The sequence below is a fragment of the Rhinatrema bivittatum genome, chromosome 18, assembly GCF_901001135.1.
Source record: "Rhinatrema bivittatum chromosome 18, aRhiBiv1.1, whole genome shotgun sequence".
NCBI lineage: Eukaryota > Metazoa > Chordata > Amphibia > Gymnophiona > Rhinatrematidae > Rhinatrema > Rhinatrema bivittatum.
In genome coordinates, this window is record NC_042632.1 from 55,579,419 (window position 1) to 55,723,597 (window position 144,179).

At 42.5% G+C, this 144,179-nt stretch overlaps 1 protein-coding gene across 1 annotated transcript; it reads right to left on the bottom strand.

Moving 5' to 3' along the window:
• Nucleotides 1–947: 947 nt before the first annotated feature.
• Nucleotides 948–57,922, bottom strand: UBTD2 (ubiquitin domain containing 2). The gene is made up of 3 exons (XM_029583658.1): nt 57,757–57,922; nt 21,422–21,658; nt 948–3,586 (listed from the first exon to the last, which is right to left on the bottom strand). The coding sequence occupies exons 1-3, from the start codon at nt 57,824–57,826 to the stop codon at nt 3,189–3,191; spliced, it is 705 nt and encodes a 234-aa protein (XP_029439518.1). The 5' UTR covers nt 57,827–57,922; the 3' UTR covers nt 948–3,188.
• Nucleotides 57,923–144,179: the final 86,257 nt, after the last annotated feature.

Below are 144,179 nucleotides of genomic sequence, written 5' to 3' on the forward strand. Positions count from 1 at the left end.
GAAAGCAAAAATACGCGTGTATGTTTGAGGTTTATAAAATAGCATATACATACTTAGGTGGGTATATGCTCGTTTTTACACGTGCAGGTCTCTGAAAATTCACCCCAAAATTCTCTGCGGAAATCATACATGCAGACAGAGGGCAGAAAACAAGGTGCCCATCTGTGTGTATAGCACACTGTGTTTTTACAGATGTCACTACAGAGTCTGCATGCAGGTGTAAGAGCTGAATGTGAGAAGTGGGTCAGAAGAACAGCGACACGACAAAGCAAACCGCAATGGATAAAAATGCATAATATATATATTTCCATGACTATGTCCAATATGTCATGAACCTTAGGCCTTCATTTGATTTCTTTTTTTTTAATCTGGCAGATTTATGTAATTGAGCCCTCGTGTTTTCGGTCTTGTGTTTTTAAGAAAACCTATGCAGTACAATACTTATCAATCAGAGCAGGAGTGGGCCTGCTGGAAAAACTTCTGTCCAGTGGCAATTCTGGTTGGCGAGCCTGATCTCGTGTGTGTCTGTCAGTGTAAAGCATGCAAGTCCTCTCCCGCTGGGCACTCTCTGCTGTCCTTAATGACATACAAAGGATGCAAATTATATAAAACATAAGGTCTGACCATGGGCTTTTCCCATGCAATGACTTTTCTTTGCTGGCCCAATAAAAGAGATCAATTTCATTTCCAATAGCAAGCTTCCCTTACCAGCAGGACATTTGGGAACATGCACCGTTTTACCAGCTGTGGTCTAGATAGGCTGCACTGAATATTTTTTCCAGAAAATCAACATCTGCAGTCACCTTTACAGTACAAAGGTTACACCACACACACACACACACACACACACACACTATTTTCTTTGCTGTTATCTGGCAATAATAATATATAAAAAGCAACACATTGCAATTCACAATTCAAACTCAGTTTTGGTTTTTTGAATTGCCAGTTCCCTTTTAATGCTTTTTTTTGGAATTCACTAGCAAGGATAACTTTTTTTTTTTCCTTTTGCTGCTTCTGGTTTTTAATTTAAAAAAATGCATCCTTTACTAAAAAGGTGCAAATTGCAATCAATTATTTCCTTAAACCAATTTAAAAATGAAAGTATCATTAAAATGTTTTAATTTTCCTAATTATTACCCTATTACTAGACAAAAATCACTGGAAGGTGGTACAGAAGGCACAGCTTTGTAACCCAAAGCTCATCTACACTGAGCAGCTCATTAAGTTTACAGTAAAAGATGGAGTAGTTTTAACGTCTATGAAAGGGAAGTCTTTTTCCTGCCGTGAATTATAAGGTATGGATGTAAAAGGATCTAGGATTGTTTGTCAGCGGGCATTACACTAAGGTACCTCCCCCTCATATGAATACCTGCTCAGCTGTTGCACGGAGTTAGAGCGACATGGAATATGGAATATGACGGCAGGTAAGGGCCACGAGCTCTTCTACTCTGCCCAATTGACGGCTGGTAAGGGCCACGAGCTCTTCTACTCTGCCCAATTGACGGCAGTAAGGGCCACGAGCTCTTCTACTCTGCCCAATTGACGGCAGGTAAGGGCCACGAGCTCTTCTACTCTGCCCAATTGACGGCAGTAAGGGCCACGAGCTCTTCTACTCTGCCCAATTGACGGCAGGTAAGGGCCACGAGCTCTTCTACTCTGCCCAATTGACGGCAGGTAAGGGCCACGAGCTCTTCTACTCTGCCCAATTGACGGCAGGTAAGGGCCACGAGCTCTTCTACTCTGCCCAATTGACGGCAGGTAAGGGCCACGAGCTCTTCTACTCTGCCCAATTGACGGCTGGTAAGGGCCACGAGCTCTTCTACTCTGCCCAACTGACTACCTGCTGCAATGCCACCGACCTCAGTTGATGATCTGCCTCCCTTCTTTCCCCCAACCCTGGATCTTTGGGGCTTAGCCCAGGCTCTCTTGGGCCCCGTTACTATTTTCATCTCTATCACGGTCTTGTGAGAAGCCTCTTCGTGCATCCACCACCCCTTTTCCACGATGCTGCTCCCGAGTCTGCCCCCGCGGAGCCTCAGATTTCGCAATTTCTTTCCCACTGAAAAAGGTTTCCTTCTTGTCCTTTTGATACTGCCCCCGAGTCATGGTTTTCATTCTGGCCTCTGTACCCCTCGAGTCATATTCTACTGCAATCCAAGTACTTCCCAAGGCTGAACAATCTAATTTATAGGCCCCCCCCCCCCTCAAGAATATCACTGCGATCTGCCCTGAGATGTTACGCCATGGAAGGAAACACGTATACGATCAACTCACCTTATCTGGCCTCCCCGCCCCCACAATTGTGCCATAACATTGCTACGTGGCCTATACATTAACAGGTATTTACATGTCACCAACGGCTGAAATTATTGCCAACAGCTTCAGCAGGCATGGCAAACAAGAAAAGGATTCATTGCTATCCTATCGGAATGCACCGCACGGCGACCGGTCTGAATGCTAAAAGGGAATTGAAATGGGCCTTTATATTCCACTTTTACCCAGGTCATCCAGGAATCAGGTAGCATGTGAGCATAGGCAGGGGGGGGAGATCGTTGGGGACACTGCTGGAACACAGTGTCACATCAAAGCATTTCCTGTCCCTCTCCGGGTGCAGTTATCACTGCTGTGTTCTATCAATAATCCCACACAACACAAAAGAAACAGAACAAAAGCAAAAAAGCATAAAACCGGCGCTAGCGGCAGCTGCTTGAAGGAGAACACTTTGTCTTTGGATAAGCCAAAAGTGATGCTGCTGTCACAAAATACTGTAGCACATTTCAGCGTGCTAGCTTGTCTTCTTCATAACCTCCGACATTAAAAAAAAAAAGTGCTTGTCTTCACTGATAAGGGCTCCATTTACAGGTTAAAACATTCTAAAACAGTTTACAAAAAAAACCTAAATCATTTTCTCTCTCTGTTGTAAAAGGTTTCTTGCGACAGAGTTCAAAACAAGAACTAGCTCTCACTTTTTATTTCCCTTGGTTTGATTTTTTTTTTGCAGCTCTCCATCACAGATGGAAAATTTTCCTGCTGGTCATTCCTCGGATATAAACCCTTTGGAAGGATTATATATTTTTTTTTGTAATTTCTTCCCTCTTAGGAGAAACGTGTGCATAAACAACACGGAGGTGATGGTAGAGAGAGAGAGGGGCTGGACAGGTGGAAAAAGCATGAAACAAGGTTGCTCAGTTGTCCACCGGCGTGGGATTTGCTAATGGCTGGCTGACGATAACTTGCACCACGTAGTCCCTGGGGATCTTCAACTCCTCCAGTCTCATTTTGTCTGTCAGCGGCCGACCCGAGAAGAACCAGCGCTGGCTGACGAGCTCTACTCCTTCCACAGCATGCAGGCGCCTCTTCATGTGATGCACCGTGTCCGTACTGCGCACAGCGAGCTTCAGGTCCCTGCCCGTGGAAAGGCGCAGGCGCAGGTGGCATTCGTAGCCAGAGTTGGCAGGCGGGTCGGGGATATCCATTGTCTCTAGGTCGCTCTTCTCTTCGATCATGTTGATTGGGGGTGCCAAGCAGTACACAGGGAGTTGGTATCTGTTGCCCAATTCATCGTAGCATTCTGTCAGGGCACCTTCAAAAAAAAAAACCAAAAAACCAGAAGATAAATGATATGAATACAATTTCAACCCTCCGTAACAAGGTCTAAAACTGGAGATTGTTCTATTATTGGATATCCTAGGATGCCTCTGGGAAAGGTTTAATCACAACATAACAGTTCGGCCTTCATTTTACAAATTTCACGTGTATTTCTCATACTTTTTAGTCAAACAGAACATCTGCCTGAAAAATAGGATCCCGGCTATTTTGGTGGCAATGTCTGACTCGATGCACCAAGAGGAAAAGAGACAGGCGCCATTTTCCCAATGTGCATGCTGCAATTCAGACACAGCAAGACGGAGGACAATCTTGCCCCGTGCACCTATAAAGTGAGTGAACTTTGAGGTACATCTAAAGAATCGCTTCCCTCTTAAAACAAGCGCACTCCTCTAACAATTATGATTCACTCGTATACTAAATTTTATGCCCAGGAAATATATTTGTTGTATAGGAGGAGGATTCCAAGCATGATGATTCTTAAGTTTCCAAGTCTGGTCACAAGGACATGCTAAATGCCATGCTGGGTCAGCCCAAGGTCCATCAAGTCCAGCATCCTTTCTCCAAAAGCGGCCAGTCTGGGTTGCAAGAAAAGAGGCAGGTGACAAAAAAATAGATCTATTTCTTGTTACTCACTCCTAGGGATAGCAATAGGTTTCTTTAGTTCATGAAGTTATTCACATGTATAGTTTGGTACGTGCATTGTACATCCGCTTGCTCAGTATTCACATTCCTCCCTCTAGGTGGGGATATGAACATGAGGAAAGCACATCAGTCTAACCTAGTGCACATACAGCAAGCACTCCATGACAAGGGGTGCCCCCACAACCTGCAGCACTAGGCTAGATTACTCAAATGTGTTGTTTTTAACTGCCAAGTGAATGATCTAAAAACACTTGTGTTATAACCTCTGCTGTTTAGAGATCTGAGCGACAGTTCTGCAATACAAATGCTCACTGTACTAAGGATGGAAATCTATTTGCATATCCTGTGCGTCTTTGAAATACTACACAGTACAGAGTAAAGACTTCTTTCTGAGCAGCAGTAGCTCCTCAGCAGCACAAAAAAAAAATCTTAAAACAGAGTGAGAGGGCCTGGGGAAATTAAAAAAAAAAAAAATAGCTGAGAGAATATTTTTAACAGGTACGTAAGCATTAAAACTGGAGTACCAGTAAAGCCATTAATCATGTGGGCGAGGCACCTCTTCCTAAATCACCAACTGGGAGTATGTGCAGCGGCACCAAGCTGCTGGCCTTCCCCATTTACCTTGGTAGCTCAAGTTTTCTTTTGCTTAAAATATATAGACCTTGGAAACAGAAGCAATGATCCATGAGGACGGCAGCAAAGCCACCGTCACACCTGCTCCCTTTACCATCCCATGCTAACAAAAAGACTCGCACTGAACATGCACTCCCCTTGTAACAGATATTGTTTCTCATTCCATGTACAAACCAGCCCACTGTGAGTAATCTCTGTGCAGAGAATAAAATCTGAAAAAGCATTCTGCTAGGGCAATTAGGTAAAGTAATTCTCACATCTTCTAAATTAATAAATAAAAACTATAAAATCTATGACTGTATAATTTATTCCTCCTCCAAAATGTATGTCAGGAAAAAGTGGTGAAGTGTGCCAGCAAAGGAGAGACAATTGCACGGAGCAAGCAAGATGACACTGCAAACCCCTGGCAATATCCTACAGTATCATATATTTAGCAAGCCTCAAGATAATACAACCTAGACTAATTAACACTTGCCCTGCAGCTCACTAGGCACAGTATGAACATAACAGGAAAGGCCACATTAACTACTTATTGCCTGGGGCATAACTTGTCAGCACCAAATCTACCCAATGGGATCATGCCACTGTTACCTGTCGACTTTGTAGGAGCTCTAAGGTTTTGCATTTCCTCCCGCCTCACAGCACCATGTACACTGGGAGCTTTTATTAATCAAGAGACTCGATTCTTTACAATTATTACGCACTGACATGAACAGAAATCTGTTGCTTTTCAAAGTTCGGCTTACTAGCTAGATTCTTAGCCCTCTATACTGGCGTAGTGACTGCTTCCATTAAAAACGGGAAGGCTCGCATGTTTGCTTCTGTTACCTGGTTACAACATTAAATTGCTGGAAGCACTGGAGTGGCACAGCATGCTGGCAGTGTTTCAGTAAAGGTCATTCTTACTTGTAAATCTCCCTTTATGTGCATTAGACCAGGAGCTTGTGGCTCATCTGTAACCATTAGTGGGGTTAGAGATGAGCCACAAGATAAGATTTCTACTGGTAGCACTCAATTTAAAAAAAAAAAAAAAATGCAAAATTAAAAAAAAAATAAAAACTGGACCGGACAGCATTAATTTACAAACAACTGTAAATCTGATCTTGCATAAAGATTTAGATCACTACTGGCAGGACGATTTTAAAATACAGAATGATTAAAATAAAAATAAGGAAAAAAAAATTACAAAATGACAAAGGACCATGATTTAGTCAGAGCTTTTCTTAAGTAGGACCTAAATGGCAAAGATTTGGAACCACAGGAGGCACAGTCTTTGTACATGGGCAGTCTCGTGTTTACAAAGGGGTTGAGTGTCGTGGCATTAAGCCCCCAATCTCAACCAAAGAGAGACTTCTAAACCCGGCTCGGACTTTACATGATCTCAGCCGAAAAGAAGCATTTGGAAATACTGCTTTCGACAAACCAGGTAAAAATAAGGAAAACAGGGATCTGCCCTTGTACCGCCCTAACGCGCCATGCGTGCAAGATCCTTTTCACTAACAATCTGCCTTCAAAAGCTTTGTGGCTCCAGGGAGCCAGGGCACCCACGGGGCTCTCAACATGAAACATAAGAAGGTAAGACACCTTAATGAGAGCAAATACCCTACAAGTTTCAGCATCACCTGTAAACCTGCCAGCCTAAAATGTCATGTTTTGGAAGAGAAAACTGGCCACGCAATGCTATAAAACCTGTAACTTGCTTGCTGGGTAACTGATAACAGAAATGTAACAAAACGTATCTGAGTCAGAGTAAGTTTATGGCTTCTTCAGAAGTAGTGAGCTAAAACTGCCAGAGGCTGAATGCACAGATGTGAAGAATTGTTTAAAAAAAAAAAAAAAGTTTTAATGCACCCAGTCTGGCTAATAACGTTTTATGGACTCTTCCTTCCAGGAACTTAACCAAAACTCTTTAAAACCCCGCTATGCTCGTCACCCTGAACATGCCCTCTGCCAACAGATTCCACAGCTTGAAAGTGCACGGAGTGAAAAAGTACTTTCTATGATCTGTTTTAAACCTGCTGGTTGTTAGCTTTATGGAGCATCACCTTTTGTTACTATCTGAAAGGGTGAATAAAACGGAAAATGTCATAATGCCTCTATCACTCCATGGTGAGACCGCACCTTGAATACTGTGTACAATTCTGGTCGCCGCATCTCAAAAAAGATATAATTGCGATGGAGAAGGTACAGAGAAGGGCAACCAAAATGATAAAGGGGATGGAACAGCTCCCCTATGAGGAAAGGCTGAAGAGGTTAGGGCTGTTCAGCTTGGAGAAGAGACGGCTGAGGGGGGATATGATAGAGGTCTTTAAGATCATGAGAGGTCTTGAACGAGTAGATGTGAATCGATTATTTACTCTTTTGGATAATAGAAGGCACTTCATGAAGTTAGCAAGTAGCACATTTAAAACTAATCAGAAAATCTCTCATTCAACGCACAATTAAGCTCTGGAATTTGTTGCCAGAGGATGTGGCTAGTGCAGTTAGTGTAGTTGGGTTTAAAAAAAGGTTTGGATAAGTTCTTGGAGGAGAAGTCCATTACCTGCTATTAATCAAGTTGACTTAGAAAATAGCCACTGCTATTACTGGCATAGGTAGCATGGGATATTCTTAGTTTTTGGGTACTTGCCAGGTTCTTATGGCCTGGATTGGCCACTGTTGGAAACAGGATGCTGGGCTTGATGGACCCTTGGTCTGACCCAGTATGGAAATGTCTTATGTTCCTTTATATACTCATTCCTCTGCTTATGATTTTATAAACTTCCAACATGTCCCCTCTCAGCTGTCTCTTTTCCAAGCTGAAGCGTCCCAACCTGTGAAGCCTCTCATCATAGGAGAGATGTATTCCAACCCCTTTATTATGCTTTTCTCTGCATCTTTTCTAGTTCTACTAGGTCTTTCTTGAGATGGGGTGACCAGAACCACCCACAATACTCAAGGTATGGTCACACCATGACTCAATACAGAGGCAATTTGCTATTTTCAGTTTTATTCTCCGTTCATTTTCGGATCATTCCTAACATTCTATTTGCTTTTTTGAGCACCACAGGTGCACTGAGCAGAGAATTTCAATGTATTGTCCACAAGGACTCCAAGGAACTTTTCCTGGGTGGTGACTTCTAATATGAAACCCAGAACTGTGCATCTCTCTCAAAGTATTCAGGGCAATGCAAACTCTGCTTTCCTTTCTTTCTTTTCAGTGGGCTCAGCAGTTTCCTCTTGCTCCTTTGGGCTTCTGGCTAAACTGGAACCAGAGCCGTGGGCCAGCACCACGGGCCTTCAATCACAACTACCTGGGGATATTTTACATCTCCTACCAACTCACGCAGCAGAGTCACTGCAGCAACAGTTCTCAGCCGAGGGCCACGCACCAGGGCTGCCCCTGGAATCAGGGGCCTTAAATGCAGCCACAAAGCGTCGCCATCGCAGGATGACTGGGGCCATTCCTACCCCTCCCTCCCCCACCAGAGAAGACCTCCAGTAGGGCTGTTCCCTCACTGGCTGCAGATTGGTCCCTCCACTGCCACAGGTCTGTGAAAAGAGAGACTGTATAGGGGGCAGCCTTCTGAAAAGGGATTGGTCCTTGTATTGACAGTGGAGAAAACCAATCAGCAGACAGCAGAGTGAATAAATTAATATTAAGTGCCCAACTTACCGTGCTGACCCACTCGGCCCAGCCACATTGGACTAAGCAGGAGGGAGGGAGCTCCACACGGGAGGCTGGGAAACTTTTTTTTTTTTTTTTTTTTTTTTTTAAAGCAGCATGGATTGGTTTACAAATGGACCACAAGTCAAAATAAGTGCTTTTTTTTTTTTTTTTTTTAACCTTTTAGCATTCTTCTTTTATTCCTGGTCTACACACACGTCATTAGCTTCCTGCATCCTGCAGGGACTGCTTTTTTAATTCTTTTTTTGAACATGCATGTTAAATAAAACCTGCACTAAAAGTCTTATTTTAGCATGGATTTTATTACATCGGCTTTTCTCGTCAAGCTTGGCACAGTGTGCCCTGCCCACTGTGCCAGCCTGATGCTGAATTTTATCCCTGTAAAATCTCAGTCAGTAGGACACCCTGATTACTGCTGTTCATAATATCCTCATTGCAATTAATACACGCCACGCAAAGAACCTCATTATAAATTACTGCAATGACAAGTTATACGCTGATACACTAACCAAACATGCAGTAAATTGTCAGTATAACGTTCTGCAGAATGAGGAGGAAGGGAGTTAGAGAAGAAAATCGTACAGAGAAGTGGAAGGATAATGTATGCTGAGGGACGAAAAGGAAGATTTGTGGAGGGAGACGAGAAAGACCAGCAGTTAAACAATTTCTGTTCTGTGTTCACCGATCAAGGGGTTGGAGAAAGACAGAGGGCAGAAAGCCAAGGCTGGACAAATCCCGCCAGGTCATTATGGCACTTGGAAATGTCACTGTGATGCCCAGAGCTTAATATGTGATGGAACATCTGGGGGCCCAGCGCTCCAGCACCTGCTTGATGTCCGACTCTGCCGTGAAGCCCAACCTGCGGGAAGTGGTGAAAACAGGAGGCGGAAGCAGCAGGATGGGCACGGGATGGGCACTGACCCGCAGTCACAGCCTCGGGGGTGCTGGGGGACTTCTGAGACTGCCCTGTGGTGAGTGCTGGATGTGCTGGGGTCAGGCTGGGAGGAGGTGGTGGACTTCTGAGACTGCCCTGTGGTGAGTGCTGGATGTGCTGGGGTCAGGCTGGGAGGAGGTGGTGGATGTGACTTGTGTGCATGCAGGGATCCAAGCTGTAGGGGAACGTGGGAAGAGTGATTGAGCGAGTGCAGGTGCCTGCTCAATCACTCTTCCCACGTTCCCCTACAGATAGAGACTGCTGGAACTGTACCTGGGGGGGGGGGGGGGGGAGGAGTGAGCGAGTGCAGGTGCCTGCTGGCCTTGTGCTAGTGTCAGGCAGATAGAGACTGCTGGAACTGTACCTGGAGTGGGTGGGGGGAGGAGAGAGTGAGCGCTGGTGTTGGACTGGGGAATAAGGGGGACGGGAGATAGCGCTGGGATGGTCCCCTGGAGAAAGAGAGAACGTAGAGGCTAGCGGTGAAAACTTTAGGATTAGATTTTGTGCTCGTGCTCATTTAAATGTGCAGTCCTGAAGGGGTCCAAGTATTTGGGCTGCCTCCTAGATCCAAAGAAAGTGTGTGAAGGCCGGTGTTAAAAGCGTAGATACCACTCTGCTTGCAGAGAAGAGGATTTGCCTGCAAAAAGCAAAAAGAAGTGGAGAAGGAACCCAAGGGAGCTCGGGGACCTGTACTGATAATTCTGTTCCACAGCTGTTGCCAGAGAAGTGTGGCTGAAGACAGGGAGAGATGATTCAACATCACTGCTTTTCAGGAAGGTGGAACCAGGAGGGAGGTCACGTAGTCTCCACCTTGGAATCGCCACAAAGAGGACAAGACAGTGGGAGATCTTGAATTCAGCAACCTACTGCTTTCCAAGGGAGGAGCTTTTGGTTTCTGACTGGGTGACCAAAGGTTTAGATGAAGGGCAAACCCTGGATGTGTTAGGGGCGCAGGAGGTTGATATATAAGCTGATCAGCCTGCAGGAAGTTTCCTTCTGATGTAGCAAACTGAGCCAGGAACTGCTTAAGTAATAGGCAACAGAGGGTATTAAATATTTCTGTCCCTACACAAAAGCAGCCGACACACAGGCTTATCTTCTAAATCACAAACATACAAGGCACTCATTACCAGGCAAAGGCGGGGAGGAATGAGTAGAGTCTCAGGGATCAGTCCTGGGCCAGTTTTGTTTAATATGTGAGTGAGTTTGTTTTTTGTTTTTGTTTTTAATCAATTAAATATTTATATACCACACCTCCTGACGGGAGACTGCACAAAGGGGGGGTGTATAACATAAAACACCAAAAAAAACCCCAAAACCACAAATTTCAGAACATTCTTAACATAGCAAGCAAAGAACAGAAATTAGGCATTCTGGACAGATCCTGGACAACCAATAGTAATGAAGATACCTACCCAGCTACCCACCTTCTCCCAACACAGCAACAAGTAAAATCCCTCACAACACCCCGTATCCCTGCTGCCACGTCACCACGCAATCCCTAGCACCGTCCCTGAACACAACCTCTGGATGGCGTCAGGACTTTAGAGAACAACCACAATTGTATTTCTTTCCTGAACAGATAACACTCTTCCCGCTTAATCCCTAGGGACAAGCCAATTTTTTTTTTTTTTTTTTAATATTCTGCTTTTCGGCACTTCATAGCGGATTACATTCAGGTAGTGTAGGTATTAGCCCTGTCCGCAGAGGGCTCAGATTGTGTACCTGAGGCAGGGGAGGGTAAAGTGACTTGCCCAAGGTCACTAGGCTACTCCCCCGAAAACAACCGTGCCCTACACTACACAAACCTTTTTTAAAAATAGAAATTTTTTTTTTTTTTTATAGCCAGATATTAAATCTAGCATCATCATCTGAGACCAGCAGTTACTAATCCACCAGCCTGCGGCACAATGAAGGGTGCTTAATGGGCCTGAATTTTCAGCACTGTGGACAGTCCCAAACACTGAGGGAAGAGAAGGAACTGTTCAAATAAATTAAAGGTGTTTTGGCTGAAGGGCTGGAGACATGGTGGAAATGCAACGAAAGAGAGAAAACCGCTCAGACTCGCTGAACACACCACAACAGGCCGCTGCTTTGTGAGAGGAGCTGAGACGCAACGCGGGAACCAGCCACAGCAGCTAAAATCACATGCAAGAAAGGTATTTTTCATCAGTAGGAACTGCATTCAGACCCTAATGACAGGAGCAAGTTATGAAATAACTCATTTATATTCACCATCAAAAGTCTGATGTACTTGTGGACAGAAATAAAGGTTAAACAAGGAAAAACAAAAGTTAAGGTGAAATGTTTTTACTGGACTGTTTCCTGACTCGCTTTCAGAAGCAACTACTCCCCTTCTCCAGGGCAACTGAGAGAGTCCCATAGAAGGACAACACTTTGTATAACTTTTCGGTTTTTACTCTTTTATTTCCACACCCTCATGTGAGCTAACACGGCAACCACATTATTTTATCCAAGGTACAAACAGGAAACAAGAAAGTTCACTACTTAGTAATGGGCTGTTACAGAAATTTAATTGTAGTAAGATTTTGCATGTATTACAAAAACCCCCCCAAACATACAAAACCTCCCCCGCCCTCTTTTTTTCTTGCATTATTTGTGATTCAGGCTGGTGATGTAATCATTGGTTTTTATGAATTAGCTGAAGATGGGGGGTGGGGAATCTAACCACCGTCAGCCTCAGTGCAAACTCTACCTGAAGGTGTTTTAGGCTACGGAGAGAGAGGGGCTGCTAGGGAACGACCTTCCAGTCCCACCATTCACGATTCCCATGCAAGTTGCTCGGGAGCTGTTATTTGTGTTCCCGCCTGGCTGGTGCTCTACCGTTTGATGCGTCTCCTGTACAATGTGGCCGCTGAGTGAATAAAATGTCAGGTAGCCCCTTCCCACGGAGGGAAGAGGGGACAGAGAGAAATGCTGCTGGCGGGGAGAGAGTTTGTGGTTACAAGATAACGGGAAGGTCTTGCTAGTGAGCACCGCAGACAGCAGCACACGGAGTCATTTTTCATAAGTGGCTTGGAGAGAGAAACCGCTGCAAATGTCAACCACTGGAAGTCAGAGTGCAGTAGCCAGTGAATGGGAATGCTATTAACAGCCCGCTGTGGGAGTAAAAGATCTTCAGAGTTATCTGCTACTGGTGCAGAGTGCACGACTGGAGACAGAACACAGTCAACTCTTTTGCAATGCAGTATTATCAATTATAATGCTTCTCTTTGCCAGGTTTCTACAATTTAATAGGCTTGAACCATCTTAAAGGAGCAGCAACATATCCCTCTCCCTTCCTCCAAAATACCACGCCAATAACCGGTCAGGGGAAACAAATCTACGAGCATCATCGTATGCCGCCACTGAACCAGGTCAGAGCAGCTGTATGAAGTGCACAGAGTATTCAAAAACCTAGAAAATGGATAACCTTCCGGCTGCTATCTGGGATATTCAGCGAGATAAAACGTCTTGGATATTATCTAGTTAGGTTTAAACTTATCCAAGAATATGTCTGGTAGTGGAGCTGCAGGTTTCAAAAAGGATGCGAACCAGCGTTGCTGAAACGAGAAGCAGAAGAAAAGCTGCCGCTCAGTAGTCACGGCTGCGTCTGCAAATGAGCGGCTTTTAAGCAAGGCAGAAGGACGCTGAGGCACTTGCTTCTAGAGTCCATGCAGCACCATTTTCAGATAATAAACCTTTTCCAGATAGAAGAACAAAGGCAGCAGCCCATGATTCCTCTCCCAGCCCCGCCCCATAAAGAGAGTTTTTGGATGAGAAAAGGTACTAAAACCAACTTCCATTCTGAAATTAGATAAAATGATTTTGGAAAGCAGAACAAAGAAGGGAGACTAGCCTCACTGAGCTTTGAAGAAAAGGAACCAACGCTTGGGAGCAGGCAGCTGATGGGCCTAAACTTTGGGACTTTCCCCAAGCTTACATCATCCGTGCAAATCACCCAGAGGTACCTGCAGCAGACACTCTCCGGTGGCAGCTGTGACCCTGCCTGCTCTGGTGCCCTCTTCTCTTTTAAAAAGGAAGCAACAGTTTGAGAAGATGTTCAGAGCATAAAACAAAAGGGCTGATACTCCTCAGGAAAGTGTTTTAAGCTGTTGAGAACTTCTGTGCAATTTATGTTGGTTACTGACATGTAAATCACCGGGGGACCGTGTTGATGAACTTTCGCGTCCTCTGAGCAATGGAGTTTGCCGTTTTAAAGAATTAAAGAGCTATTTGCATGAATCTTGAAGTTTGGGACTGACTCTGTGTTTTTGCATTCCCCTGGTGATTTGGATATTATAATTGGAGTGCAGTGTCTGCTCCTCTATTGTGTTTGTGGATTTCTCCGGTTACTGATATGTAAAACATTTTACTGGCAGGCCTCTCACCTGGTCTGAACGACTTCTCTGTGCTCTAAGTCTTGACTTTCTAAATGGCTCTCTCAGTGGAAAATTGATTATTAGATCAAGGAAATGGAACTCAAATTCGTCTTAGGCTTTTAAAATCTGAAGTATACCAGAAAACAAGGAGAAGCCCAAGTAATCCATCTAATTGGTGCCTCTCTGATAACTGCTATGCAGTTACAGAATTGCCACGCAAGATATAAACAGGTTAGGATTACTTTCCTCATTTCTGATAAATGCATTTGGCAGTTAAAGTGGAAGCAGACATGTCAGTTGGTAAAGAACAATGAATTACATCTCCCTCTCTCCCCCCCCATATATATATATATATATATATATATATATATATATATATATAATATGTGTGTGTGTGGGGGAGGTTTGGTTTGTTTTTTTTACACAATAAGGTTCTTAAAAGTCTATCAATTTCCAGAAGGAAGCAGGGATTTTCTAGTGCCTTTGTGAAGTAATATTTCAATACAATGAGGGATTTCCAAACATAAAACCCAAGGTAAGGTGTTAAGTGCTCCGACACTACAAAATATCAAGAACGCATGCAGCGCCCAAGACTTCTGGCTCTGGTGGTCACGAATGTAAAATTAGCCGCAAGCCAAAAAAAGCGCTGAGCAGCAGGAGATGCCAGCATTTTTGACAGCAACATCATCTTTTTGTTAATCTGTTATTTTAAAAGCGGATCCAGGGACGTTTTTGTTTGATCCTTTAAATCTACTTCCTGCAGACTTCCTCTCTGCAGTGAATAAGAGTGATTAACACATGTAGGAAAACCATAATTAACAGAATGACCGTGGAAAGACACGGCAGGATAATGCCCCGTCACTGCATATTACACTGAAGGAAACCTCGAGATAAAGCAGAGTTATTTTAAACAGGAGACCAGCATCTCACAACTTTTCCTTTCAGTGTTTGCACCGTTTACTACATAAAACGTATTAAATTAAAAACGTGCTCGTTTTTGATATTAAAGTCATTCTGTGAGATTTTACTCACCGTGCTGGTTATACATTCACACACTTTCAGAGCTTGGAGTCCATCAGAAACCACCGACAACGCTACTCAAAGCGTTAAGACTTGTCTAGCAAGATTGATAATCAGATATTATATTTAGAAAGTACGTCAGGATTTATATATGTAGAAAGCTGCATTTTCCCAACAGCTTGTTCCACACGTCGCCGTGTAATGTTTACGCCATCATGTCAACGCCGCAGAATTTCACACAGCTCAGCTGGCACTGGAGCATAAGAAACTAAAGCAGGTAAATCCCATCTCGCACCAAAATTAACTCTGAGTGAGGATGGAAGAGGAAATGATGAGCAAGAGAGTTTACTGGAGTGGATAATCATTAAACGTCTGCCACTCGGAGCATGGCAGCGTCTCTCCAAGCAGCACAAATATTTCAGAAAACATAGTTCGTATTTAAAACCTAAACTCTTTTGTGCTCAGATTTCAATTTCGGTTCTGACACATGTTATTCTGTAGATAAAGAAATAGCAGCCTTAGGGGTCAGTCTGATTTAAAATATCAAATTACCATCAGCCAGGAAGCCTTTTCTACAAAATGGTACAGAGCCACACGGTGAAAGGAAACGCAAGTTGATCTTAGAAAGAAAACAACTCAGGGGATTGCTCCTATAATAATTAAAAAATAAACTCTGCAAGAGAATTCCATAAAGTTTCTAATAATTCTCCCACTTCGCTAACACCATTGTTATTAGTCTATTGCCACGCTGATCCTCATAGCAGCTCCATGTGGTGCAAGTACAATAATGCAGAACAGCTTAATATTCGACTTGGTGAAAGATTTTTTAAAAATACAGGGGATAGCTGCTATACAAACTGCACATTTTATTAAAACACACATTTTTAAATAACAAAACATTATGACAAAACCAAAAGATGACTGGAATGCAGTTTGGAGAGGAAACAGAGCCAAGGAACAGGTATTCTAATATTTTAAAGATGTTAGCCTGAGCACCATTTCAAGTCGACATGGACAGAATTGCAATCAGCTATAGGAAGTAGACCATACAAGAACGTCTCTCATTCATGCCTGGGAGGATGAGATGTACATTCCATTCACTATTCATAACTAAGTTAGGGAAACGAGTCCCGCATGTGGCCATTGTTTGCTGTATGCATCACTTCCAGCTGTCTCAGTTAAAAGTCAGCCACAACACACACAGTCCCTCTTCCAGTTCTGTTTTGGAACTGGATGACTGGAAACTCTGGCTAGACGAGCCTCAAGGTATGATTCCGAATCATAGTTTAAGTTGCTACGATAGCACCATCCTGAATACATCAAGGAAATAATAAACCCAGGAAACCACAGGCCAGAGACTGCAGAAAGTGACCTGGAGTGCCAGGGATGGACCACTAGCAACCTACACATCCCTGGAACCTTTGTCGTCATCAATGAGAAATGTTCCTTCCAGGACCTGATTTGTATCTTACCAGTAAGCACCAAAAAACGTGCAGGGATCTCTACTTGGACCACTAAACATTTTCAAATGACCTAGAGATGGGAACAAGCAAGGTAATCATATTTTCTGATGTTAAAAATTATTCTAAGTTGTTAAATCACAAAATGATTGTGATAAATTGCAAGAGGACCTTGCAAGACAGACCGGGCATGCAAATAGCAGATGACATGTAATGTGGACAAGTGCAAAGTGATGCACGCAGGGAAGTGCAACCCAAATTACAGCTACACAGTGCAAGGTTCCACATTAGGAGTCACCACTCAGGAAAAGGATCTAGATGTCATTGTTGAAAATTTGCTGAAATCTTCTGCGCAATGTGCAGCAGCAGCAGCCAAGAAAGCAAATAGAATGCTAGGGATTATTAGGAAAGGAAAGGAGAATAAAACAGAGAATATCATAATGCAACTGTATCAATCCATGGTGAGACCTCATCTTGAGTATTATGTGCAGTTCTGGTCACCACATCTCAAGAAAGATACAGCAGAATTAGAAAAGGGACAGAGAAGGGCGACCAAGATAATAAAGGGGATGGAATGATTCCCCTATGAGGAAAGGCTAAAGAGGTTAGGACTCTTCAGCTTGGAGAAGAGACAGCTGAGGGGGGATATGATAGAGGTCTATAAAATGACTGAAATGGAATGTGTAAATACAAATTGGTTGTTTATGCTTTCAAAAAGAAGAGATTAGGGGACATGCAATGAAGTTACTAGGTAATACATTTAAGAGAAATAGGAGAATCTTTGTTTACTCAACATATAATTAAAACTTGAGTTCGTTGCCTGAGGACATGGTAAAAGCTACTTGTGCCGCTGGGTTTAAAAAAGGTTTGGACAAGTTCCTGGAAGAAAAATCCAAAAACCATTAACATGGACTTGGGGAAATCCACTGCTTATCCCTGGGATATGCAGCAGGAAATCTATCAACCTTTTAGGTTCCTGCCATGACTTGTGACCTGGCTTGGCCACTGCTGGAAACAAGACAGTGGGCTTGATGGACCTTTGGTCTGACCCAGTATGGCAAGTCTTGTCTTCTTATGAGGGGTGCTGCTCCCTGTTTTTGAATACAATTCAGCAGCAGTTAGAGCACATAGCATAACCCAATGATTAGTGCTTGCCATACTAATGGAGGCACAAGAGTTGAATCGTAGCTCAAGTTTCTCAGGCTAGTCAGAGTAACTTAAGGAGAAGACAAAAATTCTTCAGTAAAATAAGAATATGCTGTTGCTACAGTTTCTTGTAAGTGGAGGCTCTACCTGACTTTTCTGTGCAGAACTGTAGTTAGATTTATCCTTGAAAAAATGTACTCCTAGGAAGCGACAAACCACCACAGCAACATGTGTACTGAATTTTTCTCTTGCACATTTACAACACGCAAGCCATCTCACTACAGCTCTGCTCAGGAGGCCTTCGTCAATTAGCCTGCCAGGTCCGGTAAATTCTACGCAGAGTTCACTCTGCAGTGCCGACAGCCTTATTATTAAATATAAATGTCAAATAATAAAGGACATGAGACTGTAATTCACTCAACACTCTGGATTTTACATACCCACAGTTAACTTCTTACAAAAGCACAGAAGGGCTGTGTTTTCTTGGGAAAAAGCTTATTTTGTTGGAGGAAAAAAAAAAAACAACTAAACAAAAAGGCTTTGGAAAGCTTACTGAATGTTTGCTTTATTTTCTTCTAAACTAATACAGAGCCTCTGAGCAAAGCACTGACCGGGAACAATGAGAAGAAAAGCTGGAATGAAGAATAAGTAAGCAGTGTCAGGACTGTGCGCTCAGCTCGCCATAGCAAAGAAAGGCAATGATACACATTAAGCTGAGCCGAGGAGACCAGCAAAAGAAAAGGCAGGCTGTTATGGGATGAAAGGGTGTCTGGTGCACATGCCATATGGAAATGGTGGGAAACCTGCAAGAGAGGAATTAGGGAGAAAGTGAAGGCAGGAAGGGGATTCTGGACAGCACACCACAGGCACCCGTCCCCTCCAGGCTGAGGAAGAAGTATCCAGGCCGCAGCTTTAATCACTGGCAACATTAGAAGACCACGAAAGGCACAGACGTAAATACCCTAACCTAGCGTTCCCCGCCATACATCCTAGGTTTGGCGGATACGGTACAAGTCGGCAGACAATTCCCAAGAGCGGCCTGCCAGACATACGCGGCCGGTGCGATGAACTCATGGCCCGCTAGAAAGGGCCGGTCACTTGAAGCCCGTCAGCAGTCGCTAGCACCTTCTCCTCGCTGCTTGTTATGACGGCAGCAGACTCGCTCAGTCATCTGCCGCTCCCAGCAGTCACCCTGGGTACCCTCGCTCGGGGGGGGGCGGGCTTGCCACTGCAACAACCTAACCCAGAACGGAGTCGGGGGTAATACTCTTTTTGAGCAAACAAAAAGAGGGCAGTGGCTCCTCCCCCGGTGGGTCTCTCGGCTGGGCCTGCCACGTGGCCACTGTTATGGGCTCTTGCCCTGGCGCTCGCAGGCAGTAAAACAACGCACTGCCAGAAGGCGGCTTTGATAAGAACGAGTAAGAAGATTTCTGTGGCACTGGGTCAGAAGAGGGACTACTTTTTCCCTGAAGAACGGCAGTTTAATAAGAGCAAAAAGTAAAATCACAAACGTTCAGCAGCCTGTGGAGAAAGCGTGAGAGTAGAGAGTGTGAGAAATGCCCAGCCACACCGATTCATGCTCTTTCACAAAGCTTCCCAGGTCTGATATCTCTACTTCACACTGATTTTCTGCCGGGTCAGCAACCCCAAACCCTTTCTCAATTTGTTTCATGGAAGGTAGCGGCTACTGCTGGATCCGACACAAAGCCTTTATTTGTATTTATTTATTTTATTAAGAAAATTACCATTGCCTCTATCACAACAGATAGAACTTTTCCAAATCTAAGGGGCATTGCAGTTAAACTGGGATCAAGGTATTTTAGATGACACATTTTGGGAAAAAAATATATTCTGATATGCCTACAGCACCAAATATGAAAGAAATGCCACATGGCTATACAGATAGTTGGGTCTTCAGAGGTGATAATTAAGCCAATATTTAGAAGGGTTTTTTATTTGTTTTTAAATAAACCGCCCACATAATTAACAAGCCAGCATACATCATACTTCAGCAAAAGGTTCACACAACTCACTCACAGATAAAAAACACTTAGCTGAGTCAATGAATTCTAGATGAACTGAAACGTCCTGAAATGTGCTCCAAAACCTCTTATTGCACTGCCAAAACAGAATAGCCACCAACATGGAGAAGTACCACTGGACCACGCCAGATACTAAGCAACTTGAAAACTAATGGTCAGAAGATGCGAGTATCGGCAATTTCAGCACAGCCTACAGGACACGTGCACAGGAACAAAAAGAGAGAGAAGGCATCTCATGAAAACTAGAATGGAGTCCTGCTTTAGAAAGTAAAAATTTCCATCAGTTTTCTTTCATGCTAAATTAAGAAAATAGACACATGAACAGCAGCATTAACAAAATCAGGATTTCTTCAAAGCATCCCAAGATTCCCTCAGCTTTGCCTTCCAGCTCTCTCAGAAGTTACTGGAATACTCCAAGCTTTAAATCTTCTGACTTACAAGAGGAGAAAGCAAATGTACTTTCTAAACCTAAGAGACAAAATGTCAGTTACTAATGATCAAAAGTTCTCTCGCCAGAAGAAAACAAATAGTGACATCAGCCTACGAAAACGGCCCGTTGACTGCAGAAAGGTTTCAATTGTGTGATTATTATTATTATTATTTATTTTAAGTGGAATAGGTCTTGCAACATTTGTTCACCACGTGGTAAGGTTTTTAAACAGAGAAAGAGGTATTTAAATGATTTAAGGAGGGAAACTTTATAACTGCTCATTAGGGCTAAAGCATGCATGTGTTTCACTCAAATTTTCAAAGCAGAAATTCATGCACGACTGTTTTGAAACTCAGCAGGATCTCTTGTTCGTTATCGAGGCACGCCCGGACATTTACATGCGTGATTCCTAAAAACAAAAATCGCGTGTACATGCTTTCCCTGCCCCCCCCAACACCTCTTGCATTGTATGTGAAATCCGTATGCGAGCTCTGTGCGCACTTTTACGCGTGGAAACCCAAGGATAACTTTTTAAAACCGCGTTTTTCATGCATAAATGCTTTGGAAAATTTCCACCAAATGAACAGATTGCTATTTAAGATCCACACCTATCTCCCTTACTTAAGTAACTGAGATCATCATAAGAGTGCAGAGCCGGGGAACCTGCTGCACGCTGAGAGCAGCCACACTACCTGTTACAGCTCAGAATATTAGTTTGCCGCCTCCTGGTCTCTCGTTGCTTCAGCTTGCGTGAGACAAGACTGTTGTCTTAATACTGAATCACAACAGCGGGGAGAATAAGTAGGAAATGCTTCCAAAAAACGCTTTGAATCTCTAAACCAATCTTAGGGTTTGTTACAGATAGAAAGAAAACTTGTTGCCTTTTCATTTTTAGCTTCTAATACTTTACCGCTGCTTTTAATATAAATTTTAGGGACCAACAGCCTTGCTGTGCCACAAATGTTCACACTAAAGTTGAGGACAGATCAATCCTGTTGCATCAATATGCATCAGAAAAGATCCAAAAAAGCTTGTAAAAAGTGACTCTCTCTAGAAAAACTCTGGATTATAAACCCTTGCTGCATACTCTGAGAGGAAGTTATTGGTTTAAATCTCCTGTTTTACTTTGATTTCTGATGTGGCATAGCAGCAAAGATATGCAAAGTGTGGCAGCCAAATCGGTCCATCCTGCTGAGCAGTACCAGACCCGCAAGCAAATGCCAGTGACCCTTTAACTTATTCTTCCACAGCTATGAAATATAAAAACAGAACAAAGAAAGATGGGGGTGGGGAATCTTTATAATTCCGCTTAAATTGTGATTTATTTGTTAATTTAACTAACTAAACATTTCTGCTACCTGCTGCTTTAAGGAGAGCAGACTTTCCAATTCTAAAAAACTCTGCCATTCTTCCTTGCTTATGCTGGGCTGGAGGCCGGACCACGGACACCTACCCTGTGGCAAGGTTATGCTCGCTCCGTCAATGATCGCTTGTGCCAGTTCATGATCATTGCTCTCAAATGCCTGGGCTGCAGCCTTCAGCGCATCCCAAATTTCCTTGCGGCCTTCAAAAGCTGGTGCTGTGTCCCAGAATTCATCTCTCTTGCTGCGTAGCTGTCCGTCTGTCATGGGGTAATCGCTTTTCCATTTGGGCTTTTCTTTCTTCAGGGGTTGATTTCGACCTAAGGCAACTGGGAAAGGGGAACACAAAGTAATCCGTTAGCCAGCGAGTCAGACGGACAGGGAGTAACGCAGGGATCTTTAGTAACCTTCCCAGAGTTTACAGTCACTCATGAACACAGAAACCCTTCTGAAGCTTGGAGGTGAGGGCAGTAGCTGGAAAGGCCACTGAAGCTATTGCTCTAATGACCTCCTTAAAACAATGCAGCTCTTGTTTATTTCCCTGTGTAGCCCAAATCCACCACCCCGGTGGCAGCTGCCGCTTGGCGTGTGTTCCATAGCATTCTGTAAGATAAGAAAAAAAACTGGCTGCACAAACAAATGGAAAGCTGTTTTGTTTTAATCTTAGCAATCTAATCAGCTGTGTATCCTGCCCCTACCACTTGCTGATAGCTTGTGACACTTACACAGCAGTCTCGCAGCAGTTCGGGGAGCAGTAATAAGGGCTATAACCGTGCAGAGAAAAAAAGGATGGGCAATATGAAGGTTTGTGCTGATAGGATTTAGGACTTTTGTGGTAGTACTTTTGTTTTAAAATTGGGTTTAGTAGATAATAAAATGCATATTGGTATTTGTGGATAATGTGTTGTATTGAACTTAAACTTTAGACACTGGTTTGCATTTTATTTTTAAACTGCCTTGCTTTGTAGAAATAGCATAAAAGTTGTTGTAAATAAAAGACACGGAACAGAGCTTTTCTGAGTTGCACAGCTAAAGATATGCAGTACTCGAGAACCAGAACTGAATCTGCAGTATCTAGAAAAATCAACTCTGGAGCAAACCAGGTTCTGCTGATACCTTCTGTTTCTGTTAATGAGTTATAGGTAACATAAGAATTAAAATATGGTATAACTTTAATAAAGGCAATATACCATAAGGGAAATCAGCCTTGCCATTTATCTGAAAACTAGCAGAGATCCACATCTGCAAATCAGTAACCCCCCTCCCCCAACCTGTTCCCCAAAACTCTTTGTTCTGACATCTCACTCCCCCATAAATCTGCAAATGAAAAATAGACTACAGGAAGCTTTAACAGAAGGCAGGGTCTCTGTTCCTGCATTTCAGATGTTTCTAGGTACACAGGTGCCAAATTGCAGTCCTGACTTTCCATCCAGCAGTGTCCAAGAAAGCGGCTTATTTGTGGATATATACACATGAAAAGACATTTCTGTACAGACAGTATAATCTTACTGCAATTAAAATTAATTATACTATAAAGCTGAAGACAATTTCACTTATGCACTTATAATAACCTGGATATGAACTCTTCCATTCTCTCTGTCAAAACAGCGAACATTAGCTACACGAAAACGTTTGAAATGTAGCTGGAATACCAAGAAAGGTCACCAAAGAGGTTAAGCACAATTATTAATAAGCTTCAGCTCCATTACACCTGTACGGAGGAGTAAAGTTTGTTTTCCTATCCGTTATCTCCTGCCCGGCAGCCTGTGCCACTGCCGGACCGCTGGCCCCTGGCTCACCCAGGACCTCCAGGAGTAACTCGCACTTTTTGCCTTTCACGTGCATTACAGAAGTTTATACCTTGGGTCCAGTAACTGCTTGCTATTCTTCTTATCGATGTACCAGGCTTGTCTGAATATATGCTTTTAACCGGTGATAATGACAAGGACAATTAGGAAAAACACATGCAATGTGAATAGGCAGTGATAGTAAAATGAATACACGTTAAAGTTCATGCAAGCATGAAAGATCATTTTTAGGCAGATTTATTTATTTATTTTTTGTTAAATGGAAACTCAAGGTTTACTGGCCTCAAACTAACGAATCACATGAGGGTTTAAGAAAATCCACTCGCCGGGACAAGGCCTGGGAAGACCAGGTGCATCTTGGGCCTGATCGGACCCCGGAGGGAGTAGTTGCAGCCCCGATGGGACCTGGAAGGCAGGGGAAGTGACGCAGGGCGGCACTGGAAGAAGGCGAGAGCTGCATGAGGTGTGAGTGGGGAGGGGGTGTAGGGGTGGAAGAAGAAGAGCGTGAGAAGGCTTCAGAGAGAGAGAACGGGGAGTGGAGGGGGAACAGCATGACGAGGAGGAGTGTGAAAGGGCTGCAGAGATGGAGGGAAGAGCTGTAAGGGGAAGTGAAAGTGGAGGGGAGAATTTTTTTTTTGGGGGGGTAGGAATAAAAGGACAGTGCATGGAAAGGTATTTCTTCTCTAGTAAGTTCTAGAGAAAAATTTCGATTCCTGCACGAGTGCTGCAAATAACCTGAAACCGTGAGCAAATGTAAATCCCTCAGAAGTACAATTTCAAGCTTCCAGGTGGAGCGCAGGGCTGCCTGCATTACAGCAGTACTCCGGGCATGGGTCCGTGGGGTGGGAGGTCCACATGCGCAAAAGCTTGCATGCAAGGACCAGCACATGCCCAGACAGGCTCTCTTCATTTCGTGTTTAATCTAATATCTTTTTCATAACCCTGGAAGGAAAGCTCTGGCTAAATTCACTGATGATCATCAAGCACGCATGTGCACACAAAAAATACTGAAAATAATCTTTGTTCCAAAAACGCTAAGGTGCCAAAGTGAGGATGTTACTCAGGTTTATTCACATCAAACAGAAAGATGAGAAGTGAGCAATCAAAGCAGATGGCCACAGAAGGGCCATCCTGCAGATATGATCTATTACCCTGCTCTGCCGATATTCCTCACCCATCTGCCTTTTTTATCCACCAACTCATTTCTCTCATCTTCTCAGACTCTGCCAAGCAGGTTTGTTTTTTTGTGGGGGTGTCTTGACCTTACACTCACATTTTTCTATCTGTTCCTCCCTTCGTTGTCAACTCCCTAATATTCATAAACTCCATTCTTCCATGAGCTTTGATGACTTGTTTCCACCTAGAAAGTCTCTCTTTCCCAACAATTATCCTAACAGCGTTCTTTCTGGTTTTCCTGAATTCTACAACTCCTCCATTACCATCCTCAGTACGCCTGGGTATTCACTCCTCTTGCTTCCTGGATGTACCTGGAGGTAGAACCGGAAGATTGGCAGAAAATGGGAGAGGTGGAACAACCGTGGGCCAAACTAAAACAAACAATTACAAAGGCAATAAATCTACACATTAGAAAAGTAAACAAAAGTAAGAGAAATAAGAAACCGGTCTGGTTCTCAAAGGAGGTGGCTGATAAAATAAAAGCAAAAAAACAAAAACACAAAAACCGCGTTCAAGAAATATAAAGGATCCCAAAATGAGAACACAGGGAAGAATATCTGGTGAAACTGAGGAAGAAAAATCAAGAAAGCTAAGAGTCAGGCAGAAGAATGCTTTACCTCTTTGGCAATCCTAAGTGACAAACATTTTTCAGATACATCAGAGAAAGTAGAAAGGTCCAAAGTGGTAGAGTGAAATTGAAAGATGACAAAGATCAATGTGTGAAGAAATGGCCAAAATATTAAACAAATACTTCAGTTCGGTGTTCACCAAACAAGGTTCTGGAGAAGGACCATCACTAGTTAACAAGACTGTGGACAGGGTGGAGTAGACGAAACTCCATTTACAGAAGAGAATGTATGGGAAGAACTAGGAAAACAAAGTGGACAAAGCCATGGGGGGCTGGATGAGGTACATCCCAGGATACTAAGAGAGCTCAGAGATGTGCTGGCAAAGGACCCGTTCAATAGATCCCTGGAAACGGGAGTGGTGCCGCAAGATTGGAAAAGAGCAGTGGTGGTCCCACTTCACAAGAGTAGAAGCAGAGAGAAAGGCTGGAAACTACAGGCCAGTTAGCCTCACCTCGGTGGTGGGAAAATTAATGGAGAATCTGCCTTTAGCCCAATCCATAGTCACTAAAAGGACAGTGTTGGTTTGACTTGCAATCTTCTGTAACAGCCTGCCTATCAAAGGCCAAGTTGGGAATGCATACAGCAGGGCGCCATGTGGTCACCCCTGAACGAGGACACACTGTTTCCATCCTGAAATGCATGACTCAGATGGCGGTTGATGCCCTTGATATCCAGTATGGGCCGAAATAACCCTTCCTTCTTGGCACAATAAAATAAATGGAATACAGACCCGTATTTCACTGCGATTCAGGAACAGGGATCACCACTTTCAGAATCAACAGCCATTGTAATGTTGCTTCCACTTCTACCCTCTTCTGAGGGGAGTAGCATGGACAGACCATGAAGGCATCCGGAGGAATGTGAAGAAATTCTAGCCATTATGAACCACTTCGAGGACCCATTGATCTGAAGTAATCTGGGCCCACCTGTGATAAAACTGGGATAGACGACCACCTATCTCCCACATCACCAGGTGAGCTCGCAAAACTTCATTGGGAAGAATGAGGGGCTCTGCCTCCGGAGCCCATATCCTTTTGAAAACCTAGGGAATGAAAGATGGGATCTCTGGGAAGAACTTCCACTATAAGGCCGAAAACGCCGGTAGTCTTGAGAGTGGCCACTCATCCGAGAAGTCCAGGAAACTGGCTTCTTATCCTTTGGCAAATACGGGAGCTGGGTCTCTCCCCTGCTTACTTGCCATTTTTTCCAATTCACTGCCAAACAAAAGTGAGCTTTTGAAAGGCAGCTCAGTCAGATTGGACTTTGAAACAGTTATCTGGGACCAGTTGTGCAGCCACAATTGTCGCCTGGCCACAATAACTGAAGCAGCTCCTCTGGCAGCTATATGCACCAAGTCACAGCTCACATCAGCCAAGAAGGTGGCTCCTGGTTATACCACAGGCCCTAAATCGGACCCAACGCCACCAGACTCTTGACAAAGCCGCAAGGTAGTACGAGCTACCAAGGTGCAACAAGAAGCAATTTGCAAGTTCATTGTCACTGCCTCAAAGGCTTGCTTTAGGATAGCCTCAATCCTCCTATCCTGAGCATCCTTCAGAGCTGCACCTCCCTCTACCGAGATGGTGGTATGTTTCATGACAGGCATGCACCTTAGGAAAATGCAACTGCTCTCTGACCTGCAGATCCAAGGGGTATAAAACCGCTAAGATGCATCCTTCTTTAAAGGATGCTTCTGGCGCATTCCAGATCAACTCCTGGATTACATTCAAAAGGGGAAAGAAACAAGAAGCCTTGTGCAGGGTGACCAAAACAGGATCCTCCTTCTACGTCCCCAAGGAGTCAGGCCCAGCTACTTGAGAGTCTTCAGGGTCTGAGATATCAGACCTAGCAACTCATCTCTCTAAAAGAAACAGAAGAATTCTATATGGCTCCAAATCTGCAGCAATATCCCCTTCCTCGCCAGGAGAGCCCCCACATCATCGGTATCATCCTGATCCACCTGCATTTGAGCTCTGTCAGACAGCACTGCATTATGGCACTTGACCATAGAGACAGGCGGAGGAGCACTCTGAGCACACCTAAACCTACCTCAGTAGGAACTGCCGGTTCAGACTGGCCCAGTAAAAATGTCTGGGAGGCTGGGTCCCATAGGTCTGAACCTGACGTCCTGCGAGTGTCCCCTAAGAGCTCAATCTGCAGACCAGAGGAGAAGACACCCCCCTGCAGTGTTTCCCTCAGTTCCACTCCCCTCAGACCGAGGAGATAGACCATTATCGGCAAAATCAGAAGGAGGCAAATCTTCGAGTATCCAGGTAGCACCGACACAGGCTTAAAGAAAGCTGCGGCTGAATGGCTCTGATGTGACAGGCAGCACAGATAAGCGCTTAGATTTCTTTGCCACGGGTACCATGCTACAAGCGCACAGCCCAATGAAGGCTTGCACCTAGCTTTCCCGCGTGTACAAGTGCGCCTAATATGCATAAAAATGTGTCTCCAAGTCCAAGCGCCTAGCCAACTTGTCCCACTGGACGCTCAGGACCAATGCTTAAACCGGGAGCACAAGATGTGCATCCAGCAGGAAGAACGCCCAAATGCATGCACAAATGAGAATAGGTGCACACCCGGACATGCAAACGTGCGCCAACAGCCTGCAGCGAAAAAAGCACGGAGAAGTACCCCACAGCTTACTGTGTGCCAAAATGGGAGAATCCTGGAAGCGGTGCCTGCACTCTCTCCTCACCTCACAGAATTCCCCAGAGACGTGAGCGGGACAGCACAACGCTGAGGAAACAGACCCTTCACCTGCTGTCTTCCTGTCACTGACTTTTTTTTTTTTACCTGAGCTCAGCCCTGCCTCGCTGACGTCAGAAACAGATCCCAGCTAAAGCTTTCAACGACGAGCCTCTCTCGGACTGCAAGCACCAATTGTAATTTAGGTCCACGCCAGATAAGGTTACCGAACCGAGGCACTGAGGGAAGGACCGCACGCTATCACTGCAGGAGGTAAGCGGTGCTACTTAGACATCTCTTTTCCAACTACTACTTTTTCTTTCTCACAGGCAAACCCCTGAAGGTATCATCTACTGGAGACGGAAAACACTGGCAGGCTGTCAGGGCGGGATTATATAGCTGTGACGTCAGGTTTTGCTCTGTCTCCATCTGCTGGCAGAGGTGCATAACCCCACTCATTGGGACTGACCTACCCAAACACTAAGGAAGCAACTTGCCCAAGGAGCATCGGTGGGAGAAGCGGGATTTGAACCCCGATGGTCTAACCACTAGATCCACTTGATTCAGCTTTCTCAGCCTCAGAAGCAGAGAATTGACCTGGGACTCGGATATATGCTCATCAGAACTTGGTAGCACACGGATCTAATTATCAAACTGTCTCTAAAACTTAACAGCACAAGCCACCAAATTACCCATTACTTTTATGTGGCAAGACACTTCAAGAAGTCTCCAGCGTTAACTTCTAGGGACAGAAAAGAAAGCTCTGGGATAGTGCGTTCCCAAGCAAAAAAGCTGCATTGAAAAAATTGATGAAGATCGAGAAGAAAACAGGACTGGCAAGAGAGACGAAGAAGCGAGTCTCAATCTAGACTGGCACTTTGTCAGGAACAGGAATATGGACTGTGCTGACGCTACTGCTAAATGAGGTACTCCAAAGAGCAAAGAAAGGAAGTCATCATTTAAGGTAGCGTCACTCTGATGCGTTTACCATTCAAACACTACAGCGCTAGTAGCACAAAGCTCCTGAAACAGCAGGGAAGAGGTGGCAATGGGCATGCCACAGAGGCCAGGGCAGCAAGGAGAAGGTGGCAACGCTGTTTTTGAAATTAAAAACTAGCTTTTCAAGAAAGCCAAACTGAATCATGCCTACAAATCTGAGAAAAGAAAAAATAAATCACGCGGCTTTTCTACATCTCTCTGTAAGCTTAAGAATAGCGTTCTTCCCCTGGAGGCGCGCTGAGCCATGCAGGATGAGGACTGCTCAGAGCTGCTGAAGGCAGTCAAGCACTAGGGCTCAGACAAGGAGGAGCTTGACAAATTAGCAGCACTTATCTCTCCGTTATTTCTTACTCCTAAAATAAACTAGCAATTTAAAGTATTTTTATAGAAAAAAAAAAAATACAATGCAATGCTGCAGAAGAATGTTATTAGCTCTTCAGGGGAGATAATATTCAAATTAGAAACATAATTACGGTGAAATGCTGCTAGAGACAAGCTAGCACAGCTACTTCTTTCATCCTGCTAAATTATGGTTTGAGCAGTATATAGATCGGGGACAGTGACAGACAGACAGACACAAACGGGACTTCTGATATGGGCACACTATCCTCTCTTCCAACAAGGAATAAGCATGCACTCCAGGTCACGGCTTGTGTGACAAGCTGTGCTCAATATCATTAGACAGTACACATTCCCTGCATACAAAAAGGTTATGGCTATGCTACTCCTTGAAGAAAAACACCAGGAAAATCTGATCTTGCTCAGAAACAGGGGTTGTTTTTTTTTTAGGATTATAATACTCCAATATTTTGTCCTGGAAGCACCAGCTGTCTAAACCCATCAAATGACTTTCACTGCTGGATACCGCTCACAGTATCAGTAGGAGAAACATTATGTATAAAGCACCACTGGTGACAGCAAGGGAGTGGACAAGACAGCAACAAATAAAAACGCCAAAGCACATGTGAAATTACAATGCACCCCCCTCCCTCAACTGCAGGCTTACGCTACTGCACCATGCGTTGTTTTTTTTTTAATGTTGTAGTCTAGATACCTTTCCTGGTGCAAAAACTACTCCAGTGTGTTAGGATCCTAGGGCATAGCCTGTGGATCAGATAAGATGGAAACAAAATTCCACTGATGAGTAATACTGCACTTTATAATGATTTGGGGACAAACATGCAGGGCAGATGAGTGGGGGATTTATGATGTTATCGAGGCTTTTGGTAACCCTTCTGTGCATTTCCGGGGACAAGTCACTTCGGTCCTGGTCTCCCTTTGCCTTTTGCTCCCAGGTTTGTCATTCTGCCAACCTCCTCTCACTTAGCTGCTGTAGCCATCTTGGAGTAAAACTTATTGAGAGGCAGATTTTCCTAAAGACTTACCTACCTGAAGGAAAATGTAATTACCTGTACAAGAACCAAAAGCCCAGTGACTTACATCTTTCTCTCTACTCTTAACCCCTTTATCTAATGGCAAACAGGGAGTGAGCTACTGGAATTTACTCTATAAATCCAATGGCGGGAAATAGGTCCCTCAATTATTACATCCAAAGCTTTTAATCTCAAGGAGGAGAGAACATTTGATTCTTGTTTTCACACCCTGTGTCTCTCCCCCGTGCATTAGCAACACCTTTTCAACTAGCTGAAGAAACCCTTCTCTAAAATCCTTTCAGGAACTCAGAATACTGACCTTGAATCTTTTCATACTTCCTGTTTCTACTGCCTGCTGTTTTACGTAATCTACTATGTCCCGCCCGCAGAGTCCAGAAGGATTTGAGAAAAAGAGAGAGTCTAAAAGCATCAGATCAGTCATACATTGTTTGTACCAGCATGACAGGAAGTTGACCTTGAAACCAGAAAGCTTAAAAAGAAGAGTCATTCGCCATACAATGCAGCAGCAATTCGGAAAGAAAGGAACATTTTCAACCCTTTGCTGATGCCAACAGATGTTCAACAACTCAGTGCTCTTCCTGAACATCTACATAAGCACATCCCCCTGTTGGCCTGGCTGCAGTCTTATCCTACTCCTGGTCTACCTCAGAAAAGCATTACGACCATTCGTAGCGCTTCACCAGGTCTAGTGTTATAGAGTGTACCTTGGCCCACTGAAAATCTATTTTGGCATGGTAGAGGGCACTGGTGGCTTTCTTCCCTACCGGCAGCCAAAGTGAGCAAGGTCTAACATTGTGTCTTCCATCAGACAGATTAAAAAGCAAAAGTAAAGATCACAACAAAGGATAATTTTTACTTTTCTGCACAGTTCAGAACCAAGATATTTGTGTATGACCAAAGTATTCTTCTGTACACTTATAAATGACATTTCAGCATAGCTGTGGGCGTAGCCTGTATTCTAAAGGGCCAGTTCTTTTATTAGTCCCATACTCTTCATTACAAAAAGATAACCTTAAACCGATGAAGCTGAGGCAGGCCCTCTTACGCAAAGAGTAGCCCTGCCAGTTGTCTCCAAGACATACGTAGGCCAAGAGGAAAGGGAACCAGAACCTTTCTGCCCTTTTCAAAAAGCTGCTGTCAACTAAGAAGTTAGCACGAGACGTCTTTCTGCTGTGATAGCCGAGCAGAAACAGATGCAGTCTGAATAATTCTGATGCCCAGATCCCGTGATGGAGCTGCACACTATAGAACCGCAGGGGTCACATGCTGGCTGCAAAAGGGCAAGAGGCACCACTAATGCTAGCATTCCTCCAGCAGTGCGATATCTTGCTGACTCCCCCCAGATCCACTTACGTACACCAGAAATTTCTCCAGATAGCCAATCCCGGATCTCTGCCTGCCTGTCCCGCCTCCACCTTAAACTCAACATGGCCAAGACAGAGCCCCTTATCTTTCTCCCCAAGCCCACCTCTCCTCTTCCTTTCTCTGTTTCTGTGGATAACGCGGTCACTGTCCCTGTCCCATCAGCTCGTAACCTTGGAGTCCTCGACACCTCTCCTTCTCTACACATATCCAAAACATGCTAAAACATTTATAACACTGCAAAAACCTATCCTTTCTGAACATACTGCCAGAGCCCTCATCCACTCTATCATCTCCTCCCACTTAGACTATTGCAACCTGCTCCTCACAGGTCTCCCAGCAGTCATCTCTCTCCACTGCAATCTGACCTAAATTCAAAGTTGCTACGCTCACATAACCCTGTCTTCTGAAGTCACTGCATTGGCTCCCTATCCGCTCCCACATACAGTTCAAGCTCCTCCTCCTCCTCACCTACATATGCTCTCACTCTGCAGGACCTCACTACCTCTCCCCTCTCTCGTTTCTCTCTACACACCTCCTCATGCACTTCGCTCGTTGGATAAGTCAGTCCTATCCGTGTCCTTCTCTACAGCCAGTTCCAGAGTCCTTGCTTTCCACCTGGCTGCACCATGTGCTTGGCATAGTCTTCCTGAACTGGTGCATCACGCTCCATCTCTTGCCATGTTTAAAACCCACCTAAACATACACCTTTTTGAAATCAATTTTAAATCTTATGCCAGATTGTCTTTTAGTCTTGACTTTTTCTTTTAACCAAGTCAGTCATCTTGTATGTTTGCCTTATTAGATCGTAAGCTCTATTAAGCAGGGACTGTCTTTCTGTATGTTTGTACAGCGCTGCGGATGTCGTGTAGCGCTATAGAAATGTTAAGTAATAGTAGTGGCACTGGTAGTAGCATGAAAGATGGGTATGAGTGCATGCGTGTGCGAGTAGATACGCAAGGTAAGATCTGAATGAGTTAGACCGTAGAGGGCACTTTTTACAGACTGAAACACTAGAAGAATGAGATGCTGAGAGCAGGATTACTGTAAAGAAATCCCTGAGGAAGCCCGTAACCACGGGCGAAACGAGATCGTCGTTACAGAGAATCCCTGAGGAAGCCCGTAACCACGGGCGAAACGAGATCGTCGTTGGATACATTAGACACACATTGTGAAATAATTTTTGTCATGTATGGTATTATAGCTGTATGTATAACATTGTGAGGCAACAGCACTAGGAATAAGTGGATATATAATCAGCTGTAACCGTTGAATAGTCGATATGTACCATTGTCACATTGTGAGGTAGCATGGCTACCCGTAATAGATATTGAATGAATTATATTTATGGGTAGGCCTTGGGTGTTTTTATATGAGGGGATGTATGGGTATGAATGTACAGTATGAATGAAGGGTAAGGAATGAATGGATATAGTTTTTATAGGTTAAGAGGCCGTTGAGATAGGTGTTTCTGTGTATTAGGAGGGGTTTAAAAATTTTTTTTTGTATGAATATATTTAATAAAATATTTCTTTCAAGATATTTGCTTAATACATGTCCTCTAGTTGTGTTAATATTATTCAATATAGATAGAGGCACTGCATGATTATTGTTTACCGGAACAGGAAGAGCCATGCTGCATGGAAAAGGGGCAGCGGCAGCAGGGAGGGCCCGGACAAAACCCGAAGCAGCCAGAAATCAGCACAGGAGACGGCAGCATTAGCCTCCCGCGGCCGATAGGATTCTTCTTTCTTGGCCTGCAGGGGCTGGAGGAGGCTGCTGCTGCAGTTAACATTAGTGCTCGGGGGGGGGGGGGGGGAGGGAAGAGAGACAGGAAGTGAGACAGCCAGTATGTAAGTGAATGAATGTGTGTGCACGTATACCTGTGATTCAGAGCCTGTATGTAAGTGAGAGCATGTGATTGAGAGAAACTGGTCAGAGGTGGTGTGTGTATATGTGAGACAAAAGTGAATGGTCAGGGAGGTGACTGGTGTGTGTATAAGAGAGAGAATATGGAAGTAAGAAGCCTGGTGTGTGTGAAAGAGCATGGGAGTGAGAAGACTATATACGTGAGAGAGAGCATGGGAGTGAGAAGACTATATACGTGAGAGAGCATGGGAGTGAGAAGACTATATACGTGAGAGAGAGCATGGGAGTGAGAAGACTATGTGCGAGAGAGAGCATGGGAGTGAGAAGCCTGTTTGTATGCATGAGAGAGACTCGTTTGGTGAGGTGACTGGTGTGTGTGAGAAAAAAAGTGATTATGGGAACGAGAAGCAAGTGAGCATGGGAGTGAGCAACCTGGGTGTGAGAGCCTGTATATGTAAGATGGAACATGGGTATGTGTAAGAGAAAGACTGGTCGGGAGATGATTGGTGCGTAACTGGTGAGAGAGACTGATCATGGGCCCTAAGGATGAGGACCATGAGTACAGAGTTTCAGCAACTACTGCTGCTTCTGGAGCGTGCTATTGGCCTGCATGGAAGAGGAGTAGGAGAGTTGCTGGAGAGGGTAAGTAAAGGTGGCTTTTTAAGTTTATCTTTCTTGATTGACTGCCATTTTAATTATTGAATATTATTTATTTATTTATTTAGATTCTTTTATATACCGAAGTATAGCTGAGTGCCTTCACCCCGATTTACAGAGAAAACAACATACATGAAACATATATATGCAGAAAACAATTTACAAATCATTTAGGTGAATCTTAGAGAGGAAGGTATGAGATATAAAATAAAGACTAAGGCATTATGTGATGTGTCTGCTGTTTTGAAATATTTTATTATTGATTGGAGAATTTTTAATAATTTTTATGAGTTTTTAATTGTTTGATGTTATTCTGTTTGTAGCTGCTTTGAAACATTTATTTGGTTTATTAATATAGTTTTACAATTACTTCTGTTTGGGGATCTATAGCTGCTTGGCTTGTTCTGTTTTCCTGGTGTTTAGGTCCTGATTTAATATTTGCCTTTTCATAGATAGGGTTGCTCCTGTTTGAGTGTATTCCATAATATGGGTGTAACTGTGTGCGGATTAGTTTATGTGCATTACTACAGATCCTGGGAGTATGTTAGGTAGGTTCTGTGTCTGTGACCGGGGTGAGGTATTTTACTAGCATGTAAGCATTTGTATCCGTCTTATTTGTTGTGTTTTCTCAGGAGGACATGCATTGGTGGTAAACTGCTGTCTTTTCATAAGTAGGGCTATTGAGCCTGGTAGTAGAAGGAGTTTGTGTTGCTGTTACTGAGATGACACCAGAACATCTTTTTTTATAGGGTGAGTTGTATGGGGAATGTCATAATTCTGCTTTACAACCATTATGGATCAGGGGGGTCCCTGTGGATGCAAACTGTACTTTTACAATTAGCCCCATGACGGTCATGTGTTCAGTGTGTCACGCATGTGAGAGCCATCTGGCAGGTGTGTCCCGACAGAAATAAGGTTGGGAACCACTGCTCTAGGGCAATGGTTCTCAGGACACACCCAGCCATTTGGGTTTTCATCTTTTAGGAGATGTGGTCCCTAGAATAATCCAGCTCATGTCTCACCAATGCATCTTGAATCTGAAGGAGAGACTTGTACATTCTTGAAAGTTCCTGTTCTTGTTGGCGCATTAAAATGAAAACCACAGCTTGCAGACATTCCATTTTTCTCCAGGGGCATTTTTATCTACCAGAAATCTGCACCCACAGAAATCTTCAGCAAAACAGCCCTCATTTTCTTTTTTTTTTTTTCCTAGAAGCGATGATGATTCTGGCCCTGATTTTTATTCCTTCACTCTTAAGATGAACTGAAAGGGTCTGCTTGGTCTGCTGGCTCAGTGGCAGTGCCGTGCGCTGCCATTTGAAGGATCCTTGGTTTGATTCTTGGATCCTGGTCATGCACATCCCGGATCAGCTGGAGGAGGCAGCAGGTCACAGTCCATGGTGGTGGAAGGGCAACACCCTCCGGCCAGATTTAGAGCTCATGATAGAAGATTCCACGAGGAGCCCTGGAGCCACTGCTGAAATAACCAGACTAGGAAGAGTATGAGGGTAGGGGGTCTATTTAAATAGAGGAAGAAAATAATCCCTGGGTATTTGTGAATGAAGGCTCTGGGCACCAGATCTCATCACCTTTTCTGACAGAACTGTGAAGGGAAAAAAAAAGAGGAATTACGAGGTCCCAAAAAAGGAGAGTCCTGGAGTTTAAACTGAAGGTTTTTTTTTTTTTTTTAAACATCCTAAACTTGTTTGCGTCTGCAACACAAGGATCAGAGTGATGAATTCCTTTCCTTACTACTTCAAATGGGCCGCAGAAGATGGGGGGTATCTCTGGAATCTGCCGCTGTGACGGGCAGTGGCATCTGCTGGACAGCAGGATGCTATATTTTGACGCACCATTGACTGGCTGTAACACCCATCATTTTTCCAGTTTAAACCCTACCTTTTAGTCTTTCGTGGAGATCTTAACCACAAAAGATTCCCTTTAACGTTAGCCCTGTTCAACAGTCTTTGCACATACGGAAATTCGCTTTTGCCTTTGAGTACGTATCTGTTTAGTTACCTTTCAAATCCATGAAATCTGGACGAACAATACTCAGAGACTTGACTTTGAAACTTGAGCTCCAAATAAAATGAGCACACTGTCTCACAAGTGATAGCCTACACATACACAATGGGGAAAAAAACTGTTTTCATAAAAGCAGGCTCTGGAAGACAGCAACTATACATAACAGGCCGAACGGCTGAGTTTGGAATTCCCTGTTCCCTTTAGTTAATGCCATATCTACAATTAATCCCACTGAGATATTTACTGGCAAGAACCAAGCCTCTTATTACCCAATTAACAGAATGCTGCTAACAGTGTGCCTTAGCCATTGAAGTTTACCAGCTAATTAGAAGGTTGGCATGACCGTGAGAGGGGAACTATCTTGTACGGCAAAAAACACTGCACTAAACAATCATGATCGAAAATAATAAACACTTAAAACTTTGTGGCACCCTAAATGGCAAAGAAATAATGCAAGAATAGAATGCTCCAACTATTGCCTGCAACTCACCTCCACCCAAATACTAATGCAATCACCTTGCTTTATATTTCTTTACTGAGAGTCCCAGTTCATTTTGAAGGACTGAAATGTTAACACAATTGTGGATGCTCCAGAGTTCACAGAAACAGAGAATATGGTGGCAGATAAAGACCACATGGTACATCCACATCTCCTGCTCAGCTTTATAGTCCCTTCCTCTCCCTCAGAGATCCACCGTGCTTGTCCCACGTGTTCAATCCTCATATTATCCTCGCCTCCACCCCCTCCTCAGAGAGGCTGCTCAGGGTGGGCACCTATTCTGTAAAATAATAGATTACTCCTGAGTCTACTGTTCATCTGTGGGGAAGGTGTCGCCAGGTAAAAGTCCTTCACAGGGGACCTTTTCTCTCTGTGCTTACCTCCCGAGGACCATTATATTCATTCACTACCCACCTTTCACCTTCATCCCATAGCCTCCTGTGCACGCGTTCCTTGGAGGAGCTTGAAAGTCCACTTCCTTCACTCAACGCTATCACCTTTGAGAAGGTCACTATAACCTTCTTGCATTAGAACTCAGCAAAGGAACTTCTAACCACTGAGTTTTATCTGGTGCAATGCTGTGCATATCTACAACCCTGTGCACATAATAAATATATTGATTTAATAAGATTAGTGGTCTCCAGCAAGGCAGTTCTTCCATTTGGGGAGGTCACAAATAGCCTGGGGGAGGAGTGGTTTGGGTTTTTATTTCAGGGTTATTGGTGTGAGTTTGTCATGTTTATCATGCTTTATGTTATTTGCTTCTATTTTATTTCACTGTAAACCATTCTGTGTGCTTTTGTAAAAGGGTAGTAAAACAATTAATGAAATGAGATTAGAAAATTATCACTAATACTAGTTTAATGCATTTTACTTCCGGGCTATAAAGCAACAGAAGGGGAACATTTTGTAAGCAGGGTATAGACTTTCTATAGCCACTGTACACATGTTCTTAAATATTTTGACATTTGAGTGAAATAATAAAGAAAGGCAGCCCTTGTTTTTGACATTTCTGAAAATCATTAAACTTTAAATATCTGCAGTGAGAGCAGACAAAAAAAAGACAAAACCTAATCCCAGTCCTCTCCCAGCTACAACCTTGAATGATTGAATGGCGATTGCTTTCCATTGATGCAGGAAAGCAAAACACAACCCTACACATGTCAACTAAACTTGAGTTTCTAGGTACCCAAAACTAGCAATGATTCAAACTCCCTGCTCTATCACTAACTTATTCCTGAGCTCAATCTATCTCTGTTTATAATCAATAAGATCAGTTTACTTTTAGTGTAAGTTTGTAAGGGTTTGTAATACAGTTTGTTTCTTTTGTAATTCTCTCCACCTAGGCTTACCTGTGTCTTCTCTTAAATCTTTACAATTAATCCAAAATTTGGTGGCACACCTACCGACAGATACCCCCAATTTGTGAGCACATTTCCCCAGTTTTGGCTACTTTGCCTTGGCTTCCCGTGACTCACTTTAAAATGTTATGCCTTGTGATGCAAGCCCTTCATAATCTTGGTCCTCAATGAACTGTTTCTGCTTTTCAGAAGTAGTATCAGCCTGTAAGGGCATTGCACTCTGCTTCACAAAATCTCTTGGAGATACCATCTCATAAGTCCATTAAATTTGCTATGTCCCAATGTAGAATGTTTTCTATTGCCGTCCCTCAGTCTGAGGAATAACTTGAGACTGGGGTACAGTCAGATTTGCTCTGTTTTAGGAAACTGCTGAAGACACTTGTTCTCTATGGCATATACCAGATAGCATCTCTTGCTTGTTGTGAACTCTCTATTGGTTTTCTGTTGCTAATGTTGTACTTGTATGAATTTTTATGTTGTATTTATCTGTTTTACATTGCTGATATTGTTTTGCTTTGTGTTTTAACCGTGTACGTGTTGATGTAATCAGCTGAGAACAGAATATAAATTTATTAAATAAATGTATCTACACATCCTACCCCACAACTATCAAATGAAAGATGAATTCCATAATTGCTTAGAAAATGAAGTAGAAATGAACATATGGAATAATAGCTTAATTGAGTAAGCCTGCACATCCCTTGTATGTCTGTATATTTCCTAAACATTTAATGCTCCGGTGGATTTCGGTTTTGTCTTTTTAATACATATGCTTTGCTCCCTAATAAAACTTTTTTTTTTTTTACCCCAAAAGAAATGGAATATGGTGTGTTGATGGGTGGAAAACAACTAATTTAAATGCATTCAAGTCTGATGCACTGATAGAACAAGATGTGAGGAGTACAGACTTTCTATAGCTGCTGTACTTATCGTTTGGGTAATTGCCAGGTTCTTGTGGCCTGGTTTGGCCTCTGTTGGAAACAGGATGCTGGGCTTGATGGACCCTTGGTCCGACCCAGCATGGCAATTTCTTATGATCTTACTTTTATTTTCAGAACGACAAGTGTTAAGCTCAGTTACAAAATCACATGCAATTTCAACATTTTTCATTAAATAGAAAGTTAAACCATTTAGTCTTGAATTCCATGGCTGTGTTTTCTGACAGAGAAAGATTACTTTACAGGTTCACGAATAAATACATTTTAGTGCAGCTGGAGTTATTGACAATCATGATCGGAGCCTGCAAACCACACGCGTCCCAAGTGCTATAACTGTGAGGCACACTGGTATTTCATCTGGAGTTCACATACTAAAAGAATCAAACCAGCTATGAATTTCAGCAGGTTTAGAAGTATCAAACTATTTACTACGGACACTGCCATCTAATCACAGATCACAACTTCTTGTGGCTTAAAACATCACCTTAGCTAATACCCACACAACAATATTAAAGCTGAGAGCAGGAGGAGAATCCTGCCTAGAAAACTAGCTAACAATTCAACACCTTGTCATCCTCAAAGCTGCCAAGTATTCACTGAACAATGATTGGTGCTTTCATCATTAGATAAAAGAATTGTACAGCCATCAATACCGGAATCTCCTTGGGTAAAGCTCATGCCGAAATCAATACTCAAAGGGAAAACGGGGGATCTATCTGCTTCATATCAAAGTAGGTCAAAGCCATCTGCAAAGTTAACACTCAATAAAACCAGAGGAGGAGTTTATACTAGGTCATTACTTGTACCATGGAAATGCTGCCTTGCTATTATAACCTACAAAGGCAGGTTGTAAAATCATTTTATTGTGAGCCTCTGAGGAAGGTTTAAAGAGAAAAGCCCAAGGCAGAAAATGATGCATTTGGATTTAAACACAATGCATACCTCAGTTAAAAACAATAGTGTCTTCTATCTCAAGAATTCATAACGACGTGTGCTTCTTTCAATCAAAGTCTTGACATCTTAGGGTGCTCTTGCACATTGCTCAGCTCAATACCTCTTTTAAATACATCTTGCAAGCCATCAGCGCGCCACAACAGAAATGTATGTTATATTACATTTCAGTAATTTCCTAATTAAGGTCAAACTGATAGCCAGGACGATTCATTCAACTACAGACTTCTTACCTGCACAGGTAGAGCTTACGCTCAGATACAATTCATTAAGCTCATGGGAAAAGCTGAATTGGTTCATGCCATTATGTAGCGAGTGTCTCGTTTCCTCCTCTGCTTTTACTTAATATTCTGAAGGAACATGATGTTTTGCAATAAAACAATTCACTAGGATATGCACAATTTTGGTCCTTGAGAGCAGCAATCAGATCAGATATATTTAGAGTTTTTCTATACCGGCATGCATTATACAAGAACAAACATTAAAAATGTAACCTGCTCACTCCATTGTTCGTAGCGGGTCATATAAAAACCATCTACAATTAGAAGTACAAAACATAAAATCAAGAGCAGTTCTCAATCCATCTGCTTGCCATCTACAATAACATCTACAATCCATCTGCATGCCATCTACAATAACATTTAGACTGAGCCGAGCAAGACAGTAACCAGCTAACTCAAATGCCTGTTTAAAAGTGTGGGACTTCAGCTATTTAAACAGTTTATGGCATCTGACAGCCTGCAGTTGAGCAGGGAGAGAATTTCAGAGTGTAGGGAAAGTCTCTCTCACGGGCTTCAACCAGGTGGACAAGTGTAGGAGAAGCGACTTCTAAGAGATCCTGACTACTTGAATGCAAAATACAAGAGGGTCATTAGATCTTAAGTGCAGTGAGGACTCATTCAGTGCTTTATGAAGGACTGTAAAAGGATGCCAGTTTAGTGACTGGAAAATGGGAGTGAGGTGATGCAGAAGGCGAGCATCGGTAAACACTTGGGCAGCCCTATTGTGCAATCTGAAGATCTCTAGGGGCATCTGCATGGAGCCCAAGAAGACAGAACTAAAAGTAACCTAACCCAGATAACACGACTGACTGCAGCACAGTACCATAATCCATTGATAGCAAATCAACCTGCATGCAAACCTCACAAATATTCACAATGCCACACATGCTGATATATATATATAAAAAAAAAGTTATACAAATTACATACCATGCAATATATTTATTTCAGATAAACTAGGTGACATTGCATGGCTTATGTCACAAGTAAAACCCAAAGATTTAAAAAAAGCTTTAAGACCACATACATCCCTTCTTCAGAAATATACGCACCATCTTGTTAGCCCAATGAAAGTTACGAAAACCTACAAGGAATCCAGTTTTCTCTAAGACCAATGCAGCACGACTACTGGCAGTTTGAATTAGAAATTAAAGTGCTGTAAAAATGATAAGTGAAAATGTATCCACCAGATTAATAACGCAATATCTCTAACACGAGAACCTGTAACCTGAAAGCATTTCCCCGGGGCCGCAAAAGCACATTAATCTAAATTAGGAAGGTTCACTGAGGTAGCAGGGGTGCCCCCTCCGGTACTGCTCATCATCCATGCTCCTGCGGTGCAGAGCAGCAGCTCTGTATGCAGCCACATCTTGGCCTTTGAGCAAGGCTGAAGCAACACCTGTTGAGGGGGGTCTTGACAGACAATGGCCACGTGATAAAAGGCAAATGGACAGGAGCAAGATAAAAAGAGAAAGATACTTAAAACAAAAAAAAACTCACCTTGGATGAGATATCGCTCAAAGACAGGTTTCAGAGTGCTAACAATTTGGGATGAAATATATATTTGGCATTTATTACTATTGGCAATTACTTTGCCACAAGAGGTGTTAATCTTTTAGAGGATGCTGTGCAGGCATCACCTTTGTGTTTGTAAAGTGTGAACATAAGAGCAGCTAAAGATGGAAATAAAGAAATTATACTTTTAATAGCAGGGCGTGCTCTCCATAATAAGCGTGCATGTCTATTTCAAAAAATAAACCTCAAATCTAGTCAAGTAGGTCACAACAAAGTGACTTAGGCCAAGGGAAAAAGAACAAAAAATAAAAAATAAAAAGGAGTGAACGCATAGCAGCGAAAGCTGGATGTACCAAACACTCATTGTACAGGCACAGCATGCAAAGAAGCCCCTTAGTGCACGAGTCCTTGATCTGCTCACCTGAAGAGCTGGGAACCGAGATTGTGCTTTAAGTTAGAGGTTCTCACGCTGGGAGGGGAACAAAGTGCACGATGTTTCATTTCATGCAACTTTAATTGTAGTACTGTGCAGCGCAATTTTACAAAAAAAAAAAAAAGTGATAAAATGCGTTACAAAAGGAGAAAAAGGAATGGCGTTGCCTAAACTGTTTGAGGCGCGCTGCATTAAAAATAAAAGTTTATAGCTTTTTTACATGCAGATTGGTTCCTCAGTCACACGGCCCATGTACAGTGTCTCAGAGCCAGACCCCAGGCAGCACAGTGCAGGGTAATATAACACATGCTCGCAGAAGAGAAGACCCCAGTGCTCCATGCCCTCTCTCCAACAAGCTATTTATTTATTTGTATTATTCTTGCACAGGTTACACATTTTCCTCACTGCCATCCTTTATCCACTGGGATCCTCTGTGTGGGAAGAAAGGGGACTTCCACAAAGAAAAAAATAAAGCAGTACTTTCAAAATAGTTCTCCTTTAGGTTAGGAGAGTCTATAGGAAGAGAGAATGTCTTGTGTATTCTTGGATTCAAAATAATCCAGATGAGTAGAGGGGAGAAAGTGAGAACTAAAAATATAAAAAGTCAAATGCTTACCCAATTTGTTTAATATTGAGTTTTGCTTTTTTAAATCATATTCACAGAAGGCTATCAATTAACTACTTCTGTATGTTCTTGTTACAAGGCTACAGTATTGACTTGTCTGAAACTTCTTGTATTTAGTTCCAATTAAAAAACTGTAAAACTATTGTTGACTTTAATGCATTTCTCTATTGTGTGTCTAATTTTTAGGTGTTATATATATTTGTCAGGTATGTATTGTACTTTTAGTATTAGGATACCTGTCTAGTATATGATTTTATATTCAATCTTTACACTATTATTAGGTAATTGATTTTTAGTATTTGATTATACGCTGCTTTCATTTTTTAAAGGAATAGTGTTATATATAATAAACTAAACTAGAAAGAGGGAAGGGGAGAAGCTGTGGTGGTGGGAGGGGTGCACCACTTCCACCCCTTCCCCCCACTCCCCAGAGAGTAGGTGCAGGGGAGGGCAGGATTCCCAGCTTCCTAGAACTCTGGACATATCACTGACACCCCCCGGGGAAACCTGCATCCTCTATTTCTGAGCATTTCAAATAACCGAGGGCTGGTTATGCCTCTCCACCCCCACCCCACCCCACCCAAAAGCTTCACAGTGCACACAGCCAATACCACCCCTGCAGTGATTTAAAATGTCCTATAATAGCCCTTCTTTATTTTATTTATTAGCTTTTATATATCGACATTCGTGGGTACATCATGCCGGTTTTACAATATAACTGAAGGAGGAAAATACAAAAAAACAGGGTGGGGGGAGGGGAGCGGCTAGGAAGAGAGAAGGGGCGAGAGAAGAGAGGGAAAAAGAGGAAGAGGAGAATAGGAACAGCACCTGATGGAAAAACAACCAAAGAACATAATAAGTAACATTGCAAATTATACACTCAGTAAGGGACTGTGTACAACCTTATACACTCCAACATGTATTACATACAATAATATACATTATCTTTAACGAGTACATACAGAGACCCTATACATGACATTACAAATTATATGTTCAGAAAGGCAACTATAGATAGTCTAGCAGGGGGTGCCATTGGGAAGGTAGGGTTTAAGGACAGGGAAAAGGGGTATAAAAGGGGATAAATAAGGAGGTGCAGAGATACGAGAGACAAATCGGAGTACAATTAAAGGAATAAAGGGAAGGCTATAAGTACGGGAATGACAGGGCTCTTTCTCTGAAGGAGTAGAGGGAGCAGGGGAACTACGTAGGAGCCTTGAAAGTTAGGGAACCCCTGCATTAGTGGATACAACTAAGACGCTGCTACTATGTCCACCATGACCTCACAAGACATTTTAAAAAAAGGCCCACTCTACTTAAAACTAACAAGGAGAAAATGTGAAGAAATTGGAAATGCCATGTTGTGTAAGAAAATGAGTAGCACTGTTTCTCTAACTTTTGATTGCCAAAATACGTTACAATTAATGGTAGTTCAGCACCTACAGACTCCGAAGAGTTAAAGAAAGTTTAATTTAGTGCTAGATCTGAAGATTACCTTTATATGAAGCAGGCAATGCAATAGCAGCCACGTTTCCTAATTTTCCACGTGTCTCTAATTCTGCTCCAACATCAAACAAATCAGAGGCATTCCAAGTACTGTGGAACTGCTTTGTCCGCCATCTGTTATTTTAACAGATATTTCCCAAGTACAACTGTATTTATGCTTGCAAAGTCTGAACCTGCAGTAGCTGATAGGACCCTCCAATTCAAGCAGCACTGGGTACTGTTTACTGCACTGTAAAATACTGCAAGAAATAACCACAGTTGCTAGTTTCAGAAAATAGTCCGAGCACACCAGCAAAGCAGCGTCCTAGAAGCTTCCAAGCTCACAGCATAATCCATCTGCTTTGTGTCTGTACGAGTTCCTAGGGCTCAAACAGTGGAATTGTTAATTAGATAAATCATCGCCCTCTGAACTCCTTTTCCTTCCATGTTTATCAGATGCTCTAATAAAGTACAGGTACGTTGCTAATCAAACTTCTAAGCAACTGCACTGAGAGAGCTGCCGCTTGCTCTCACTAACAAGAAGCAGATTCAGAGGGCGGCTGTAGCACTTCTGGGGCTCCTCAGTTTCCCTCACTCATTGTTCCTTCTCAGTGGCCCCGAAGAGGAAAGGGGGAACCCAGGCAGTATCCCCCCCTCCTTACCAGAGGCGCTCCCTGGCCAGCAAATGCTGGACACCATCTTGAGCCGGTTGTCAGGACCACCGAGTCCTGCGGGGGCAACCTCAGGACGTCCGTCTCGGCCCCCCCTGGAGCCTTTTCCCTCCGCCTCAGCCGGGCACGCCCGTTGTCGCAGCGTCGGAGGGAGAGTGACGCGGCTGGTCCTCCGGCAGGGGAAGCTGCAGCCGGCCTGGGAGATCGTCCTGTTAGAGGGAATCAAACGCACCGCTTGTGGGCCTTTCCGCATCGGATGCTGCGGTTGGCGAATCATCATCTCCTCCTCTCACGAGTCGTTCCCTCCAGCCTCTGGTAAGAACAGACCATCGGCGGCCGCGCCTCTGACATTGGGCTGCTACTAAAAACGGCCTGGCAACCTCGGGGAGTCCTCGCGCAGAGGCTCCAAGCAATAAAGCCCAGGGTGGTGGATGTGGAAAAGGGAGTTCAAGAGATTCAGAAGGTGAATACGGCTTTAATACAGGATAAGGATTCTGTTCACTTGGGGAAAAAACCTCTTCAAGGCATTTAAACCTGTTGTTTTTAAGCTTTCCTAAGCTTCTTGGGACTCCCCTTAGAGACTTGATGAAAAAACACTTTATTAAGATCTCGGTTTCCCTGCTGACACGTTCCCCCCCCCCCCCCTGTGTGTAGTGGAAGAGAATCGCTGTCCTGATCCATCAGAACCACCACTAGACACGTCTGCAATACCAGACAGCTCTGCGGAAGACGCTGGCAGGGAGAAACTTTTGGTCTCTTGTATTTGAGCAAGCCTGGAACATTTCGTGAAGCTCAAACTCTCTCTCATGGGAACCGTAGCTGGATTTATCCGTATGTGGTTAAAACTACTCGAGAGAGGAGGAGACTTTTCCTTGTAATGGGACGGGAAGTTGTTTCTCTGGGGGCTACCTTTCTCGTCTGAGATCCATGCGAGCCTGTGGTTTCCTATGCTGCCAACAGAGATTACTTTTTTCTTCCCGACCAGCTTTGTTACCTTCTAGACCAGAAGAAACCCCTTTTGGCGCCATTTAGTTAAAGTGAATTTACTCTGATCTACAGCAAGTTAATGCTTATTTTTCTTTACATTTTTACTTTTAGCTGTCCCTCGCCTTGGTCCATGGCTATTCTGGGAGATACAATTTTCCTGCCTTATTACCTGTTGTACGTTTATTCTCCTGCCTTTTCCTGTCATGTTTTTGGCAATGTAATTAAAAATTACTTTAAGAACCAGATTCAGAGATCATATTGACTCCCGTACTGTGGTCAGCCCCACCCTGAAGACGGGCTGCAAACAGACCTATACATTGGAGGATCAAGAATAAGATCTTGACATAGATCCACAAGGCCCTGTGCTGGCCACCTCGTTTTGTTCACTGTTGAAGATCCACAATCCACCGAGGGCATTAAGATGCGCGAGGCATGATCTTCTGGACGTGCCACTGGTGCACCTAGCTGAGACGTACAATAACTTTTGCCATAGCAGGACCCAGCTTTGGAATGCTCTTCCTGAGAATATTAAAAAAAAATAGTATCCAGTCATTTAGAAAGTGGGTGAAGACTTTTCTAGCCCAGCTTCTGGAGAAAAAGATAACTAAAAATGAATAGTTTCTCCCCTTGCTGAAAGCAGATATTTTGCCTGTGTTGCATTGGCTTGTACACTACTTCAGTATCTACATGACGTTATTCATTCATGGTATGTGCAATGATAGGGCTCCATCTGCATGTGTTATAGCTTTTTTTTTTTTTCTTTATTATGTATGTTTGTTCTACCCCAGAAAGTAACCAAATGAGCTGGTAAAAAACGTCTAAAATAAATGACTGCAAGCTTCAAGGCTACAAAAAACTGTTTAGAAATAAAAGAAAAAGTCTGAAGAAAAATTTCAAAGGTGAATAATTCTTAGCATTTAAGAACAAACATCTGTAACTGCAGAATTTCAGACGCCATGCCAGGAAGACAAACATACTCTTCTTTTGTAGTCAGAGCATCTGGAATAATAAATAGATTAAGAGCAGAAAGATATAAATCCTAAGAAATATGCAGACCATAGGCCAGGGTGGAAGATACTCCACATCCAAGTCTGTACTGCTAAATTTCCAAATTAGATTTCCCCATTACACGAGCAGATCACTATCCATTCTACCAAACTATTCTGAGATTTGGCCCTGGAAACGTTGATGAGAAGTGTAATCTAGGCCCGAGACTCAAACGAAAAACAGATGTGGTTTTTGTCTCTTTACAAGATGAGGCTGGCTATGTGCACTGGAGTTTCTAGGACTCCAAAGGAAGAACTCTGGATAAGTAAGAAGTTACTCTTACCTTGCCAATATCCGCATGAAGTGGTATTCATCAAAATGGAGATATTTCATCAAAAGTATTTAGCAAGTGCATAATGTTGAACAGAGACTCGTGTCAACTACTAAATATGTTTCTTTATGCAACTTGGTTTACTCCCTCTGGCGTCTCCTCGGAGCTGAACGGTGCACTGGGTATGCATTATATTCAATAGCATCTTGACATGATATCCACAAGCCTCCGAAGGGAATTTTTTTTGTTTTTTTTGCAGGGGAGGGGTGGTTGTGCATTTTCCACAAGCTTAGTCATGTTATGTTAGATGCGCATTATGCAAAAGAAAGAACATTCGCCTTAGGCAACCACCGAGAGCTCATGGGGGTTCTAAAGCAGAACCCGGCCACCTTGGAAGAGAGAACAGTACCAGCCTGCAAAGTACTTGAAGGAATAAAGAGACTGCAAGGGTAGAGCTTTTCAGCTGGGTAGAAACAGTATTTATCCATCACTCAGTCTTCTGAGCATGGCAGCTGTTTTGGTCTTCAACACTCTTGTAAAACATATATAAGAAAATACTCTACAATGTCTCTAAAGTAGACAAAACCAATAGGGGTTCACAGCTGCTGTCAGATCCAAGTGCTTTTTTAAGAAGGCGTGCATATGCCGCTGCTTTAACACAGGCACTGTAAAATCTGAATTTGAAAAAAGTTCAGAAAAACAGTGAACAGGCTGAAGTCATGTAGAAGCATTGCTTCCCAGTAAATACCTTCTTTGTATTAACTGCAGGGCTTTCAGAGCTGCTTACCTAAGAACATAAGAACATGCCATACTGGGTCAGCAAGGGTCCATCAAGCCCAGCATCCTGTTTCCAACAGTGGCCAATCCAGGCCATAAGAACCTGGCAAGTGCCCAAAAACTAAGTCTATTCCATGTTACCGTTGCTAGTAATAGCGGTGGTTATTATCTAAGTCAACTTAATTAATAGCAGGTAATGGACTTCTCCAAGAACTTATCCAATCCTTTTTTAAACACAGCTATACTAACTGCACTAACCACATTTGAAGAATCAGGAGTTCATGCTGACTGACTGGGAACCAGGAGATCTGCTTCTGCCATTGCAACCTGCTGTGAGCTTGAGCACAACCATCAGACTAAGCTCTCTGAAGCAAGTACCCAAGCACCTGTATGTAATTTGGTCAGAGTGCGCTGGTGTAGGCAGCTCAATAAAAAAGCAAAATAATTACTAATAGACACAGTTTGCTGTGCATTTTCCTTAGCATTACTCAAATTATGCCATATTGTCCTCTGTGCTGAATGAAAATGTATGAGTATCCTAAAATAGTATATGCCACCGACACCTGTATTTATAGACCATGTAGACTAAGGAAATATTTTTAAGGCTGATGAAATGATTCTAAAATTGCTCAACTGCAGACAATTCATTTGAAATATTACTTAATGACAAAGAACAAGTGCACTTCCTGATACGGGAAAGGACTGTTGTTACTAGGCAAGCTAGCAAAGTCCGTGACTAATACGACCTTAGGTTTATGTGAAATGATTTCTGTGTAAAAAAAAAAAAAAAAATTCCAATCTACTGTCACTAAGAAAAAAAAAAAATCATAGGCATCACTGAAATACTCCAAACTCACTGCAAGGTAATGACTGACCAGGGTTTACTTAGACAATTTGCATATAACTGATCACTCGTATCCACTTAATATTTCGGCATTTAAGACATTTAAAGGCAAAGTGAACATGATCCTGACCAGCAACTGCAACTACCTACATTCTATTTTTTATGCTTTTTTTTTGAGGATAAATCATGAGAATGAGAAATTCCTTTTTCACCGAGTTAAATGTGTGCTCAGGTTGTGCAAAACGTCGAGCGCCCATCTTAAGTCAAGGTTGCGGGCTCTTTAATGCACGATGTATTAGCATACCATTTGCTTACTGCTTCAGGAGTTACGTTTATCGCATGGTTAAAAAATGCGTGCTGAATGTCAGCACATGGTTTAACTGTACTGCATCTTACATCGGACCCCGAGTCAGTGATCTCCCTCTCAGATTTAAAAATAGTGTTAATTTAAGAGCTCTTATTTTGTAGGGAACATGTAGGTTTATGGGGAAAATCTGTGATTAGTCCCTCGATGCGTGGGATTCTTGAGTAAGGGAAAGCAAAGCCAGCACAGAGATCTAATGAACCTCAACAATCTTCAGTACACTTGCTCCGATCTATTTCAATTGCAGAACTTTCCAACTGCTTAATATGCAAAAAGTAAGTTATTTCTCCAGATGCATGTAATGTAAGAAGAATCATGGGCTCTCTTCTGACTCAGTAATCCAAGGGTCATGTTTCTCTCTTACTTCTAAACAATTTACTAATTATCAGCATTTTACTGAAATAATTTATATTTTGTGCACATAAAACATGCTTTGGCCACAAAGAATGCTTTCTGTTTATAAAACATGATTTAAAAAATGTTTTCTGTAGTGAAATGATTTGTGTGCATAAATCACATTTTACACACAAAAAAATCCCAACTCCAAGCCCTAGCACTGGAACTCCAGCTTCTGACCACAGACTAACATTAGCCCTGGAATCTTTACTCCACCTCTGACTGGGAGTTACAATGCTAGTGTTTAAAAAAAAACAAAACAAAACACCTCTTTGCACTGAGAGGTAATAGCTAATGCAACTATTAGCATTACGTTTGCATGAGTGAATGTTGACCTACATGTTCTGGGCAAATCTCTTTGCTGTGTCAGCAGTAAAGTTTGCAAACAAAAACCATGCACACAACTGCAGGTTCAGCCATGCCTACCTTATTATATCGGGCCCCCCGAGACTTCTAGGTATCAGCAGCCTCAAGAATATCACAGAAAGGGGTTTGAATTTAGTAATGCCATGACGATGATGATACTGTTCTATAGTGTGTGTTAATCACCTCAAGAAGTATCTATTGCGGGAGCTGTCAAACCCAGTCAACACCATCTGGCATATCTAGTTTTTAGTGTTAGCAAACGATATTAGCCTGATTCATGAAGTCTGTGGATACACCTGGGCCCTAATTTTCACAGCAGGGCCACACGTACCTAAGTGCAGCACAGCTGCTAGAGAGCAGGTAGAAGGCTCCAGGTGGACATTCAAGAGCGAGCATTGGGATGGATGGAATTGACGAGATTTCCCCATCTCGACTCCATTCACGAAACGCCTCTTTGCAATATGCAGCAAAGTCTGTGCAAAACTATTTTCCTGCATTCTTACACCAGTACAACCCCACAGCAATTTTTAAAAAGCCCAGTTACGCATGTAAAGCCATGTTTTATGCGCTTCTAACAATTACCCCCAAGGAGTGACATTTATAGAGAATGACTTTCTGATGTACATCGCCTCAAACTTTTAAGAGGGCAATCCATAAATGGAACCAGTAAATAAACAAACATGTTAAAAGGGTGACGGAGGATTAAAGGTCAATGAACCCTTTTATTGGGCTAACTTAATACATCTGTGAGTAGCTTTCCAGTGTTATCCGGTCTTCATCAGGTCAGGTAAAAGGGTGAAAAGGATTCTTATGCAATGCATGAAACCCTGACAAGTTATGACATGACTTTTTCCTGAAAGTTTTAAGTAAACTCTTAATTCCTACAAAAAGTAGCTAGCCAAAAAAAAAGATTTGTTGATGCAGATTGATAAAGTCAGCTGGTACTCATTGTACCCAGTAATATGGAAGCTATGCAAGCCCTCTCAGAAATTGTTTTCCCCTTATCTTTGCTCTGTTCAGTTGACAATCAGAAGCAGGTTCCTTGCATTTCCTGGGGCTTCATTGCACATCAGAATATAAAAAACAGAGGGGGCACATCAGAGGAAGCCAATGACTCACGGGGGCTCCAGTTCCATGACCTACATTCTGCAAAAGGTCAATGCTTACTAATTTATTTCCACTTAATGAGGCACTTCTGAACTGTTTGCCGAGCACACTATAATCATAATGTTACTTGGAAGACTATCACATGGGGACTTTCCACACCATCAGAATGCCCAAAGCCCTTTGCAGTGTAAAGGATGATATGCGACTGATCTTTCAGCCACTCTTCAGTGGAAAAACAGCCATGACCATGTCAGCTTTTTACTACAAGATGCACACTTGAAGGGCTGTAGCTTTGGAGAAAAGCAAGCAGTTATATTTTCTTGGATTGGGAAAAAATTTTTTTTTGCTGAATACCAAATCTGAGGAGCTTTACATATGAAGGTATAGAACAGACCACATTAGTCCTTATAGACACAAACCCACCATCTGTACCATAACCTGGCTCTGAGGTCATAGCAGGACAGATTGAGTGTACATCAGTCACTGTAAATACACAAACATTTATGGGGTACCAAACTAATGTGTGTAGTTTTCAGATTATTATATAGGCGGGTGCAGTCAGCAAGCTTCGAGACTTCAGCAAAACAGAGGTTTCAGGTATTCGATTTATACTTAAGACAAAATAAAAGACAGGCAGATCCTCAGACAATGCTATAGAATTATAACTCAACTGAAGTTGTAGTGTCACTTATAACTCACAATAAATAGCTTTAGCCTAACCTGCGACGTACAAGAGCTGGGTATAAAGTACTTAGTGCAGAGGTCTCGTAGCTGTACTGGTATTGGAGAAAACGGGATTTCTTTGTAGACCGACACTCCTTTAACTAGAACAAATATATATGTACAGTTTTATGTAATCAGTATCTGGCTGCTTCCAGTTAACATTTACTCTTAGTTTTTACTTCGGAATCTCAATAAGCTGGAAAGGCTGAACGAGCTTGCTAAGTTCTTTAAGTGTCATGCCTTGCAGGCTGTGATCATTTTTGGTGTACCCACATAAGAACTTTCCAAAGATGACATACGGAAGGAAGGAAGGAACCTATGTTCATATCAGTGGCGTAGCCACGGGTGGGCCTGGGTGGGCAGCTGCCCACCCAATTTAGACCCAGGCCCACCCAACTGACACCAGAACTGCAAGGCTGTCGCGGGATCCCATCCCCGCGACAGTGAAGAGGAGAACCCATGCTTGGCACGCCATCACGGCACACGTGGGGAAGCGGTCCTACAACCATATGGCCGACCGATCTTCCTGTTTGCGGGGGGAGGGGGGGAGCGGAAGCGCCGTGCACAGCTTCCACTTCCTCCCCCCAAAGCAGGAAGATCAGCTGGCCTCTCCTGCTGCCACTGGCCTCCTGCTATCTTCGGGCCGTATGGCCGACCGATCTTCCTGTTTGGGGGGGGGGGGGGGGGGGGGGGAGGAGAGCAGAAGCGCCGCGCACAGTTTCCGCTTCCTCCCCCCAGAGCAGGAAGATCAGCTGGCCTCTCCTGCTGCCACTGGCCTCCTGCTATCTTCGGGCCGTATGGCCGACCGATCTTCCTGTTTGGGGGGGGGGAGGAGAGCGGAAGCGCAGCGCACAGTTTCCGCTTCCTCCCCCCAGAGCAGGAAGATCAGCTGGCCTCTCCTGCTGCCACTGGCCTCCTGTGTACAGCCGACCAATCTTCCTGTTGGGGGGGGGGGAAGAAGAGCGGAAGCGCCGCGCACAGCTTCCGCTCACCCCCCCCAGCAGGAAGATCGGTCGGCCGTATGGCTCGAAGATAGCAGGAGGCCAGTGGCAGCAGGAGAGGCCAGCTGATCTTCCTGCTCTGGGGGGAGGAAGCGGAAACTGTGCGCTGCGCTTCCGCTCTCCTCCCCACCCCCCAAACAGGAAGATCGGTCGGCCATACGGCCCGAAGATAGCAGGAGGCCAGTGGCAGCAGGAGAGGCCAGCTGACCTTCCTGCTCTGGGGGGAGGAAGCGGAAACTGTGCACAGGCTTGAATGTGTATGTGAGGATGAGAATGGGAGCCTTGTGTGTGTGTGGGTGAAAATCGGACCCTGGGTGTGTATGGGAGTGAGAATGGAGTCTTGAATGTGTGTGGGTGATAATGGAAGCTTGAATATGTGGGTGAGGTTGGAAGCTTGAATATGTGGGTGAGGTTGGAAGCTTGAATGTGCGTATATATGGGTGAGAATGGGAGCCTGGGTTTGTGTGTGTGGGTGAGAATGGAAGCTTGAATATGTGGGTGAGAATGGAAGCTTGAATATGTGGGTGAGGATGGAAGCTTGAATGTGTATATATATGGGTGAGAATGGGAGCCTGGGTTTGTGTGTGTGGGTGAGAATGGAAGCTTGAATATGTGGGTAAGAATGGGTGCTTGAAAGTGTGTATGTGTGGGTGAGAATGGGACCGTAAATGTGTGTATGTGTGGGTGAGAATGGGAGAATGGGTTTGTGTGTGTGGATGAGAATGGGTGCCTGGATGTGCGTCTGTGTGTGCATAAGAATATAAGCCTGGGTGTAGGAGTTCTGAGGGGAGGGGTGAGAAAGTGAGAGCTTGTATGTGTGTCTGCAGAGAATGTGAGCTGGGGGGGGGGGGGGGGGAGAGCATATGAGAGTGAGAGCCTGAGTGTGTGAGGGAGTCTGTGAGAGAAAGCATTTATGTATATATGTGTGTGTGTGTGGAAGGGAAGAAGACAGTAGTAGAAAAGACACTGAAGAGGAATTAGGAAATGAGCGACAAGAGAAAAAATGGGAAAGAGAGACCAGGACCAACAAAGGTAAAAAAAAAAAAAATATATATATATATATATATATATAGAGAGAGAGAGAGATGTTAGCAATTTAAATATGTCATCTTTGGGAATGTGCATTCTTATATTTTTGTATTTTGCTCTTTCTTAAGTATTCCACTGTTCAGACATTTTAGTTTCTCAGGCTTTCTATTTTGGCTTTATCTACATGTTTCTGTTTCTAATTTATAGTCTCCCTATTTCTATATTAGGTAAGGGTCGGTCTCAGTTTTGCCTGTTTGTGACAGAAATGAGTATTTCTAGCATATAGTTTCTCTGTAGTAGTAGTCCAGCCTGTTCTGTTATTCCCGTAGGTGATGTATTAATGTTCTAGGGCCTGGTGTAGTATTTGCATTGCTGCTTTTTCATAAGGTTGCTGTTTGAATCCTGAGAGTCAGTGCTGTGATTGTTTGGCAAGGTTCCAGATGCCTCTTTCTTTGCAAGAGTTTGTTACTTCACAAAATAGCAGTGGAGGGTTATTTTTTGCTGAGATTACACCAGAATTTGAATTTTTTTTTTCATGTTACTTGTAATGTGAATTGCCCTAGCTCTGCGCTGCACCTGTTCTGATGATTAATTATATTTTATTGTATTTACGAAGATTTCTGGGTTTCTGCAAAGATGGTTCATGAAAGAATACATTAATTTTTGTTTTATTATATGATTGGATTTGATTGTTTTCTATACTTGAAATAATTGAAGTAAATTATTTTAAAGTTTCATACATGACACATAATGGCTGTTGCAAACTACTTAGAAAGCCATTCTAGGGTGCAGTATATGGCATTATTTATCAGTAAGAAAACAACTAGTAGACCTGCATGCCTTGTGCCCACCTATATTAACCTTGTGCCCACCCAAAAAATCAATTCTGGCTACGCCACTGGTTCATATAGAGCAACATCCTTTGATAAGTCTTGATATACATACACAGAAATTGATTTTAGTATGTTCTTAATACAACTATCACATACAAAAATATTCAGATCTTTCACCAAAACATGTTAATAAGTCACAAAAAAAGTGCCAGCAAAGAAAAGTCACCAGGAAATTACTGAAAGCAACACAAACAAGAGAAGTAATGACATTTCACAGGTTACATTTACAAGTCATTCTTCTTCAGAACAGTGTTTAGAAGCTCTTGATATACAACTAAATTAACCCAGGAATCCATGCTGACGGGTACCAGCTATACAGGCTGAATTGTTTACTTTTCCACTGCATACACACTGCACTAAGCATCTAGGTCAGGGGTAGGCAACTCCTGTCCTCAAGTGCCACAAACAGGCCTGGGGGTTCAGGATATCCGTCCTGATATGGTATTTAACCATGAAGGTCGGTATAGAAAAATGTTAAATAAAATAAATAAATATCCACAATGAACACGCATAACATATTTGCTTGCACTGCCTCCACTGTATGCAAAGACGTCATGCATATTCATGGTGGACGTCCTGAAAATCAGACCTGTTTGCAGAGCTCGAGGACCGGAGTTGCCTACCCCGATGTAGGTCTTTTTCTCACAAAGGGCCTGATCTACTAGGGCTTTTTTCCTATTCTGTGTCTATGAGGGGGGGAAAAAAAAAGAGTCTAGCCTGAAATAATCCATTCCTGTCCTGACCACCAATCTATAATTCTATTCAAACACTTACTTTATTTGAATCAAAATCCAGTACAAACATAATGTGCCCTTCTCTACGCAAGTATGCATATTTTCTAAACATTACAAATACCTATATTCACTTGCAAGTTTAATAAAGACTTAAAAAGAAAATGGTGTATCTTTGACATCTGAAAACGAAACTTGGCAACAATGATATAGTTTCATTGTTCTGAGCAACTAAATAAATTCAAAGATCTTCAACCACAGGAAAGGTGGAAAACAAAACTGTAGTTTTCAATGTAAAAGGAATCTTTCAAAAACACTTCTCAAAACAAATCTAACCCCCATAAATGAATCACAGAACACTGCAGCAGAATTAAGCTCTTAACCTAAACAGCTTCTATTCTGCAAAATTCAGAAGTTTGTAAAAACAGTGGACAGGTCAATCTCTGCAAGACCACGCCAAATATCAGTCAATGCAAATATCTCGCTTGGGACATGAGAAAAAAAATGCTTGAGTCAAACATCTCCAAACTTTCACACAGGCTCAAAAATTTTGCAGAACAGAATCTAATGTTGCAATAACATTCAAGAGTGGCAATGTTTTCTGAAATCTTCGGTGCTGGTCCAATTTTTTTTTTTAAATCAAGAAAAAAGTCATTCCCCCCCCCACTAATTGTTTTTATTAAACTTTTTTCTTCTTCTTTTACTTTTTTGCGTTTGTTCTCTCTTCTCCCACCCATTCTGCTGCCCACTTCTCTCTAGATTATGTCTCTGTCTGGCCCAGCAGTAGTCCCTGTCAGGTGAGATGGCATCAGGGACCAGGCCCCAAATGCTAGGCATCTAGGCAACTTCTTGCATGGATTTTTAGCCTTGTACTACAAAACCAAGGTAAACCGCAATTCATGCATGTCGATCATATCATATTTTTCTATGGCATGGAGGAGTAGCCTAGTGGTTAGAGCAGCAGGCTGCGAAGCAGGGAAGCCAGGCTTCAAATCCCACTGCAGCTCCTCGTGATATTGTGCAAATCACTTTGTCCTCCATAACCTTAGGTATAAACTTTGATTGTGAGCCCTTTGAAGACAAGGAAATCCTACAGTAGGTAAACAATCCACAGTGAAGTGCTGAAAGGTGTACAAATCCAAAAAAAATAAGTTAGTTATCTATAGGGCTGCATTTCTTCTCTTCTATAGAGGTTCTTGCAACAGAGCATGGCTGCCTGCATAGAAAAATTGAATATGATAACAAGTATAGTCTGCCCATCCTCTCTTCCTTCTCAGTTAAACTATGCCCTTCCTTTCCTCAGAGATCCTCTGTGCTTATTCCATATATTCTTGTATTCCAATACTGCTTTTGTCGTCACTGTTTGCACTGAAAAGTCATTTCTGCCGTCTACCACCCAATTCAATTATTATTATTATTTGTAGAGTTTTATATACCGTTATTCGGTAAAGCCATCATAACTGTTTACAAAATATGCAATCATAATAAAATGCAATTAAAAGTAATTGTGAACAGTAGAGTTTTGAGAATATACATTTTTTCTTAGTAGTTGAGAAACAGTAGAGATGAAGAAACTGTTCTAGCTTTTGACTCTACCCCTTTCACCCTTATCTTATCTCTCCTTCTACAGCTCCCTTTCCCTTGAAAATGCCTGGCCAGCATTGGGGATTTGGTTTGGGAGATTTCTTGGGCAAGATAGCGAACAATGAATAAAGGACTTTTAGTAACTTCCACACTGCATCCTAAGAAAGGCTCATTAAACCTAGATTCTCTAGCACACTCGTCATGCTATCCCTGGCTGAAGCTGTAAACGAGAAGCTGTACAATAGGTAGCTTAACCTCTTAGTAATGCTGATATAGCAATGGTCATTCCATGTCTATAATTTCAATGCCCTTTTACAAACATATTAAGGAAAGCCTTCCTCTTTACATTAAGCAGTTTGGTGCCATTAAGATTCTGCAACTCACCGTTAAAAGTTTGCATTACATCTTATTTACAAATATTTACAATGGTGAAAAGCTCCTAAATGTGGTCTGGCTGTACTAAGCCCATTAATGCATTAATAATGTTCCAGATAGACTTACACCTCGAACGCCTAAGTAATCCCTCTCCTGCAAAGTCCGCTGCACAGCTCCATTTCCTTGCTTTTGGCCCTTATAATGGCCGAGGTGCAAAATAAGAGCGATGAGAAAAAGGATGCAAATTATTGGCAGAGGTGCACTATATACATATACGTGTATATGCACATATATACATATATATATATACGGGCCTGGGGCTGTGCCCCTCCCTGCCCGAGAGAGCAGCGACTGCAGGAGCTCCCCCTGAAACTTGCCCAAGTTGCCCGGCGCAGGGGAGAAGCAAGCGGCCGCGCCTCCCCGAAGCCACCCGCCAAGGCACATCCGTGCAAAGGCTGCGCGGCCCGCCCGCCCGCGGGCCCCTGCAGCACCAGCAGCCGCGACCCCCGCGGGGCCCGTCCCCTCCCTAGACAAAGGCACCACAGACGCCACCGCCCGCTCACCTCCGGTCCCGTCCGAGTTCTCGTTCAGGCTGCCCGAGGAGTCGTGGTGGGTGCCCACACACCCTCCCATGGGGCCCGGCGGGGCAGCCGCGACCGTCCAGTCCTCCCGCCGCCGCCTCCTCCCTCGCACGCTCTCCGCCGCTTCGCCTCTTGCCCTCCCCCCCCTCCCCCGCGGCCAGCGCGGAAACGCGCACGCGCCCCCTCGCACCAGCATAGAGCTGCACGCTCTCCGTGGCTCCGCCCCCCCTCACGCGCCGGCCCAGGGAAGCACGCTCTCCGTGGTTCCGCCCCCGAGCTCGCGCAGGCGCGCGTCTCGGTCTGTGACGTCATAAAGCTGCATCGGACGCGGCGGCGGTCTGTGGGAGCAGTTCTATTGGAGTGGGCGCAGTTTTGGGGGCTCGGGGATTTTATTTGCTCTGCCTGGGTGGGGTCCTGCTGTGAGCTCTCTTTTACTTCCCATCCCTGGGTAAAGTGCAGTGGTTACTATATGTTAGGCCACTTGAATGCAAGAAACAAAAAACGTAGTCACTTTTTATTGGACAAACGTAATTCGTTTCTTGACCCGCTTTGGAATCTGACTCTTCTTCCAGAAAACAGAATGAGCCAAAGATGGTAATTGTCAGAAAACACTAAGGCATCATACATTTCTTTCCGGTGATAGTGTAAAAAAGATTTGCCATATCACCTCATATTCACAGAACCCTACATAATGTTTTGGGTTTTTTTAATGAAAAACATTATGATAACTCTTCACAGGGATAGCCATGTTAGTCTGATGTAGCAGAAAATGACAGGAGTCGGGTGCCATACTGGGTCAAACCAAGGGTCCATCAAGCCCAGCCTCCTGTTTCCAACAGTGGCCAATTCACTTCTTATGGTAGCATAAGAAGCTTGCTGGGCAGACTGGATGTACCATTTGGTCCTTTTCTGCCATCATTACTTTGTGTTACTGTGTAAGGGATGAAATGTGCCATAACATTGATGTTCAGCTTTTTGATGCTTCAAAGTGGGTTACATTCATGTACTGTAGGCTTATAATTGGGCCAGATTCATTAAGGCTTTTCTCCCAAGTTGTGTCTGGGAAAAGTTCTTAGTGAATCAGGTACTACATTTGTACCTGAGGCGGAGGAGGGTAAAGTGACTTGCCCAAGATCACAAGGAATGGCAATAGGATTTGAACCCTGCTTTATAACCACTAAACTACTCTTCCACTCAAAGCAAGAATAAGAGAGAAAAATAAACCACAAAATGCAGAGCTGGAGAGGAGCATCTCATGCCTCCAGCATCAACTTGGATCTTCCCTTGGGATGAATGTTTTTTGAGACCAGACCATTGCCTCAGTGATCTTGCAATGAGATTACTAAAAGGGAAATTCAAAACTATGCAGAAACTTAAGACATTTGAGATTAAAATGATTAGATAAGAAAGGATTTAATGGAGACCTGTTTTTTTTAACTCATTACCAGACAGAAAAATTCCACTGCCTGTTACCGTACTTATCATTGTTCACATCAACCCCTCCCCACTTTCACCATTCTCCTAACACTATAATCCATTTTAGTCTTCACTTGTATTTTCTGGCAATACTATTCTTTGCTCATTCTTGTTTTGGACCTGAGGGACGGAATTGTCAATTCTTGAAAGCTAGTCGAGAAAAGTATTTAGTCCAATAAATAGATATTTTATTAACTTTATTTCCACACATTTTCTAATCCCTGACAGCAAAAGGAAGCTGACTTCAGCACTTATATGAGCCAGGCTGTATTCCTGGCTCTGAGAACATCCAAATATATACTAAATCCAAAGAAAAGCAGATACTGGGAAGTGAGGCAGAGTTCTCGGCTTACATTCTGTGTTTCCTTAGTTCAATGTTGAGGCAGCCGTACACATCACACATTGTGCCCACACCAATGACTGATTGGAGCTCTGAACTACAGTTCCAATTAATCTCAATTTAGAGGATTCTAATAACTTATTACAAGTGCATTCATAAGAAATGCCATGCTGGATCAGACTAAGTTCCATCAAACCCGATTTACTGTCTCCAACATGGCCAATCCAGGTCTCAAGTATCTGGCAGATCCCTGTTACTCACTCCCAGGGAAAGCAATAGCTTTCTTTAGTCTACCTAGCTAATAATGTGTTATGAACCTTTTTTAACGGGAACCTGTCCAAGCCTCCTTTAAACCCCACTATAGTAGTCACCTTCATTACATTCTTTGCCAACTGATTCCATAGCTTGATAGTGTACTGAAGTGAAAAAGTACTTTCTATGATTTGTTTGGAATCTGCTGGCTGTTAGTTTCATGGAGTGTTCCCTTGTCTTCAGTAACTACCTTTCTCCATTTGGAAAATTGGCCATTTAGTCCTGCTCGCTATTTCTCACATTTAACCAGTTATAAGTCCACAATAGAACACTACATCCTATCCCATGACTTTGTAATTTCTTGAGGAATCTCTCATGGGGGACTTTGTCAAATGCCCTCTGAAAATCCAAATAAAGTCTATCACTTGCTCACCTTTATGTACGTGTTTATTTACAAATTCAAAAGATTCTAAAAGATTGGTAAGATAAGATTTCCCCTGGCTAAAATCATGTTGACTCTTCCCCATTAAGCCATGTCTATCTATATGGCCAGTGTTTTAAGAATGACTCACCAATCATCCCTGGAGCTCTTTTTAAAATTTGGCATCACATTGACTCTTCCAGGCTTCAGGAATTGTGACTGTTTTAAATGATAGATCACAGATTGCTAGTAACAAGTTAGCAATTCATGTTTTAGTTCTTTTCGAAGTCAGGTGGATGCCATCTGGTCCCAGTTATTTGATACTCTTTAGTTTGTCAATCTTATCTACTACATCTTCCATTACATACGAATATAAGATATGCCGTACTGGGTTGAACAAGGGTCCATCAAGCCCAACATCCTGTTTCCATCAGTGGCCAAGCCAGGTCACAAGTACCTAATCTTGCGCTCCACTAAGAATTAGATCTAAAATAGCTTCTTGTCTCGGTTCCTGAACCAATTGTTTCATAAAGCTGTCCTTTATTCCATACAGGAATTTTATTTCTCTAGCATGTCCTGATGTTATTTATTTTATTTATTATTTTTATATACCAACATTTGATCTCAATCAAGATATCACACACTGGTTTACATTCAGATACTGTAGGCATTTCTCTATCCCCAGAGGGCTTAAAATCTAAGTTTTTGTACCTGAGGCAATGGAGGGTAAAGTGACTTGCCCAAGGTCACAAGGAGCGACAGCAGGACTTGAACCCTGGTCTATAGTCCACTGCTCTAACCACTAGGCTATTCCTCCCAGTCAATATTGAGGTATTTGAAATCTCCCATTACTACTGCACTACCAATTTGGTTAGCTTCCCTAATTTCTCTTAGCATTTCATCATCCATCTCATGATTTTTACCAGGTGGACGGTAGTTTATGCCTATTGCTATACTCTTACCCAACACACATGGAATTTCTACCCATAAAGATTCAATTAGATGGACTCTATGCCATCCCAGACATAAAGTGCCACCCCCTCCACCAAGATGCTTCTCCCTATCATTGTGATATAATTTGTACCCTGGTATAGCACTATCCCATTGGTTGTCATCCTTCCACCATGTCTCTGAGATGCCAATTAACGTCTAAATTTTAAAAGGCCTACACGTGTAAAAATTGGGGCTACGCGCATGGCCGGTCCTTGCACGCCATGCACATTTCAGATACGGCTATGTGTGTAACCCCCAATATGCGCACAAGTGCCAGGCCTGCTGAAAGGGGTGGGCCAGGGGCGGGGAGGGGCGGGGCAGGAGGTGGGCCGGGAGGAGCAGTAAGTACCAAAATTTAAAAAATGGGGATAAGTAGGGTTAGTTTAGGGTTGGGGAAGAGAGAGGAAGAGGGAGGAAGGAGAGGGTTGGGTGTAAGGAAGTTCCCTCCCAGTCCGCTTCTTTATTTCCTACCACAAACTTTAATGTATGTCCTACTGTGAGGCAGTGACCCTAGTGTCCCTTTGAGCATGTGCAGGACAAGGCTAAAAGCCTGGTCCACCCTAATTCCATAGACAGAGAATGTTCTATGGGTGGGACCCTGCAGGGGCAGGAAGAGTCCAAAGGGCGGGACCCAGTTGGGGTTGGGTTGAGAGTGCAAGCCCAGCTCTGTTCAGTAGGCCCCTATGCCTCCAGGAGGACGACAATTCCTGTAAAACAGTTTGTCGAAAGCAGAAGGGAGTGAAAGTACTCTGACCTGAAGCAAGGCAGCCTACAACCCTGTGTATGTAAGTGACTTATACAGAAGGTGTGAAGGCTTTGGAAGTATTGTGTTACTCAATAAAGTTTTATCTACACCAGAAAGGCTAAAGTCAGTGTGGATTCTGTCTCCAGCCGGGGAACTCCACTCGGTCTCCCGCACCTACCTTATTGCTTGCTTTTATAACTGGAGAAGACTCTCACACTGAAAATACTCTTCGAAATGTAAAATCTGTATTATTTATTTAGAGCTTTTCTATACCAGCATTCATGATACAATCATATCATGTCGGTTTACAGATAACAGGGGGGTGCGATAACTTTGTACATAAGAACATAAGAACATAAGAACATGCCATACTGGGTCAGACCAAGGGTCCATCAAGCCCAGCATCCTGTTTCCAACAGTGGCCAATCCAGGCCATAAGAACCTGGCAAGTACCCAAAAACTAAGTCTATTCCATGTAACCATTGCTAATGGCAGTGGCTATTCTCTAAGTGAACTTAATAGCAGGAAATGGACTTCTCCTCCAAGAACTTATCCAATCCTTTTTTAAACACAGCTATACTAACTGCACGAACCACATTCTCTGGCAACAAATTCCAGAGTTTAATTGTGCGTTGAGTAAAAAAGAACTTTCTCCGATTAGTTTTAAATGTGCCCCATGCTAACTTCATGGAGTGTCCCCTAGTCCTTCTACTATCCGAAAGAGTAAATAACCGATTCACATCTACCCGTTCTAGACCTCTCATGATTTTAAACACCTCTATCATATCCCCCCTCAGTCGTCTCTTCTCCAAGCTGAAAAGTCCTAACCTCTTTAGTCTTTCCTCATAGGGGAGTTGTTCCATTCCCCTTATCATTTTGGTAGCCCTTCTCTGTACCTTCTCCATCGCAATTATATCTTTTTTGAGATGCGGCGACCAGAATTGTACACAGTATTCAAGGTGCGGTCTCACCATGGAGCGATACAGAGGCATTATGACATTTTCCGTTTTATTCATCATTCCTTTTCTAATAATTCCCAACATTCTGTTTGCTTTTTGACTGCCGCAGCACACTGAACCGACGATTTCAATGTGTTATCCACTTTGACACCTAGATCTCTTTCTTGGGTTGTAGCACCTAATATGGAACCCAACATCGTGTAATTATAGCATGGGTTATTTTCCCTATATGCATCACCTTGCACTTATCCACATTAAATTTCATCTGCCATTTGGATGCCCAATTTTCCAGTCTCACAAGGTCTTCCTGCAATTTATCACAATCTGCTTGTGATTTAACTACTCTGCACAATTTTGTGTCATCTGCAAATTTGATTATCTCACTCGTTGTATTTCTTTCCAGATCATTTATAAATATATTGAACAGTAAGGGTCCCAATACAGATCCCTGAGGCACTCCACTGTCCACTCCCTTCCACTGAGAAAATTGCCCATTTAATCCTACTCTCTGTTTCCTGTCTTTTAGCCAGTTTGCAATCCACGAAAGGACATCGCCACCTATCCCATGACTTTTTACTTTTCCTAGAAGCCTCTCATGAGGAACTTTGTCAAACGCCTTCTGAAAATCCAAGTATACTATATCTACCGGTTCACCTTTATCCACATGTTTATTAACTCCTTCAAAAAAGTGAAGCAGATTTGTGAGGCAAGACTTGCCCTGGGTAAAGCCATGCTGACTTTGTTCCATTAAACCATGTCTTTCTATATGTTCTGTGATTTTGATGTTTAGAACACTTTACACTATTTTTCCTGGCACTAAAGTCAGGCTAACCGGTCTGTAGTTTCCCGGATCGCCCCTGGAGCCCTTTTTAAATATTGGGGTTACATTTGCTATCCTCCAGTCTTCAGGTACAATGGATGATTTTAATGATAAGTTACAAATTTTTACTAATAGGTCTGAAATTTCATTTTTTAGTTCCTTCAGAACTCTGGGGTGTATACCATCCGGTCCAGGTGATTTACTACTCTTCAGTTTGTCAATCAGGCCTACCACATCTTCTAGGTTCACCGTGATTTGATTCAGTCCATCTGAATCATTACCCATGAAAACCTTCTCCATTACGGGTACCTCCCCAACATCCTCTTCAGTAAACACCGAAGCAAAGAAATCATTTAATCTTTCCGCGATGGCCTTATCTTCTCTAAGTGCCCCTTTAACCCCTCGATCATCTAACGGTCAACTGACTCCCTCACAGGCTTTCTGCTTCGGATATATTTAAAAAAGTTTTTACTGTGAGTTTTTGCCTCTACAGCCAACTTCTTTTCAAATTCTCTCTTAGCCTGTCTTATCAATGTCTTACATTTAACTTGCCAATGTTTATGCTTTATCCTATTTTCTTCTGTTGGATCCTTCTTCCAATTTTTGAATGAAGATCTTTTGGCTAAAATAGCTTCTTTCACCTCCCCTTTTAACCATGCCGGTAATCGTTTTGCCTTCTTTCCACCTTTCTTAATGTGTGGAATACATCTGGACTGTGCTTCTAGAATGGTATTTTTTAACAATGACCACGCCTCTTGGACATTTTTTACTTTTGTAGCTGCTCCTTTCAGTTTTTTTCTAACAATTTTTTTCATTTTATCAAAGTTTCCCTCTTGAAAGTTTAGCACGAGAGCCTTGGATTTGCACACTGTTCCTTTTCCAGTCATTAAATCAAATTTGATCATATTATGATCACTATTGCCAAGTGGCCCCACCACCGTTACCTCTCTCACCAAGTCCTGTGCTCCACTGAGAATTAGATCTAAAATTGCTCCCTCTCTCGTCTGTTCCTGAACCAATTGCTCCATAAAGCTATCATTTATTCCATCCAGGAACGTTATCTCTCTAGCGTGACCCGATGATACATTTACCCAGTCTATATTGGGGTAATTGAAGTCTCCCATTATTACTGCACTACCAATTTGGTTAGCTTCCCTAATTTCTCTTAGCATTTCACTGTCCATCTCACCATCTTGACCAGGTGGACGGTAGTATACCCCTATCACTGTAGTCTTCCCTGATACACAAGGGATTTCTACCCATAAAGATTCAATTTTGTATTTAGTCTCATGCAGGATGTTTATCCTGTTGGACTCTATGCCATCCTGGACATAAAGCACCACACCGCCTCCCGGGTGCTCCTCTCTGTCATTGCGATGTAATTTGTACCCCAGTATAGCACTGTCCCATTGGTTATCCTCTTTCCACCATGTCTCTGAGATGCCAATTAAGTCTATGTCATCATTTACTGCTATACATTCTAATTCTCCCATCTTACTTCTTAGACTTCTGGCATTAGCATACAAACATTTCAAAGTTTGTTTTTTGTTTGTATTTTTATTCTGCTTTTTAATTGATAGGGATAAGTTAGAATTTTTTAGCTCAGGTGAGTTTTTAGTTACAGGCACTTGGACTACTTTTCTAATTATTGGAACCTCACTGTCGGGATGCCCTAATTCTAATGCATCATTAGTATCCTTTAAAGATACATCTCTCCGAACCATGCGCTGCTGAGCGACTGTCGGCTTTCCCCTTTGTTCTAGTTTAAAAGCTGCTCTATCTCCTTTTTTTAAAGGTTACAAACAGTCTAACTTTAGTTAGTCAGCCTGAGTGACTCACAGCTCCCTTGATTAACAAATGTTGTTCCCTATTCAAACCTAATCACACTACCTCAACACCTTTCCAAGGTGAGTAACGGAGCTGAACTATTCAACTTTTTTACTTTGGTATATACTGCTCCTAGCTTATTTCTAGCTTCTGGCTACTTTTTTGTGGGGGTTTTTTTTTTTTGTGTTTTTTTTTGTTTTTCAATACAATGCACTCAGTTATTATTAAATAAAACACTTAGCTCTTTAAAAGTCTGGAGGACACTTTAATAGTCAGGCAGACTTTTAAAAAATAAACACACTACCTACTGCTACCTTATTGACTGACTAAATACAAACAGTCTAACTTGTTTATTTATTCACTGCCTACCTACTGCTACCTTATTGACTGACTATTTAAAAATGCAAACAGTCTAACTTGTTTTATTCACTGACTGACTATTAAAGGCACAAACATTTAACAAGTGCACAAACATTTAACAAGTGCAGAAGAAAACAAAAAGTTACAATATAACAGGGTTGCTGGAACTGGGGGAGGAAGGAGACAGGAATAAAAAATATTTACAGAAGTAAATTATTTACATTGTGTAGTACAGTATCTTTACATAAGTAAATTATTTACATTGTGTAGTAAGGACTCTTAATGGATATTAGTGACTCAGTTAGACTCGGGAAAGGCTTGTTTAAATAACCAAGTCTTAAGCCTTTTTCTGAATATTAATAAACATGGTTCCAGTCTGAGATCCGGTGGTAATGTATTCCAAAGAGAGGGGCCTGCTGTAGAAAAGACCCGGTCTCTTAGTGCTAGATGGTGTGTAGATTTAGTTGGTGGGACAAGCAGGGAACCTCTGTAGGCTTCTCTGATGGGTCTGGATGATGTGTGTAGTCTGAGGGGGATTTGGAGGTTGAGAGGGGCTTGGGAATGGATGGTTTTATGGATGATGGTGATGGACTTGTGTAGAATTCTGAAGTGTATTGGCAGCCAGTGTAGATTAATTAGAATGGGAGAGATGTGGTCTCTTCTTCTGGAATTTGTCAGGATTCTAGCTGCCGCATTCTGGAGCATCTGAAGTGGTTTGATGGATGAGGATGGGAGACCTAGCAAGATGGAGTTGCAATAATCTATCTTGGAGAATATTACGGCTTGTAGGACTGTTCTGAAATCATGGAAGTGAAGGAGTGGTTTCATTCTTTTTAGTACCTGCAGCTTGAAGAAGCAGTTCTTGGTTGTATTGTTAATAAATGTTTTTAGATTCAGGTGGTTGTCTATTACTACTCCTAGGTCTCTTGAATGGGTAACAATGGTGTTGGCTGGAGCACTTTGTGGGGAATTGCTGTTTTCCAGGGTGATAAAGAGGAGTTCTGTTTTGGCTGAGTTTAGTATCAGGTTTAGGTTTGTGAGGAGTCGGGTGATCTCTTGGAGGCAGTTTTCCCAGTGTTTGAGTGTTTTGGTGATAGATTCTTTGATGGGGATCAGAATTTGCATGTCGTCGGCGTATAGGAAATGTTTCAGTTGAAGGTTGGTTAACAGTTGGCTTAGAGGAAGAAGGTATATGTTGAAGAGAGTTGGGGACAGGGAGGAACCTTGAGGAATTCCTAGTGAGGAGTTGTAGTGAAGTACCACTCCTAGTATAGTGAAGTACACTCCTAGTGTAGTGAAGTACAACTCCTAGTGAGGAGTTGTAGTGAAGTACCACTGCTCTGATGATTTATCGAAAATATAGAAGCATAATTTATATATCATACATGGTAAAATTGCAGCAGCTTGTGTCTGAGAAAAGGCATTATAACTGCTGGTCAGGAAATTATCTGTTTCTCATTGTTATTGTCATAAGCAGCATTTTTCTTTATTGGGACACTCCTTGAAGTAAGTAATATGATCAGAACCATGAGACATGGCTTTTGATTTAAATGGATAAAGCAAATGTGGGATTAGAATATCATGGGTTGGACTTCTGGTGACGTGGAACCACTGAGAGGTCGTGTTCAGGAGAACTCTGGAGGGGCCTCCTTGAATGTGATTACTAATATTCTCCTGTGACTAATTTTTCATTTAATCCTTATATCTGGAAACCTTTTGATGATCCAAGGTTTGGTATTTAAATGATTCAGTCTTTGGTGTGCCTACTAATTCAAAGAGACTCTCAAAGGATAAACTGAAGACCCCTAAAAGTAACATGGCGGTTAAGCTGGGAAAACTATGACTGACTAGAAAGATGATCTCGTTCGGGACATTTCCAAACCAATCTTGGCTAATTTAGAAGACTGGCTGTCAAAATTGCAATCGTTTTTGGATGAAATTCAGGACGGCATGGAGAAACACAAAGAGAGGATTTCTGATCTTGAAAATCGTATATCTGTGCAGGAGATTTTGACAGATCAACTCATGACACAATTAACTGAAATTGAAAAAGAAAATACAACATTGGCAGACTGATTGCAAGCATGACAAAATAATTTAAGAATCATAGGACTGCCGGAATGAGTGCAAATATGGCTGCCAGAGGCATTGGGCCTTTCTTTGTTGACTGAACCAGTGATGGTAGTGTGAGTTCACAGAATTGGCTCCTTAAAAGAGATCACACCCAGACCAAGACCAGTCATTGATCGTGTTCTCAACTCTGCCAACAAAGTTAAAATAATGCAAGCTTTTAAAAAGAAGAGAGATGTCCTAGAATATAAAGGTCAACAACTTTTGTTGTTTAATTACTTCTCCCAAAAAGTGACAAGCCCACAGGAGCATGACCCCCTTGTGTTCCAGTTTGCATTGATGAGGTGCAAAGATTTTCTTTATCTTTCCAGCTACAATTAAAGTCTTTGCAAACAATAAAATCCTAATGTTGAAAACAAAAGAGCAAGCTCAAAAATATATTAAATTGCTATGAGCATGAATGGCTAGTGCTGGATATTTATGGGACGGAGTTTTGGGTTTTTTTGTAAGCTCTAGTCTTGTATTATACATGACTATTTTACTTTGAAAACTGTTAAGCTTTAAATCAGCTTAAAGGCGCTGCCCCATGAACACAAAGGTACCATACCAAATTTAGTAGAAACAAATTTAAGTTTATTATTGCATATCAAAAGGCAATCCTGGTACCTTTGGGAGATATGGAGTAGTAGTTCCCACTTGACAGAACTACTGTGTGTCTCCCCGTACATTAGTAAAGTTCTCTTTTTTATAGATAACACAGAAAGTCTCAATCCCCAAAGTGCTTGAATCTATGGGAGGATCACGTACCATGTGTCTTGTGTTAAAACAAGATAAATTGAATCTAAGTTTCCCTGTTTCTCCTCCCACCTTGAGGCCCAATTAAGGCCCAGTTGAGGCCCACGTGCTGCCACTCACTGCCAATCTTCTGTTAGTTCTTTGTCCTGTCAGCTTTTCATCCTCAGGGAGATCTCCAGGACTTTCTGATTTCACTGGGGCCCCTGAAGTTGAGACAGTATCCTGTGAGAATGTAACCTCATCCATGTGCTCTTTGTGATCTCATGACCCTCCATCATATTTGAACAGCTCCAAATGCGGTCCAGATGTCTCCCAGAGTCTCTTCAATCTAGGGTCAATTTGAGGTTCTCATGGCCAGAATTTCAGATACTTAGACTCCTTTGCTGCTTGGCCTAAGCCAGAATCTCTGTGTTGATTTCAAACTTCAGGCACACATATATCATTTCCCTCTTGTGCCACTTTCAAATGGCAAGAGTGGCACACCAAAGCATCATAGAAGATGACAGGTATGTGAGGACAGTCCAGGGCAAGTAGGCCTAGAAGTGCATTCTAGCAACTAACCCTTGGTTTTTATTGGGTGTGTCAAGCAGAGCATGTGTCCCTCTTGATCCCTAAATTAAGTACTTGATACTCACTTAGATATAAGCAGTCCTCAGGTAGCAAATGGCAGCATTAAGGCTGAAGTTACAATGAAAGTCAGTCAGCTCTGTCGTTGAACTGCAAGTATAACTACATTAGCATGACATTAGTCTTAAGTTTTAGTTTACATTACATGAGCATAGAGGAACAGTATGAAAAAACTAAATAACTGGCAGAAGGAAGAAATCATTCTTACTGGATAGAGGGAGAAGGATAACAGGCAGTCCATTGTAGTGGACTAAGAAGAAAAAAGAAATACATAGATTAGAGGTATAGGAAAATATTTGAAATCATATATAATATTTTATAAGTCAAGAAACTATATATTAGTGTTAGAACCAGCATAAGGATAGAAAGAACAATGAGAAATTATTAAGAAAGAAGGTATAGGAAACGAATGATTGATTAGTGTGATCAAACCAGCTTTCATAGATAAAGGTAAAGAAGAACATATTGAATAACCATTTAGCTGACTCAGCAAGTAAAGGCATATACGTATTAGAATTTATAGAACTGGAAAATGCAACAAAACACTTGGAATGTAGAGACTAATAAAAACTGCGTTAATTCAGACTGTGGCATTAACTTGAAAACCTAAGTAATGGCATTTGCAAATAGGTACATAACTAGATATTAACTAGCTGTATCATAAAAATAATTTTGTGTTATGATAATCAGTTATCACATGTCAAATAAAGGTACATTACCTCATAAAACAAAAGAAACCCGCATCTAGGTAAAGCCACTCCCATAGAACAAGAAAAACATAAAGCAAAGATCAGGTATAATTTGTAAGCATTTCAGTCCATATAATGCAGGGTGCAAAGGACTTCTGTGGCAAAGGATGATTTCTGAAATCAATGACTCATGGCGTATACAGTTCTCTCTGCTTTGACCTCGGAGCATAGCCTCTTAACTTATTAAAATCCCCTAGTATTATTATTATTTCTTCCTATTTGTTATTTTTCCCTTTTTATGGATACTCGTAATGTTAGCTCTATGAATGTTGATGAGTTAATTCCCCAATAAAACAGGAAAAGATTTTGGATTTCTTTAAAAAAAAGTCTGCTTCTCGCATTGTATTTTTACAGGAAACCCATCTAACTGTGGAAGAACATAAACATTCATAAGGGATTGGGTGAATGCAGCAAAGAGGTAGAGTAATACTAAGACATAAAAATGTTCCTTTTCCAATTGGCAAAATAGTGGCTGACTCGCATGGTCATTTTTTTTTTGCTGCTGGTTCTATGTACAATAAAAATATCTCTTGTGTAATATTTATGCCCAAATGTTTATAGCTATGCTTTCTTTTTTCACATTGTGATGCCTACTAGCCAGTTTCCTGAATATGCTTTAATTCTGGGTGGTGCTTTTAATGTGGTTATGGATCCCAAAGTGTATGCTAAACCAACCAGGCAGCAACGCCAAGTTGGTAAAAGGATGAGTCTTCCCTTTCAAATGAAAGAATTACAGTTGATGGATATTTGGCGGGTACTAAATCCAGATGAGGTAGATTTTACATTCATGCTTGCTGTTCCTAAATAGATTTAAACATTGGTTGATTTTAAAAGCCCTACGCATGCCAAGTCACGGGTGATATACCCGTGACTTGGCCTCCAGGCACTTGCACAAACATTTTTTTTCACAGAAAGGGGTGGGGTGTAGGTGTACTTTGCGTGGGGAATGGGCAGGCCGGGTCTGTACCATTAAGTCTGCGCATAAGTCTTTACATGTACAAGCGTGTGCCGGGGACCCCTACTGCGAAACTTTACTTCTGCTATGGACGGCGTGTAAGTTGTAAAATAAAAACAAATAGGGTAGTCAGTGGGGTTTTAAGGGTCAGCGTTAATAGGGTAAAAAGGAGGCGAGTTAGTTAGGGGGTTAGGGAAGTCCTCTCCTTTACTGGGGTAAACTGGGAAAAAGCGGGTAATTGCGATGGCACTCGTCTAGTAAAATCCCCCCTCCCCCATTTACGCAGCAAGGTGACATTTGCATGTGCATGCACGCGTCAATATGAAATCGTGGCACATGTACGCGTGACTCTCTGATTTTAAAATGTGCACATATACGCGCGTATGTTTGAAATCGCCGCGTCCATGTGTGCGAGTTGGCAAACGCACGCACATGTACACCCATGCATGGGTCATAATATAGTAAGGCACATTTGCATGTGCATGCACGCGTCAATATGAAATCGTGGCACATGTGCGCGTGACTCTCTGATTTTAAAACGTGCACATATACGCGCGTATGTTTGAAATCGCCGCGTCCATGTGTGCGACAGTGGCGTAGCTACGGGTGGGCAGTGGCCCATCCACTTTCCATTCAGGCCCACCCAAATTTCTTTGCAAGACTCTGCAGCCAATAAAAAGCAGGCAGCATCAGCAGACACCCAAGGGAGAAAAAAAAATTAATAAAACCAGCTGATGTGTTGCGGCTCCCGGTGTCCCACAGCCCCCGTAATACTTCCCTTTACCTTCTTCCTGCCCCCGCGGGCCAATGGTAAACCTCCTCCCTTCTTCCTGCCCCCGTGGGCCAATGGGAAACCTCCTCCCTTCTTTCTGCCCCCGCGGGCCAATCGGAAGCCTTCTCCCTGCCAGTGGGAGGAGGAAACCTCTGATTGGCCGGTGGGGCAGGAAGAAGGGGGGCATCGGGCTGGGAAGAGTGGCAGTGTTCAAGCCACGGGCTGGAAGTGCAGGGCAGGGAAGTGTCTGGGGTGTGTGTGAGAGACAGACAGTCTGGGCAGGGAAGTGACTGGGGTGTGTGTGAGAGACAGACAGTCTGGGCAGGGAAGTGACTGGAGTGTGTGTGAGAGACAGACTCTGGGCAGGGAAGTGACTGGGGTGTGTGAGAGACAGTCTGGGCAGGGAGGTGACTGGGGTGTGTGTGAGAGACAGACTCTGGGCAGGGAAGTGACTGGTGTGTGTGAGAGAGAGACTCTGGGCAGGGAAGTGACTGGGGTGAGTGTGAGAGACAGTCTGGGCAGGGAGGTGACTGGGGTGTGTGTGAGAGAGAGACTCTGGGCAGGGAAGTGACTGGGCTGTGTGTGAGAGAGAGTCTGGGCAGGGAGGTGACTGGGGTGTGTGTGAGAGACAGAGTCTGGGCAGGGAAGTGACTGGGGTGTGTGGAAGACAGAGACTGATCGTAGGGTTTAATTGGTGTGTGTGTGTGTGTGTGTGTGCGCAGGGCCGGTGCTTCCATTAGGCAAACTAGGCAGTGGCCTAGGGCGCCACAATTTTTTTTTGGGGGGGGTTTGCAAACTCCCACCAGCACAAGACGTCCTGCGACAAATCCAATACCAAAGGAGGGAGTGCTGTGCTGGAGCTGCTGCCAATACGTAAGCCAGGGGAGGGGTTGCATTACTGAAGGTTCGCCTAGGGTGCCGGCCCTGTGTGTGTGACTTGTGGGCCCTAAAGAAGAGGACCGTGAGGACAGAGCTTCAGCAGCCGCTGCTGCTCCTGTTATGTGCCTTCAAGGGAAAGGAGTAGGAGAGTTGCTGGAGATGGTAAGTAAAAGTGGCATTTTAAGTTTATTTTTCTTCATTGACTGCCATTTTAATTATTGAGTATTATGTGATGTGTCTGCTGTTTTGAAATATTTTATTGATATTTGGACAATGTTTAATAATTTTTATGACTTTTGTTGGATGTTATTCTGTTCATCAGCTGTTTTGAAACATTTATTAATACAGTTTTAGTTATTTCTGTGTGGGGCTCTATAGCAGCTTGGCTTGTTCTGTTTTCCTAATAGGAGGTGTATTAGTGTTTAGGACCTGATTTAATATTTGAAGTGTTGCCTTTTCATAGATAGGTTGTTACGTGTTCCATAATGCAGGTGTAACTTTCTGCAGATTAGTTTCTGTGTATTATTGCAGATCCTGGGACTGTGTTAGGTGCTATATTTCTCTTTCCATTTCTCCAGTTTTGTACTGCATGCAGAGTGGCTTTTTTTTTTGGTTTTCCATTCCAGTTTCTATCTCCATATTTATAATGTGTGGTATTTCTGTACTTTTGTGAAGGTCGGTTCTGGGTGTGTGCCCGAGGTGAGGTATTTTACATTGATGTAGGCATTTGTATCAATCTTATTTGTGGATGCAGAGTGCATGTTTACATGATGATAGCTTAGTAAATGACAGGGCTGGAGAGCCTTTTTCTCCCGTCTACCCAGTTATCCTCTCCACACTGCTAAGGATACATCCCAGCTGTCAGCCAAAGGGTGTGACCACCTTCAAGACATCTCTTTATCCAGAACAGTCTTTTTTTCTGTTCTTCCTTTTGTAAAGAAATGGGGATGAATGTCAGGAGCCCCTGGACTCGATTCAGCAAATGTCACTGTCAGAGGAAGACTAAAACTAAATAGTTGAGCCATAGGAAAGGAAAAGAAGTCTTCAAAAATATTTATCTGTTTTATTGATACAGATTAATAAGGCATTTGCTCAATTATGGTAAATATTTTGGTACCAATCACACAAATAACCCACACACACCAACTTCTGTATTCCAGTACACCCCAATGTAAACAAACTTCTCTTATTAATATAGCACACTATCACCAAATATACTTATGTAAGATCCTCTATTCACAAGCAGGCAATTATATTATCAACTCCTTTGTCATAGGGGTCTATATTACTTTAATTATCAATCCTCCATCTATTTTGTTTTCTTAATTTTTTAGTTTTTTTTAAAAAGTTACCACAAAAATTATAGGGAAAATCCCAACTGAACAAGTCACATGGGTAATATTAGAACGGATAACTTATCCACGCTGAAAAGGTCCCAGATAACCCGACATGGCCATGTTTCGGACAGCAGTCCTGCTTCAGGGGAAAAGCGGAAACCGATTCAACAATCCATCTTCTTGCGGCGATTTTGTCCGTGCAGATCCTTTTCTCAAAAGCGGGCTGAAATCCAGCCCGCTTTTCCCCTGAAGCAGGACTGCTGTCCGAAACATGGCCATGTCCGGTTATCTGGGACCTTTTCAGCGTGGATAAGTTATCCGTTCTAATATTACCCATGTGACTTGTTCAGTTGGGATTTTCCCTATAATTTTTGTGGTAACTTTTTAAAAAAAACTAAAAAATTAAGAAAACAAAATAGACGGAGGATTGATAATTGAAATAATATAGACCCCTATGACAAACGAGTTGATAATATAATTGCCTGCTCGTGAATAGAGGGTCTTACATAAGTATATTCGGTGATAGTGTGCTATAAATATTTTGGCACAACATTCCAGAGGGTTTTAAAACAGAATACTGTGATGCATGATGAGATATCTGTCTTTATAGTAGACTAGTATATGGTTCTTTGTAAGTTATGGGATACTGCCACTTGAGATCTCTAAGTATAATTGAAATGCTTCCATAACTATATATTAGGTTTAGCATTGGTAGCTGCTTGAAGTAATTGAGTTTAAAATATTAAAAGTATAACAGCTGGAGCAGATTATTTAGAAATCTATTGTCAGGTGTGTGTGTGAAAGTATTTATCAATAAGAATATGAATTCCATGGCTCAGACTTTGTTTAGTGCCCACCCATGTTAACCTTGGGCCCAGCCAAAAATTCATTTCTGGCTACGCCACTGGTGTGCGAGTTGGCAAACGCACGCACATGTACACCCATGCATGGGTCATAATATAGTAAGGCACATTTGCATGTGCATGCACGCATCAATATGAAATCGTGGCACATGTGCGCGTGACTCTCTGATTTTAAAACGTGCACATATACGCGCGTATGTTTGAAATCGCCACGTCCATGTGTGCGAGTTGGCAAACGCACACACATGTACACCCATGCATGGGTCGTAATGTAGTAAGGCACATTTGCATGTGCATGCACGCGTCAATATGAAATCGTGGCACATGTACGCGTGACTCTCTGATTTTAAAACGTGCACATATACGTGCGTATGTTTGAAATCGCCGCGTCCATGTGTGCGAGTTGGCAAACGCACGCACATGTACACCCATGCATGGGTCGTAATGTAGTAAGGCACATTTGCATGTGCATGCACGCGTCAATATGAAATCGTGGCACATGTGCGCGTGACTCTCTGATTTTAAAATGTGCACATATACGCGCGTATGTTTGAAATCGCAAACGCATGCACATGTACACTGCATAAGGGGCAATGAGTGAGTCGCCAAAGCTTCTGAATATGAGACCTGTAATTTGAGCCAAGAGTGAAATGTTCTTGTGAGGAAGTGACTGGGGGAATTTGGGCAAGAAATAAGACCCAAGTAGCTGTCATTTGAAGGCACACTGAGGATTAACGTCAGACATCCAGCTGGTGCAGTTCTTAAGGTGAAAGGAAAGCATTCGGGACTTGCTCAGGATCCTTCAGTGAGTAACTGGCAGAAACGGCATTTTAAAAGAAGAGGAGCATCATTGGATTTATTTAATACACTCCTAATCTGCTTTTCCATTAGCTCAAAGCAGTGGACAAGAAAAGTCATCATATATGCATCATTATAAAAATAATTAATAGCTACACACTAAAACAAACCCCCAAGGATTAGACTTTAAAAATCCAGTAGTTTCTTAAATAGGATCTATCACATAAAAACAATTTAGCATGCCGGGGGCCTCCTGAGATCATACAGTCTCACAGACCAATCAGCACTAGCACAGGATAGTCACTCATGCTAATTGGTCAGCAAGACAGCAGCTAGGCTGGGTTTTTTGTTTTTTTTTTTAAATAAGGTCTAGTTTTGTATATTAGCACAGTCACAATTTGAGTATTGATCTTCAGTAAAACAATCAATATAGTTTTTATTGTGAATCTTCTAAAAAGTTTATTTATTCCAATGAATTTCAAGGTAGAGCCAAGGCAGGATCTTTTTTCTTTAAATGAAATGGATGCACCTAATACTTTTCAGATTTAGGACAGTATGAATCTTTGCCTTCCTAAACTTGCATTAAGGGTCCTGCTCACTGAAAGACCCTGTTTTATTCCTGTTGCAAAAATGAATGGGTACCTGGCCCCTGACCTGTTTTTAAATTCCTCCAAGGAACTAATATGGAACTCTGCTTCCCTCTTGTGGTGAGTCTGAGCACTTGCAGCAGACAAAACATTCTGTTAGTGTTTGAGTATAAAATGTAATGTCTTAAAAGCAATTCCAGCTGTTTTCACAACCAGATGAATGGTTCATAAGTGGTGATGGCACACAGATGAAGGACCTATTAGTAAAAATTTGTAACTTATCATTAAAATCATCCATTGTACCTGAAGACTGGAGGATAGCAAATGTAACCCCAATATTTAAAAAGGGCTCCAGGGGCGATCCGGGAAACTACAGACCGGTTAGCCTGACTTCAGTGCCAGGAAAAATAGTGGAAAGTGTTCTAAACATCAAAATCACAGAACATATAGAAAGACATGGTTTAATGGAACAAAGTCAGCATGGCTTTACCCAGGGCAAGTCTTGCCTCACAAATCTGCTTCACTTTTTTGAAGGAGTTAATAAACATGTGGATAAAGGTGAACCGGTAGATATAGTATACTTGGATTTTCAGAAGGCGTTTGACAAAGTTCCTCATGAGAGGCTTCTAGGAAAAGTAAAAAGTCATGGGATAGGTGGCGATGTCCTTTCGTGGATTGCAAACTGGCTAAAAGACAGGAAACAGAGAGTAGGATTAAATGGGCAATTTTCTCAGTGGAAGGGAGTGGACAGTGGAGTGCCTCAGGGATCTGTATTGGGACCCTTACTGTTCAATATATTTATAAATGATCTGGAAAGAAATACGACGAGTGAGATAATCAAATTTGCAGATGACACAAAATTGTTCAGAGTAATTAAATCACAAGCAGATTGTGATAAATTGCAGGAAGACCTTGTGAGACTGGAAAATTGGTCATCCAAATGGCAGATGAAATTTAATGTGGATAAGTGCAAGGTGATGCATATAGGGAAAAATAACCCATGCTATAATTACACGATGTTGGGTTCCATATTAGGTGCTACAACCCAAGAAAGAGATCTAGGTGTCATAGTGGATAACACATTGAAATCGTCGGTGCAGTGTGCTGCAGCAGTCAAAAAAGCAAACAGAATGTTGGGAATTATTAGAAAAGGAATGATGAATAAAACGGAAAATGTCATAATGCCTCTGTATCGCTCCATGGTGAGACCGCACCTTGAATACTGTGTACAATTCTGGTCGCCGCATCTCAAAAAAGATATAATTGCGATGGAGAAGGTACAGAGAAGGGCTACCAAAATGATAAGGGGAATGGAACAACTCCCCTATGAGGAAAGACTAAAGAGGTTAGGACTTTTCAGCTTGGAGAAGAGACGACTGAGGGGGGATATGATAGAGGTGTTTAAAATCATGAGAGGTCTAGAACGGGTAGATGTGAATCGGTTATTTACTCTTTCGGATAATAGAAAGACTAGGGGGCACTCCATGAAGTTAGCATGGGGCACATTTAAAACTAATCGGAGAAAGTTCTTTTTTACTCAACGCACAATTAAACTCTGGAATTTGTTGCCAGAGGATGTGGTTAGTGCAGTTAGTATAGCTGTGTTTAAAAAAGGATTGGATAAGTTCTTGGAGGAGAAGTCCATTACCTGCTATTAAGTTCACTTAGAGAATAGCCACTGCCATTAGCAATGGTTACATGGAATAGACTTAGTTTTTGGGTACTTGCCACTGTTGGAAACAGGATGCTGGGCTTGATGGACCCTTGCTCTGACCCAGTATGGCATGTTCTTATGTTCTTATGTTCTTATCTAAAGTGCCTGTTCTGAGGTGAAAGTGGCTGTAGTGTGCTAAAGTGCACACGTCACTAGAGTGCTACTAACATGTTATAGTGCTTAAGCACCTGAGGGCTTACAGCAGTTGGGAGAATGCACACAGTGTATGGAGTTGCAATGCACAGAAGCCCAGGGACTGACAAAGGTGCACTTGTTTGGGGAACAGCAGCTCCAGGACCAGCTTTTCCTGCGGATATTCAGAAGCACAGTGCAGCTCCGGTGCAGCTCTCCTTTCTTCCAACACAGCATCCCCCCTCTCTCCCCTCCACCCACTGCTCAGCAGCCTTCCCCTCTTTCTATCCCCCCATCACACCCTGCTCAGCATCCCACATCTCTCTCTTCCCCAACCCATGCCCAGCCACATTCACCCTATCTCCTCCACCCCTGACAGCAGCATCCCCCTCTCTCTTCCCTCCACCCCTCTCTAGCAGCATTCCTCTCTCCCAACCTCTGTTTAGCATCATTCCTGTCTTTCTCTCTCCCATCAACAGCATCCCCCTCTTCTCCCCACTTCTCGCCCAGCCATACTCCCTCTCTCATCTTTAGCTCCTGCCCAGCAGCATTCCCCCCTCTCTACCTGCTTAGCTGCATCTTCCCACACTCTCTATCACCTGTTCAACCGCATTCTTCCATCCAAGCCATTATTGCTTTCCAAACATGCTGAAAATTGAACCCGTGCTGCTCTTTCAGCCAATTTAGCAAAAAAAAAAAAAAAAAAGGAATAGAAGCAATTGGCCTATAACTGGAACACAGAGTTAGCTTCAAAATCAGCAGGTAGATGTCTTAGGGTTCAATGTATTAAAGGATTTTCCCATTTTGCCTCAATGGGAATATTGCATAGTATATCTGACCCTTAATGAAAGACTTCATTGTTCTAATTGACACATCCTTAACAAGTTATATGCTTACAGTGTTTAGGATGGGAACCCTCTAATGATATTTAATTTAAAACCATTGTTCTGGTTCATCCTTTCTGAGTATCTCTGTTACTGGACTCTGAACCTATTAGATCATAACACATGGTCCATTCTCCATTCTTTCATGTCTGGCACCTTTCAGAACCTTACCTGCACCATGGCAGGGCATGAGATATACAACAGAAATCCTAAAGAACAATACATAATGGTTACAGTCAACAAGAGAATGACTACAATATGAAATATGTTCACTTGTTAATTAGAGCAGATTTGCCAGTAGTGATTAGTGTTAAATCCCCAATTAATTACTGTCAGTAACCATGCGGGAGGTCCGATTCCATCAGATGGGCGTTGTTTATCGTGTTGGATATGGGGATTCCTTCTGAGTGCATCACTTGAATAATGTAACAAGTCTCCAAAATCTGCACACTGTTGTTTCCATTTGATGATGTATTCAAATTAAACATTTTGTTTTAACACTTTGTTACAAGCTTGCTGTGTCAGTTGACAGATTTAGCAACCTGTAAGCTAAAGGTTTTCTCTCATTTTGTATTTATGGGGAAAAAGTCATTTTGTTTCCGGTTTGTATTGTTTTTGTTCCTTTGGTCTTTTTCCCTGTTTTGTTTTGATTTATGGCATTTATCATGCACTACATGGGCCGTGTGTCGGGAACCACCTTGCCCTAAATAAGGCGCCCTTGCCAGCACTTCCAAGGTCACTCTCCAGCAAGCCCCTTAGTAAATGACCCTCTGTTTCACCCCCCTCCTCCCAAGAAATAAGTCCCTCTCTCTTTTGAAATCACTCCCCACCCAAAAGGCTGAAAGGCCCCCTCCCCCAGAGCACCCCATTCCCCATCATTGGACCGCCCCCACTTTTACCCTAAATTGAAGGTCTTGGGTTCTTCGGGGACAGAAGTGATCCCCAGCTGCTCCTGTCCTGCTGACGCCATCATTCAAAATGGCACTAAGTGGTCTGAGGCTTCCCTTTACCTCTTGAGCTTCTTTTAGCATAAACCTGCAAACTTACAGCAATAAAAAAATAATATTTCAAAGTAACCAGTAGGTGTCAGACTTGGATCGTGGTACTGGAAGGAAATAAACAGGCTGCGTGGTGGAATAAGGACGAGAGATCGATTGCAGTCAAGCTTTGGCACCTGTGAGCAGCAGCAGAGACAGAGGAAGAAGGAAGAAGGGACCAGTGATGTTAACTTGCCTGCACTGGATTAGTCAGGGGCTCATGCTTGCTTGCTGCAGATATTATCTGTGCATGGGGCAGATATATTCTTTCTCTAGATGAGAAAATCAGTCCTAACACATAGGGCCGGATTTTAAGAATTACGCGCGAGCGTAGATTTGTGTGCACAACCCGGTGCACACAAATCTACGCCCGACTTTATAACATGCGTGTGCAGCCGCGGGCATGTTATAAAATCTGGGGTTGGCGCGTGCAAGGGGGTGCACACGCCGAGCCCTAAGGGACCCCCGATGGCTTTCCCTGTTCCCTCCGAGGCCGCTTCGAAATCAGAGCGGCCTCAGAGGGAAATTGGAGCGGCCTTGGAGGGAAATTGGAGCGGCCTTGGAGGGAACTTTCCTTCCACCCCCCCCCCACTTCCCCTCCCTTCCCCTATCTAACCCACCCCCCAGCCCTACCTAAACCCCCCTAACCTTTATTATTTAAGTTGCGCCTGCCTCCGGGCAGGCGTAGGTTGTGCGCGCCAGCCGAGAGGGCCTTCGGAGGCCTCTGGCCATGCCCCAACCCCACCCTGGACCGCCCCACCCCCCGCAAAATAGGCTCGGCGTGCATACCCCCCCCCCCCCCCCCCCGCACACGTGTAAATCCAGCTGGATTTACACGCGCAGGGCTTTTAAAATCTGCCCCATAGAGTCTTGCATTATTTATGGCAGGAAGACCACTGAATTTGAATTATTTATGGCAGGAAGACCACTGAATTTGAATTATTTATGGCTGGAAGACCACTGAATTTGAATTATTTATGGCTGGAAGACCACTGAATTTGAATTATTTATGGCTGGAAGACCACTGAATTTGCCAGCCCAACTGATCCGGGAAGGAGATGCAGAGATTCCCATTGATCTGCTTTTAGAAGATCATGAAATGTCCTCTATGCAGACATTCCAGCTCCACGCTGTGCTCCAGCAGGGAGTACAACCAGGGCAACTGAACAGAAAGCAAGACAGTCTAGAGGATGCGTCTGTTGGAAGAAAAAGTGTTTAATACTAAAGAAAACCTAAAGCAGCATTTTCTTCTCTCGGGTTCATGGTTATCGTTTCCACGTGCCATGTGTACAGTAGGGAGAGGCTTATTTTTTCAGATTTAACTTTCAGTTCATCTTCACTCATTTGTACAATGTACTGAGCACAGTTAGTAACGATGAAATCTACTGTCCAGTACTGTCAGTTTATCACCCATGAGCCAGAGAGAAACCGATTCCACAGACTGATAAACAGAATCTGATAATGCCTTGCTCTGAAGAATCTCAACATGTGAAATGCTTTTGCTATAGAGACTTAACAAATAACTTTACTCTTATGTCAGACTTATTGTATTTATTCATTTATCCATTTTTTATTCTGCAATTTCCAATATGTTCAATGCGGATTACAAAAATGCATGCATAATACAAATACATAAAACATACAACAAACAACACTTAAATAAATGCACGTACACAAGTTGCATCGTGCATTTATCAGCCCATTACTGTCACACTATTATATCCTATCAAACAATAATGCTTTAACCCTTTTTCTGAACTTCAAATAGTCACATTCATTGCAGATATCAAAAGGTAAAGCGTTCCATAAGATTGAGGCTGCAATGGAAAAGGACTTCAGTCTTCTATTCTGAAGTTGAAATGCATTTACAGGTGGTACAGCAAGTACTCTTTGTGAAGGAGAACACAAAGGTCTTACCGGTGCACACCAATTGAATCTAGCAGACAAACAAGAAGCATCATCAGATGGTATCTGATTCATGAAGGGGCTTTCCCTTAGGCACAAAATGGAAGAAAAGCCTTAACGAATCTGGCCCATACTACCTTGTGAATCATGGTAAGCACCTTAAATATCGTTCTCTGAGATATTGGTAGCCAGTGCAGCTCATTCACAAATGGGATAATAATTCGTATCTTCTCACAGACCACATACGGCTGCGTCGGGAACCAACAGTAGCTCATGATGAAGAAGATATTTAGGCAAACCCAGGCATCAGTAATGTAAATTACTAAGGACTATAGCTTGTATAACTAATCTAAAATCGTGAACAGATGAAATAGTTGTAAGAGGTTTCATTAAACACAATTTATAAAAAGCTGATCTAGCAGTCTTCCTCACCTATGACTTTAATGTCAATTGAGAATCAATCAAAACACCTAAATTTCTAACCTCATTTTGTAAAATAATAGAAATCCATCAGGAACAATACCTGATGGGATGAGAAGAGATACCATCTTCCCTAACCAGAGCACCATGGTCTTATCACAGTTTAGAGACCGACCATTCTGTGTCATCCCATTTTTTATTAAAAAAAAAAAAAAGATCTACAGGAAATTCTCCTGCCTCTACACTGGGAATAAAAAACTGCCCATCTTTGGCATATATTTTGTATGTCAAGCTCAAGTATGCTAAAACATTACCCAGCTGACGCAGACCACAGATGCACAGCAGGAGGTAAGAAGACAGGAACAGAGGCAGACAGCGCAGGGAGAAGCAACCCACCCTGAGGCGTAGAGCACCTGGAGAACCTGTTGCTGGGGCGGTGGTGAATCCTCTGGGGAAACCTTAAGTAGGCTGGGCTGCTGATGTCACCCAAAGGACTGCAGAGAGTTTTCCTGCTGTGGGATCTGTAAGCCTTGGTGTGTGCCATGTGTGCACATGAAGGGAAGGGCCTGAGGAGGATCAGGAAGATGGCGTCGTTCAGGTCCTGTGTGCTGCTCATAGCAGCGCCCTTCTTCTACTGGCAATGTCCCCGCCGTGGAGACAGGGCAGAGATGTCTGGAGTAGGTGAGGTGGCTCATGGGACAGGTCCATAAACCACTGACCTTAACACTCTCACACAGCACCCCTGGCCTCGCACTGGCTGAATTTTGCTGCCCTGAAACCTTTGGTGCTCTACGTGGCTGCTTAGTTTGCATAATGGAAGCACAGGCCCTGCCACCCTCTTTAGCTAATATAAAGATCAAGCACTTATACATATAATAAACTTCAATTTTGTCACAAAATGTAGCAAATTTGAGTATTAGGTCTTGAGAAGAAACTCCTTTGTAACCAAAGTTATGTAGTTCCCACTCCAATCCATCCAATCTCCCAGATGTCTCAATCAAATACTTTGCCAAAATGTTCTTCCGGTCTCTGGAATTTGTGCACTTTGATTAGACAGCAAGTCTGAAAAAGGATGGTCTTAATCCAATTTCTAAGCCAGAAGCATTCGGGATCTGTGTTTTCCACTGTAAAGGGAACATTTCCTCTTGGAATGATGCTGACCTTGGGAATGCCCTCCACTTCTCTGGGAAGACGCCCATCAGACTTCTCAAAAATAAGGTTCCAGCATTTTCCATTGAAAAAATATTCTCCTGCAAATGCTCCTGATAGAGTTATTCAAGCAGGAACCTAGCAGGCTTTGCAGGAACTTCCACAGAGCCACCCCCAGGGGAGAGATCTGGCTTTGCAAAGCAGTTTTGGTTGGATGATTTTGTTTCGGGTTTTGTATACATTGTAAATATAGGATTCTTATCTTTGGTATGGGTTATGTGTTTCTGACTTCTCACTACTTAGCTTATGTTTTGCTAAAATGAAAAGATTTAACAAACGCTACACCCATCTTTTTTCAGGGACGTAAACCTTTGCCATTCAACGGCAGACGGTGCCTTTCATACAGCCACGTGGGCGTACTTGTATGCGCATGTGCCGGCTTGCGCCCAGCGACATGGCCCTTTTAGAACATGCGCGCGTATATGCGTGTATGATATACAATTGGCTGTACATGCCTACATGTGCACACAATTTTAGATGGCTGAACGCATGTGCACACAAATGCCGGCTCTGCTGCGTAAGTGAGGGGGATTTTATTAGATAGGCATGATGCAATAGCACTTTTCCCAGCTCTCTCCCAGTTCTCCCAGTTAATGGATCGGATTTCGTAACTCACTCCCTGTTATTTAGCCTCCCTTTTCTCCTTGCTGACCCGCCTAGTTGTTTTTATTTTCTGACTTACGCGCCATCCATAGCAGAAGTAAAGTTACACAGTAAGGGACCCCAGCGCACGCCTGTGCCCATTCCCCGCCCCGTTTTAACTTTTTGATTTGTGCGCGTGCTGGGGATACTCATGTACTCGTGCGCTTTTTAAAATCCACACGGGGAGAGCCGGCCCGAGATACGCGCGTATCTCCCAGCTTTGGTGCGCGCAGGGCTTTTAAAATTGACCTTTAGGAAAACAAGGCGTCTGCTGCCATTTAAGGAGGGCTCGAGCGTTAGCTCGGGACCTGAGTGCTGTGGGAGTGCAGCACAGACCCTGCAGTATGATACTCCCTTGGATGTGTAACTGACTGCAATGCTCCCTCGTAGAAAACACGTTTATTAGTTCAAATTAAGTAAGAAAAATAAAGCAAGTGGAGAGCAGACAGCACAGTGTAAGGCGTCTCTCCAGAAATGTAACGGCATAGCCCACTGCTCTTCATATTTCCATAATATATAAGCACAACACAAACAGATCCGCATCACTCAAATTCACCACGGGGCCACCCGTCAGGCCAGAGTCCACGTCAGCATCAATAAATGATTCATGTGCTATTACGGATAACTTTGGTATTAGAAACAAATTCAGACATTATAAGAATTTCAGACAGAGCTTTGAGTTCTACTACGCATCTTCATAATATAATATTCCCAAATATGGGAAAATCTTTCCCTCCATGTAACAGCTGAATTTCGAGCAGTTAGATGCTCCAGAACCAATAAAGAAGGCATTTGCAATTTCTATAAAATCAGATCTTGAGGAGAGTTATTCTGCCATTTAAGGAAGACGCATTTCTTAGCCATTGAGCAAGATTTATACAGAAAAGTGAACACAACAACCCACAGTATGACCTTCGACAATGATAACACAGAAAAATAAAAGCATTATCTCAGAAATGAACAATGGCAGAACATGTCCAAGAAAAATGTGTAATAAAACCCATTAAATCCTCACCCGTAAATGCCTTTTATTAAACGGCTCTGTAATTACTTTCCCATGCTAGTGAAAGCCATCCCACATTTCTTTGCCATGATATTGCTTGGAGAGAAAAGATCTGAAGGTGACAGAGTCCCTGTAATGGGAGGAGGGCTCCTGGAATCACCAAGTTTTTTGGAACTTCCTGTGCAGTTTCTTGTCACAGGCTCCTCCTTAACCCTTTCATATCTCAGTGACGAGTGCTGAAGAAGTGACAAGCCTGATGCTCAGATTAGGAGGCCAGGCCATCTGTTTCCTGACGGAAATTTCCTTAAGTGCCACTGAAAACGTCCTTTCCATCTGGATGTTTTACTTTTGGCACTAGGCTCCGTTGTATCAAAGAAAACCAAGCATCAGCTAGATTCCTGTCATGAGGATCAGGCTGAGCCAGTCCTGGTTTTCTTCTCATGGCATCTGTTGTAGGCTGGGGTGCTCCCCGCCACCAAGGAGAGCACTACTGGCTTGGTGGATGACTTCACTGACCAATGGGTACTGCTTCGTGTCTTCTGCTCACCCCCTTCCCTTTCAAATTTTCTTTTGCATTGTAACCTTCAAGCATGTTGTGCATTGTGTTGCATTTTTTTTTTATTTGCAGGTATGTCTTAACTGATTTCTGTTTGATCTGTCTTTAAACTAACAAACGAGCTAACAATAAACTCAAAGAAGGTGTAATATTAGAATCCCAACATATATAGACATGATGTCGCGGGAACATTTGGTCAGGCTCACGAACCACTTATTCACAAAATCCTGATCGTCACGGAAAAGTTGAATGCTCCAATCAAAATGGCCAGAAGACTGTTGTGTGGAGACGGCAGCAGGAAGCGTGGGATGAGCTGACCCCCTGATGCAGAGAAGATGAAAACACAGGTCCGTGTCATTGCATGTTAAATCTCCATTACTTCAGTCAAGTGCAAACACTTTTGTGAATTGTTTATATATTTCTCAGTGCAAATTTTCAAAAAATGTTGAAACATGTCTTCTCATAAAAGAGCGGAACACAAACTATGAACTTTTTTGGACATGATTACAAGGTTGGAACCGATAGTGAGTGAATAGTTCATGGTTTTGTGTATGATGGTCCGCAACAAATTCTATAAAATTTTCTAAGAAACATACAGGAGGGCTATATATGTTGGGATTCTAATTTGCCTTTCGATGATTTCTCCTAGGTACCCTTTAGAAGGGGGTGCAAAGTTTCTGTTCACTACCTCCTCCCACCACTAGGTGGGATCAAATGCAGCAGTCTTAGACAAATTGGAACTACAAGACCATAGACTCAGTGGGGGAAACCAGGAGCTGTCCCTTATGACATGCAGTTATCTGATTACCTCATGCAACATAAATGCAACATAAGTTGCATGGGGTTGGAGTTGACCGAATAGTCTTACAGACTCTTAGGAGGTAAACAAACATAAGTTAGTTATTTGTCTCAGTGTTTTGGAGTTAGTCTGCACCAGGAACTGAAACTCGCAAATCTATGCTATAGCATTTTGTAGAGTGAATTCCTGTGTGAAAAGTGGGAATCAGCAGCATCTACCAGCTCTGCGGCTTATTGTAATTTTGTTAAAAAAGGAGGGGAGGGGAGAGGGAGAGCCTTATGATGACAAAGGTGACTTTTATCTATTTCAGCAAAACCTTTAGCATTTTCTTGTCAAATTCTATGATGAAAACATTTCCAAGTGTACAGGTTTTTCCCGTAAATGTTTCCACAGAGATAGGAAACCTATGATTTGCTGCACACCTCCAGATTGTTCTACTTGCACTTAGGCTGCAGTCCCTGCCAATAGCAGTGGGAAGTCCTCATCTCAAGAAATCTCCTCTCTCTACAGGTGGGAGCAGTAATCCATGCAGGAAGATGATATCTAGGGGTGGAATTAGCCCAACTGCAGCACCAGTCATCACCACTTCAGCCCTGGCTATTGACAAAACACATTTACTTAAGTCACACCTGGCTGGCCAGCAAGCAGGCTAAAACTGATCCTGCTAAGGGATGATTTTTGTTGCCTTTTATGTGCCTCCCAGCCACTTTCTAAAAACTGTGCTTTTCTCCCAGCCCGCCCTTCCCTGCACAATCACACATATTAATATTTAAATTTCCCAAGGCAACTCCTTAAGCGTTTCAGCCTGCTTGCTAGCCAACCATCTGTAATCCAGGCTTGAGGTAAGTAAATGTGTTTTATCACTAGCCAGGGCGGAAGCCTCGCTGATGGAGCTGCAGCTCACAAGTTTCACATGTCTGCCAATTCAAGCCCATTTTGCATCTGCTTCCATGCGTCCAATAGATGCACTCACACACTCTTCTTTAATAAAGCAGACAGGGAGATTTATGCAGCCTCATTATTTGCTTAACTAATAGACCTGGTGAGCTCTGATTTCACAGTGTCTGGGTAAGTAGGGGCTAATTTCTCTTGGGTGTTTGCATTACCCTTTGCTTATACACCAATAATGGTAACAGCAAATGGCTGTTAAAACTTTCATCTGGCTCTGTGCCTCCCACCCCAAGAAAGCACAAATCAGAATGACGAAGGTAGATTAGTCCTGTTGGCATGGGGACAGCAACACAGCATAAAGTTCATTTTTTCTCCTTAATGAACAGGAAGCTCTCATTATTCAAACGCCAAGAATAGAGTTTTGTTTGAAGGGTGAGAGAGGTTAGCGAGTGGTAACATAAACTGAGCCGAGCAGCAGCAGTGCCTTTTGTGTGCTTACCCATGCATCCCGCGAGATGGAAGCAGAGGAGGGGGATTCATTACAGAGCCACTAAGATTTCCTATACAGCAAAGGTGAAAGCAGAAGCACTAGGAATAGAGAACATGATAAGGCTTGTAAGGCCCATCTCTAGTCTGCCCAATGCCTTAATCCCCGCACCTTCGGTGCCCACCGTAAGCTGCCTTGAATTCTGTCACCATTTTCTCTCCACTACCTCTAGCGAGAGGCTGTTCCATGTACCCACACCCATTTCTCTGAAATGTTTCTCCTACTTTCTTTGGCCTCATATCATGACCTTTTAGCATTATTTCTGTCTTCTAAGTCTTTGAACGTCTCCGTCACGTTCCCTTCAGAAGCCCCCTGCTCATTTCTCAGGACTGCCTCTGCTCTGTCATATCTTCTTGGAAGTATGGCCTCCAGAACTGGGCACAGCGCTCCAGTAAAAGTCTTCAGAATATCAAAGGGCCTGTGTCTTCCTTCTGTCACTGCCCTCTTTTCCTCTTTCAATTCTAATAATACAACTCATTTCTAAAAAAAAATGTTAAATCCTTTTTGCACCCTAAAAGTTTTTACAAATCTTCATTCTTGGGTCTTTTCTCTGTCTGTGCTATGTTCATGTATCATGTGCATATATCAATACCTTTGTGCCTGTACAAAGGTATTGATATATGCACATGATTCTAATTCTGCTATAACAAATCTGCTTTATAGTAAATGCACGCCCTATAATATACTGCATCTGACTTTGGATAAAACCTGCTATTCCTTCAATTCCCTGGTGCCAGTGCTTGGCAGGGCTAGATTAAGAAATCTCCTGCTAGCCATTTAACCTTCATTTTAAAAGCCTACAAAGGTTGGCGGCACAAATTCCTGTGAGGGCTACTCACATTTGTCCTCGTATCATTTGTCCCTATCAGTCTGACTGGCTCTTGCTCTTAAACTAGAATCAGTCCATTGTTACTATGACATTTCATCCCTTTGCAAGAAAAAAGCTCAAGCACCATTAGTGAAGAGTGGTGTGCAACAGGGGCCTTAGGGTCCACTTTTAAAAAGTCAGATTCCTTTGCATGGAGTCAAGTACTTGAAAATTGAGAGGATGAGAAGGTGGGAAAGGGGTGAGCAAAGGTTACCAACATCTGAAATGCCAGATAGAAGAGAATAAGATGGAATCTTCCTTGCCACCTTCCCCTAGTGACATAACTTGAAAGAAAACATCCCTTTCTTCTATACCTGACTCCCTCCATCAGCCTCTTATGTTTGTCTGTGCTGATCCACAGCCGATTATTTCCCTTTCTGATTCTCTGAAGGCAACTCGTACAAATCCCTGGACTAGAACCTCACAGAGGATCCAATTCACTTCAACGTTTGTCCCATCTTATGGGAGAAAATTGGTCCTAAATTGGAAGAACCATTCATTCTCATGAAGATGTGTTCTACACATGTCTAGGAATTTTGCCACAGTTAACGAATTTAAAATTTCTTGTTAGCCACATTTCCCCAGTCGAAACTGTCTGAAGCGTTAAAACAAACATAGTGTACTGCACACCTTCTTTTACTTTCTCGTCTGTGATGTCTCCGCTTCAGCCCTCGTCTATGATGTCTTCGCTGCAGCCTTCATCTGTGATGTCTTCTGTGTTCCAAGGACTCTGTCTGCCCTCGTCCTCTGTCCGGCCTGCTGCCCAATGCCGTTACCCAGCGGCAGGTCCGAAAGGGCTTGGAACAGTCGGAGGACCATCAATCAACATTGCGTTGTTGGTTGCCATGGGCGTGCAGGTCCGGCTGAGGGTCAGCCTCTGTTCCTTATTCCTGCTTCAGTACCTGCCCGGCTCTCCATGCTTGCACCGACTCACCTCCCACGGTGCGGCTTGGGGCTCCTCCCTGAGTCTTGCCGTGGCCCAAGGGCTCACACCACCTGCTCTAGAGGCGACCACGCTCCTCGCGCTTTCAGCAGAACCCGAAAGGCCTCCAAGCCCTCGGTTCGTCAGCAGTCGGAGGACGCGCTCGTAACTGCAACAGTGGGATTTAGATCCTGGTTCCTCTGGGTCACAGCCCGCTGTGCTAATCACTAGGTTACTTCTCCGTGCATACTCATTATGGATATCCTGAAGACCCGAAAGGCTTTGGAGTCACCAGGACAGGTATGGAAAGCCCTGATCTAAGTAACTACATTGCCAACAGAAATGGACAAGATGGAGTCCATTCCCATCCCATTCCCTCCTCTCTGTTTAGTTTATTGGTTTTTCTATACCGTCACGTCGGCAATGCCATCACAATGGTTTACAATTATTTATGTATTTATTTAAAACTTTTATATACCGGCGTTAGTGGGGACATCACACCGGTTCACATATTAACAGCAGAGCAGAAAATTACATTATAACAGGGCAAAGGAACTTGGGAGGGGAGAACGAGAGAGAAGCTTAGAAGGATAGAGAACAAGCCGCAGGGGCATTAAACAAGAAATTACAACAGTTTACAGTATTACATTAAAATAGAGAAATACAATAATATCATAAAAGAGATAACAGCTAAAATTAATAAAAAGAGACATATAAATTAGCTGCTAAAAAAACCTCAAACACCACCTAAAAAAACCTCAAACACCACCTAAAAAAACCTCAAACACCACCTTCGGAAATCTGAAAAGATATGGCGCAAGGACCCTTCACACACACATCTGGCACAATTTAAATCCTCCCTACACCTATACAGTGACAAACTTAACACGACAAAACGAGACTTCTACGCCATCAAAATACACCAATTCCAATACAACCCCAAAGTTCTTTATGACTACGTTAACTCACTTACCAAGACGGCTACTCCTGACATCCCTGATGAACTAGCTAAATCCAAATGCAAAGAATTAGCCACTTTTTTCCAAACCAAAATAGATAAGTTAATATCAAAGTTCCCCTCTTCTGCTATTCCCATCAACCTCGTCGAACCTGATCTCATCCATACAATGACTAGCAAAAATACCACAGTTCTATCCTCTCTAGACTGCACCTCAACATTAGAAATTGAAACCTTTATCAAAAAAGCCAAACCTTCCACACACCCATCTGACACCATACCCACAAAACATCTCCTCACAATACCCAATATTATTGCTAAACCTTTAACAAACATTATCAACCTATCCATTAACTCTGGACAGGTACCGCTCCCCCTGAAACAGGCTATTGTCAAACCGATCCTCAAGAAACCCAAACTAGACCCTTCTGATCTAGCCAATTATCGCCCTATTTCTAACCTTCCATTCATCGCTAAACTCCTTGAAAAAACTGTCAACAAGCAACTGACAGAATACCTTGAAGACAATCACATTCTTGCCCCCGCACAATTTGGCTTTCGTAAATCTCACAGCACGGAGACTCTATTACTTTCACTGACTGACCACATTATTAAAGGATTTGAGAAAGGACAATCATACATACTTGCCTTCCTTGACATCTCATCCGCATTTGACACCGTCAGCCATCCCATTCTTCTACAGCGCCTAACTGAAATAGGCATTACAGGTGTTGCCCACAACTGGTTCAAATCCTACCTCAGCAACAGAGACTACAAAATTCAGCTAGGCAATCACGTATCCAATGCCATCCCCCTTAATCAAGGTGTCCCTCAGGGATCATCCCTCTCCTCTACCCTCTTCAATATTTACATCCTTCCCCTCTGCTACTTCCTCTCTAGCCTAAATCTCCCCCATTACATTTACGCTGATGATGTTCAGCTGCTCATACCCATCACTGACTCCCTTTCGAAAACCATGGATTTCTGGAATGATACCCTCCAATCCATAAACAATCTCCTCTCTTCCATCCACCTAGCCCTTAACACAACTAAAACTGAAATCATGCTCATCTCACCCCCCCAACCACTCGATCCTCCCCCCTCTATCACAGTTCAAATTTGCCCAACAAGTCCGTGATCTGGGAATCATCCTCGACGGGCACTTTACCCTGAAGAAATTTATCAACAATATACTTAAGATGGTTTCTTTAAACTCCATACACTGAAAAAACTTAAACCCTTACTGCATGCCCCTGATTTCCGGACAGTGCTTCAAACCACTATCTTTGCCAAAAACAGACTACTGCAACTCCCTGCTCCTCGGCCTTCCTAACAACGCCATTCATCCCATTCAAATTCTGCAAAACACAACAGCCCGAATCTTGACCAACCTACGCAAACATGACCATATTACACCTGTTCTAAAAGATCTACATTGGCTCCCAATAGCATCCCGTATACAATATAAGGCACTCTCTCTTCATCCACAAGGCTTTATACAATCCTGAAATGAACTGGTTCAATGAATCCTTCCGCTTACACCAGTCCAATAAGCCTACCAGACATGCACATCTCGCAACCGGGCCTATCCCCTCTCCCAAACTCCACAAACTAACCTCCACAGAAGCCCGTGCACTATCCATCGCCGGGCCGACCCTTGGAACACAATGCCAGTTGAACTACGGCAAGAGGAATGCCTGAAATCCTTCAAGCGGAAGCTTAAGACCTGGCTATTTGCCAAAGCATACACCTATATCTCCACTCTGCCTTTCCACCCGCCCCCCCCTTCGGTACCCCGCTTTTGCCCCATCCTTCTTCTTTCCGCCCCCTTCTCCCCTCTTCTCCCCCCCTCTGCTCTCCACTCCCCCCCCCTCCCCCCTAATATTCCCAAATCCCTTTTCTCTCAGTTCTCTCAACAATTGTACATATGTATATAATTGCAATTCTTGTTTAATATTTTAATGCAATTTAATCCCATGTTCTCTTACCCCTTGATTCCCTTGTTGACATGTTTATCTGTTCCATGTAAAGCGCCATGCATGGCGTATATTTGCGTTACACTGTGAACCGATGTGATATCCTGGATGAATGTCGGTATATAAAAAGTTTAAATAAATAAATAAATAAAATAAATGTAACTTGCATTCTTCATGCATGTCTTTTTCAGTTATAATGTAAACCGAGCTGATATGCAATTCTGCATGAAGCCCGGTATATAAAAATGTTAAATAAATAAATAACAAAACATGATACATTATTTTCTAAGAACAAATATTTAAGAACTTAATAAGATATTCTAAAGTCAATTAATCCTTCCTAAAATGAAAGTTAAAATTTAAAAGTTCCTGAATCCAGTCCTATTTTATCCTTCCTTTTCCCAAGCTCCTTTATGGAATTCTTTAGTGCTTTCCACCCATCTGCTTCCTCTTTTAAACCTTCCCTTGTTAATCACTTTTGCAATCAGATTTCATGAACTGGTACCTGCCTGTCCCTACCCTCTGCTCCGCCACTCACACATCTGATGGCTCTGGGAGGTCTGTTTCAGTGTATCCATGTTATCCGTTTGTTTTCATTAAGTGCACTCTGGTCAGAAAGGAATAAACATTGTCTGAGACAGGCGTGAATGGGGGCTGGAGGCTTGGGCACTTGCTTGGTTCTCTGGACATCCTCAGTGGGAGTTTGTTGATGCTCCTCCCCCTCTTCCCTGGTACTCAGCCTGGGGAGGCCGGAGTCCCTGCAGCTTGAAGACAACGACGTCAGAAGCATGGCACTGACCGCAGAGAGGAACTGGCCGCGGGTGACCAATCTGCTGGTAGCATTCTCTTGTGTGATTCAAACATGATACTAATGAATTGAATACTACTCTGACAGCATCAGAGCACAAGATGCTTATCAGATGTGTTCAGCTCAGTGGGAACTGGAGAATATCATGAAATTAGCAGTGTGTGCATGAAAGAATCAGGAACTAATGCTACCTGTCTGGCAAGTCCTGGATCCCTTCAGCTCATGGAACATATCATTCATATACGACATAGAGGATGTGATGTCTGTTACGGGAGCAGCAAAATCAAACTTGTCCAACTTTGCCCGGACCTGACATGACAACAAACATTTGTACAAGACAATCATCATATATGCATGAATATTTAAAAATAAAAAATAAAGCATTAACAGTTATGAATTTGTATTTCAGTTCACAGGCAATCCACAGTATTATGCAGTTAATTACATTTTACCATGGCAACCTGCAATGGGCACCAATGAAGATGGAAGTCAGGGTCAGGAAGCAGAAAAGAGCCCTCTGCTTCCTGCCCCAGGCTGTCCCCTCCCAGGCAGTGTGCAGGGAACAGAAAGGGAAGGGAGGGGTGAGCCTGGAGCAGACAAAATACAGAGCACAGCAAGTAAGAGTCACTCTGCTCCCTAATCCAACCCTTTCCTCCTGCTATTCAGTGACAGGAAGGGAGAGGATGAATTGGAGAAGACACTTTGAACCCTAATCCTGCCCCTCCCCCCTCCTGACTGCAGGGACCAACAGGGGAAGGGTAAAGCAGGAGTGGACAGCAGAGCTTATTCCGTATTTGTTGAGGGTCTGTTTGCTGCGTGTGTGACTCAGGTGATGTATTCTGCCAATGTGTAGTTTTTGTACAGTAATTGTGTAGTGGACCAGCTCGTTTAGTTTTCCCAATAGGAGGTATATTGATGTTCAGGTTTGGTGAAATATTTTCAGGGTTACCTTTTCATATGGGATTGTTGCTGTTTGACTTCTCGGAGTTAGTGACGTTTTGGTGTGGCAGGTTTGCTATATAAGTTCACAGGATTTTGCATTACTTCTCAAAGTATCTGGTAATGCTGGGAATTTGTGTTTCTGTTATTGAAGTAAAAACAGAATCTGAATTCTTTTCAATAATGAGAAGTAAGGGGGAGACATGCTAGTTCTGGCCAGACAGCCAGTTCCGAGATTACCTTCAACTAATGCAGTATGGATTTCTTTAAATTTAGACAAAAGACAAAATATAGATCTTGGTCACATATTTCCTATATGTAGAAGTATAAATATCTCTGAAAATAGATGTAGGACCGCCATGCTAATACCAATCATGTGTAAGCTGATTTCTTTACATTTATACATTTATGTATTTCTTGATTTTTTTTTTGCAGTCTACCCCCAAAAATCCGATGATATATTTATCAGATACTATGACATGATTTCTAATATGTATTGTTCTGTATGTATGCATGTATACATAGACAGAAAAATTAAACAAACTTTTATATTTAAAATGATGATGTCCAGTCAAATGTTTTTATAAGATCGTTCTGGGAGGGCTGGTGCTGGTGGGACATGATTGTTGAGTTTATCAAATCTCTATGGGTCTGGGGGGCGAGTGGCATGGCAGAAGGTTCACCTAGGGTGCCTAATACTGTTGCACTTGATCTGCACATTGCACTCTGCTTGCACCAGACTGCATGAGCCAGGGGAAGAGACCTTCCTTAGCTGCACTTGCATAGATCTGTATGGCCAGAAGAGGGTAGAGGAATATTTGAATTGGTCTGCGAGAGCTGGAATAAGATAGAAGTGTGGACCCACATGGCCTGAAGGGAGGAGCTGGCATGAGGCTTTCTTCCTCTGTCAGCACAGAGGAAGAAAGCCTCATTAGATTAATGGGGGAGGGGGAGGAGGAAAGGAGGAGAGAGCTAAGGTCAGGGAGAAGAGAGAGGGTAATGGTCAATATGTAAAAAATAAAAGGAAGCCCATCCACAAAGGTTTGCCCAAGACCCTTTATATGGTTAAAGTAGCCCTAACTGTGCTAGGACATTAACAGGAGGTACTTTTGCAACTCTTTTGTGTAAATCTTGCTCGATGCCTAAGAAATGCGTCTTCCTTAAATGGCAGAATAACTCTCCTCAAGATCTGATTTTATAGAAATTGCAAATGCCTTCTTTATTGGTTCTGGAGCATCTAACTGCTCGAAATTCAGCTGTTACATGGAGGGAAAGATTTTCCCATATTTGGGAATATTATATTATGAAGATGCGTAGTAGAACTCAAAGCTCTGTCTGAAATTCTTATAATGTCTGAATTTGTTTCTAATACCAAAGTTATCCGTAATAGCACATGAATCATTTATTGATGCTGACGTGGACTCTGGCCTGACGGGTGGCCCCGTGGTGAATTTGAGTGATGCGGATCTGTTTGTGTTGTGCTTATATATTATGGAAATATGAAGAGCAGTGGGCTATGCCGTTACATTTCTGGAGAGACGCCTTACACTGTGCTGTCTGCTCTCCACTTGCTTTATTTTTCTTACTTAATTTGAACTAATAAACGTGTTTTCTACGAGGGAGCATTGCAGTCAGTTACACATCCAAGGGATCTGTGCTGCACTCCCACAGCACTCAGGTCCCAAGCTAACGCTCGAGCCCTCCTTAAATGGCAGCAGAGGCCTTGTTTTCCTAAAGCACCAAAGCTGGGAGATACGTGCGTATCTCGGGCCGGCGCTCCCCGTGTGGATTTTAAAAAGCGCACGAGTACATGAGTATCCCCAGCACGCGCACAAATCAAAAAGTTAAAAAGGGGCGGGGAATGGGCACAACATGGATACAAGTGCGCGTTGGTCATTTAACCTGTTTTATGTTATTAATTTGATGCACTTTTTAAATTGAAATAGGATGTTATTTTCTTGTAGTATTTTAAGTTTTTGTTATTTTAGACTTATATCTTAATTGTATACGATACTGTATGAGGTTAGATTTTAATGAAATTGTTATTTATGCATTTTAACTGTTGTGAGCCGGTATGATGTTTTAAGAATATCAGTATATAAAAACAAACAAATAAATAAGTAAATAAATAAACTTTACTTCTGCTATGGACGGTGTGTAAGTATTAAAATAAAAAAGAAACTAGGCAAGTCAGTGGGGCTTTAAGGGTCGAGATTAATAGGGTAAAAGGTAGGATAAATAACAGGGGGGGGTTAGGAAATCTGATCCATTAACTGGATGAACTGGGAGTGAGGGTATCTAATAAAATCACCCCCCCTTACGTGGTAGAGCCAGCATTTGTGCGCACATGCACGCGGCCATCTAAAATAGTGTGCACATGTATGCACATACAGCCGATTTTATATCTTACGCACATACACGCACATATGTTATAAAATGGCTGCGTCTCGGGGCGCAAGCCAACATACATGTGTGCGTGGATGCCCACGTGTGGCTGTATGAAACTTACCATCTTAATTCCTTGGGCCAGGTTTAAGTCCCTGAAAAATGATGGCTGTAGCTCTGGTTAAATCTTTTCATTTCAGAATTCCCGGAAAATGTCATAATGCCTCTGTATCGCTCCATGGTGAGACCACACCTTGAATACTGTGTACAATTCTGGTCGCCGCATCTCAAAAAAGATATAATTACGATGGAGAAGGTACAGAGAAGGGCAACCAAAATGATAAAGGGGATGGAACAGCTCCCCTATGAGGAAAGGCTGAAGAGGTTAGGGCTGTTCAGCCTGGAGAAGAGATGGCTGAGGTGGGATATGATAGAGGTCTTTAAGATCATGAGAGGTCTTGAACGAGTAGATGTGACTTGGTTATTTACACTTTCAAATAATAGAAGGACTAGGGGGCATTCCATGAAGTTAGCAAGTAGCACATTTAAGACTAATCGGAGAAAATTCTTTTTCACTCAACGCACAATAAAGCTCTGGAATTTGTTGCCAGAGAAGGTAGTTAGTGCAGTTAGTGTAGCTGGGTTCAAAAAAGGTTTGGATAAGTTCTTGGAGGAGAAGTCCATTAATGGCTATTAATCAATTATACTTAGGGAATAGCCACTGCTATTAATTGCATCAGTAGCATGGGTTCTTCTTAGTGTTTGGGTAATTGCCAGGTTCTTGTGGCCTGGTTTTTGGCCTCTGTTGGAAACAGGATGCTGGGCTTGATGGACCCTTGGTCTGTCCCAGCATGGCAATTTCTTATGTTCTTATGTTCTTATGTTCTGTAACTGAATTTTCAGGAGTTCATTTTCAGCCCTCAGCAAAACTTAAACTAAGGAGTGAGAAGTCCGAAACAGATACCCACAGCAAGGGGTAGATAAGAAATCGATGTGCAAGATCACTTGTTACCTGCTGAGCTTTATAGGTCAGTGGACTAGACATGTTTTAAATAAATAGATCTGTTCCACAGAAGGAAGAGAGCCTTGTGACCCGGCTGAAACTCATCCCACAAAAGACTGTGCTGAAAAGTGACTGAAGGGAAGTGGAGGAGATTGAAGGTTAAGTAATGAGGGATGTGGAAGCAGGAGTTGAGAGAAAGATAAGTGATTTGGAGAGGCAGGGTTCAGGGTGGATAAAAGGAAAGGTTTGTGGAGGGAAGGAAGAATAGAGATACATAGAGGCATGGGAAAGACAAATAACCTGGAAAATAGAGGAGAGGGGGGATGAACTGGGGATGAGAAAGATGGAGGGAGATGGAGTTCCAGAGAGAAGATGAAAGGAAATGATAAAGAAGAAGAGAATGGATAGGTCTGAGAGTGTTTAGTCCTTATAAATGTGCTGCAGAATTTTCATGCATTATTAAAATCGATGTTGAACAGGTCCAGTGTGTGTCATCATTAAAGTTGCCAGTAGGGGGTGCTCTAAGAGTGGTTCCTATTCTGCACCATTCTCTATTCTTAAGTGTGGTTCAAACTGAGGAGGAAACCTAGGTTGTATTCTTTTTAGTTTGTAGTTTTTACTGAGTCATAGGTTACAGCTCATCTTTTGCTTTAATTGTAAAAGGTTTGGGGCAGCCATGGAGTAGGTTTAAATTCTATTACACTCACCAGTATCACATATCCTTTTACTTAATGTAAAGTTCAACCACCAAAAGTTGCAGATAAATAACTTCTCATTCATTCTTTTTTCCTATGATTTTTCCTTCCAGTTTTTCTGCTGCTGTTGGTAGGGGTCTACAGCTTTGCAGATTTTATAGAGCTGGTCTGCTAACTTTAAAAACAAAATAACCCTCAAAAATCAAATTACCTGTGCAAATTCTTAAACATTAACACCTGATGGAGAGCTGCAGGCTGTCATAAGCCTCACTGCACTTCCGGTAGTTACTTTGATGCTTCATAAGGAAATCTGTGCTTGGGATCTCCATGGCTGCCATTTCATTATAGTTTTAATGTTATTTTTATTTGATTATAGTGTTTTCAAATACGTATTTTTATGGATGCTCTTATCTGATCCGCACTGGATGACATAAGAGTCCTCTGTGGCAACTCTGTGTGAGTTCCTGAAAAGCCTGCTAAGTTCCTGCTTGAATGATTGTGCCAAATACATTTATCGGGAGCATTTTTAGGACAATGTTTTTAATGGAAAAGGTTGGAATTATATTTATTTTATTTGTATTTGATTTATTTAAAACAACTTATATTTCGTGATTTCCAAGAAATGTTCAATGGAGATTACAAATTTTACATCCATAATTTTAAATAAAACAAATTTAAAAGTTGAGAACTCTGATGGGCCATAGAAGTGAAGGCCATTCCCAAGGGCAGCAACATTCGAAGAGGACGGGTTCCCTTTACAATGGAAAACACAGATCCCAAATGCTTCTGGCTTACAAACTGCATTGAGACTCTCCTTCTGCAAATTTGCTATCTAATCAAAGTTGCTATGAATTCCAGAGGATGGGCGAACCTTTTTGTCAAAGTATTTAATGAAGATTTCTGGGAGCTAGATCTTCTCTGCTAAATATCCCTAGCTCCATGCTTTAGGTCCGAGATGGTATCACCCTGTACCATGCACCCCTGGTCTGAGATGGTATCACCCTGTACCATGCACCCCTGGTCTGAGATGGTATCACCCTGTACCATGCACCCCTGGTCCGAGATGGTATCACCCTGTACCATGCACCCCTGGTCTGAGATGGTATCACCCTGTACCATGCACCCCTGGTCCGAGATGGTATCACCCTGTACCATGCACCCCTGGTCTGAGATGGTATCACCCTGACCATGCACCCCTGGTCCGAGATGGTATCACCCTGTACCATGCACCCCTGGTCTGAGATGGTATCACCCTGTACCATGCACCCCTGGTCCGAGATGGTATCACCCTGTACCATGCACCCCTGGTCTGAGATGGTATCACCCTGTACCATGCACCCCTCCAATACGAGCACTTGCTAAGATGGCTGAGAAGCACCAAAGGGAAGGAGAAAGGAGTCCTTTTCCAGGAGATTCCCATTTGAAATGGAGAGGAATGAGGAGTGTTTGCAGGGAACTGAGGCAGTGAAGAGTGCAGAAGCAAAAGATTTGGATAATCTAAACTCTCTTTACTTGTAGACCCAGACTGTGGCAGGGTAAGACCAGTTTCACTGCAGAGGCACCAGTGTGCGGGATCCTTGGAATGGAACACAGCTGAATCCCAAAATCCCGATAACCCATCTGTTGTGCTTATCTGGGATCAAAAATTAACCTCCCGAGGATTGCATGGAGAAGAAGGTAACTCCTTATTGAACTGACCTTTTGGCCTATGTGCATGTAGAAGGTTCTCAGAGCAAGTAAAAAGGATTTCTCTGTTTTCCTTTTGATTCCTCATTGTCCTTCAGGGCTGAGACTGGAAACAACTTCATTCTTCTTTTTAGGTTATCAGTTGTCAGAAATGAATTGTATTGAGGATCGATAACTCATTGTTTACCTTTTTGTGGAAGATACATGCAAGGAGTGTGGCTATAAAAGTACTAAACACAGGTCCTGAAGCCTCAGAACCTGTGAGTGTGGATTGGTTCTTGTGGCAGGAGAGTGCAGTTGCACATTTCCCACCAGCAGGGCCCTGTGGACCTTGGAGAGCCTGCCTCACGCTACCTGCCTATATTTCTATCTGTGGATTTATTTCTCTGGAGCATGTTGCTTTATGTGACCATCCTGAAAGCACAGGAGAAATGGGTTTGAGGAAGCAATACAATGAACTCTGGTCCTCTTAGAGGCACAGTTACTTTTATTTCAGGCACATGATTTCCTTGGACCTAATCATAAGACCTGATACAGATCTAAGCTGGAATAAGTGTAGCACATTAACATTCACAGTGGTATAGTAACCTGTTATAATTAGACTTTGAACCCTTTTGCATGCTACGTTGGGTTTTCACTAGGTGGGCTGATCAATGTTTCCCATCCAAGTCCGACATTGCACTTCTGTCCTCACAACAAGTGCAGCAACTGCTTTCAAGTCACTCTTTAGTCTGTTCTTCAGTTAAAAAAAAAATAGAAGTCCAACGTGTACATATGGTTGCCTCTGCTTCCAAGGACTGTAGTTTATCATGTCCTTCTTGATACGTTTCCATTTTCCATGGCTTTTAAGCCTTTCCTACAGGTTCTGCCAAGTATTTGGTCTCCTGCAGATTCCTGGGGACAGAGGACAATTCCATTCTTCAGTGTTCCTTATGGCAGCAAGGACCAAGAAACCAACCCTATGTAGCTTAGTATTGAAAAACAAAACTTACAGCATCATTTCAACATAAAATCACAAAGATTGAAAGCATGACATAAAGCTCGTTGCCCAGCATGTGATAGATTTGATTAATTTTGCAAACTAGTTAGTCTGATCTCTTTGGTGAGTAAATTAATGGAATTGTTGCTAAAACACAGGATGATGCAGTTTCTGGAATCCAGTGGAATGCAAGATCCAAGGCAGCAGGGTTTTACCAGAGGTAGCTCTTATCAGATGGATTGGATCCATTTCTTTGACTGGGTGACCACAGAGCTGGATCAGAGGAGAGTGTTGTGTTGTGTACTTGGAGTTCAGTAAGACATTTGGCACAATTCCACAAGGGTGATTTATAAACTGAGAACTCTTGGTATGGGAGCTAGAGCAGTGATTCTCAACCAGTGCGTCACCACACTTCCCGATCCACCACTGGCCCAGCTGCTCCCCCTGCCCCAGTGATATGCGACCTCTCCCTCTGCCCAGGCATGAAATGCTGATAGCCTGGGCAGAACGTGGCAGAAGAGCTGGAACAAGTACTCAGTCAGCGGAACTAGCAGCATGATATTCTCTTCCTACTCCCCCCGCAGTCCAGAAGAGGAAGTGGATTGCAGGGGCCACGAGAACAGAAAGACGAGACCATGCTAAGTTACAAGTGCATGCAGCATCGGCCCAAAGGAGAAGAGCAGTGCAGCCCAGAACAAAAAGAGGAGCAACATCAGCTCCCGTGGCCTATGGGACTCCTTTCTCAAGACTGCAATGGCTGGAAGAGGAAGACGCTGCTACTTCCACCAGCTGTTTTTTGGTGGTGGTGGTGGTGGGGGGGAATAAGTGAGTGAGCATGTGTATTTGAGACCCTGTGTGTGAGAGAAATAGCATGTGTGTGATTGAGAGCCTGTTTATGCAAAAGAGAGCATGTGTGTGTGTGTGTGTGTGTGTGTGTGTGTGTGATTGGAAGATTGGGCATCCAAATGGCAGATGAAATTTAATGTGGACAAGTGCAAGGTGTTGCATATAGGGAAAAATAACCCTTGCTGTAGTTATGAGGCTACCATGGAGGCGCACACCTCTATGGATGATCCCATGGGGAGATGGCCAGGTGAAAATACTCGAGGTCAAGCCCAGGTTAGAGGCAGGCAGCGATATTCGAAATCAGGTCCAGGTAGAAGGTCAAAAGCCGAGGGTCCATCCAGGGTCAGGAGCAACAGAAGGTAGGAACGTAGGGACTCAGGGACTCAGGAAGGCAGGAACTCTGTCAGAGCTTGCCTTAAATAGGGAAAGGCTGGTGATGTCATCAGCAAGGGCCATGGAAGGTTTCCCACCACGGCCCTTTAAATCTTCAGGAGAGGCACACGCCCAGCCCGGAAGGAAGGTGACAGTACCTCAGGAGTGGCTGCAGGTGACATGGCATTATTAGCAAGGCGGGGAGGGCTGCCACATCGGCGGGAGAGCTGGGAAGTATCAGTGTCGTGCGGTGTTCCTGCCACGGCCAGGGAGCCCGGACCTGCTTTGGTGGGCAGGCATCGAGGGGTGAGTGTAGACGACCACGGGGCCCTGTGGTTGGCAAACATAACAGATAGGGATTGTAAAGCTGAGCTGTTGGTGTGAATGGGTAGAATGGATAGGGAATCATGCTACTAAATTTCTACTGTATACTTGGGAATCAAGCCAAGGTATTCTTGCACCTTGCAGTTTATTCTGAAGCATGCAATAATCCCTGAGAAATCAGTGCAAAGTCTGTTTCACTTAATTGTCTGATTAGGAAGTAGAATATTGCCAACAGTCATTCACATGATTCATTTTAAAAGCCTACTAGAACATTCAGTGGGGAAAATCTTTTAATGTTAGCTCAGCTTCCAGATGCTAAACCAATAACTGATACCTGGAGCAGGCGATTTATATGTTTTGTCTTGGAATATCAGTGCCATAAACCTGGCTCCTTTGTAATAAAAGCAAAAATAGAAGTACATTGCTGAGAAGATAGATGCTCAGAAAAATATTAATTAGATGTCACATGCCAGCAGCTTTTTCAGATGAAGAAGGGCTCCATGAAAAAAATCTAGATTTATCAATGATTAGGTGCCCATAGAGCCCCAAGTCATAATTGACAGGGTGACCAAGTTCCCACACTAGCACACAAATGCAGTTTTGCTTCTCAGACCTACGACTCCCTAGATCCAATAGAGCAAAGCCATACCTGACCCATTCTGTCTCTTCCAACATGGAGCTACTGAGCTACTGTATATCAGACCAAGTCTCCTGCTTTGGGCAGGAGTCTCCCACTTCAATTCATCTCTGCTCTTCCATGGAAGAACGTGAAACTCCCACCCAATGCAAGCGACTCTGGGTTGTGGTGTCCCCTTGCTGAGCTGCACCTCAGACCATGCAACAGGAGCACCTGTCATGCAGCAGCCCACCACTCGGTTTCTTCCCTGCTCTCATTGAGAGGATCAACTTCAAATCTCTTGAGATCAGCAGGCTGCAGCGGGAGCTGCTAGTCCATGGGATTGGAAGGTGCTCATTGTGGTGCCAGCACTCAGACATCTGCCACCCGATGGGCTCAGCTGCTGCAGCGCAGTGAGAGGAGGATGGTGGGGAAGCGAGGACAGGGGCAGATGATGGGATACATGACAGGAGGACAGATGTAAGAGAAAGGGGGTGAGAGATGGTGCGGAAGCTGGGGAAAGGGGGAGACAGAGGGTGTATGCTGAGTGAAAGGGGGAAGGCAGGGGAGATGGATGCTGGGAAAAAGAGACATGAAGGCTTGGTGGGAGCAAGGGGTAAGAATGGAAAATGAGACACATGGATGAAGGATGATGTGGAAGGGGCAGGAAACAGGAATGTGAAGGCCGGGGAGAGAAAAATGAAGGAAAGACTTGTGGCTAATGCTGGGGAAGAAGAAAGAGTCAGAAGCTATGAGGGAAAAGGCTGGGAGCAGACAGGAAGAGAAGGAGAGAGATGGAGGGCTGGTGGAGGGAAGGAGTAGGAAAGAAATTATAGGGATGAGGTAGAGAGGCTGGGAAACAAAGGAAAGGAATGGAGGTGTAGGAGAGAGGAAAATGGAGAAGAGAGGTAGGTGAGAGAGCTGAAAGATATGATAAAAGTTACAGAGTGAGAAGAGAAGGGAATGAAGGGGTGAAAGATGAGAGATGGAAACTGAGAAGAGAAATGGGAAGGGAGGGCAGAGAGCATTGGGGATCAAACCACAATAGAGGAAGAAAGGACCCATGATGGAGGGGAGAGGGAGAGAAAGAGAGGACCAAGAATGGGAGCAGGAAGAGAAAGGGTTAAAATATTCACTTAAAGAGACAAAAAAAGAAGAGAAGATACCCAGTCTCCCAGTTTTGCAATGTCCTCTTGCAATTTCTCACAGTCCTCTTGTGATTTAACAACTTTGAATAATTTTGTGTCATTGGCAAATTTGATCACCTCATTTGTTGTTCCCATTTCCAGGTCATTTATAAATACATTTAAAAAGCATCGGTCCCAGAACAGATCCCTGGGGCACTCTATTCACCTTTATCCATTGAGAAAATGTACCATTTAGCCCTGCTCTCTGTTTTCTATCGTTTTAACAGCTTGTAATCCACAACAAGACACTGTCTTCTTTCCCATGACTTTTTAATTTCCTAAGAAGTCTCTCATGAGGGGCTTTCTGGAAATCCAGATACACTTTATCCACTGGCTTATCTTTAGCCACATATTTATTTACACTCTCAAAACAATGTAGCAAATTTGTGAGGCAAGGCTTCCCTGTTCCCTTCTATGTTGGGTTTGTCCCATTAAACTATGCCTAGGTATATGATATTAAACTATATATATCTATACGATATGATAGTATCTTATATAGATAAGATGACAGAAATCAAATTCCAGACATACAAGTTGGAAAATTGCTTCTTTTATTTCTGGCAAGGATTTCCTATCTTTTTCCCCTGTGCTGGGTAGGTAGTTTAAGGCAAGGGATTCCCAGAAGTAGATGAAACAGCAGTTATCTGTCCTTCTCATTCCAATTCTTAGTGGAACACAGGATTTGGTGAGAGAGGTATTGATGGTGGGCAAATTGGCAATAGCGATCATAACATGAATAAAGGTGCAGCTGCAAAGATTAAAAGTGTACAAGAGATGTGGACATTGTTTAAAAATACCATCTTAGAAGCACAATCCAGATGTATTCCATGCATTAAGAAAGGTGGAAGGAAGGCCAAACAATTACCGGCATGGTTAAAAGGTGAGGTGAAAGAGGCTATTTTAGCTAAAAAACAAAAATCCTTCAAAAACTGGAAGAAGGATCCATCTGAAGAAAACAGGAAAAAGCATTGGCATTGTCAAGTTAAGTGTAAAACATTGATAAGACAGTCTAAGAAAGAATTTGAAATGAAGTTGGCTGTAGAGGCAAAAACTCAAAAACTTTAAAAAATATAACCAAAGCAAGAAATCTGCAAGGCAGTCAGTTGGATCGTTAGATAATCAAGGGGTTAAAGGAGCTCTTAGGGAAGAGAAGGCCATTGCAGAAAGACTAAATGAATTCTTTGCTTCTGTTTTTAAGAATGAGGATGTTGAGGAGATACCTGTTCTGGAGACGGTTTTTAAGGGTGATGAGTCAGATGAAGTGAACCAAATCATGGTGAACATAGAAGATGGAGTAGGCAAGATTGACAAACTAAAGCATAGAAAATCACCTGGACCAGATGGTATGCACTCCAGGGTTCTGAAGGAACTAAAAAAATGAAATTTCTGATCTATTAGTTAAAATTTGTAACCTATCATTAAAATCATCCATTGTACCTGAAGACCGGAGGGTGGCTAATGTAACCCCAATATTTAAAAAGGGCTCCAGGGGCAATCCGGGTAACTATAGACCAGTGAGCCTGACTTCAGTGCCGGGAAAAATAGTGGAAACTATTCTCAAGATCAAAATCATAGAAACATAGAAACATAGAAATGACGGCAGAAGAAGACCAAACGGCCCATCCAGTCTGCCCAGCAAGCTTCACACATTTTTTCTCTCATACTTATCTGTTTCTTTTAGCTCTTGGTTCTATTTCCCTTCCTCCCCCACCATTAATGTAGAGAGCAGTGATGGAGCTGCATCCAAGTGAAATATCTAGCTTGATTAGTTAGGGGGTAGTAGGGGTAGTAACCGCCGCAATAAGCAAGCTACACCCATGCTTATTTGTTTTAACCCAGACTATATTATACAGCCCTTATTGGTTGTCGTAGAGCATATAGAAAGACATGGTTTAATGGGACACAGTCAGCATGGATTTACCCAAGGGAAGTCTTGTCTCACAAATCTGCTTCATTTATTTATTTTATTTATTTAAAACTTTTCTATACCGTTGCTAAGTTAAATACCATCGCAACGGTTTACATGTAGGCACATATTTATGTAGGTGAAAGTGTACTATAGTACATTCTAACAAGTGCCGTCAAAGGTTCGGTTACAATAAATCATTAGACATAATCATTTAGTGAAGTAGTTCAAAACCAATGGTACCAAGGTACGTACCCGGGTAGTTTTATCACACATAGTATTATAGTTATGCTTATTGAAGAGGTTAATAAACATTGTGGATAAAGGTGAACCGGTAGATGTAGTGTATTTGGATTTTCAGAAGGTGTTTGACAAAGTCCCTCATGAGAGGCTTCTAAGAAAACTAAAAAGTCATGGGATAGGAGGCAATGCCCTTTTGTGGATTACAAATTGGTTAAAAGACAGGAAACAGAGAGTAGGATTAAATGATCAATTTTCTCAGTGGAAAAGGGTAAACAGTGGAGTGCCTCAGGGATCTGTACTTGGACCGGTGCTTTTCAATATATTTATAAATGATCTGGAAAGGGATTTGACTAGTGAGGTAATCAAATTAGCAGATGATTCAAAATTATGCAGATTAGTTAAATCACATGTGGATTGTGATAAAGTGCAGGAAGACCTTGCAAGACTGGAAGATTGGGCATCCAAATGGCAGATGAAATTTAATGTGGATAAGTGCAAGGTGATGCATATAGGGAAAAATAACCCTTGTTTTAGTTACACAATGTTAGGTTCCATATTAGGTGCTACAACCCAAGAAAGAGATCTAGGCATCATAGTGGATAATACATTGAAATCGTCGGCTCAGTGTGCTGCAGCAGTCAAAAAAGCAAACATAATGTTGGGAATTATTAGGAAGAGAATGGTGAATAAAACGGAAAATGTCATAATGCCTCTGTATCGCTCCATGGTGAGACCGCACCTTGAATACTGTGTACAATTCTGGTCGCCGCATCTCAAAAAAGATATAATTGCAATGGAGAAGGTACAGAGAAGGGCGACCAAAATGATAAAGGGAATGGAACAACTCCCCTATGAGGAAAGACTAAAGAGGTTAGGACTTTTCAGCTTGGAGAAGAGACGGCTGAGGGGGGATATGATAGAGATGTTTAAAATCATGAGAGGTCTAGAACGAGTAGATGTGAATTGGTTATTTACTCTTTTGGGTGATAGAAGGACTAGGGGGCACTCCATGAACTTAGCAAGTAGCATATTTAAAACAAATAGAAGGAAATTATTTTTCATTTGATGCATAATTAGGCTCTGGAATTCATTGTTGGAGGATGTGGTTAAGGCAGATAGCTTAGCTGGGTTTAAAAAAGATTTGGTTAAGTTCCTGGAGGAGAAGTCTATTAACTGCTATTAATCAAGTTGACTGGCATCAGTAGCATGGGATCTTCTTAGTGTTTGGGTAATTGCCAAGTTCTTATGGCCTGGATTGGCCACTGTTGGAAACAGGATGCTGGCTTTGATGGACCCTTGGTCTGACCCAGTATGGCAACTTCTTATGTTCTTAACCCTGTTGTTACTGGTGTAATTAAGATTATTTTCTGGGGCTAGGGGCAGCGTCACTCTATACTTCACACTGAAAATTGCCCTCTTAAATATTGCTCCCCTTTTGTAGCTCTACTCTATGGGGCAGATTTTAAAACCTGCGCACCGGCGCAGATTTGTTCGCGCAACCCGGTGCAAACAAATATACGCCTGATTTTCTCTAGGGAGGAGATTGAGATCTCCTCCCTAGAGAAAATGTCCTTCACTTGGCTATTAAATATATATGCACATGTTTTTAGGAATTTTCTCCTCTGTCTGCTCAGAAGGCTTTCCAGGAAGCCAGCTGAGTTCATGTTTGCCTCCAGTGCCCACCTTTCAGGTTCCTGAGCTCTTCAGTGCTGGAAGCTCCTGTGCTTTGCTGGGGATTCAATGACAGAAGCTGCTGTGAGGCTGAGAAAACCCCAGACACTCTCTGGCTGATTAAAATTGTACTGCATGTTTCCTTGTTTTTCTCTGGTCACTAAAAATGTGTTAAGAGTCAATAATTAAAGTTCAGATAGGACTAGAGAGCCAAAATATATTGCTTCATCACTTGTTTACCTGAGCTGCCAAGTTAATCTCTGAATTAGTCTATCAAATCCCCATTATCAGTCTTGTAGATTTTAGTATTTACTTTGTATTAATCATTAAAGGTTGTAAATTGGAATGACAAGTTCAGGCAATATGTTTTTGTGCCAAGCTAATTGCTGCGGTGAAATCTGTGAGTATATGAGGCACAAAGAATCACGCCCCGTGGAGTGCATCCAGGACTGGCTCCAGGGCAAATCTCGTTGATGGACTCCATTCCCCCTCACTCCCCTGATCACTGGTATGGATTAGCAGGGGTTGGAAGGGATGCACCAATGGCATAGTAGCACAGAAAACAAGTAAATGGTACATCCAATCTGCTCAGCGAGTTGCTGCTTTGTGCTCGTTACCCCATGCCTTATGTTAAGGGTAGTAACTGCAGGTTACCCCCAAGCAGAAATTGTTGCACCTTAAGTTAATATAGGTTACCCTATTTTTTCATTTCCATTTTCTAGCCTCTAGGGTAGTGATTCTCAACCAGAGGGTCACGTGCTATCCGGTCTCCCACTGGCTCAGCTGCTTTTCCCTCCCTTTCCTCCACCATGCCCAGATGGGAATGGCAGCAGTCTTAGTGGAAGCTGGCAACTACAGCATGACCTTTTCTTCTTCACACACTACAGCCCAGAAGAGGATGTGCTGGGGGGCACATGGGAAGAAGAAAGGGCCATGCTGCATTTAAAAGTAAAGCTTTGGCTCCGAGCAGCAGCACAGGCCCAGAGAAAAATCGGAAGTAGCTGGCGATCAGCAAGGGAGACAACAGTGTTAGTCCCAGTGGCTGATGGGGATTCTTCCTTCTTGGGCTGTGGGGGCTGGAGGAAAAGGTTGCTGCAGCTACCATATGTGCTCTGGGGTGGGGGAGTGAATGAGAGAGAGAGCTTGTGTGTGATTGAGACTGTGTAAGTGAGAGAGCATGTATGTAATTGAAAGCATGTGTGTAAATAAGAGACAGAGATCATATGTATTTGTGAAAGAGACACTGGTCAGAGAGGTGATGTATGTATGTAAAAGACAGAGAGACTGGTCAGGGAGGTAACTAATATGTATGTGTGAGAGAGAAAGAGCTTAATTAGGGAGGTGACTGGTGCGTGTGAGAGAGCATGAAAGTGTGAAGCCTGTGTATGTGAGAGAGCATGGGAGTAAAAGTCTGTGTTATGGGAGTAAGAAGACTGTGCATGTGAAGATTGTGAACATGGGAGAGAGAAGCCTATATAGGTGTATGAGAAAGAGAGGATGGGAGTGAGAAGTCTGTGTATGATAAAGTGTACATGGGAGTGGGAAGCTTGTGTGAGAGAGAGAGTGTAGGGTTGGCAAGTTTGTGTGTATGTGCATTGGAAAGAGAGACTGATTGGGGAGGTGACTGATACACATGTGAAAGAGACTGGTCAGGGAGGTGACTGCTGTATGTGTGTATGTGTGAGAGAGAGAGAGACTGATTGAGGAGGTGTGAGAGAGAAACTGGTCAGGGACGTGACCACTGTGTGTGAGAGAAAGAGACTGATCAGGGAAGTGACTGATGTGTGAGAGACAGAGCCTGGTCGTGGGGTGTGACTGATGTATGTGTGTGTGTGTGAAAGAGACATAGTCATGGGCCCTAAGGAATTGGACTATGAGGACAGAGCTTCAGCAGTCATTGCTGCTTCTGGTGAGTGCTATTGGCCTGCAAGGGAAAGGAGTAGGAGAGTTGTTGGAGAGGGTAAGTAAAGGTGGCTTTTTAAGTTTATTTTTCTTGACTGGCTGCCATTTTAATTATTGGGTATTATGTGAAGTCTGCTGTTTTGAAATATTTTATTGATATTTGGACAATTTTTAATAATTTTTATGAGTTTTTGTTGGATGTTATTCTGTTCATCAGCTGTTTTGTAACATTTATTAGTATAGCTTTACAATTATTTCTGTGTGGTGATCCATAGCTGCTTGGCTTGTTCTGTTTTCCTAATAGGAGGTGTATTAGTGTTTAACATTTGTAGTGTTGCCTTTACATAAGATAGAGTTGTTATTGTTTGAGTGTGTCCCATAATGCAGGTGTAACTTTATGCGGATTAGTTTGTGTGCATTATTGCAGATCCTGGGATTATGTTAGGTGCTGTATTTCCAGTGGAAACACTGAGAGGAGAGGATCACCTTGCTGGTGGCTGAAAGGAATCAGTAAGTTTTTGCTTGGGACATTGACTTTTTTTAAAAGTATTGGGGCAAAGTTAACTATTTGGGAATATTATTTAGTGTGTTTGTGTGTTTGTGCCTTTAATAGTCAGGCAGTAAACAAACAAGTTAGACTGTTTGCATTTTTAAATAGTCAGTCAATAAGGTAGCAGTAGGTTGGCAGTGAATAAACAAGTTACACTGTTTGTATTTAGTCAGTCAATAAGGTAGCAGTAGGTAGTGTGTTTATTTTTTAAAAGTCTGCCTGACTATTAAAGTGTCCTCCAGACTTTTAAAGAGCTAAGTGTTTTATTTAATAATAACTGAGTGCATTGTATTGAAAAACAAAAAAACAAAAAAACCACAAAAAAAACAAAAAACCCCACAAAAAAGTAGCCAGAAGCTAGAAATAAGCTAGGAGCAGTATATACCTAAGTAAAAAAGTTGAATAGTTCAGCTCAGTTACTCACCTTGGAAAGGTGTTGAGGTAGTGTGATTAGGTTTGAATAGGGAACAACATTTGTTAATCAAGGGAGCTGTGAGTCACTCAGGCTGACTAACTAAAGTTAGACTGTTTGTAATTCCCAACCCTCCCACCCCTCGCCCACCCACCCCAAGCTCATCCCTTAATTTATAGGCAGGTGCCACTTGCACAAAAAAAAAAAACCAAACCCATCAACAAAAACTTTATTGAGAATTCGATCAGACCCCAGTAGGCAACTACCAGACATATAGTGAATTCACTAATACATTTAAAGGAACTTAGACACATTCCTACTTCCATAGCAACCTAAAACGTAACTAGGAACTGATCAAAATTGAGATGAAGGCAGCAGTCCAGCAGCAAGAGGGGGGCTTCCCAGTCTTTTGCATCGAGTGTCACATGTATGATTTTTTACCCACCGGTGAGAAGTTGTACATGTGCATGCGATGCAAAGAGCTCCTGGCTCTCAGAGAACGAGTCCGATCTCTGGAGGCTAGAGTGGCAGACCTGGAGGAGCTGAGGGAGACAGAGAGGTATATAGATGAGACCTTCAGGGACATAGTAGTCCAGTCCCAACTTCAGACTGGCAGCCCTGGTGCTGCCTTGGAGGAAGAAGGTCTCATAATGGGAGAGCACCAACCAGGTGTAGCAGGAAAGGATCCTGTAGCAAGGACCTGCTCTCTAGGTGATGCATTGTCCTTTCACACTGAGGATATCTCCCCAAGGCCTACTGCCCAGGAGGGAAGGGTTAGGTCGGCCGTCATAGTTGGTGATTCGATTATTAGGAATGTAGATAGCTGGGTGGCGGATGGGCGTGAGGATCGCCTGGTAACATGCCTACCTGGTGCGAAGGTGGCGGACCTCACGCGTCACCTAGATAGGATTTTAGACAGTGCTGGGGAGGAGCCGGCTGTCATGGTACACATGGGCACCAACGACATAGGAAAATGTGGGAGGGAGGTTCTGGAAGCCAAATTTAGGCTCTTAGGTAGAAAGCTTAAATCCAGAACCTCCAGGGTAGCATTCTCTGAAATGCTCCCTGTTCCACGCGCAGGTCACCAGAGGCAGGCAGAGCTCCGGAGTCTCAATGCGTGGATGAGACGATGGTGCAAGGAAGAGGGATTCAGTTTTGTTAGGAACTGGGGAACCTTTTGGGGAAGGGGGAGTCTCTTCCGAAGGGATGGGCTCCACCTTAACCAGGGTGGAACCAGACTGCTGGCGCTAACCTTTAAAAAGGAGATAGAGCAGCTTTTAAACTAGAACAAAGGGGAAAGCCGACAGTCGCTCAGCAGCGCATGGTTCGGAGAGATGTATCTTTAAAGGATACTAATGATGCATTAGAATTAGGGCATCCCGACAGTGAGGTTCCAATAATTAGAAAAGTAGTCCAAGTGCCTGTAACTAAAAACTCACCTGAGCTAAAAAATTCTAACTTATCCCTATCAATTAAAAAGCAGAATAAAAATACAAGCAAAAAACAAACTTTGAAATGTTTGTTTGCTAATGCCAGAAGTCTAAGAAGTAAGATGGGAGAATTAGAATGTATAGCAGTAAAAGATGACATAGACTTAATTGGCATCTCAGAGACATGGTGGAAAGAGGATAACCAATGGGACAGTGCTATACCGGGGTACAAATTATATCGCAATGACAGAGTGGAGCAGTCGGGAGGAGGTGTGGCGCTTTATGTCCGTGATGGCATAGAGTCCAACAGGATAAACATCCTGCATGAGACTAAATACAAAATTGAATCTTTATGGGTAGAAATCCCTTGTGTATCAGGGAAGACTACAGTGATAGGGGTATACTACCGTCCACCTGGTCAAGATGGTGAGATGGACAGTGAAATGCTAAGAGAAATTAGGGAAGCTAACCAAATTGGTAGTGCAGTAATAATGGGAGACTTCAATTACCCCAATATAGACTGGGTAAATGTATCATCGGGTCACGCTAGAGAGATAACGTTCCTGGATGGAATAAATGATAGCTTTATGGAGCAATTGGTTCAGGAACCGACGAGAGAGGGAGCAATTTTAGATCTAATTCTCAGTGGAGCACAGGACTTGGTGAGAGAGGTAACGGTGGTGGGGCCGCTTGGCAATAGTGATCATAATATGATCAAATTTGATTTAATGACTGGAAAAGGAACAGTGTGCAAATCCAAGGCTCTCGTGCTAAACTTTCAAAAGGGAAACTTTGATAAAATGAGAAAAATTGTTAGAAAAAAACTGAAAGGAGCAGCTACAAAAGTAAAAAATGTCCAAGAGGCGTGGTCATTGTTAAAAAAATACCATTCTAGAAGCACAGTCCAGATGTATTCCACACATTAAGAAAGGTGGAAAGAAGGCAAAACGATTACCGGCATGGTTAAAAGGGGAGGTGAAAGAAGCTATTTTAGCCAAAAGATCTTCATTCAAAAATTGGAAGAAGGATCCAACAGAAGAAAATAGGACAAAGCATAAACATTGGCAAGTTAAATGTAAGACATTGATAAGACAGGCTAAGAGAGAATTTGAAAAGAAGTTGGCTGTAGAGGCAAAAACTCACAGTAAAAACTTTTTTAAATATATCCGAAGCAGAAAGCCTGTGAGGGAGTCAGTTGGACCGTTAGATGATCGAGGTGTTAAAGGGGCACTTAGAGAAGATAAGGCCATCGCGGAAAGATTAAATGATTTCTTTGCTTCGGTGTTTACTGAAGAGGATGTTGGGGAGGTACCCGTAATGGAGAAGGTTTTCATGGGTAATGATTCAGATGGACTGAATCAAATCACGGTGAACCTAGAAGATGTGGTAGGCCTGATTGACAAACTGAAGAGTAGTAAATCACCTGGACCGGATGGTATACACCCCAGAGTTCTGAAGGAACTAAAAAATGAAATTTCAGACCTATTAATAAAAATTTGTAACTTATCATTAAAATCATCCATTGTACCTGAAGACTGGAGGATAGCAAATGTAACCCCAATATTTAAAAAGGGCTCCAGGGGCGATCCGGGAAACTACAGACCGGTTAGCCTGACTTCAGTGCCAGGAAAAATAGTGGAAAGTGTTCTAAACATCAAATCACAGAACATATAGAAAGACATGGTTTAATGGAACAAAGTCAGCATGGCTTTACCCAGGGCAAGTCTTGCCTCACAAATCTGCTTCACTTTTTGAAGGAGTTAATAAACATGTGGATAAAGGTGAACCGGTAGATATAGTATACTTGGATTTTCAGAAGGCGTTTGACAAAGTTCCTCATGAGAGGCTTCTAGGAAAAGTAAAAAGTCATGGGATAGGTGGCGATGTCCTTTCGTGGATTGCAAACTGGCTAAAAGACAGGAAACAGAGAGTAGGATTAAATGGGCAATTTTCTCAGTGGAAGGGAGTGGACAGTGGAGTGCCTCAGGGATCTGTATTGGGACCCTTACTGTTCAATATATTTATAAATGATCTGGAAAGAAATACGACGAGTGAGATAATCAAATTTGCAGATGACACAAAATTGTTCAGAGTAGTTAAATCACAAGCAGATTGTGATAAATTGCAGGAAGACCTTGTGAGACTGGAAAATTGGGCATCCAAATGGCAGATGAAATTTAATGTGGATAAGTGCAAGGTGATGCATATAGGGAAAAATAACCCATGCTATAATTACACGATGTTGGGTTCCATATTAGGTGCTACAACCCAAGAAAGAGATCTAGGTGTCATAGTGGATAACACATTGAAATCGTCAGTTCAGTGTGCTGCGGCAGTCAAAAAAGCAAACAGAATGTTGGGAATTATTAGAAAAGGAATGATGAATAAAACGGAAAATGTCATAATGCCTCTGTATCGCTCCATGGTGAGACCGCACCTTGAATACTGTGTACAATTCTGGTCGCCGCATCTCAAAAAAGATATAATTGCGATGGAGAAGGTACAGAGAAGGGCTACCAAAATGATAAGGGGAATGGAACAACTCCCCTATGAGGAAAGACTAAAGAGGTTAGGACTTTTCAGCTTGGAGAAGAGACGACTGAGGGGGGATATGATAGAGGTGTTTAAAATCACGAGAGGTCTAGAACGGGTAGATGTGAATCGGTTATTTACTCTTTCGGATAGTAGAAAGACTAGGGGACACTCCATGAAGTTAGCATGGGGCACATTTAAAACTAATCGGAGAAAGTTCTTTTTTACTCAACGCCCAATTAAACTCTGGAATTTGTTGCCAGAGAATGTGGTTCATGCAGTTAGTATAGCTGTGTTTAAAAAAGGATTGGATAAGTTCTTGGAGGAGAAGTCCATTACCTGCTATTAAGTTCACTTAGAGAATAGCCACTGCCATTAGCAATGGTTACATGGAATAGACTTAGTTTTTGGGTACTTGCCAGGTTCTTATGGCCTGGATTGGCCACTGTTGGAAACAGGATGCTGGGCTTGATGGACCCTTGGTCTGACCCAGTATGGCATTTTCTTATGTTCTTATGTTCTTATGTTTCCATTTCTCCAGGTTCGCACTGCATACAGAGTGGCTTCTTTGGGTTTCCATTCCAGTTTCTGTCTCCATATTTGTAATTTGTGGTCTTTCTGTTCTTGGTGAAGTTAAGTTCTGGGTGGGTGACCGAGGTGAGGTATTTTACTAGCATGGAGGCATTTGTAGCAATCTTATTTGTTGTGTTTTCAGTTATGCATGCCCTTTTGAACTCCATTACTGTTCTTGGGTGTTCCAGGCAGGCATCACCCTTTCTGTGAAGATGTATTTTCTGATGCTGGTCCTCAGTTGTCCCCTTGGAGTTTCATATCATGACCCCTAGTTTTCTTTCCAATGGAAACAATTTGATGTCTGTGCATTATTGATACTTTTCAGGTACCTGAAGGTCTGTATCATATCTCCCCTGCACCTTCTCTCTGCCCACCCACTGTGGGCTCCCTGAAGAATGACCACTGCGGATCCCATCCCTGCAGCGACGAAGGCCGCCCAGGGGCTCAGGGTCTGGTGTCCGAGGCTGTGAGCACAGGCCTGCACTCCTGGGTGACTCCCAGAGACTTTATCCCAGGGTAATTGCATCATGTGGTTAATTTGTTTTCCGTCCCCACCTGCCAGCAGCTGCTGATATTCAGTACGGCGCTGGGTAAAGCAACCTGTCTACCGGTGCGCTTCAGGACCTTTCTTGAGAAAAAGTACAATATAAAACCCGCATTATTATTACTAGAATTGCAAAAGAGGGATCTGAAATGCCAAAGCCCTTCATCCTTCATTTCCCAAATTGTAATTACCACTGCATCTAAAAGGATTACTGGAAACCTTTTGCTGGAACATTTTAAACACTCAGGGCTTCCTTGGACAAACAGCGCTCTGATGACACTGGACAGAATTTCTCTGTCGCGTTTTCTAACTTAACTCTCTTTCTTTCATACCTGAAAGATTCCTGAGGCACAGAAGCTCATTAGAATGCAAGTCCTGTAGGTGTGAAAAAATCTCCTGCTACTTCTGTGCTGATACTCAGAAGACAGAGGGGACTGAAGACCGGTGGCTCTGCACAGTGTGCAGGTGTAATATCGAGGTGCTTTTTATTGACTGCTGCTCTTAAATCCATCTTTATTGACATCTAAATCTTGGGGCTTTCTCCGGCACCATCTGTACACTGTGGGATGTTTAGTTACCAATTGTGATTTTTTATGTTTAATGCAACATCATAGCAGCGATTCTTTCAGCTACCAGCAATTGCAATATGATTAAAAAAAAAAAATCTAGTTTTTACATTTCTTCTAGACTGGAATGGATGGCCCCTGTCCTGCCTGAAGAGATGACTCCACAATGCCTAATGACGGTTTCTGCTCAGCCTCATTTCCTGACGAGCTAAGCAAAGACAAACATGAAACAGCCGCATTTGATTTATAGAGACTGGAGGCGCAGGCTAGACTGTATTTGACTTTGTTAAACAATCAGTTTATTTGAATCTATCACTGTCACACATTGAAATCCAACAGAGCGCAGATTGCATGCACACATGGAATGACAGGCCATAAGTTAAACTGGGCTGCCCTACAAACTCAGATGATTTGGCAAACATACCCCAGATCGCAAAGTTACATAACACAGTGTATCATCCATCTCATGTCAGCACCTACTTATCACGCTGGGCAATAAAACCAGATTAGGGGTTAAAGCTTATCCTGGCTACCTACCAATTATTCTTTTTTACTGTAAGCTTGAGAATCAATTGCTTTAAACATTTTTTTAGTTTCACAATAGTGTAAAAAATATTTTTTTGGAAAATAAAGCTTTTTCTTGAACTTTGATAAGGTAAATTAAATTCATGATTATAAAGCTTATGTTACTTTTGATCAGGAACTGAAAAAAAAGTTCTGGATTGGTCTATGGAAATATTATGATGGAACCCAGAAACAGAAAGTACAAGCAACCAATGAGCATTGTTTAATATGATTTTACTTTTTGGAATGGATCTTCAGTTTAGTTTATTATTAGATTTGATGGATCGCCTTTCTTTACAGTTAATCAAGGCGATGTACAGTAATAATAAAAAGGCACTTAAATAGAGCAAAAATAACATACAAGTTCCAAGAGAATAACAAAGAATAAATATATGATAAAAAAAACAAGCTAAAACAAATTAAACTAAATAAAACAAATAAAAACCTATGGAAAAATAGCTCAACTAAAATTAAAATAACTCCTAATAATGATGAGGAAGATGCTCTTGAATTCTAGGGAAGAACTACATCTTAAGCTTTGGTGAACTGTCAAATGTCATAAAGTCTTGAAAAAAGCCAGGTCTTAAGACCTTGTCTGAATTTACAGAGTTCCTTTTCTGAATGCAAAGACAACGGAAGAGTATTCCAAAGGCAGGGAGCGAGTTAGCTGTAAAACTTATGCGGCTAACAACCGATACTGGAGCCGATGTAATAAAGTGTGCTCAGCCTAGCGCATGGGGTTATATGCAGTTTTGGACGTGCTAGACTAGCACCCGATGCAATAAGGAGATTAGCACGTCCAAAATGCACGCCCAAACAAATGTGACGTCAATAGTGCCCATCACCTGTAAATTCCAAGTAGACGAGGCTATTAGCCATTATCTACCGGTGCAGGAAATCGCAGGGTGCCCAACACACACCTTTTAACATAGCAAATTTAACTCTAGCTCCAGAGGTGGTGCAAAGCCAATCCATGAGTCAAGAGGATTTCCTGAGAAATTAAAAAGTACGGTCCTCTGTGGGTCCTCCTGCTTAGTATCATTGTGACACTTTAAATTAACTGCTTGCGATGTTGGAAGATAAATGCATAGTGGCTTGATTCATTTTAAAGAATTCTTATGGCCACACAATTTAGATGCCCATAGCAAGGGGCGCTTAGCTCTGGGCATCTTCAGCCACCTCAGCAAAGTAACCCAGAACCTGGCCTGAAGAAGCGGGGTAAGAACAGGCTTTCCTATTGAGCCCTTTGCAATTGTGGGCACCCAATTCATTTGAGGGCTATAAATGCACAATTCTGCCCTTTTTTGCTCAGCTCCTCATTTAAATACTGCATTGGGTGCCGGGGGGATGTGGCTATGTGCATGTTAGGGAAAGAGGCACTCAATACAAATGCCCGTTTTCAGCATGCTTCTTATTGCATTGGCCCACTGAGTCTTAGCCGCATGAGTTTTGTGGCTAAGTTGGACCTGCTATGAGCGGGTCTGGGCTTGGCTGTGTATAACTTATGTGGCTACGTATGTACACTGTTTTTGCAAGCTTTCAAGTAACAGTATTGCCTTTTGCTGTTTTAGCAGGAATCTGTCTTCTTTTTAAAACTTGATCATATTGTATATTTTAATGTTTTCTTGATTTTACCTTATTTTAAGTTGTTATGATCTTTATCATAATCCGCTTAGAACAATTTGTTGCTATAAGTGGAATAAAAACACTTGAAAATAAATACATCAATCAAATAAATAAATAAATAAAAGAAACTCAATTCCCAAGTTCATTCAAGGTGAATTTCTATGGGTAACAGTAGTCTAAGTAATTCTAATTGTGAGGAGCGTTTTTCTGGTTGATATGGATGCAGATGAATCATTCTCCAACTCATAAACTCAGGCATACCCTCAACCTGGTATTTGTTTGTAATGAGTTGATATCTTCAGACTCCTGCAATGTATTCTGTACTGACGTTCCTTGATCCAACCATTTCTTACTGTCATGTACAATTAATCATGCTGCTAATTCTTTTCATAATCACTTGTCATCTTATAAAATGCTGCGACTTCCTTCTATCGATTCAGAACAGCTACGCTCTCGGTGGGTCCCTGTTCTTGCTCATCTCTCCTTACCAGATGTTGAAAGTTTGACTGATAATTGGCAGACAACCCTTCACTCTGCCTTGAATACTTTAAGTCCAATGAGAGCCCTTCTTGTCCAATGGCGTAAATCTGTTTCTTGGTCTCCCTTCTCTATAAGGAACTCAAAATGGGAACTCCATGCCGCTGAATACTGTTGGTGGAAAAATAAGTCAGATGTACATCTTGCCCTCTCTTGGGCCAAACTCACAGCTTTCAAGGATAGCATGTATCTTGCGAAATGCTTATAGCTATCAACACAGATCTCTGAAGCTGCTTCACAGCCACATGAATTGTTCAGGATAGTCCACTCTCTGGTTACTCCACCCACCAATAATTCTTTAAGAGCAATGCAATCCTTGTGTGAAACATTCACTTCATTTTTCTCCAAGATTGCTTCAAAACCCATACCATTGTGTTACACAATCTCTCATTTTATCATTGCTGGACTAGGTGTTCCTAAATCTCTCTTATAGGTACTTCAGCTTACATAAAATTCCACTGCTCAATTCATGTCTGGAACCCCCTTATGCTATCACATCTCTCCAGTCCTAGCTAGTTTGCACGCAATGTTCAAAACACTGATGTGGATCTTTAAGGTCCTTCATGAACTTGTCCCTCCTGTTTGTCTTTGGCAATCTGGAAATGAAATCCTGACCATTGTCTCTGCTCCTCTTCCCAACCCTTACTTGAGACTCCACCCCTCAGACATGTCCGACTAGTTGAGTCCAGAAAACGTATCTTCCGCATAGCAGGCTCTGCTTTTTGAAAAAGCCTCCCTGAGGAGATGAGAACCGATTCAGACCTGCTCCATTTCAGAAAGCTCCTTAAATCCCATTTGTTCACTTCAGTTTTTGCTGACTGTTTATCCTAGATTTGGGGCCTGGGATTCCTTCCCATTAGGTGCCTGTCGATGTATAAAACATGAAGTAAATATAGTCGTCTTTTGCTGTTAGTTTGGATGTATTTGTTTAAATATGTATGTTTTGAAGTAATTCACTAACATTGGTGGATCAGTGGAATATAAATTTCCTAAATAAATAAATATAGAATCAGAAGGTTTGCTGGATATGGGGGACTTCCCCATCTAAGTGTCTTGAAACCTGAGATGTGAAATTAGGTTCAGGATTCAGCTTGACTCCCAAGGTGGAAACACTTTCTGTAGGTTGGATGATAGAACTGGCCGTCAAGGAAGAACGTTCTGTTCAACGTTCCTGGCCAATCACATAGACTTCCCAGGATTGAACTTCAGTTTAAATGAATGCAATCTTGGTTAAACACTCATTAAATTCGATTAAAGAAATGGAAGTCTTTGGGTCTATGCTGGCAACGATATGAATATCACCGGCATAGAAATAAGAGCTAAACCCAAGGCTTTGTATTAAAGTAGTTAGTAGTGGTAAGAGATATAGGTTAAAAAAAAGTGGGTGAGAATGCTGGAACTTGAGGAACTCTGCAGTTAAGAGGACGAGGTTGCAAGGAATTTTTTAAAAACTTGATCATATTGTATATTTTAATGTTTTCTTGATTTTACCTTATTTTAAGTTGTTATGATCTTTATCGTAATCCGCTTAGAACAATTTGTTGCTATAAGTAGAATAAAAACACTTGAAAATAAATACATCAATCAAATAAATAAATAAATAAAAGAAACTCAATTCCCAAGTTCATTCAAGGTGAATTTCTATGGGTAACAGTAGTCTAAGTAATTCTAATTGTGAGGAGCGTTTTTCTGGTTGATATGGATGCAGATGAATCATTCTCCAACTCATAAACTCAGGCATACCCTCAACCTGGTATTTGTTTGTAATGAGTTGATATCTTCAGACTCCTGCAATGTATTCTGTACTGACGTTCCTTGATCCAACCATTTCTTACTGTCATGTACAATTAATCATGCTGCTAATTCTTTTCATAATCACTTGTCATCTTATAAAATGCTGCGACTTCCTTCTATCAATTCAGAACAGCTACGCTCTCAGTGGGTCCCTGTTCTTGCTCATCTCTCCTTACCAGATGTTGAAAGTTTGACTGATAATTGGCAGACAACCCTTCACTCTGCCTTGAATACTTTAAGTCCAATGAGATCCCTTCTTGTCCAATGGCGTAAATCTGTTTCTTGGTCTCCCTTCTCTATAAGGAACTCAAAATGGGAACTCCATGCCCCTGAATACTGTTGGTGGAAAAATAAGTCAGATGTACATCTTGCCCTCTCTTGGGCCAAACTCACAGCTTTCAAGGATAGCATGTATCTTGCGAAATGCTTATAGCTATCAACACAGATCTCTGAAGCTGCTTCACAGCCACATGAATTGTTCAGGATAGTCCACTCTCTGGTTACTCCACCCACCAATAATTCTTTAAGAGCAATGCAATCCTTGTGTGAAACATTCACTTCATTTTCCTCCAAGATTGCTTCAAAACCCATACCATTGTGTTACACAATCTCTCATTTTATCATTGCTGGACTAGGTGTTCCTAAATCTCTCTTATAGGTACTTCAGCTTACACAAAATTCCACTGCTCAATTCATGTCTGGAACCCCCTTATGCTATCACATCTCTCCAGTCCTAGCTAGTTTGCACGCAATGTTCAAAACACTGATGTGGATCTTTAAGGTCCTTCATGAACTTGCCCCTCCTGTTTGTCTTTGGCAATCTGGAAATGAAATCCTGACCATTGTCTCTGCTCCTCTTCCCAACCCTTACTTGAGGCTCCACCCCTCAGACATGTACGACTAGTTGAGTCCAGAAAACGTATCTTCCGCATAGCAGGCTCTGCTTTTTTAAAAGCCTCCCTGAGGAGATGAGAACCGATTCAGACCTGCTCCATTTCAGAAAGCTCCTTAAATCCCATTTGTTCACTTCAGTTTTTGCTGACTATTTATCCTAGATTTGGGGCCTGGGATTCCTTCCCATTAGGTGCCTGTCGATGTATAAAATATGAAGTAAATATAGTCGTCTTTTGCTGTTAGTTTGGATGTATTTGTTTAAATATGTATGTTTTGAAGTAATTCACTAACATTGGTGGATCAGTGGAATATAAATTTCCTAAATAAATAAATATAGAATCAGAAGGTTTGCTGGATGTGGGGGACTTCCCCATCTAAGTGTCTTGAAACCTGAGATGTGAAATTAGGTTCAGGATTCAGCTTGACTCCCAAGGTGGAAACACTTTCTGTAGGTTGGATGATAGAACTGGCCGTCAAGGAAGAACGTTCTGTTCAACGTTCCTGGCCAATCACATAGACTTCCCAGGATTGAACTTCAGTTTAAATGAATGCAATCTTGGTTAAACACTCATTAAATTTGATTAAAGAAATGGAAGTCTTTGGGTCTATGCTGGCAATGATATGAATATCACCGGCATAGAAATAAGAGCTAAACCCAAGGCTTTGTATTAAAGTAGTTAGTAGTGGTAAGAGATATAGGTTAAAAAAAAGTGGGTGAGAATGCTGGAACTTGAGGAACTCTGCAGTTAAGAGGACGAGGTTGCAAGGAATTAGAATTCCAATCAACCTTAAAGATTCTGTTTGTAAGAAAAAATTTAAACCAATTAAGTGCAGAGCCATAGATACCAATGTCCGGTAATTGTGCAATCAGCAGATAGTGGTCGAGGGTGTCAAAAGCAGCCCCCATTTCTAAAAAGGCAATGAGTACTGCTTTTTCCCTTTCAAGGCATGAGCTAACTTCAGAAAGAAGTGCAACCAATGCTACTTCAGTGCTGAAGCCTTTATGGTAACCAGATTGTGTAGGGTGAATACTAGAGTTCCAATTATTTTAAAGAGAGAAGGCAATGAGTGATCACATTAATTCTCAGGAATAGCAGAAATGAAATGAGTCTTCTTCAACACTGGACAAATCTTGGCAGCTTTCAGCTCAGATGGAAAAGAACCTAGTGCAAAGCTTGTATTAATGATAGTTGTTAAAAATAGAAAAAGATCAAGATCTGGGTTTCTGAATAGTTTAAAAGGCAAGGATCCTGAGGAGAGGAAGAGGTTTTTATTTGATGCATAAGCAAAAATCAAAGAAAGGCACTAGAAGTCATTAGCATCTATCTGTGTCTTTTTATTTTATCATAGGATGAAACATAATCACCTATTACTCAGGGCAGGGGTAAGATCATCACTCCATTACAGTGCAGCATGGAGCTGGTCACACATGCGTCTTTGCTCTGTTCTCAGAATGTGTTGCTTTCCATAACTCAGTGATATTGTGCAGAGCAGTAAAAGACATTAAAAAAATAACCTGCATTTCAGTACAATGTCTCACTAGTATATATTTCCTGTCCTTGTTTAAGGCATGCCCATCAGTAAAGATAAAACACATCCATCCTTTTCTAGGAGGCCAACGTCCTCAGCTTCACAGAGCTGCCCTTAAAGCTCCAAATAACGTATGCAGTTTTGTTTGCAAAATGTTGCACATACTATTTGCCTATTTTTCAAGCAGAATTTAACTTTTGCTAAGAGGAATGCAAAATAGGTAATAAGCTTCATAATTATGCAAAGCAGCTCATGATCTATGTTTGTGCAGCTAAATGTTTGCAAAAAAAATAAATACACAAAACTGCATTTTTGTGCTAAACATAACTATATCTCAGGGAGGTGTGGTTGTTGGGGGGTTTTGGTTTTTTTTGCAATAAAATCCATGATTTTGTGCAGACTTTGCGACAAAAAAAATTGCAGAGAGGTGCATTTGAATAATATTTAATTAGTTTGTGATACCAGCCCATTCCTGGGTTAGGACATCAGCCCCTAGATCTGAAGTACGGAGCAGAATGCTGAGCATTTGGTGAGGTCTCTGGCAATAGATTGAATGCAGTATTTGCAGAAGGGAACCACCTCTGTTTTGCTCGGTATGGGATGAGATATTGCTTTTTGAGAAACAATAATTCCAGTTTGGAAATCAGCATGCTGCATTTTTGAATGTGACAAAACAGGCTGGGCTTGGAGAATAAGAAGCAAGCCTCCTGCTGCTTCCGCCATAGTTTTGATTTAACTCATAAAGCTTAAACGTAATGACAGAAATAATGCATCATGTGCAGTAATTGTGGGGCTAAGACTAAGTTTCCCAAATCCCTCAAGGTTAATAATGCTGTTTGTTTGTGGTTATTCAGATATATAGAAATTCATATTTATAGGTGCTGGGTCAAGGAGTTTTAAAAGATATATATTTATTTATTTATGCAATGCAACAGTAAACAAATTGCACAAACAAAAACAATAATAAAAATCAAGACTGTTACATCATTTTAATCACATTCTTGAACAGAATTTGCATACTTTTCTTTTTTAAATTGGCTTTTCCCTGAAGCACTACAAACAACTAATGCCAGGGTAATTTCTCTGTGAACATTAGGCTCAAGGTGTTCCTAATTGCTTTGCACTTAGCCGGCTCAGTGAAAATACCCCCTAGAGATAGCATAGGATCCTGGAAATCCCTCCTCCCATCCCAGATCCTGCACCTCTGATCCGGTTCTCTCCCCTATCCCTGGCTTACCTCATCCCAGATTCTCCATCCTCTATCCCTTCCCCTTCCCCTTCCCCTTCCCCATCTCCTGTCTCCCCCATCCCCAGTCTTCTTTCCCTCTCCTCAGAAGGAGATGGGAGAGAGGCAATGCAGGCTGGGGACGAGGGAGAGGGCATTCCCCCTCCAATGATGGGGGTGGGGGAAGGGGAGTCCCATGCTGACTGTGCAGCTGCCAGTGGTCTCAGAGCTGCACAGAAGTGGCTGCATGGGAGCTGATGTCCATCACTGTCATAGTGCTGGTGGCAGCGGTGCCTCCCTGGGCCTGGCACCTCAGGCAGCTGCCCATCTCACCCATCTCTTGTGATGACCCTGCAGGCACAAGCAAGGTTGGAAATCAATTTTTATAATGCAATATCAAAGAAAGAAATGCTTTCTCATTTGCTTCAAAGTTGCCTAATTCTTGCCACCAGATCTACCCCCGAGCTTCTGCAGGAAACTGTGGGGCTGTGCCTTAAATGTTCTGCTCCCTGTTGTCTAGTTTTCCAGAGTTGGGGGGCAATGGGGTGGGGGGTGACAGCACCAAGTGTTTCGTGGCTGCAAAGACTTAAATCCATCACTGATGCCCACATGGCTTTTGTCATGGTTTAAATGGTTGTTTTCCCCACTTTCACAAAGGACATCCTGTTCTGTTCTTTTACTAAGACAGTCTGCAAGTCTGAATGCACAGCCCTACGTCAGCTCTTCGAAGGGCATGGCATGGTTAAATCTCCTTACAAACTGGAAGGAACTGAGCAATCACTCCTACCCCTCAAAAAAAACAAACAATTGACCTGACATTTTACACTGAATTGAGCGATGAGGAGAAATACCAAAGGAGCTGCCTTTGTCAGGTGTCGCTAGCTGCAGAACATCTGGGCTGTTATTAGCAGGCCGTGCCCAAAATTACTCCTCAGCAAGGAAGAACCAGTTCGAGAGAAGATCCCAGAAAAAGTCCCGTGGCAGCCACAATCCACAAAGGAGGAACATTGTGTTATCTTTCCATCCTCTGCCCCAAACAGGGCGGTGCTGAAAGACAAATTGCCTAAATAGATATCGAATGCATTCAACATAATTTGCTCAGATCCAAAACCTGAAAAAGCAGCAGCTGTAGCAGCATTGATTGTTGGAGCTGTTGACGCTGGTCAATGGCTTTGAAAGGTGCTTGGAAAATTGTATTTTCCGTGTCATTGCCCACAATCTAAGTGTTCCTTGCTGAAAGGAACAAAAGGCTTCACCAGCAAAGGAAGGATTCAGGAAAGATTTGCTGATTGGACCCTTTCAGCTCCTTTCTTGGCCTTTGCCTGAGCCCTGCAGGGGCTCGTTTGACAGCAAAATTATTGTAAGAGGAAAGTGGAAAGCAATTTAATCTTTTTTTTTAAAGAAAACATTGTCTTAGCATAAAGCTGCATTTACAGTGGTGATATTCCTTATTTTGTGTTGTCTTGATAGTTGCTTTTATAAAAATGCACATCGATGTTTTAATTCTAAAGTGACATGGAAAGTTCAGGCAAAAGAACCAGTTTTCTCTTCCATAGAGACCTGTAAACCCCACGTTAAAGTATGCAGCAGAGAGTATGATTGTTAAAGTTTTGTCACAAGAGTGGAAAATGCATGCCACTGCTTACTGGGTCTATGACATTACCCTATCTGCAATGAATTTACAGAAGGGCACTTCATACTACAGCCAAGATGGGTAATGAGGAGGTGTTCGTGATTATAGGTAGTACATTTTGATATTGTAATGTTAGAATTTACCTATATCTCTAAGGCAACCTAAACATGGACACAAACGTTTAAAAGCTTTTTCCTTCAGAGGTGATTCTATTAAGTGTTAACTTTGCTATCCGGACAGTGACTGAATATGGACCTCATAAATGTCCCCCTGCAATTCCTCACAATCAGCTCGTTTTAGAACTACTTTGCATAACTCTGTCATCTGCAAAGTTGTTCACCTCACTCATTGCTCCTTTTTCTGGATCGTTTATGAAACTGTTAAGCAACACTGGTCACTGTACAGATCCCTGGGGCGCTCCACTCTTCACTTCTCTCCATTGGGAAAATGGAATATTTAGACTTACTCTGTTTCCTATGCTTTAACAGTAACCACTTATTAATCTAGAACAGGACATTGCCGTCAGTCCTTCCAGTTTGTAATTTCCTGAGGAGTCTCTTATCTGGGATTTTTATCAAATGTTTTCTGAAATTCCAGATACATTTCATCAACCAGCTCACCCTTATCCACGTTTATTTACCACTTCAAAAAATTCTAATATATTGGTAAAGCATAACTTTCCTTTGCTGAAACCATGTTGGTTTTTTCCCAGTAAGTCATGCCTATACATACAGTATGTACAGTAATTCTGTTTTTAACTGTAATTGCTAACATTTTGCCTGGCACTGTCAAGCTTCATGGTCTATCATTTTCCGGATCACCCCTAGAGCCCTTTTTAAAAGTTGGTGTTACATTGGCTGACTTTAATGAAGCCTTACAGATTAACAGGAGCTGATCTGTAATTTTATATTTTAGTTCTGGGGTGAATACCATCAGGTCCTGGTGATTTGTTGCTATTTAGCCTGTCAGTTTGCTCCAATTCATCCTCCACTTTGCTTTAGTTCCTCTGACTTATCACCTTCAAAGAATGGTCCCACTGTGGACATTTCCCCAGCATCCTCTGCAGTGAGACTAAAGCAAAGAATTCATTTAGTCTTTCTGTGATGGCTTTGTCTTTGCTGAGCACCCCTTTTACCCCCAGTCATATAATGGTCCAGCAGGCTTTCTCATAAGTTCTTTTCTATCTTACAATTTGCATAGTTACATCATATAAGCCAGCAGATAAAGACTAAAACAAAGGACCAACCGGTCTGCTCAGCAAATTAAGGGCAGTAACTGCTGCTCCATGCAGGTTACCCTCATTCAGAAATGTTACACCTAAAATTAATAAAGATTACCCCTTTTCTTCATGTCCATTCTCTAGCCAGCAGGGATTCTTTACAATTCCATGACCGTTCTTGTCTTCACCACCTCTTTTGGGAGGGCGTTCCAGGCATCCACCACCCTTTCCGTGAAGAAATAGTTCCTGACATCGTTCCTGAGTTTTCCACCTTAGAGTTTCATATCAAGAGCCCTAGTTCTACAGCTTCTCTTTCATCAGAAAAGATTTGATTCTTGTGCATCATTCTTATCTTTAAAGTATTTAAATATCTGTTCCATATCTACCCTTTCTCTCCTTATCTCCAGCGCATACATATTGGGGCATATTTTAAAAGCCCTGCACACGTAGAGTCCATTTTGCGATGCGTGCAAGCCCCGGGACGTGCTTATGTCCCAGGGCTTGAAAAAGGGGGCAGGGAGTGGGCAGTGCGGGGCAGGGCATGGCCAGAGGCAGGCGCAACTTAAATAATAAAGGTTAAGGGGGGATTTAGGTAGGGCTGGGGAGTGGGTTAGGTAGGGGAAGGGAGGGGAAGGTGGGGGGGGCGGGAGGGAACAGGGAAAGCCATCGGGGCTCCCCTAGGGCTCGGCGCGCGCAAGGTGCACAAGTGTGCACCCCCTTGCACGCGCTGACCCCGGATTTTATAACATGCGTGCGGCTGCGTGTGCATGTTATAAAATCGGGCGTAGATTTGTGCGAGCCGGGTTGAGTGCACAAATCTACGCCCACGCGTAATTCTTAAAATCCGGCCCATTATTTAGATCCTTCAGCCTAATCTCATAAAAATTTCAGAGCTTATCCCACATCATTTTGGTTGCCTTATGCTGGACCACTTCTATCTTATTTCTGTTCTTTTTGAGATATGGATTCCAGAACTAAAAACAGTGCTCACCAAGGACCTGTACAAGGGCATTATCACCTTTATCCTACCGGTTATTCCTCCCTCTATGCAGCCCAGTATTCTTCTGGTTTTAGCTATCACCTTGTCACATTGCTTAACTGCCTTCAGATCATCAGACAGTATTACCTCAAAGTCTCTCTGTCGATCAGTGTATATCAGTCTCTCAAACATCATCCCATACAGTTCCTAATGCATCACTCTGCACTTTTTGGAACTAAATCCATTGCCAAAACTTTCACCACTCTTCATGTTTTTCTTCGATTGCTTTGCATTTTCTCTACTTGTTCAGCAGTGTCAACTCTATTGCAGATCTTAGTACCATCTGCAAAAAGACAAACCTTGCCTCCTAATCCCTCCACAATATCTCTCACAACAATGGTGAACAAAATAGGTCTCAGAACCTACCCTTGAGGCACTCCACTTATCTGAGCTGCGTGCTGAGGACCCCAGTGAGAAGACCAATGGATTGAGTAATGGGGATCTTATGGAATGTTCTACTACCTTCCTACATTTAGCTGTAAATCCATACTGTAATGCACCATTCCTAACTACAGGTCAAAGCCAAAATTAAGCACATTATTTGATTATACCAAAATAAATATATGCATGTACAAGTGGTGCTGGAAACAATGAAGGAAGAGAAAATGAGGAGAGCAAAAGCTAGCTAGAAACCAGGCATGAGCTCATTAGAACATTTCTTCCATTTACCATGATGCTAGCTGATCCTTCACGATACAGAATGACAGGGCAATGTAAACTCTAAGGGCGGCAGGTTGATTGCTTCAGCTCCACATTTCTGTTTCATGTGTCCTGCTAAAGCTATTAACAGACAGAGAGGTGCTGCCATGGGCAGCACAAACGCTAACATGATTGCCTCTCTCTTCCACCCTGACAGGCCAGTGCAATAATCTGGACAAGAAGAACATGCAAGTGAACATTTTTAACACCCAGATTCATTTTTGCTAACTCCCGATACAGTAAGCTAATGAAATGCAAATGCATCAGGAGTGTAAAAAAGTGTGTTGAGAGTAAAATGTGCATTGAGAACAGCTCCAACAAACATTTTAACTAGGGAAGGGGGGAGGGAGGCATCCCTGATGACCATAAGTGATGAGCCGGACAAGTCACTACTTATCCATGGATATTCTACTTTTTAAAGACCTTTTTCCTCTTTTTTTTCAGGGGTTTTAAGTGGCAGTGCAGTAGTTCTGGAAACTTAACTCCAGCTCAGACAACAACCAACAAAGGCATTGAACTGTAGGGTCTGGGAAAACACATGAGCATGGGGATAACTTGCTTGATGCAGAGGTTCCTACCCTTAACCAAAAGCCTGATTCTACATTTCTGAGGCAACTCCAACATTGCTCTCTGCTTCAACGGCAGCGAGGGAAAGGAAATTGGACTCAAACAGTAACCAACAAGAGCCCTGACCTTGGCCGTCTGAGTGATTGAGAAGTATGGCAGCTTGCTGGGCAGACTGGATGGGCCGCAGGGTCCTTTTCTGCCATCACTTTCTATGTTTCTACGTTTCCAGTGCTAAAAAAGGTGCACTGGCCAGATGCAGTCTCTCTGCATCAGGAAGTACTGCTTAATGCCCTCATTTGCAAAGGATTTCCTTGCAAGGAGTGCGTCCGTTTGGAAATGTGCATTTTCTCCATGCAAAACTCCTGGCTGCATCGGCAGAAAATGCGTGTTGAAGTGTGCACAGAAAGGTGCGTTTGGCTGACCACACCTTTCTGCATCGGCCTGTGAACCTGGAAGTTGACTGCACTATCATGTAAGCCTGTCATATATATGATGCTGTGTGTGATATACAGGTCTGGTGGGACTGCAGTGCATTGTGGGGATTATGTTACCGGTGATGAAACCAGGGTCATCAGAAGTCTGGCCAGCCTTCCAGCATTTTCTGTAGCTTTGTTGATCCCAACAACTCAGGAAATGTATCAAGGTAATTTTGTTTCACATACAACATCTGTCCATGCATGGGGCAAGGATCACTACTTCCAAAATAAGAAAGAGTTTTGTTTAATGTTATCCTATAAATCAGACAGGAAAGCTTAAAGTTGTTTGTAGTTGACTTGTCCCCTTCAGGACAAGAAAAAAGTGTTTAGTTAAGGATGTTAAAAAATGCTTGTGTAGCTTTTCTTAAGTCAGTTAGATGTCAATTGGTGTACAAAATCCATTAATTTTACAACATCTGGGATATGGAAAGCCATCCTGCCAGACTCCAGTCCTAAATCAACTGCATGTCCAGGGCTGTTCCAGGTTCTCCTAACACTAGCGAGTGCTGCTGGGGAGCTGTGCTGTATCAGCTATGCATGACTCTCCTGAAAAAAATATTCAGTTATTCAAATGCAATACAATCTGTTGATGACCAATGGAAGAGACAGGAGAACAAAAAAAGTGAAAAATTAAATTTTAGACTAAGACTTTCTTGTGATAGTGTTAGGTTCCCTATCCATGCAGATGCTCACAAACAGTAGTTTAGGGTTTAGCCAGGGAGAGGAGTCCCAGGGTGCTTGAGATGGAAAAAAAGGAAGAGTTGAGAGTTAGACTGGAACCTGTAAGCAAGACTTGAAGCTGGAACTGGAACTCGGAGCAGGAACTGGATCCTGAAACTTGAACTGGAACTTGGCACAGGAGCCGCAGCTTGAAGCAGAAACAAGACTGAAGCTTGGCACAGCAAGTAGACTGGCAGCTTAGAACAAGGACTGAAGCCGGGACTGGCAGGGACAGGAACTGGAAGCTGCTGGTTTATTAACAGAAAAGCTGATACTATAAATGTACCGCAGGCATAAATAAGCAAGTCACTTCCGTTAAGGTTGCTAATATTAACAGTCGCGGCAAGGTTTAAATCCATTTCATATTAGTTTCCACAGCATTGGCTTAGCTTACTGAGACAGCAGTTAACTCAATGTTTACCACGTTAGTAGCTCACATATTGTATTCGTGTTTTATTGCCACGAGCTCTAATAACAAAAGCACCCCAAGCCCACCTCATCCACCCTACCCTACCGAGCAGCAGCTCACTGAGATAGAAACCCCACACGAAACAACCAGGAGTGGATCCGTTTCCTGAATCCAAGATAATCCCTTCAACAATGTTATTTTAAGGGGTTGTGTAACTTCACTGGTAATGGAGGGAATTAGTGTCACCCTTTCTGAGCAGCGAACGGAATTTTAATTTTTTTCAGCGATGAGAAGGGAAGACATTCTAGCTGAGGCCAGACAGCCATTTCAGAGATTACTCTCATCCAATGCAGTATGGATTCTATCAATCATACCGGTTTACAGCATAAATATAAATAACATCAAATACAAAAACATGAAAATAATAGAGTTAAAAATTTAGGTAAAATACAGACAAGTCATTAAAAAAAACCAAAGCAAATAAAAATATATATAATCAAGCTACATAAAAGAATAACAATATAAAAAGGCCTCATTTTCTCATTCACAGCTGCTCCATTCATAAATCATTTAAAATGCTTCCTTTTCAAATGCTTGTCTAAAGAACCAAGTTTTTACATCTTTCTTAAAAGTTTGAAAATTAGACTGCAATCTTAATTCCATTGAAAGTGAGTTCCATAATTTTGGCCCAGCCAAAGATATTGCTCTTTCCCTAACTTTACTCAGATGGGTGGGACTGGGCCATGGAAGAGTTAGAAGATCTTTATTCGCCGAACGTAAATTATGCTGTGGAGTATGAATACGTAGAGATGCGTTTAACCATTCTATTTTATCATTATATAATGATTTGTGCATTAGACAAAGTACTTTATACTCTATTCTATATTTAATCGGTAACCAATGCAAATCCATCAAACCTGCTGTAATATGATCATACTTCTTTTTTCCGGTTAGGACTCTTGCAGGCATATTATGCAGTAACTGAAGAGGTCTCAGCGTACTCGAGGGGAGAGCATTGCAATAATCTATCTTTGAAAAGATCAATGTCTGCCACAAGGTCATAAAATCATTAAAAGATAAAAGATACTATGACATGATTTCTGATGCCTCCTTATGTGCTTTTATAGCGTTGTTGTGGGAGGGGTGGTGGTGCTGATGGGGTTACAATGATTGTTGAGTTTATCAAAACCTCAAGGGGGGAGTTCTATGGGCCTGAAAGTTAGAGGGTAGGAAGGGCTGACGGTTCACCTAAGCTGTTTAACGTCCTGCCAATAGCACATGGCCCTTAATATTGCGCTCACACAGGCTGGTACAGACCCAGAGGCCACTTGCGTGACCTTGCAAAGGCTAGAAAAAGGTAGCCGTGTGCTTCTTTTGACTTGTGTGGGTCAGAAGGCGGAGGAGGCGTGCGATTGGCTTCCCATCAGCCAGCACAGAGGAGCCAGCAGCACCAGATTAACGAGAGAAAGGGGGAGAGGAAGAAAGCAGGGAAGATCGCAGTCAATATGTAAAAAATAAAGGAGAGGGGTCATCCACAAAGCTCTGCCCAGGGCCCCTTGGCTGGTTAAAGCGAAGCCGCTGTGAATGAAGACCGCAGTCCTGTAGATAGTATAGAAGACCCTTCTGACTGAGCTGGAAATCCAAAGACACAGGAGCAGAAAATGAAGAACATGAAAGGAAAATTCTCAATTGAAAACAGATTTCTCCTTGCGATGTGTAATTCTGAAACGCAGCCAGTAAAGAGAGCTTCCTTTTCATGTAGAGGGGATGAATGAGTCAAATTCCACGGAACTGATGTCTTTCTCCCTGATCATGGATCAAGTCACCGCACTCTGGCCGATCAAATTCTGGCTTATGCTTGTTTTCCCTTTTTACGTTAATGGGAGTCACAGAGGGCACAAGACGTATTGGGCCTTATTCAAAAAGGATTTTTTTATCCCCTTCTGTGCCTGTGGGGAAAATCTTTATTGAATAAGGAGCCGCTGTGTCTTTAGTTTCATCCTATTTGGTCGAAGAATTCTTATAAAATTGAATAAAAATGATAATAAAAACCAGAGGGAGCAGTGAGCTCAGAAGGACGTGGGATGTGTCTGCTGCTGACCTGCAAAAGCTGCATAAATATGGGATTGTGCCTGCAAACCACACTCTCCCCACACGCTGCCCTGTGACCCTGTGACCCTGTGAGCCGTGGCACGTACAGCCCTTTTCTCGCTGGCCGCTTGAGCCTCATCTCTGCTGTGCACACCTAGCGCTGACGAGCTGTTAAAGTGTCTGTGTGCGCAAATAAAGCTTCAGCTTTTTATAAACTTTCAGCAAACAGGGTTGTGCATTATCAATCTCAAGTGATTAAACTATCGGGTTCAGTCAATAGCAGCTTCACGTTCCTTGGATACTAATGCATTACACCTCTTCCAACGTAACACATCATGCGCACATTTTGTAACAGACGAAAGAACGAAGTACTATGTTTCCTGGCAAGATGTGGGTGAGATCTGAACCCCTTCTGCAGACTTCAGGGGTGCTGGCTCGATCTCATTCCATCCATTTCAATCTGCATTGGATCAATCAGAATCTGAGCATCTGGATACACCAAAATCCATTTTTATTAAGACTACGATGGCCAGATAGCTCCCTATCGTAAGAGCCAGGCCAAGTCAGTCCTATTTTTAGCCCATGGCATCTCTGGAGTTGTAGCCTTAGAAAATGGAACAACACATCCATAGATAATTACTTTTTTTTTTTTTACTTGGCTTGTCAAAGAAGTCACTTAAGGGGGAGATACCATAGAAATTTTTTCTTCTATTTAATATACCTTGTGTAGGGATAGAATCTAAAATGGATTATTGTTTTCTTTCCATTTGTTTAATGGGCAGATTGGGTGGGCCAAGTGGTCCCTCTCTGCCAACACTTCTGTGTTTCTCCTGCTTCACAGCCCCATTTTAATCTGTGTTAGTAGTTTTCCAGAATCATGTTTGCCTCTATTTCACAAAGAGCTCCAGGTGTCCTTCTGTGCACCATTGGTCATGGGTGCACTTTGATGAGGTCATTGGGCTGGAAGAGTTTTTCAGATGTTGTCAGCTTAACTTCATATCATCATGAGCCAGCCCTATTTTCTGTTTTCGATGCAATGTGCTCTCCAAGAGAACAAGCATGACCCTGTACGGGCATGGAAAATAGAAAACAAGGACTGAACTATTATCTCATGGAGGTTCATTGGCAACACTCGGACAGTATCACAGTGCTTCTCTGCTTTGAAGACCACTTTATTTCTCAATGGGGAAGCTTGAATTTGACATTTCCCTGATTCAATTTTTTCTACATCAACAACAGCATGTGGCCAACCGCCATAACCAGATGCCTATTCTGAGTCTCCAGGCACCTTTCCAGACAGTCAGTAACACAAATGTACCATTCGGGTCCTGTTAAATTCACTTCATTTACTCTCTTCAAATGTTCATGGGAGCCCTCATTCCGTCCCACAAACCCTCCGACTCTTGGAGTTCATATCCACTTGGATAGGACAGCTTCTCTCTTTCCTCCTTCGCCTTCCTCCCTCGTTCCCCCCTTCTTGGTGGCAGTTATTGGATGTACATTATTATTATCTAGTCTCCATAAGAAAATTAGCAGCAGTTGGTTTTTGCAACAGAGAGTCCTTATACTTTGCTGGGAAATCTTGACTTCCAAGGGTTGAAGGCCTCCCTCCGAGTTGACGTTTCTACACCTTATTGCTTCCACTTTGTGCTAGTGAATGTCCGTCACTGCAGGGATATTAGCAGCATAGTGCAATCATCCTCCCTTTACTTCTGGCTATTTTTAAACTCTTTTGAACACTGAATATTGATCCTACTGTCTGTTCCTTTCACTGCTCCACATCGCATCCCCTGCCATGAATAATCAAGCTCACAAAACAGTACGTCACTAAATGTGCCCAGATGGTCATGTTACAGGAGAGTATACCAGGCACCTCCCATAACACAGTACACACATGGTTTATCGTTCTTGGCGCATACTGAGATCCTGTGTTGTAACATCCTGTGGATGGAAGGGAGAAGGATTTGGATTTTAGATTTTTTTTATAATCTCTTTATTAATTTTACATAACATCAAGACAGCAAACCAACAATGCCATCATGGTAAACACAAAACATTTAAATAAGTGTCATATAAATTCCTGCATGGGTTTTAGATTTAATTACTCACTTTTGTAAACCTGTGGTCAAGGTGAGTTACAATTCAGGTACAATAGGTAGGTACCTGTTCCAGAGGGCTTATAGTCTTAGTTGTACCTAAAACAATGGACAGCGAAGTGACTTTCCCAAGGTCACAAGCAGTATCAGTGGAAGAAGTTGGATTTGAATCCTGCCCTAACCACTGGCCATGCCTCTATTCTTACGTTGTCTTTTTAGGAGTAATTGCTATGATGCAGAAAATAAAGTGGCAGTAAATACATTTCCTGGTTAATTTTCAGTATCCTTGGTCCCAGCCTGATTTTCAGGACATCCATGAATAGGCATGAAATATATTTGCATGTGCTCCTTCCAATGTATGTGAATGCATCTTATCCCGATTCATTGTGGATATTCTGAAAACCAAATTGAGAAACACTGCTGTAGACCCCTTTATAAAGCTTGCTGCTCATAGTTCCTTTCCTTTTTAGGATGTTCTAATGCAATCTCTGGCTCCACTGGACCCCATTACAATTCTACTTGCAGTAAGATAACACTTTACTGTAATGCACACATCTTACCATCCAAAAGTACCAGTTTGGAGAAGAGACGACTGAGGGGGGATATGATAGAGTTCTACAAAATCATGAAAGGACTTGAAGAAGTTAATGTAAATCGGTTATTTACTCTCAGAAATTAGAAGGACTAGGGGGCACTCCATGAAGTTAGTAAGTAGCTAAGCTCTGGAATTCATTGCCTGAGGATGTGGTTACAGCAGTTAGTGTAACTGGGTTTAAAAAAGGTTTGGATAAGTTCCTAGAGGATAAATCCATAAACTGCTATTAATTAATTAGCAAGAGTAGCTTGAGATTTATTTAATGTTTGGATACTTGCCAGGTACTTGTGACTTGGATTGGCCACTGTTGGAAACAGGATACTGGGCTTGATGGACCTGTGGTCTGACCCAGTATGGTAATTCTTATGTTTTTAGGTTCTTATGTCTGATAACAAACTGGAAGACACATACTTCAAGCAGCATGAAAGATTACATTGCAGTGGCCTGTTTGGGATGCATTGCCCCTTCTCTGCCTCCCTCTCTCTTGCTTAAATGCACTAATCAGGCCCAGCTCTGGCTATTTCCAATCCCGTTACTGCACTTGGTGACCCTTAGGGTGGCCGGCAGAAGAGGGTGGCAGAAAACGATAATTTGCTGGATTGGATAAATTCCCAGGATGGGAGAGTTTGGATTTCACTGATCACTAAAGTGAAAATAAAAGGAAGTATCATTCCAACAATAAAAACATCTGTAAAAGAAGCCTGCTCGTGTGGAAGGCTGCTTTCTAAATCATGTTATGCTAATGAAGCTTTCTCTTTACAAGCTGTGTTTTCTCGTTGCCACATGAAGGAGTCTCACTGTACAAATCCATTGGCAAGGGGGAAGTGCGCCTCTCTGATAACTGAGAGATGGAGTGTTTTGGGCAGAACCAATCCCATTACCAGCATAATCACAGAACAATGTGTCAAAGTGCTGCCCGGACATGCAGCCAGCCATTAAATCCCTGCCTGACATTTATTCCCTTCCTTGTCTCAGGCAACTGGGAGTAGAGATGTGTATTTGTTTCACCCGAATGGGTAAAATGGGATGAATGAGGCCATTTTCTGCTCATTCCTAATGTAGGAATGGGCTCTCGGAAAAACACCTGGATATTTCTGGCTATTTTCATTTTTGTGTGGCAGTACAACTTTAAATAAAGGCCTCTGATCTCCCTCCCACCCCAGGAGAAGCCCTGGGGCTTGGGCCTGACCCTTCAGCTGTCCATACATCAGGGCGCTGGCAGCACAAGACAGGCACCAAAGTGATGTCACTTAGGCACTGCTGGACCGAGCATCACTCCTGCCCTTTCAAAGTATCTAAGAATGTCAGGTTTGGTTTTATGGGAGGAAAGGGATCGGAAGGGCCCGGCCAGGCCCTGAGGCTGGAACTATTATGCAGAAGGGAGGAGGATCAGTGAGATCCTGGGAGTCCCCTGCTGGGCCCGGCTCAGACCCCATGGCTTCTGTTGGGGGTGGGTCACAGGGCATCCAGGAGGACCATTTTGATTTCTTGTTGTTGTTGTTTCAAGAGGTGTTTTTGGTCATTTACTGTTTTTTGTTTTTTTTCAGTTCGGGGAAACAAACTGAAAAAAAAACCAAAAACATTAAACAAACCCAAAAAGCGAACCTCATGCAAATGATAAAAAAGAAAGAACCAAAATGAACTTTTGTGGCTGCACATTCCTAGCTGTGAGGCCTCCTTTAATCACCTATATGAGTTGTGTCTTTCCTAATACCAGCACAGCAGTAACCACTTTAATCCATTATCCCTTATTCAAATGTCCCTTCTACAGAGAAAGGGCTTTTTCCTTGTGGGTTTCTGATCCCGGGCACTCTTAACGCGCTGTAAACGGTGCGGCTCTCGCCATAAAAAAAAAAAAAAAAGCAACAAAGTAAGAACCTTGATAATTGAAAAGCAGCAAGAGGCGACTAAGACTGAATATTGTCTTCCTCACTCGCTGCCGGCGTCAGGGGACTGCTCAACATGAGCATTATTTTTGCCAGCATTTTCTCTGAAAAGAAGGAAAAAATAAAACATCAAATGACTTTAAATTTAGGACACGCTTAACCGTAACTTCATTCGCGCTGCTGGGGTTGCATCTTTCTGGATAAGTAGGAACAGGTTCGCTCGGCTTATTGGCGCCTTCCTGCTGAAACTTGCAGGAGTCTCATTTATTTAAAATGAAATTTCCAGGCTCGGTTCTCTGTCCCAGCAGTCAGGAAGCAGAGGAAAGCCATGTTGGAATCTCCCGTCTTGGGCGACGTGAGATACAGAGCTTCTCAGGCCCATGTGAGGGAGGGACGAGCCCTAATGCCACAGCGGTTATCCCCTCCAGGGTAAGAGAGGTACAAGGATTCAGGCGCTGAGGATGCTTCCCTAACTTGGAAGAAAAGGAAGGAGAAAAAACCCAAAACACATCTTTAACCCTTCATTTTCCATTTCTTTGTTACTGGGCACATCTAAGTTTGTTTTGATTTTTTTTAAGTTTCCTATATTGGTTACAGTGCTGTGTATAATGAGAATATTTGATCAATCACAATAATCAAATAATTTTACTTCCGTCAAAGTCATTGCCTTAATGTTAACAAAAGGTAGCCAGTCTTTGTGAGAGTTTGCTTGAGTTGGGAGCGGGCTCAATGCGAGGTCTTCAAAGGACGAGATGTACATAATCCCTGAAACTTCTAAGGAACATGGCAACCTGTACTCCAATGAAAAACTCCATCGTCTGTTTAGTTACCATGAACTATTTCTTCTGCCCATTTCCATGCTCTCTAGGGTGGATACAGCAGGAGAGCTGGAAGATGCACTGAAACAGTCCAGAAATGGTGTCGCGCAGCACCTGGATCCAGTGCACGGCTATGCTCATACCTTCAATCAGCCAATTGTAACTCACGTAGGATTCATCCACATTCCTCCTTCTGTCATGCCTGGTGCTGAGTTTGACAATTTTCATGTTTTGACTCCTTTAGGCTTTTCTTTTAATGTGATTAATTGCAAGGGAACTGTTTTCCAAGTGATTTTCCTACTGCTTGTTCTCTCTCCTTCTGGGTCTGATTTCAGCTGTACGTCCAAGGCCATTGGGTTCTTTCCTTTTGTTTTAAAAGTGGGACTGACTTGCGTGCTGCTGGCATAACTCAGTGAGGGGATCATTAATTCTGGGGAAGTTGCATTTACCTTTTAAATGCCTTTGCCAAAGCAGGAACCAACTAGAACCATCGTCATTGCAAAGACCTCCATGATGTCCCAGTGCAGCTCATTTGCTTTCAGAAAGTGGATGAATAGAGCACCTCACAAACGTTTCTATTTGTCTCCAGACCTCAGTGCTCAGCGCGTAGATAGCCACTGTGTATTGGCGAATCCATCAGTAAGAATCCCGCTTTGAATGTGAAATTCTTAGGGACGTGTTAGCTTTGCTTCCATTAGTTGTGGGAAACCAAGTTCAAGATTTACTTTTTCCCATTTTATGTTTATAGGGAAAAAAGCTTAGTAAATCAGGAGATAATTTTTAAAAGTGTTTTAAAATTTTAAAACTGGGTTTTACATGTGTAAATGCATTTTACTTGTGTAAGTGGCCTTTTGAAAATTGCTACAATATCTGCCATTGAATTGTCCATAGGATTTACCCACGTAAGTGCACTGTATTTGAATAAATAGCTTTTGAAAATTGCTATCATACATTTACATGTGTAACATCTTTGAAAACATAGAAACATAGAAACATAGAAATGACGGCAGAAGAAGACCAAACGGCCCATCCAGTCTGCCCAGCAAGCTTCACACGTTTTTTTCTCTCATACTTATCTGTTTCTCTTAGCTCTTGGTTCTATTTCCCTTCCACCCCCACCATTGAAATATCTAGCTTGATTAGTTAGGGGTAGTAGGGGTAGTAACCGCCGCAATAAGCAAGCTACACCCATGCTTATTTGTTTTACCCAGACTATGTTATACAGGCTCTAAATAAGCAACCCTGACAAGTCCCCAAATTGTTTTTCACTAGACCGGTGATAAATTAAAGACTGTTTATTGGTCTTTATAAAATCTTAGAAAAAGAGCTTGTAGTCATTTGGGAAAAATGGTTTTTGTTTTTTTTTACTGTACTTCTGTACAATGAAGATCGCAATACTTTCACTCTTTTAAAAACAATTTTATTTATCAGAATTTTTAAATATATTTCCAAGAAAATAATTTCTTGTACACAATAGCATGATAGTACATTAGTTCGATCAAAGCAAAAATATATCTAAAGAAATACCATTAACCACCAATGCAACCAGTCCACAGGGAATGCACAGTATCAGGAAATCGTTATTACAATAAATGAAAAGTGGAGGTCAAGTATCACTTAACCAATGTCTATTATTTCTTAGAGGCATGAAATAGCGCTACTGGATACATGAATAGAAATGCCAGATGGGTCCCATGTCTGTTCATTACTCAAAAAAGGCTCTTAATTGTGAAGGCTCAAAAACGTACAACTCACCAAATGATTCTGAAGAGGAAATTCAATCAGAGCAAGGCACCTATCTGAGTACCTCTTGGTCTTAGCAAACCAAACTGCTAGCACTTCCTCTGTGTAGATTTGGCCACATCTGGGAATGCTGCAGTCTTGAAATTCATAAATAATACACCTTGGTATCTGAAAACGTTTTCTAATGTTGGTTTTTCTCTGAAATGGATCTTCATCACAGTGTAGAAGCCTGGGCACTTGGAATTTAAGCAGGTATCCTGGGATACATCGTGAATGAATTAACCCCAGCAGGAACTGAGTAATGATTAACTGAAGTATATGAGGGCCTGTGCTGACCGAGGCACAGAATGGATGCCATCCCCACTTCGATACTGGGCTTCATGAGATTCCCTGCTCTAACTATTTCCCCTGATGCAGATGCATCGAAACATGGTTCCATGTCAGGAGGTCTCCTTCTCAGTCCAAGTACAGATCCCTGAGGCACTCAGAGGGTAGCCTCAGGCACTCAGGGAGTAGCTGGCTTGTTACGGCGGTTACTACCCCAAACCAAATGTGCCTGATACTTCACTTTCGATGCATATCCAGCATAGCTCTCTGCTTCAACGGCATGGGAGAAGAAAATCAACCAATAAGGGCTGTATAACAGTCTGGGTAAAACAAATAAACATGGGTGCAGATTGCTTATTGCGGCGGCTTCTACCCCTAACTAATCAAGCTAGATATTTCACTTGGATGCAGCTCCATCACTGCTCTCTACATTAAAGGTGGGGGTGGAAGGGAAATAGAACCAAGAGCTAAGAGAAACAGATAAGTATGAGAGAGAAAATTTGCGGGGCAGACTAGATGGGCCATTTGGTCTCCTTCTGCCGTCATTTCTATGTTTCTATGATTGTATCTTTTTCCTCTGTGAAAACTGACCATGTCTTTTCATGTCTTTTAACCAGTTTGCAATCCATAAAAGGACATTGCCTCCTATCCCATGACTTTTTAGTTTTCTTAGAAGTCTCTCATGGGGGATTTTTATCAAACACCTTCTGAAAATCCAAATACACTACATCTATCGGTTCACCTTTGTCCACATGTTTATCCACCCCTTCATAAAAATGTAGGGAGATTTGTGAGGCAAGACTTCCCTTATGTAAATCCATGCTGGCTGTGTCCCATTAAACCATGTCTATCTAAATGTTTTGTGATTTTATTCTTTATAACAGTTTTCACGATGTTTCCCAGCATTGACGTCAGGCTCACCAGTCTATAGTTTGCCAGATCACCCCTGGAGCCCTTTTTAAATATCAGGGTTACATTGGCCACCCCCTTCATACACCCTTGAACCTCCTATTGCCAGAAGAGTCCTAATATTAAATATAGTACCATATAGTGAAGCCTAATGGATGACATAATTATTAATAAGGCCCAAAAAACTGATTTATTTATTTATTTTATTTATTTATTTAGCGTTTTTCTATACCGGCATTCATGATTAGAAACCACATCATGCCGGTTTACATAAAACAAGGGGTGAGAACAAGAAACGAAAAACAAGTGCAAGGAGAACAAAAGTTACATTACAACAGGGTCTTAAAACTGGGAAGAGAAATTAGAATAAGAGAGCCGAACGGTAGGGATTAAAATATTTACATTATTTACATTATGATATGAAATCTATTGTATAGTTTGCTGTCTCTTGTAAAATTACTATCATTTAGATCGGGTCTGGGAAGGCTTGTTTAAATAGCCAAGTCTTAAGCCTTTTTCTAAAAGTTGGTAGGCATGGTTCTTGTCTCAGCTCCGGAGGGATAGAGTTCCATAATGAAGGGCCGGCTGTGGAAAAGGCTCGGTTTCTGAAAGTTAGGTAGTGAGTGGTTTTGGTTTGGGGGACATGGAGTGATCCTTTGTAGGCTTCTCTGATGGGCCTGGTGGAAGTGTGTTGTCTGAGAGGAATTTGTAAATCGAGCGTTGTTTGGTGATGTATGGCCTTGTGGATAATAGTGATGGATTTGTGGATGATTCTGAAGTGTATAGGCAACCAGTGCAGGTTCTTGAGAATGGGGGAGATGTGATCTCTTCTCCTGGTGTTGGTCAGAATTCTCGCAGCTGTGTTCTGGAGCATCTGAAGGGGTTTGATGGAAGCGGAAGGAAGACCTAGTAAGATAGAGTTGCAGTAGTCTATCTTAGAAAAGATAACTGCTTGAAGTACCGTTCTGAAGTCTCGAACGTGCAGGAGCGGTTTGATTCTTTTTAAGTACTTGGAGTTTGTAGAATCCATCTTTAGTAGTTTGTTTGATGAACGATTTTAAGTTGAGATGGTTGTCGATAATTATTCCTAAGTCCCTTGTTTGGGTGGTAGGTGGGTTGGTTGGAAGACTCAGAAGTGGGTTACTATTGTCAGGTGAGATGATCAGAAGTTCCGTCTTAGCCGAATTTAATATCAAGTTTAAATTCGATAAGAGGAGATTGATTTCTTTAAGACAGAGTTCCCAGAATTCAAGAGTTTTGGCGATGGTTTCATTGATAGGGATCAGGATCTGCACGTCGTCCGCGTATAGGAAGTGGATTAGTTTCAGGCGGGTTAGTAGTTGACAGAGCGGAAGGAGGTAAATATTAAAAGAGTGTAGGTGAGAGGGAGGAACCCTGAGGAACTCCTAAAGATGAGGAATGTCGGGAAGATTCCTTGTTGTGGATCTTTACCTTATATCCTCTGTTGCTGAGGAATGAGTTGAACCATGATAGGGCAGTTCCTGATATTCCTATGTTCGACAGTTGGTTGAGGAGGGTCGAATGGTTGACAGTATCAAACGCAGCCGAAAGGTCTAGAAGGATGAGTAAGAAGGATTGGCCTTTGTCTAGTCCCATGATGATGTTGTCAGTCAGGGATATGAGTAGAGTTTCCGTGCTTGATGCTTTACGGAATCCATATTGAGAGGGGTAAAGTATTTTGTGGTCTTCAATGTAGTTGGAGAGTTGAGTATTGACCAGCTTTTCCATTA

Excerpts from the sequence above, each read along its gene's own strand:
- UBTD2 (XM_029583658.1), bottom strand. The coding sequence starts at position 57,826 with ATGGGAGGGTGTGTGGGCACCCACCACGACTCCTCGGGCAGCCTGAAC. Across the intron at positions 21,659-57,756 it reads GAACTCGGACGGGACCGGAG|TTGCCTTAGGTCGAAATCAA; the intron begins GTGAGCGGGCGG and ends CCCCTTTCCCAG. Across the intron at positions 3,587-21,421 it reads GAGCATAACCTTGCCACAGG|GTGCCCTGACAGAATGCTAC; the intron begins GTAGGTGTCCGT and ends TTTTTTTTGAAG.